Source organism: Stegodyphus dumicola, chromosome 6 (assembly GCF_044657685.1).
Source record: "Stegodyphus dumicola isolate Sdum_Otavi_A_Nest chromosome 6, ASM4465768v1".
In the NCBI taxonomy this organism is placed as follows: domain Eukaryota; kingdom Metazoa; phylum Arthropoda; class Arachnida; order Araneae; family Eresidae; genus Stegodyphus; species Stegodyphus dumicola.
Window position 1 is genome coordinate 61,440,743 of NC_140773.1, and position 144,179 is coordinate 61,584,921.

The 144,179-nt window shown below is 32.1% G+C and overlaps 3 protein-coding genes across 4 annotated transcripts; 1 reads left to right on the forward strand and 2 right to left on the reverse strand.

Annotated features, from left to right (window-relative positions):
• Nucleotides 1-4,395: 4,395 nt before the first annotated feature.
• On the reverse strand, nt 4,396-31,732 carry RpL12 (ribosomal protein L12). The gene is made up of 5 exons (XM_085818351.1): nt 31,572-31,732; nt 31,174-31,247; nt 16,870-17,050; nt 6,211-6,410; nt 4,396-4,433 (listed from the first exon to the last, which is right to left on the reverse strand). Exons 1-5 carry the CDS (start codon nt 31,606-31,608, stop codon nt 4,428-4,430), a joined length of 498 nt encoding a protein of 165 aa, XP_085674477.1. The 5' UTR covers nt 31,609-31,732; the 3' UTR covers nt 4,396-4,427.
• Nucleotides 31,733-32,069: 337 nt separating this feature from the next.
• On the forward strand, nt 32,070-82,342 carry LOC118197327 (U1 small nuclear ribonucleoprotein A-like). Its single transcript, XM_085818352.1, has 5 exons — nt 32,070-32,299; nt 63,496-63,668; nt 66,577-66,826; nt 80,873-80,984; nt 81,705-82,342. The coding sequence occupies exons 1-5, from the start codon at nt 32,233-32,235 to the stop codon at nt 81,862-81,864; spliced, it is 762 nt and encodes a 253-aa protein (XP_085674478.1). The 5' UTR covers nt 32,070-32,232; the 3' UTR covers nt 81,865-82,342.
• A 7,802-nt stretch (nt 82,343-90,144) lies between these two features.
• LOC118197326 (uncharacterized) lies at nt 90,145-136,525 on the reverse strand. Of its 2 annotated transcripts, none has more exons than XM_035368820.2 (5): nt 136,155-136,525; nt 126,709-126,864; nt 96,344-96,435; nt 93,584-93,798; nt 90,145-90,392 (listed from the first exon to the last, which is right to left on the reverse strand). In XM_035368820.2, exons 1-5 carry the CDS (start codon nt 136,365-136,367, stop codon nt 90,232-90,234), a joined length of 837 nt encoding a protein of 278 aa, XP_035224711.2. In that variant the 5' UTR covers nt 136,368-136,525; the 3' UTR covers nt 90,145-90,231. The 2 variants fall into 2 exon arrangements, with proteins under 2 accessions (XP_035224711.2, XP_035224712.2); XM_035368821.2 differs by lacking the exon at nt 136,155-136,525 and adding an exon at nt 134,765-134,956.
• Between the last annotated feature and the right edge of the window lie 7,654 nt (nt 136,526-144,179).

Here is a 144,179-nt window from a genome sequence, read left to right on the forward strand (position 1 = left end):
CTAACAACTAGAAATTTATTTCAATATGCAAACCAGTGTTTCCCCTAGTTTCTGCATGCTTTATGTTCCAACTTGTCAATCTCTCGATAATTTACCTAATAAGGTTTTCCTTGATCTGTAAGTTAAACAGTCCAAAATCCCTGACAGAAATGAATCAAATTATCGTTATGTTTGAAAGTAACTACACAGTCAAATAAAGGTTCAAACAAGTCTCTTATTTAAAAAGAACTTAGAACATAAAGGCACGCTCTTATGCTAGCAAAATACACTACATCTCATGGGTGATATAGAAACAGTTGAATTCAAACTAAACAGGTCGTCTACTAATTAAAGACTGTACAATTTAATTTTTAATCTAAGTTGGCTCAGTAACTCTATCATCATAACAAATTCACTTGTCAGCACACGAGTAATTACAAATTATCACAGCTGACAGGAACTACTGCAATGTGCAGCAAGCAAAGGGGAAGTTATAAATAACTGACTAATTTACATAATAATAACTGTACATATCTCTGAAGAACAATTTTCTCTTTATGTAGAATTTTTTGATTTAATTAAAGATTTCTGTTATTCTAAAATACTAAATGTTTTTAGAATGTAGTTGTTGCTAATTTAATCTCTTTAAGTAACATGAACTTTCAGAATTATATATATTATAGGTCAGTTACACAGCCGGCGTGGCAGAATTTTTAGAATTTATTGACACATTGAGCAACAAAATCTACAAATGGCAAAAATTTAGGACAGGTGTTGGGAGCAGAATTTAAGAAGGCACTAGGTTAAGAGAAAAGGTTAGAAAATAAAAGGAAGACACAGTATCAGAATTAAAACATTCAGATATTATGTTTTCCTTGCTCTTCTGAAAATTCTCAAAACAGTAAGAAATTCATCACAAATTTTCTGGAATCTTTTAGATTAATGGGTCTATAAATCTTTCCTTCAAATACTTCTAAACTTTTCTAAAATCCTTAAGAAAATCTACCCCCTACCAATTCTGAAACAGGACTATGTTATTCAGAATTTGACGTCTTCAAATAACGTTTTTTCACAATTGGAGATACATACATTCATGCAGATTCTTCATTACTTAATAAGTTAATAGACCTTCTGGGTAATTTTACCGAGAAAACTGATGCACATTCTGAGACAATTATATGGGAAAACTCTTACCACGAAAAAATTAAAATGAAGACTTTTTTAATTAATTACATAACTATTGTGCTTAGAATCATTTCTTAAAATATGCTAAAGCACAATCTAATCATTTATTACATTGTTTATTTTTCAGATTCAAAATATTGTATAAAACAACACTAAAATTGAAAGCAAGGTCACTATATAACATTACATCAAAAATAATGTTTTATTTTAATGCTATTTCTTAAATATAACTTCAATATACTACCGTAATTTTACCAAAATCCATCAATGTTAAAATGTTTTAAAATATCATCGAAAATTCCCAGATCTCGGAATTAAAATTTTCTGCAGCAACTGATCTCAAAATCGCAAATTTTGAATCGTTTAATAAAATAATTGACATCCCTAAAAGCGAAAAGTTGTTCAAAAGCTCTTCATTAGAAAAATGAAACACTTTCTTAAAGCTTATGCTTCACTATATTAACATTATTTTGATGAAATTTATTAATATTATAATGTTCTAAAAAATCGTTGAAAAATTCACAAATCTCACAATTAAAAACTTTCTATAGAAGCTGATGTTAAAATTGCCAAATTTGGAACCATTTAATAAAAGAATTTACATCCCCAAAAGTGAAAGTATATTATAATGTCCTTTGATATTATAATATTAAAGGAAAGCATTATAATGTTCTAAAAAAATCGTCGAGAAATTCACAAATCTCGTAATTAAATATTTTCTATGGTCATTGATCTTAAAAATCACCAAAAATGTCAAGTCGCCAAATTTAGAAATGCTTAATAAAAGAATTTATATCCACAAAAGGGGAAAGTTGTTTAAGAGCTTTTCATTAGAAAAATTGAAATAATTTTGAAATGCTTCTCTTTTATTTCTTGCCCAGAAACTAATATCACATCGCTTATATTAGAAATACGAACAAATCATAACCCATTCAAAAGATAACCATATTTGTCAAAGAACGTCGAAAATATTATTCCAAAATGCTTATTCACACTCAAAGTGGCTGTCGTAAAAACAGACAGAAACTTCAGATGATTAAAATTGCGAATCTTTTGCGATTTTGGGCGAAAGTAAGGTGTTTTAATGACCAAAAATCGATCCCCCCCAGAAAAACCTGAGGACTTCATGAGTACGTACTTGTAACTAATCTTCCTCCCCCCCCCCACACAGTGAGAATGAAACAACCACTAGCTTTATGCTTATTTATCAAGAATTATACTCAAATGAATGATCTAAACTCAATTTAATATGGTGTATTCTATTGTTGTGCACCAATGGTACACAAAAATATTCCCAGGCTCTCTACTGAAATTCAAATGCAACCATGGTAGTGGCAGAAAAATCAACCCCCTCCCCAGACAACCATCTGAAATGATCTAATATTTGGACTTCATGACTGCTAGTAACTACTTTTCTACTTTTTTCCCCAGTGAGAATGAAACGGCCACTGGAAACCTATTTATCAAGAACTAGACTCAAAGATCTAAACCCAATTTAATATGGCGTATTCCACCAGCAGTGGTACTTAAGAACATTCTGCTAGAAATCAAATGCGAATGCAGCTCCCAGACTCCTCTGGCTAAGCTAAAAAGTGGCTACCTTAAAAAAGCCTCTCCTTTGTGAGTGGCAGAAAAATTCACCCCGTTTTAAAAAATGCAAAAATGCTGTGACTATCCAGCTTCACTGGATCACATTCCAAGCTGCATCAGACTTCTTAAGAGGGACTTAACATCCAATTCCCTTAATATTAGATTTTTTTTTGTGGTCAACAACCTTTTGAGGATTAGCAACACAACATCCCCCCGCAAAGCCTGGGAAAGGTGAAAGCACGTATGCCACACCTGTGATTTTTCTCCTGTTTAACTGAGAGTGATATATCTAACTCCTGAATGTCATTTTTAAAAACCTCCTAGTTGGGGAATTGCACCATGGCCAATGACAATGCACTGTCATTAGGCCGACCACACTTTCAGCCTTACATGCCGAAAAAAAGAGAGAAAAATTTACAATTCAAGTAACTTCAGTTAACATAGCTAATTGCATAATTTCTTATTTGATGCATCTTTTTTTTTTTTTTTTTTTTTTTTTTTTTGTTCTAGCTATTATAAATTTTGTAAAAATTACACTTTTAGTAAAAGATAACATTTTTTTTTTCTTTTTTTCCTGCACACACTGAAATGAATATACAAAGTACATTCTTAAAACTGGTGCTGAAGCAAGACCATATGGGGTATTGCACGATCAACATACCTTCAAATATTTTTAGAAATGCTCAACAAAAAAAGTACTAGATGAAGCTGATGTAACTTAATCCTTACATTATGATGAAATGCCTCAATAAATTAATGGAATGGCGACCATCGGTAGTATTGTTTCAATAACGACTTTTTTTAAAAATAATTTTTACATGTCATCTCATCAGATTAAAACTGATGACATAAAATCCAGAAATTTTCAAAACTGTTGAAGTCCCAACAAAGATCTCAGACTTTGTGCTATATTAAATTTGCCAAGAAATCTAATAGCAAGCCATTACTTCCAAGCATGCAACATTCTGTCAAAAAATCATCAGTGTTCTAACAGACACTGCACATGACATAATATGTACAATGGGAATGCAATTTTAATAGCAATCAACAAACTAAAATTATTCAAGGAAAGTCTGCACAGAATAATATGCTTTTCAAACATGTGAGAGGAGGGGGAACTCCCCCATTTAACTGTTCTGCTGATGTCAAAAAGGGCACCAAAGGATCATTGTCAGTATGTCAAAGGGTCAAGGCTGATAGTAAAGTATTGTTAAGCTTGTAAAACCCTTATAAAAATATCATCATCAAGATTTATATAAGCAATAAATATCATAATAACGAGCAATAAACACTATCATTTTATATTTTCAGCACATCCCATAGTAATAAAAATTCAGCAATTTTCATCAAATATTTTTTTAATAACTGCAAATTATCATATTGTTCACCATTTTACAAAATATTTCAGTGGGATCATCAATTGATTAATCGCAAAACTTTTTTTTTTTTTTTTTTTTTTTTTAACTGAAACATACTGCCTTTTATTTTCAGGCCAGGATTGATGGAAAATAATGTGAGCAAATTTCTGTTATGCAATACAGTTGAGATTAATCTTTTTAAGATTCAAATGTTCCCCCTCCCAACTTTCTAAAACCAGGTTAAAGTGTGAGATAATGTAACATATAAAACAAGAGGACAATCCAAATTTAAATCAGCATTTTATTTTCCGAATTTCATTCCTGGAAAAGAAAGAGAAAAGAATTATTTCTTCATCAAATAAAATTAACACACAGAGAGACATATATAAAAAAAGCAATACAACACACACATTTTTTCCACTAATCTGAAATTCTATAATTTTAGCTATTCATTGAAAAATCAATTTTGAATATAACACTAATTGCTATATTATGGTAAAAAATAGGAAACAGCCTGCACTGAGTTAGTTCCATATTTAATTATATTTATTAGTAAAAAGAAGATGGTCAAATTATTTCAAGAAGGTATTTAAAGATTATATATCTTTTGCAAGATCCTGAAAAACAATGACAAATATTATGTTAGCTTGTTACTAAGATGTAAGCCTAGCCTACATTACGGAATGTTAAGTAACTTTAAGCATTTACTGACCTACTACTAGCTGAACACAAAAGCATCCTGTTGTAAATTAGCTCAAGAACTGATGATTCTTGACAATTTTTTGGGAAGCATGGAATTTTTGATTTTTAAGAAAAATTATTAGTACACTCAAGAATTAATACATATACAAATAAATTTCTGCAAATTATTATGCTAAACCTAAAGGTTGTTCTGAAACTCAGCAATAGCCTCTTGATATGCGAATAATTGGATCCTTTAAAATTAAAATATACAGTGGTACCTCAATATATGTCTGTTTTGAAATAAATCCAACTTCACATACACCCTGATTGGAAGCAATAATTTTTGCTTGGCATGCCATTTTGGTTTTCAATACAACTCAAGTTCGAAGAGTCATGGCTGTGTGAACTGTCTTCATTTACAAGACTACAACTGCCCATAGACATGAATGCATATGCTGCTATTATTCACAAAACAATTTGTGCTATAATTCTTGAATTTTCATATGATTTTAAGATTTTTTTGGTATATTTTTTTAACAATGAGTTTTCAGAAAGTTAAGAACAATCAAACAATGGAGAAAATAGGATCACCACAGATGTAAAAAAAAAAAAAAAAAAGACTGAAGAAAGAAGATGACATGCATATCCAGGGCTTTGCTGTTGCATACACTATGTCAAGAGCAGTAATATCTACAACAGTGAAAAATCGAAGATACCAGCCAGCATTGGTATACGGAGTGAAATTGATAACCAAGCAAAGATCAGAGACATTACAGGATGATGAGGGATTACTTTTGATCTAGATAACAACACATGCACTCACAAAAATAAACATGTACAGTATATATATTTCTCCCATTGCATTTTTTAGTGTTAAACAAAAATATAATAACAGGTTTTTATATTACTTTATTTTTTTTTTAGAACAGAGTTATTACTTCCCCTTTATTTCTTATTGTAAAAGTTTCTCTGGTACATGTATAAGGATCTAGAACTGATCAATGACAATATACCTCGGTAACTATAGCAATAATATCGAAATATTTGGAACCGAAATGTAAAATAGGATATTTATTCTTTTAAAACAACATGTTTTGATGGAAATTTACAGAATAAAGTGACATAGAATACAACACATACTTGACTTAAAAAAGAAAGAATATAGTGGAAATATATTATGCATGTTCTATTATTATGCTAATGACAAATAGATCCTTATATTTTTGTATCAGTACTTTGTGCACGTACTAATTTATTAAACCAAATCTTAATTGCTAACAAATTATTTTGTACATAAAAAATGTACTGCTTTCAATGTTCATCATTATCATTAAAAAAATGGAGAAAATCAAAGCCAGAAATTTATGAAAAATGTAAAATATTAATACAGGAAAATAGACACAACTGTTACTACCTCTGGAACTTCCAGTTCTCCACTATCAATCTGTTTAATTAGATCTTGAGGATGACAACCATCAATTGTACATCCTACAGATTGACTTGTTCCAAGAATTTCTTTTACTGTTCCAGACAACTTCCTAGCCATTGAACGAGGGCGCATTGTCCTTGCAATAGTAACTATATCTTCAAAGGTAATATTGCCATTATGTTTCACTGAAAGAAGAAAAAAAATTAAAAGGATATACATTATGGTGTTACCTCTTTCATAATGTATGGGTGGATAACACAACACACACATTGAGAAGTTAGAAAACTTTCTTAAAATGAAGAATTCATTAAGTAAAATTTTTTTCAACTCATTTCTAATTCAAATTCCAAAAGAGTAACACTTATTTACATATCACTTTACTTTTAATTTACAGGTTGTATATATTAATTCCAAGAAAGAACAAAATGCCACATTATTATTTATAACAGACTCACAGAAAACAAATTAGAAAAACCATACTTAATAACACTATTTAAAGGAAAAGACTTTAATTGCCTCCCTAATAAACTGAAATCTAGAAAAATAGGATTCAGTTTTTATTCTGTCATGTACCAATTAAATTTGCCCAACAAGGTTCTTTCAGTTCAGAGTTTACAAGATATAAATTTAATACACATAATTTAATATTCTCAACATTCAAACTTGATACTTAAACATTTTCCTCTAATTTAGCTATTTCATCATTTTAATCAATTAATGAAATCATCCAGTTCAAATATTCTTGTCAAAACATTTGCACATGAAAGGAGCTAGGCCTCCATTAGCAAAACAGAAAAATACATTTTGGCAACATATATTGGTTCTGAATATTTAAGTTATCACATTTATATAGGTTATGGTCCCTACTACTGACTGACTATGCAAAGCTGACAAATGCATAATAATGCAAGTGTTTTTCAGTTAATGCAATACTTCATCCTCTCAAATGAATGCTCACAGCCCATAGCAGTCTGTCATGGAATAGCTCCCATGATATGCTACTATAGTAAGCAAGGATGTAATATTTGGGATATTCTGGAAGGAAGCTAAGCGAATAAATGTGGAACTACTTTTATATATTTTACTGAAATTTCATAAATATCTTAGCTTGTTAAGTCATTTCTATTCAATCATGTAATTTAAAAAATGTTTTATTTTATTAGAAAATATATTCTTAGTGATCAGTAGTTTCTCATACAAAGTTTTCTCTTACAAAAATATGAAATCCAAAATTGTTTTAAACAATTTAATTTTCTTTAATTTTGGAACAGCACAAATTAACAGAAAAGTCTTCTTGTAACAGATTTAAAATTTTATGCATCAGTTTATAAGCATTTAGTACAAAAGGTTCATAAATAATAAAACAATCATAATATTTTGCATGCACTTTGTCTACCAAAAAGGACACAAATATTATGGAATATTCCATACACCCAAATGATGAAGTAAAATCAAGAATCTCCCATTTGAGCACTGACAGCCTAATCGGCATACACAACTTCACACAAGAAACAAACATTTGGAATACAGTTGGCAGCAGCTTTCTTTCTATCAATATTATTATTTCTTCCAGTTTGATTCTACATTGACAGTAAATTCATTCACAAAAATACTCTTCAGGAAAATAATAGTGATAATGACGCATGAAAATTTCACAAAAAAATTATTTTAATTTATCTAGTTACATGAACCAAAAAGGTCGAAATCATAAAAAATTTGAAATGGGCACTTTGCATTTAATAATAAATTAAGAATTTACTTTTTAAATAAGAATTTTTGTTTATAATGTGTGCTCATTTCGGAGAGAAATTAACATATGAAAATGGGATTCGTCTAATTTTCTGATGTTATACGAATAAAATTAATGTTAATTACAAATGCATTTTCATGAAATTTTATATAAAAGTTGCTACCAAAAAATTATATTTTTATGCATCATTATTTCTTTAAAATGTGCAATAACATACTTTAAACATCATTATGATTACCTCTCATCCGTAAGTAAATCTTTGGAAAAGATAACTCATTTTAACAAAATTTTAAAAAGTACATGACTTTCTATGCATGCAAATACTATTTGCACATGCATGTGTTTTCAAAACAAGATGAAAGGGCATACCGCCAACTGGAATTGAGCTGTAGACTTCCTGGAAAAGCTGCTGTTTTCAACAGATATCATCAATGCTTATAGCAAGAGGAGGAATTTAAATACCAGGTATCTCACTATTAATGTTTTCTACAGCAGAGTTTCAGCAAACTACAACCATTTTCGGACAAGGCCATAATATGAACGAAAAATCTGACATTTAATTTTATTCCAACATCCCATTTAACAATTCACTGGGGGGGGACAAATTGAATGCACACAGATATATTGACAATGCTTAATGAAATTTATTTTCAAAGGAAACACTTTATAGTTCTGGAACTTTTCACAAAAGTACTCTTACAGTTCTTCAAGACAGCCATTTACCTTAATGTTGAATGGACTTGCCCCTGTAACTTTCTTTTTCTGGCCAAGTTTCACATTCTTGAGGTCTTTTGTGTTATATTATACAAGTATTAGATATAATAAATATAACTAAAATTATTTTTACATATACAAAATTCATAACAATTATGTTTTACTTGTACATTTGAGTATAGCGCAGTCTATATATGTCACAAATAATTTTTAAAAGCACATTTAATATCCAAAAGGTTCGTACACATTTCTGCATGTGGAAATTAAGTACTTTTAAGGACCATCATTGAAAAAATTAAGCACCTCTCAGCACCTAGGTGTTAAATTTCTTTTCATATTCAAAAAATACTTGCCAAAAGATTAAACATGACCAGGCTTAAGCATGTGCAGGAAAAATACGCAAGTATAATACAAAACTAAACTTTTTAATTCAAGCTTAACTTGGTCCTTGTGTCACAGAAGCTAGGAAAAATTTAGTGGAACAACATGTCTTTACTCACAATTCCCATGATACGCTGACAATAACATACAACAGATGCTAGCGAAGCTTTATGATTATAGATGTGATTCTGTAGGTATTTCCAATATCACACAAAGCAAAATGAGAAGGATTAGCAATGAATGAAGATGACATAACAAATTTTTTATAGAAATAACACTACATCAACCATCAAGTATAAGTATGTTTCACGGAAGATTCATATGTATTACAGAAATATAAATTCTAATTGTAAAGGAAGTTAATAACTTTGAATTACATACTTACAAATGTCTGATACGTGCATATTGGCTATATGGTACCTATCCCCATACTACTTGATAAGAGTACTCTAGCTGATGTGTTTTGTAAAATATCTACAAGACACATAACAATTTCACTGGCATGTCGGTCTCCACAGCCACAGTAATCTTGTTTACAGATATTGGGTACAAATACTTTGATTTTCATTTACCATTTTATGAAGATCATCAAACCAGGTAAGCTGAGCAAAATTTGTCCAAAATCACATTTATTAGGATATAAACCTAGCTATCAGTGTTCAGCAGTTTACCACTCATGGGCTCTTTTTCGGATAATTTTGAACATTATAAACATCTTCACATTTTACATTCCTCATGTTATGCTACTGACATTTTTTCTAAAAATCTATTTGTTACATCCTTCACACATGTTATGTTTGTAAAAATATTGCACCTAATCTTCTGTAAGAAAATATTGTTTTGGGAATCAAATATAAATCAAGTACCTTAATCGAACTGAGATTCAAATGTAAAAATTGGAAGACTTTCCTAATATATTTTGTATGTTTCTTATGTGTTGCATTTGGGAGAGAATTCCAGATTTTACTAGATACACAAAACAATTTAAAAAAATTACATATTAACCTTTTCAAAAACACAGTATATTTGAGATTTTGAGATTTGGGCTATCAATTTATTCAATGTGTTACATTTCTTAAAAAACAAACATCACACAAAAATGCAATACATTTTATAAAAAATTAAACTATAATTTGTTAGTATTTAGGAACCTTCTGAACAAAAGTATCTAAGCTTGTGGCTAAATCTGGCTTTGTTGGCTAAATCTGGATACCTAATATAAACACACACACACAAAAAAAAAGCAACGTTATTTTCTGCACAGGAAAACTTGAGAAAGCCTTTTTCATGTGCATTTTTTACTTTGTGATAAAAAATTAAATGCTCTCTGTAATTTTCAGGACTACAAAATGAAGCGAAGTGTCCAATTTAGCAAATAATTTTTGCAATACAACACTGTACATCTTTTTTGCGAGGTCTAGCTAGAAATTTTATTACACATTTCACATGAGAATCAGCCGAATTTTCTATTTTCACTCCATTGTCTTTTATAGAAGTAAGTTAGAAAATTATTATAAATCAAAGTGAAAAAGACGTCACTTAAAGATAAAAAGAGGAATATGAGCGGAAAATAAATCCAAAACAAAACTTCAAATGCTGGCATAAAAATTAGACGCCAAAAACAGTTTCCGGCGGTAGCTTATTCCAATTGGTTGAATGTCTTCAGTTCCCGACGGGTTTTACCTGCCCGTCTATGTAAGGAAGGAAAGGTTCCATAGATGTAATGCCATTACGTCGATAGAAAGCGGAGGGAAAATTCGCCAAGACATTTGGTGACAGAACCTAGCAGCCAGAATTTCCCTCTCCCCGATGTGTACAGAAAATTGAGGAACTCGTGTTAAGAAGGAACGTTCTTTGACAAAACGTTTCTTCTTTGATTTTTCGTAGGTTCCCATCCTTAAAATAACTAAACCATTCATTAATTTACTTGCAAGAAACGTATTTTCCTTTCCTTTAATGTAAAAAAAAATAAATAAATAAAATAAAAATAAAAATAACTATATTCATTTTATGAACTCTTGATAACGTAACATTCAAACTTCGACACGGGCTTAGAGCTTTGGTGACAGATATTTCCCTCTATGTTGGAAGAGACAGATTTGTTTTATCCGAGAGTAAGTATTTTGTTTAGTTCAACATGCACTGCACATGTGCATGCGCATGCGATTCTCAAGGTTACTGGAAAGCAAAGCTGCTGGAAACTTGTTTTGCCTTTCTAACAGATAATCTAACTGGAGCTGTGAAAATTGGCTCTATGCCAGCTGCCCTAATGACGCTCATGCGACACACAATTCGCCAAGAAAGTGATCGCTTCCAACGTCAGCGCAAAACTCGCATTTTTGGGAAGATCGCCGTATGATATTCCCTGAAACACATTTTAACATAATGTCACCAATCTGTTTAACAGACCTCTCATGAAGAACAATCGAATATAATGAGCCCATTTCAGTTAAAGTTTCACACATCACAATTATGTGCATGCTGCTCCTACACTCCTCCTCAATGTTTCTTGAAAGATTCCCCTATCCTTTACGCTTGGAGGCGAGAGGCCTTTATTGGGATTACTCTTTCTGCGAAAATACAATCTCTCCTTGGACTTCAGAAATAAACTGTCTCTGACGATATAATCCTATTCGGAATTAATGATGAATAAATAAAATCTACCCACCAAATCATACCTCACAGTATAGGAAGAATAATTTTTACTTATTGGATGCATAACTAAAAACAGAAATTTCTGACATGTCGTCATGCAGTATCCCAAGAACTGTAAGAGCCCGACAGGAGTAATAGTAGCCTCAGCACTCATCAACCTATCGAGGACCCTTATCCCGATGAGAGTTGCCAATATAAGTGATAAAAGCAAAAATCTTTAGGAAAGGCAAATTGGTTGAACTGTGTCCCAATAGTCCGCCAAACTGTGCGTCTTCTGAGACCCTAATATCGGCTTTATTGTAGAACACACAGTTAAGCGATAAAGAGAGGAGTGCTGTTGAAAGTGTCATTCAAGAATTTAAAGATGTTTTCTCCAGTTCATCATCTGATGTGTGTCGAACCTATCTGACACAACATGGAATTAACACCACGTTTCATTCACCAATCAAGACACATCCAAGACGTCTACCGATTGCTAAACAATAAAAGGTAGGAAAAATTACAATGTACATGCTAAAAATTAGTCCTTGGCCTCTCCCATTGTCCTGGTCACAAAGAAAGGTGGTTCAAATATATTTTGTGTTGATAATCACTTGTTGAATGAGGTTACAAAGAAAGACAGCTACTCTATTCCCAGACTTAACTACATTCTGGACACTTTATCTTGAATCAAGTGGTTTTCGATACTTGATTTAAAGAGTGGATGCTGGCAGGTACACACCGAGAAAAGACAGATTTTACTACCGGAGGTCTTTGACAGTTCACGATGCCATTTAGATTATGTAATACGTTGGCAATATTCAAATGCCTCATGGACAGCGTCTTGAGAGTACTTTCCTATTAAGTCTGTCTGATAGACCTGGATGACATCATTATTGTCAGAAAAAATTCTAAAGAACATTTAGAAAATCTTAGAAACGTGCTGCAGAAACTGAAAGAAGACAATCTACATCACACTTGTCATCTCAGCCAAAGATGCATGCACAGATCCAGAAAAAGTGTCAACAGTTAAAGGCTGGATACATGCCGAAAATACCAATCAGCTGAGTTTCCTGGAGCTTCGCACCTATTATAAGAGATCTGTGAAGTACTTTTCTCCCATTACAAGACCCTTTCATACACTGACAGATAGCAAGCAAAAGTTATGAATGTCAGAATGCATTTAAGAAACTGAAGGAGGTTTTAACATCTGCGACAAACCCGACATATCCTCAGCTTGACAAACCATTTATTCTCGACATAGACGTGAGTAATGAGAGTGTCGGTGCTGTTTTGTCCCAAGAAATAAATAGACAAGAACCTGTGGTAGCATACTGGAGTAAATGTCTATCTAATCTGGACAGGAATTACAGTATTAACAGGAAACAGTTGCTCACAATAGTAAAAGTTGTAGAAAATTTCTATCATTATCTCTATAACAGAAAACTCCCGATCTTCTTGGATCATGCATTGTTGACATGGCTTTTTAATTTGAAGAATCCTGAAAACCAAATAGCCAGATGAATACAAAGACTCCAAGCATAGGACATAACTATCTGTCATAGGAATGTATTGTTGCATGGAAACGCCAACGCCTTCTCCAGAACGCTGCTGATATTGTTCCAGAGTCGAATCATGTTAATCAGGTAAATAAATCAAGTTAGGAATTCAACATCGTCTGAACCAGACCCATGAAGTGACGAAGTCAGAAAAGAACAGTCGGCAGATGGCTACATTAAAACCGTAACTGATGTAATGGAATCTTGAAACAAACATATGCCTGCCAAGATATTTCAATCTATAGTCCTGCAACAAAACAGTATTTAACTCCCTGGGACTCGGCTCTATATTCGATACAGCATCTAGCACGGGAAGTTTGAATCGGATAATGGAAAGGCATTCTGCACCTGATACTTCCAAGATACAGAATCCCAGACATCCATAAAGAATTATAGAGTAGTCAGAATGACGACTTCAAAATAATGAAGACTGCATAGAGTTTGAGAGCAGCTCTACCGGAGTAGTGCACGGGCTGAGATGCGAAAGTTAAGTCAATCGAAGGTGACAACAAACACGAAGGTGACAAGCTGTGCTTATGGAATCCAATTCGATGGAAAGGACTCTCTTAAATTACGGTCACATTGTGTTGGTTCTTACACAGTCCTAAATAAGCCAAACGATGTCGTAGTTCAGATCTATAAGTCATCAAATTCTAAACCTAAAATTATTCATTAGGACAAACTAGACCCTTACCATGGCCAAAGTACATAGCCCCCATAGTGTATATAATGTAAACAGCATACTAAGGTCATGGTCCTATTTATTTCTAAATTTATAAATGTATGCAATTTTTTATGGATTTAGTACTTCATTTGTCTATTGGAATTACTGTATTCTCTTGATTTGCCTTAGTTGCAGGTACGGCTTCTTGTCCAGAGCACGCAGTCTTTGGGAAGGGGGCAATGTTACAAATTTTGAATATAGATATTTTAGTGAAATTGTTGCATTTTTCTGCATAATGTAGCATGAAAAGCTTAAAGAAACAATGCTCTGCTAGAAAAATAAGAATACAGGGACAAGTCTATTTAACATTGAGTTAAAAGCTCTTTAGCGAGATATCGTCAAGCTGGCAACGGTTTGGGGGACTAATTTTTATTGGCAAAGTTGGCGGGAAACCGCAAAACCTAGTGATCATTTAGCAACATTTTGGTCCGGTCCATGTATAAGTGTAATGATTATTGTAACTGATGCTCTGTGTAACTGTTACCATATTCAGCCATCATATGTCGTCCAGTAATTTGGAGAAGTACTAGAAATATCTCATCTGCTGGGAGAAAACCGGACAAAACACAAGTTTCTTAGTTGTGAGCTTTAATTCAGAGTATTGAAGGCTTTTAGATGCACTCTGCATTGCTTTAAATGTTTAACGTTCTTAGTACTTTGTAGTATAACTTTTGATTGTACTCTACGACACTGCAAACACCTGTACAGGTATTGCTGTGGAAAGTTCCGAGACTTCTGAAGCACTTATTCTGATAAAATAAATTTTATCAACCTAACATCAGACCTGTTTGTATTCGATTAATTACAAACCCGTATACATGCAACAATATGTAGTTATTGCTCATGGAACAATTCTTTCTTTCAAGAAAAAGAATTCTGGATAATTTGTGCGCACTGAAACGACTTTGTTAAAACTTTTCAGAAGAAAAAGGTGAGATATTTACTGAAGAAATTATTCAGCAACTGAAAGGTTTGAGAGAAGCTTTAATCAATATTTTCTGAATGAACAGCAGATTAAATATCAAAATGAATAGTAGATTTTAAAATCATTTATTGTCAATGTGTAACCTTCATTCAGCAGAGGTATAGAAAACTGTATTTAAATGACATCTGATTAATGGTTGTAAAAAAATTTTAATTAATGCTGTTAGTGAAATTCTGGTGCAGAAAGAGAAATATAGTAGCCTGTCAAAATGGCCCAGCTGGCACTTTTGGCATTTGCAGCTACATGAAACAAGGTTCTCAGCTGCATGGTCGACCAAAAATAAATACCACAGCAGATTTGATGCTTAACATGACAGGAGAATTCAACTTTCATTCATAAAGCCTAATATTAAATCTGCGATAATAATCAGTACTACTCATCTAATTAAAATTTAAAAGTCCTGTTTGATTATGTTATTTTAAAATATATTAAGTTTTTGGGTCGATTTCAAAATTACTTTTTGAAACAAATATTATTTGAAATATTTGACATTTTCTTTTAAAATAATCCATTTACAAAATGGTGCACTAAAACCATACTACTGAAGCAAACCAGAGGTTTCAACGAAAAAAGTGGACCTTAAAAAGGGTTCCATTTTCAAGATTAAGAAATGCTGATCTGAAGCACTCAGGTTGGCTTCTTTTAATACATATAAACAAAAAAATTTCCTGAGTTGTATACTCATTTATAGCTTAGTAAAAAAAATCTGCTAAGAAAATGTGCACCTACTAGGATCTGATTTGAAGCTTCACCTCTCTCTTTCCACATTTAATAGTTACATTTTAAACTTTAAACCAAGAACTAATAAATAATGCAAATGAAACAGAAGGCTCTGAAATTAAAAACAAAACCTAAATATATTCAAGCTCCTTCTACAATTTTAATATGACAATAAAACTTATTACTTTTCAAAATAAAATATACTTCATTTTGAAAATATCACATACAAAATGAGATACCTTTCCATCATGAAGATTTGCTCTAGCTACCAATACTACACTGTCTACTAATAGCAATAGCAGTGTGAAAAAAGTAGCATTCTATGATTAGAAAGTCCTTGCAAAGAAAACTAACATAAATGCTAAACATTTTAAAATGTTGCTTTTCACTCTCACACTCTCAAAAACACTAAAGTTATTGATGCAATTCATAAGAAAAATAAAACAGGCAACATATTTTTAAGAATAATGAATGAATTTTAAATTTTACAATACGATAATAAATTTCATAAGGAATATTATTAACCACAGCTTATCAATCAGATTCCTTAAAAACACAAATAATAATAGCAGAGAGAAAGAATAAAATGTTTTCACTCTCAGTGTTTTATAAATAAAGGCAATTCACTTGGCATTTAACACGTTACTACATCTATATTTTGTCTGCAAATATCAAATTCTTTTTATTGCACTTTTGCATTTTATGTATTAGTTGTGTACTTTCCGCCACATTTTTTAAAAATATGTTTGTTTTTAATACGGATTTGTTGACTTCCTTAATCTGGGTCTAATAACGTTCAGAAAGTAAAAATAGCTGCAGTGCAATGCCAAATAGACTCTTCAATACACTTGAATTTTCTAGACGCTCATATTTTATATAACTACAACTTGGAGAGCTTGGATGAGGTGTTATTACTGCTGCTTGAGCTTATTCTTCAACTGTCAGTTTCCTCTGCAAATGATTTTGGCAACAGCTGATATTTCTTGCACCTTACGGAGAAATTGTTTTTATCTGCATTCTGCCTAAGCTGCTGATAATTAACTTTGTAAGTTGTTAATTGAAGCACCCATTCGTTAAGATATACATGAATCAACAGCTTGGTTGCAAAAATCTTAACAAACGTATTTATAATAAATATAAATATCATTAACAATACATCAAAAGAACTTTTACTTACCATGTTTTACCTTTTTTCTATCTCTTGGTGGTTCTTTTAGAGCTCGTATCAGTAAGGATGCTGCACTTGGGACAACTTCAATTTGAGCTTGTCTATTCTGAATAACCAATTTTACAGTAATTTTCAAGCCTTTCCAATCAGAAGTAGCTTTTGCAATATCATCACCTACTTTCTTTGGTGACTACATATATAAAATAAAACACTGATTTATAAATATTCATGCAATCACATTAAGTTATTATATGATCATTTCAAGAAACGAGAATTAAAAGGTACTTTCCATTAGCTGTGTATCAGAATATTTGACCCTGGTGGACTAGAACTAAACTTTTAATAAAGATGTAGAGGCATTAGGTTAATTGGAAAAGCCAGAGAGATGAAAAATGAGCAAACGCCTTCGCCGGGAATCGAACCATGGACCTCTGGAATATGCGCTCAGCGTGCAGACCACCACACCACAAAGGCGGGAGAAATACCTTATAAAGCATAAATAATTTCTTTTAAATGGATAGTTATAACTAAACTTAATTATCTTGAACATGTTAAACCGCTATCACGGCTACTATAGCTACACGGAGTAACACGTCGAAAGAAATATTTCTCAGAATCCCTATTTCACGAAATCTATGCAACCAGGTCACCATCTTCACTTGCTAAACAGATTCGAATGGCCACAGAGAAATTATTTATCACTCAGACTGGTTGGTAAAAGAGATGTTTGTTTTCAAATTTCGTGCTGCACTGCTTGCTTATAGAAGCATTTAAGTATTTTCTTTTTAACATTCTAAACTTGTTTGCTATTATGGCAGATAACAGAAAGGTGGCAGCCATTAAGCTAATAAAAAAAAAAAAAAAAAAAAAAACTACACAGACAAAACATCCAAAGAGGTTTCATTTATTTATGGCAAAGAACTCGAGGGCTATATGTCTAAACATTTTACTTCTGCGATAAAATAATCACCTATCATCCACAACCTCAAACTATAGCTATCGTATGATTGGTTGACATCTATATGGCACACAGCTGCATCCAATATATTTTGAAATATCCCGCCTAGCCAGGATCGAGCTTCCAGGGGAGCTGGTTCTTCTAGAAACCCTCGACTGGAACCTTTTAAACCAATGATATCGGAATTTAAATTTCTTAACCACCACTCCTAAGATATCTCGGAAATAGATGCCATCAACACTCTGCCATGCACGTGTTTTCTTAGCTGTAAGATGGGTCCAAGCAACTTTTGTGATTACCCTTTGTGATTCAAAGTGATTACCCTCCGGTAGTAATGGTCGTATTATTGTCCAGACTGTACCATATACTGTCAATGACATTTATAGATCATAAAATGTATTTACTTGATTTTTACTTTAGCTTTTATTACCTAGACTACAGCTCTGTATTACTTTTGGCTAGATTGTGTGCTTTTTTGGCTGCTTCATTGAAGACCAAGTTAATTTGGATAATATCATGAACCATAATAAATATACTTGTTTTTTCCTCAAAAACCTTACAAAGCTACACCTAGTGAGCTATATCTGCAGATAATAAAAATGGTATAAAGGAAATAAGGGATTTTTAAGCATAATTTTTAATATAAATTCAATCATTAAACGGTTAAAAAAGCTTGTCTAGCGTTGCTCACTGGTAGATGTGATAACCCCTTTGGTAATAATCTTTGAAAAGTTTACCTTTAATGTTCATAATGAGCTTATAACAACCTGCCTTTTTAAAAATCACTTTGCTTTTTAGAAAAACTACCTGTTTTTAAAAACACTAAGATGAGCTACACAGCTTGGCAACAGCCTACAAAGAGGCAAGTATCCAATATTTCTAAAAGAATGGAATCCTTCATGAAGAAAAACAAGATTCAAATGATCATTCCAAGAGGTTATGCACAAGTGATTCAACACCAAGATGGCTATGAAATTCACAATCATGCCGAGAAATGAAAGGAATGCAGACATAAACCTGGTTTGATGGATCACATATCCCTTTTCTCACTGCTTTACGATTTATGTATCCATGATGTCAAGAGAAAAGGCTGGCTGAATTTTCAAAATTTTAGCTTCAAATAAACAACAATACGACTGTTGGCTGGAACAGCTACACGATGCCTGGACAAAAGTGACAGAGGGATTCTGTGAAACATCAAAATAAATATCAGCATAGAACTTTAAGAAACCATTTAGAATCTTACTTAATTGAATTTATGTGGCAGTGTTTGTATGCTAAGACAAATTTATTTTCAGAAATTATAGGCACAATTTACAATCTAATGCCTGAGTAATTTTTTTTAATTCATTGCTATTTTTTCTATATGTTTTAATTTATTAGTGCAAATTAAATGTAACAAAAATTAAAGTCCACCAGGATCTAGTATCTAGCTATGGAAAAGTACCACAATTCTAATTAGTTTAATAGTCATAGTAAATATAAAGGAATGAATAACAAATTCTTATTTTAATCATTAATCATAATATCTAACGAAGTAAACATTTTAATTAAATATTTGTATTGGATGGAAAATGGTTAAGTAATGTGATAATTTACCAAATTATTTGATACCTAATATGAATTAATGCATTGTTTAATGCATTACCGTATTTGACGGCATATAAGACGCACCCTTATTTAGAAGGGCACACACATGTAGATGTAGAAAAAGTTATGTGTGTCTAGACCTTTATCCGGGCTAAAAATAGCATTCAGCATTGACAGTTAACCTGTGCCCTTCACATATAAGACGTAGGTAACTTTTTTGAGACCAAATTTAGGAAAAAAAGTGCGTCTTATATGCTGTCAAATATGGTAATTCATAGAAATATACAATTCTTCAAAAACACCTTCATAGCACAGTTGCAATTCACTTTTGGAGGAATGGGAGAAGATCAGAAAACTGACTTATCACAATATTTAACAATGACAGCAATCATATTAAGTGATGATTATAATTCATATCTGGTGCTTTGTGTTACAATGGTAATTATTTATCCCAATTTTAAACACAGAGCAAAAATTTTAGTAAGAAAAGTTAAAATTCTATTACTGTGAGATCACAGTTGTAACAAGTTTTGTAAAAATGTGATCTCACAGTACAGTCAAAAGTCGTTAATCCGGACTCGTCGGGACTTCGGCGATTCCGGATTATAGATCATCAGTTTAAATCTCGTAAGATGACATGCAGAAATTCTAAAATTAAAAATATGAAACCGTAATTTATGAAATAAAAAACAATTATGATCTAAAGGGTATCAAAATTAACAAAACAAAAAAAAAAAAAAAAAAAAAAAAAAAAGGCTTAATATTTATTTGTTTACTTTATTAAAAATTTCATTCAATGTAAGTTGTTTAAGTTGCTTCATTTTATGTGATAATACTTTCTCTTTAATTATATAAACAGACATAATTTCTTGTTCAGTTACAAAGTTCCGCTGTTCAAGTCCCGTTAATTGCTGTGCCGAGAATACCGACTAACTTGTCAATCGAAATTTTTTTGTTTTTACTAACCTCTCTGTCACATTCTTCATGTCTTTATCCATTTTTTGCAGCAATTCCACTTTTTGTTTGTTGGACATCGAAACATACTTTTATTTTGTAGATCCTTTGGAAGTTCCAGCATCGGAAATTCTATTTGACATAATCGAAAGTTTAAGTTTACTTTTATAATTGCTCTTACAGTCTGCAAAAAATAATAAGTGGGATCCAATTCAAAGATTAAGGAACAACGCAATCATTAACATTAACTGAAATAGATAATTAGATAATTTTAGCTTACACCGTCCATTATACATTAAACGCACAGACGAAAACGTATTCTGCACTTGCGCACACGCATATGCGCAGTAGTCAAGGTCTTACGCGCAAGCGTAAAACGCTTGTGCGCATCTGCCAACGCGGCGCATGCGCAGAAAGTTTTTAGCTTTGAGGTCCGGATTATGGGTGTCCGAATTAACGACTTTTGACTGTAATAGAATTTTAACTTTTCTTACTAAAATTTTTGCTCTGTGTTTAAAATTGGGATAAATAATTACCATTTTAACAGAAAGCACCAGACAACATAATTTTTAAACACATAGCCTGCTCTTGTTTTGCTGATATCAGAATAAATTCAAATTCCAAAAAGATTAAAAGAACAAAATACATAACCTTTTACTAGCATTTTATGATCCCATCCTGCGCTCAACACAGTTGATAACCAAGGTGTGAGAGGTTACAGTTCTACAAAAGGAATTTGGTAATTTCTGATTATCCACACACTCATCGAAACATTGCATAAGACAATGTAATAGATCACCAAAAATGGTCACATGGCAACCCAAGTATGGAAGTAATTGTGGTTAGTCTATTGTTTAGGGTGCCCTTGGATTATCACCAAGTTGTTGTTTCACTCATGGTAACCTAACTAGTTTAATATTACGGAAACCCTTTTATGACGTGTTTTGTTGTGCGATTGTGGTGAATTTGACTGTGGGAAAACATTTGTAAGGGCTTATTTCTGCACTAGATGTCGGCTAGGAAGTATGTTGCTTATTTTGTACTGTACACCATAAAATGGCTGTATGTTACAAGATTAATCTCAAGTTTCTGTACGATTTGGAACGAAAGGGAAAAAAAGCATTAATTGACTGGTGTGTAAATTAAGATTTACTTAGTAGTCATTATAAGCGTCCTGTTTGCACGATGGAAATGCCTATGGTCAAACGTAAACATCGTTAGATGGCTTTGTTGCAAGAAGTGCCACCAGCAGTCCGGCAATGCTAATTCAAAAAAATTACTGAGCTTGGTTTCAGCTTAACAACTAAAGAATTTAAAGCTAATTTGGTGTTTTTTAATTATCCCTTACTGCCGACAGACGTCGTTTCAAACTAGTCTGCAATATCATACAGACCTAAGATGAGTGTTGTTCATACTAGATTAATTCTTATCTTAAGGAGGTACACTGTTATGAAGAGGAGATGCAGACTTTTAATAAAATGATACTGTTCTGTTTAAAATTTTATCACTATATTTCTTATATATTTCAAATATTGATTTTGGTACTTTTAGATTTCGACGGCGCAAATGTCGCTGAGTATCCTAATTGGCGACAACACACATGAAAAAAATTTAACAAATGCTTATTCTAAGAATTTTTTTTTTAAGAGCAGGGTTTCTTAAACTGTGGGTCATGGAACCTGTAGCAGGGTGGTCGCCAAAAATTTTAGCAGCTTTGACATTTCTTTAACTTATAATTATTTTACAATTATCAGATATTTTTACACAATGTATCCATACCTGCCAACCTCTAAAGATAAAAATTCAGAAGAACACGAAGAATTAATATCATGCTTTGATATTAAAAAAAAAATAACAATTTATACAAATAGAAAAAAGAAATTTGTACTTACATTAGTAAATCTCAATTAAGTAGTAACTAAAAAATTTATTAGGAAACATAAAACAAGAACTTAATGTTACACAAAAAAATTATTGCAATGAATTTAGAGAGCATTTTTTGGCTTTAGCTAAAAATTCTTTGGAAAATTTCCTGTCATAACATTTAGCAATTAAAATGTTTTCTAGAGTTTTGGGTGAAAATGAAGAACAAAACATAGTTTTGTTTTTCTTCACAACACTGAAGACTTTCTCGCACTCAGCATTACTGTGTGGAATTACAAGAATAGCACATAAAACTCTTGCTAGTCTATCATATTTTGGTGTTCCATCAGCTCTTTTTATTCTTTTTAAGGTACCAACGAGGACATCAAGTCTATCTTCTCCAGAACTGGCAGTCTTCAAACTGTGCAGCAGAAAATTGGTTCTGTAGTTCATCTAAAGCATCATTATGGCATTCATTTTCTTTAATTGTTAACAAAAATGGAAATTTATCAATAAAAAAACGAATCTTTTCAAAAGATGAATTTTCAATTTGTTTCAAATTTGCCACTTCAGCATTTAAAAGAACTTCATTTTGCAAAGGAAACTTCCTTACAATGTAATCACAGGCTGAGGAAAAGTACTTTCTAACACATTGAAAAAATTCTTTTTTCTCATGATCTTTCAAAGAATTTACAAGTTCCCTGGTTTGATTTCCAATTATAAGATAACGCGAAAAAAATAATCTAGCGCCCACAAAGAAAAGAGTGGGAGAAACAAGTTCAGAGCATTGGATTGGCTGGTTAAGCGGCGAGTTGGGAGAAACCGCAGGTTACTGGATTCGAAGTAGTCAGTAAAACACAATGCAATTAGCGAAAATCGCCGAATTGGCGAAAAATTCTAAAATTTTGACAAAAATTACTAAAAACGCTTGAAAAAGGAAAAAAATCGTAAAAAATGGATTATGATCGTAAAATCGTAAAGACAAACACATTTTCGTAAAAGTTGGCAGGTATGTGTATCTGAAAATAAAGACCCCCCCGAAAACGTTTATGCATTCTTTTTATAATACATTTTACTTGCTTTGCAGGTGATGCTGTCATTTCATTTGTACTTATTTAAAATTTTCACGTTGTTCTACATCTTAAAATTAGAAATTAAAGTTAATGACCTAAAACTGCAATGGTAATGGTTCATTTTAGAATATTACAGTACACGTGAAATAATTGACAGTTTCACTCCCGCATGTGTCGGATTTGTGCAATATTTATGGGGCCCCACAAAACTGTAAATATTATGGGGTCCTAAGGGTGATGCAAAAAGTTCAGTTATAAAAAGGGGTTGTGACACAAAAAAGTTTAAGAAACCCTGCTTTAGAGACATAAACATTTTAATATTTTAAATAGGTCTTTTAATTCCCTTCTCCATATAAATTCCACTAGATACCTATTCAGATAATGACGTGCCGTTCCTCTGCATTTCGCACTACCCCATAACAGCAGTGATATTTTGACAGGAATGCAGATAATCTACGTATCAAACATTCTCCTACTTCTAGTGTTAAAAAGTGCAACAATCCAGCCCTAATGATCCCACAGTCTTTCTGTTTTTTGTGTGTGCGTTCTAGTTTCTGTATCGACAAAATTGTATTTATAGTTAGTTCACTTTGAAATGTTCTAAACTCTTCTCTTCCAATTTTTCAGTGCAACACGATTTTCATGAATCCGAATATATTATAGTTCCTTTTTCGATACTTTCTTTAATTGCTTCTAATATAATGCTCATGGACTGGTTTGACAGCTTCACAAGGAAACATTAATTTGTTTCACGGCAAGCTCCACCAAATATCCACTGTTGTGGTAGAATCCATCCTGCATTGTTTTTGCACTTCGTGTGCCTTTCCGAATACTTCTTTTACTGTGACAAACTAAAAAGTTGCAGCGCCACAGCATTTTGTCTCCAAAATACAATTTCATTTCATGATTATTATCACAAACAGTAATCTTAGGCAAAATGCCTTTCACTTGAAAGAATTTGACAGATTCTTCCTCTGTTCTGGGCATATCCCAAATTTTCATTGGTGTTTCTTCCATTTTTGATGTATTAGGGTAAAGATGCGACTGATAAAAAATTACCACGGCTTGTTTTGAAAGTGTGGAGGTAAAAGGTTACTAGCCAGGATACAATTGGCGCCAGTTACATCATTTTTGGCAACTTTATCGCCGGCAAAATGGAAAAGTACCTCGATTTTTCTACACAAATTTTGGGCATGCTATTTCAGCATTATCCAACAGTACTAAATATTCGATATATTGTAATAACGCAAATTATTTTAAATCTGAACGTGATAGTAATCCTCGGTCTATTCTGTAAAGCATTTTGTTTGTTAATATTAACAGAATGCCTATGACAAATTCTTTACGTATCTTTTCTGAAACTTGCATAAATTTACTAACAAGATGAGTGACCCTTCAAAACTAACATTAATGCAGTCCAATATCGGAAACTCAAAACCGTTCACAACTTTTTTTTTAAAATGCTTTAAGCATGCACATTTGATTGCCCCCCCCACAGATAAAAGTCCTGATTTCTATTTTCCATTCTGCACTAAATAAATACCTTGTTATTGAAGAAACAATAATTTGGCTCTGTAGCTATATGCTTGGCATACATCTCAAACCAAAACATTCTACATAGAAACGGCGGTGGTTTTACACCTACTTATTTTATATCCCCGACATCAACCTGGCGAATCATTATTTATTATATTTTGCTGGTAGAAGTATAGTTTAGGGTACTCCTTGGCGATTTTTGGCAATACATGGGTACCGATTTTGTGCAATTCTTTGACTCGTTATTTTGGCTTGTGAAGCGGCAATGATGCTACACAAAGCCAAAATAACAAGACAAACAATTGCACAAACTCGGTATCCATGAACACATCGACTTATTTTTACTTAAACCCCCCGAATTGCACAAAAATGGCATTGCACACTCCTTTGACCTTTATCCATGTACACGTCGACCTATTTTAACTTACAAAAAAATCCCAGAATTGCACAAACTTGCATTGCACACTCCCTTTACTTTGTCCATCGATATATTTTCACTTAAAAAGTCAAAGGAGCACCAAATTCTACAATACAGGCAAACAAAAAGTACATAATCTCAATAAAATACATTTTAAACCAAACAATAAAATAACATTAAAAAGGAAAAACATGTTATACATTTAAGCACTACCAAAAGCAAATATTCACTTACCATGATTTTCGAATTCGCTAAGTACACCCAGAGCCACGTAAAAATCAAAATATCAATCATACTCAAATGACTTTTTTCAAACCCGGTACTCTTTCTGATCGAACGCTTCATGTAGTGACCATCTGAAACTTTCTTCCTACAAACCCATTCAAATCCATCTAAACAGTTTTAACACACACCACAAAAATGCTTGCAAAACATCCCATGATTCAAAATTTCCCAGAATCATGCACCCAATTACATCACAATAGGGTTTCCATAACATTCAACTACTCAGGCTACCATAAATGAAACAAAAACTTTGCCATAATACAAGGGGTGCCTTAAAGTCTACTCTACCCTATTTTGCTTTCATCACCACACGACACCTTGAGTAATGATTCATGCAGCGATACCCAAAAATTAAAAAATATATATATATTAGTACAAAGGGAGTATGGTAACCTTCTAAATAAGTCTTCATATGGCAAATCTTTGGAATATGGTAACAGGTAGTTTGGCGACATTTTGGAGGCGATAAAGGTTACTACCTAGGACTTTAGGAATAATGTGAGAAGTACTCAGTTTCGATTACGCATTATTTTGTGTGAGGGAAATGAGATATCATGAGATATGTCATGTGACATTAATGGACAAATCACTGTTCTTTAATCGGAAAAGGGGGTAAATTTGTAAAAATATCTGCTGTACTTTATAGCAGTGCTCCGCAACCTTTTCTCACCAGCGACGCACAAAAAATCTTTCTGGAATTTCGTGGCACACCAAAGAGTTCCGAGTTATCAAGGAAGTGCCGAAAAAATTCAAATGCTAACACACTTACAATCACACACACAACAGTGAAATATATAAAAACATTTAAAATAGACATTATTAAGGAAACATTGTCACTGTGTATTAAATACATGATAAAAAATTGGAAAATGTCAAATACATGTACTTGATTGCGGCACACCTATATCCTACTCATGGCACACCGGTTGCGGAGCACTGCTTTATAGCGTTAGTTTCATTGTATGTTCTGTGAAACAGTGTTGTTTAATATTTGAATCCCATGGCCCTATATAAAGTAAATCCAAAATTTTTATTGTGTTTATGTGTAATTGAAAAGAATTGCTTAATTGCGGATAAGTATGAATGTCCAACATGTGGGAATGAAATGAGATTGTGTGAAAGGAAGGATATTACAGATAAGTTTGAATGACGGTGCAAGAAATCTAGTGAAAATGGACAATTTGTGATCCGCCATGCACTCAAAATTCTGTAGAAGATTAGGTAAGTTAGTATTTTTAATTATTTGAGGATATTATTTTTATGCATTCTTCTAAATGTAAGGAGTAAATAAATTAATATGGTATTATTGGAAAATTGTTATTAGCAATGATTTAGTTTAAAGTAATTAGGATTGTAAGCTAATTTTTATTAATTTAATGTATGTGCTTATTTATATTTTAAGTAGTGTTTTTTAATTTAATTATATTTTAATTTAATGATCGTGATTTTAAGAGTTATATGTTTGTAGTATTTTGGAATACGTTTGAGTAGAAGTAAATGTGCATGGAAAGAATTTAAGTATTTGACATTAAGTATTTGGAACCATTTTTAATGTTTGCATTATAAATTGGCAGGTGAGGTTTATAATAGATAATTTAGAGGGAAAAGTTTTTGGATATTTTATTTATTTTATACGTGTAAATGTTCATCCTTGGAAAGGGTATATACTTTTTCGCGATCAGGTAATTTCATGTCCTTTTTACCGAATTTAAAGATTCACAAAATTTTCATGCATTTTTGTGAAATTTTTCTAATTTATGAGAAAAAAGCAGTGTACGTGGATATAGTGAAGAGTGTGCGCAATGCCATTTTTGTGAAATTCTGGAATGTTTTTCTAAGTAAAAATAAGTTGACGTGTACATGGTTTAATTATATTTCAATTAAATGATAGTTATTTTGTGAATTATATGTTTGTAGCAATTTTGTATATGTTTCAGTGGAAGTAAACGTGCATGGAAATAATTTAAATATTTGACACTAAGTATTTGTAACCATTTTTAATGTTTGCGTTATGAATTCGTTGGTGACGTTTATAATATATAATTTAGAGGTAAAAGTTTTAGGATATTTTATTTATGTTATACGTGCAAATGTTCATCCTTGGAAAGGGTATATACTTTTTCGCGATCACGTAATTTCATGTATGTCCTTTTTACCGAATTTAAAGATTCACAAAATTTTCATGAAATTTTTCTAATTTATGAGAAAAAAGCAGTGTACATGGACATAGTGAAGAGTGTGCGCAATGTCATTTTTGTGCAATTCTGGGATGTTTTTTTAAGTAAAAATAAGTCGACGTGTACATGGTTTAATTATATTTTAATTAAATGATAGTTATTTTGTGAATTATATGTTTGTAGCAATTTGGTATACGTTTCAGTGGAAATAAACGTGCATGGAAATAATTTAAATATTTGACACTAAGTATTTGTAACCATTTTTAATGTTTTGTTATAAATTCGTTGGTGACGTTTATAATATATAATTTAGAGGTAAAAGTTTTTGGATATTTTATTCATATTATATGTGGAAATGTTCATCCTTGGAAAGAGTATATACTATTTCACGATCAGGTAATTTCATATATGTGCTTTTTACAGAGTTTAAAGATTCACAAAATTTTCCTGCAAATTTTTGTAATTTACGAGAAAATAGCAGTGTAGATGGATAAAGTCAAGAGTGCGCGCAATGCCATTTTTGTGCAATTCTGGGATGTTTTTTTAAGTAAAAATAAGTCGACGTGTACATGGTTACCGTTTATGTGCGATTCTGAAAAACGCGGCAAGGAGTTTGCGATTCTGCACTTTTTCCCTACTTTGCAGTTAATATTTGTCATAATTAAGCAGTTTTGTTCCATCAAATTTCTAGCACAAGTGTAATTCGGCTAGAAGATTGTTGGAAAAAATGTTGAGTAAATAAAAAGAAAAGAAACATGTCTTTACTTCGTGAAGACAAAATGGCGGCGAAAAAAAAAATAGAGGGTTGCTGTAGCAGAGTTGGTCGCCAAATTTTCGCCAAGTTACCATAATCCAAAGATTAACCCTTTATACTTCTAAAATATTAAATTAATGAAAAACATAATATTCAAATTGTTTTTTAACAATATTTTTATAGATACCAATAATTAATAATAAATACAGTTTTGTGTAATTATAGACAAGTATATGAATATATACAAATCAAAGGGCTCTAGCGTAGAATTGGGTGCCCCTTTGATTAGCGACAATTTTTTAAAAAAATTTTGCCGATAAAACCTCACTTCTGGTTACCATGATAGTTTTAACTCTGTTTTAGCTTCCTGATTTTATTTAAATGAAAATAGATTGATGTGTACATGCAACAAATTTAAGGCAGTACGCAATGCCTAGTTTGTGCAATTCTAGGATTTTTTTAAAGTGAAAACAGATCAATGTGTACATGGACACAGAGTCTGTGCAATTCTTTCACCTCTTATATTTTGGTTTTGTGTAGCGACCATCAAGAAATTGTACCTTCCTGGTGCCGATCTTGGCATCAAAAAAAGAATCGCCAAAAAACAAGGGGCACCCAATTGTAAACTTTTACCTAAAATATATTTTTTTGAATTATTGGTCTTTCATAAATAAATTAAAATTCTAAATTCCTTCTATTTGTTCCGCTTTGTCTCTATGAAAATGTGGTCACTTTAACCTAGAGCCATCCAATTTTGAATGACATAATCCTACTGGAAATATGGTCATCAGGAAGCCCAAATTTGAAATTTGCTTTTTTATCGATTTCATATTTTGTATTTTGAATAACAAACTCAAGGATTAAAAGTGAGCAATGTCAATGCTATACAGAAAAACCATTTTTATCTCCAGCACGCAAGACAATGTGTCAGAAATTCTAAAGATATGCTCAATTAAAAATTTTGTGATATTGCTCTTGAACTGAATTTTATGTTTTAAGTGCGATGAATATATTTAATAAATAAAGATAACTCGCAAAATGTTAAAAAAACACCCCTTTAGACGTAATTTAAAATCTGAAACCCTTCAGAATTTTTTTTAGTTCTAATTTGGCTTCTATATATGCACTGATGATCATTTGAGATTATTTGTGCATGAATGCTTCTTGTGATTGTTATACCACTATGAAACAGAAAACTGAAGTATAACTCAGAAAAATATTGTTGAATCAATGTCCTATTTCAAAAGAACATTGCAGTTAATTAATGAAGTTGTAGAAGTATATTTTAGAACAGATAAGGTTATACAGTCAAAAGTCGTTAATCCGGATTATTGATTTTTCCGGATTATAGATCATCAGTTTAAATCTGGTAAGATGGCATGCATGCAGAAATTACAAAATTAAAAATATGAAACCGTAATTTATGAAATAAAGAACAATTATGATCTAAAGGGTATCAAAATTTACAAAAAGAAAAAGCTTAATATTCATTTATTTACTTTATTAAACATTTCTTTCAATGTAAGTTGTTAAAGTTGCTTCGTTTCATGTGATAATACTCTCTCTTTAATTCTATTAAACAAACATAATTTCTTCTTTAGTTACAAAGTTCCGCTGATCAAGTCCTATAATTGCTGTGTTGAGAATACCGACTAATTTCTCAATCGAAATGTTTTCGTTTTCAATAACCTCTCTGTCACTTTCTTTGCAATCGGAAGCGAATTATAATGACAAGGAACTTGTTTTAAATCATATCAAAGACGGAGTACATCGAGATGAAATACTACATTTAGTAAGGAATTAAAAGCCAAATAAAATAAAAACATCTCCCCTGAAGATAAGGATAGTGCCGACAGATCAACTTCCAATTCATTGCGTGCCGCAGAGTTCCCCCCGCCGAGCAGTGAGAAACTGATAAACAGATTTCGGATTTCGAAACATACTTTCGCTTTAGATATTAGCAAAGATATATCGGAAATTCTATTTGATATAATCGAAAGTTCAAGCTTACTTTTATAAAATTGCTCAACAGTCTGCAAAAAATAATAAGCCGGATTCAATTAGAAGATTAAAGAACAACGCAATCTGCAACATTAACTGATTTAGATAATTTTAGCTTAGCTTATACCGTCCGTTATACATTAAATGTGCATGCGTAAACGTTTTATGCACACACACATATTCGCAGCCGTAAAGGTCTTACGCACACACATCAAAGCGACGCATGCGCAAAAAGTTCGTAGCTTTGAGGTCCGGATTATGGGTGTCCGAATTAACGACTTTTGACTGTACTAAAGATTACAATCCCCTGAACGAATATAAATGTAAACTGCATTCCAACTCAAATTTAAAATCAAGGAAAATTCAACCTTAGACTGATGTGGTGGTGTGTAGTTAATTATGGCAAAGTACACTAGGGCTATCTGCCTAAGGGGAGGACTTTCTAAGGGAACCTGGCTCGTATACACGTTACACATGGGGAAAACCACGAAAACACCCATGCAGCCAGCCCGTTAGAACCTTGGATCGAACTACCAGTGTTCAGTGATTTTACCGCTCGGCTGCTGGTAGGCTTTCGACTGATGTGAATTTTGCCCAATTTTAAATATTCACTGCACTTCTATTATATTTAAATACAATTCAGAATAAAAGTGGATTAGCATATCTATGACTAAATCATTCAGAATAAAAGAAAAAATACTCACAAGACCTAAAGGGCCAACTTTGGGCGCAAGAGATGATGTGGCTCCGACTTCACCACCAACAACTCTAAGATAAACTGAAATTTAAAACCATTAGAATATGTTGGAAATAGTCCGGAATACATGCAAAATATTGCGATTTATAAAAATCATTTGTTATATACTTTACATATCATATTAGCTGAAATAGTATGTTTTTAAGAACAAATAGTTCATGCTAATGTCAATTCCATTTCAAATATCTCAGTGATTTACTACAAAATAAGTACAAGATTGTAGAAAATGTGTTTACGTTAACTTAACTGCATCAAAATAATAACAATTAACAGTTCAAGAAAGTTGAAAGTAAAATTTTATCACCAAGTTAGATGATACGATTTCTAGACAAAAAGCACAATTACCTGTTTTAATTTCACTTGGATCGAATTTAGGAGGCATACTGTCTAAGCTTTAGAGAAAAGTTTTATACTTGTTATATACAGGAATACGGATTAATTTGGATTATATTCAACACACAATTAACCTTCTTTAACAGGATCAACAAAATGCCGACGAAGTTACAGTGCGCTTTCCATGTTGCACGTGGAATATTACTTTGAATATAAGAAATTATATTTTTTAAAAAATGCATATTTTAGCTAATTAAGAAGGTGAAAATTAGTTTCAGAACGTAATAAAAATTAGTTTAACTAGGATTCATGAAACATTTAGAAGTATTATATAATCATGAATTTTCAAATGTCAAAAGTAATTCTAAATCTGCTTCAAATTTTACAGAAATATATAAGTGAATTTTTTAAAAAGGAAAATAAATTATTCCAATTTAAAGACAATCATATCAAGCAATTTACATATTTTTTATTAATAACGATTTTATAAGAATGGCAACATAAATTACTGGTATTTGTTTTGAAAGTGGAAACCCTGTTTTTTGTGGAAGTTATAGATTATTATTCTGCAATTTGAATCATTTGTATATCCAAACAGTAATTAAATTTGCGTTAGTTACTTCTGCATTGTGCTGTATAAGTGTCTTTGAGGATTGTTCGAAACTTGTTAATAATGTTGGATATAAGACCTAATAATACCATATATATAAATAATTTGAATGAAAAGATTAAAAAAGATGGTAAGTTTAAATGCTATATTTCTGAATTCTACTAGCAAAATTGTAGTATGCTGCGCTGTTATTTTATGTAAGTTTTCGCGAGCGATATTTATTGACATCATTATTTATTTTTAAGTTTAAATATCAGAATATCGAATTGTGCAAATAGTATTGCTTAAAAAACTAATTTTCAGAAACTTTTTAATTCACTCAGTTTATAAAATATTGTGCTCCACTGTAGAATTGGGTGCCCGTTCGATTAGCGACAAATTTTGTTCAGTTTTGGCCATGAAACCCCCATTTCTGTTTACCGTTTTAGCTTCCTGATTTTTTTAAGTGAAAATAGGTCCATGTGTACATGGACAAAGTTAAGGCACTACGCAATGCCTAGTTTGTGCAATTCTCTGATTTTTTGTAAGTGAAAATAGATCGATGTGTACATGGACCCAGAATTTGTGCAATTCTTTGACTTCTTATTTTCGTTTTGTGTAGTGGCCATCATGAAATTGTGCCTTCCTGTTGCCGATCTTGGCTTCAGAAAAGAATCACTAAAAAACCAAGGGGCACCCAACTATAAACTTTGACCAAATATTATTCTGTCTGCTATCCTGGACTTTATGATGCTATTTTTACTGGATTATTTGTTGAGTTAATAGATATTTGTAAATATCTGCAGATGATCCATTCTGATTAGGAAGCCCTTCGCTGTGCCTGTTCGACAGTGTGTGTGTGTTTTTGCTCCTGCTTGTGAACAATTCATCGTGCCTTGATTATTGTAGGGAGCTGTATGAGTTTTTTTCTTTTACAAGCTGCCGTTCTGTTATTTCTACCATGCTGTGGATTATTTATTTGTGCTGTGATTTAATTTTTTCCAAAATTGGTAATAACCACATTCTATAGAGGCAGGGAAAATGTCTGACTCCTGGAATTTTAATGACTCCGACTCGACTCCCTCATATATATATATATGTAAACATATACGCATGGGTTACAGGTTATTTTTTTAATATAAAAGAAGTAACAGATGATACAGAAAAAAAGAAATTGATGGCATAGCAAATTATTTATGTTAATTAGCATTTTTTATGAAATAGAAAAACTGGCATTAGTTATTTCTAAGAAACAGTATAGCTTCAGCAAGATCTTTGTTGGAGGGCGATAGATCCAATTTGATAAACTGCAGAGCTGAGAAGAGTCTTTCCATACTAACTTGAGTAGCAGGAAGAGCTACTACTACTGTTAGGGCTACTTCTTTTAATTTTTCAGGATAGATTTTTTATAAGTTCTAAAAGAGGTGTCTTGCAAGCACAATCATATTTCTCTATTTGTTCAAAGGCTGTGTAAAAATCTTGTTTGTATTTTTTCATTTTTATATCTAAAGGCTCTTGGTTCTTTATTTTCATTTGCTTTGTCTTAGCCTTTTCAATATTATCCAAAAATATTTCTTAAAATCTAATTCATCACTAGAAAAGGATGATAGAGATTCATTTGCAATGTCTGCAGTTTGACTGTCCTGATTCGAATTCTCCAATTGTTCTGAAAATAAATTCATGCTTAATAAAAGTTCATAGATGACTTTCTTTGCCTAAAAAGGCAAAGAAAGTTTTAATTTGTTCTTCATCCAAGAAAATTCGGTGTTTCGGATCTACATATATTGAACCCAGCAAGATCTCATTGTCTAGCAAACTAGTTTCTCTTTTCTTTATTGAAGAAATGATTTCTTCTGCAATAAAACCTCCATTTCAAAAATAACAAACATCCCATTCTTGCATTTTCACCTGCTGTCACTTCTTCAGATTGCAGTTTTTTGTGGCTATATACAGTGAATACATATATTTCAATTCTGCAAGATCATTCCACAGTCTTTCTGTTAGTGAAGGGTTATCTATTTCTTACCTACTTCTTCTAAAAAAGTTCTTAATTCTAAAAACTCTTTATCATCAAATATGTACTTCTTTATCATGTCGCTTGATCAATAATCGCTCCTTTACCTGCTCGCTTCCTAAGAATGTATCAATTTTAGGAGTTCTTGCTGCTATTGCTGTTTACCTAAATTTACTAGCGAGATTTGTAACGAAATGAATCAGTTTAATTGCTAATGGCAACTATCACATCCATCCTTATATTTATTTATTAATATGTCAATAAAATAGAAAATAACTATTTATGGGACTATTCCGTTTTGAGGACCGTAAAAAAATTGCAGTGAAAATGTATGTGCAAAAGCACCAAATCTAGCATACGCGCTGATTTCAGATTGCGCAAGTTTATATAGTTCTATATTTCTTAAAACCCCATTGAAGTACTAGTTTAATTTTTAAATCCTTTTTTGATATGCTGTGGATTTAACAATTTGGGAAATGCCCATGACGAAAAGTCTGCAGTAGAATTTTGGATAAAGTGTAGAATCACCCACTGCTTGACGCGTTTTTAAGAATTGCACATACTCAGTATCCATGTACACAGCGACCTATTTTCACTTAACCAAAAAATCCCAGAATTGCACAAAAAATGGCAATGTGCACACCCTTGACTATTTTCACTTAAAAATTAAAAGACACATTGGCCTATTTTCACTTAAAAAGTAAAAGAAAATTGGCAAAAATTCAATTGTTTTTATCCTTGTAAAAAGTGGCAAACAAATAAGTGGGCGATTCTGCGCTTTATCAAGAATTTTTTCAAAGAAAAAGCATCATTCATTATAGAAAATTATGTTTGAACAACCAACGAGATGAAATTATGCTTTAGCAATAACTCGGTAGCGAAATAGTGATGCAGCCATCCATTCAGTTATGTTTAGCAATTTTTATATAAATTATAATAATTATCTGAAATAGTTATTAACTCTTATGCTTTCAATCAGTCAAGTTTAGCCTTTTTTTATATAAATTATGATAATAAAAAGTATTATATGAAACTAACCTTTCATCTAAATTAAAACATCAATCTTAGATAGTTATTTACTATTATACTTCCTTTCTTGCATTAGGATTGCCACAATTATTTTTGGCAGCACTGGCATCAACAATAGTTTGGCAATTTTTTACGGCCCTTAAAACCGAATAGTATCCTATTTTTTAATGTATACAGTCCATAAATAAAAATAATAACTCAGCTTGTGATTAATTTTTTCAGTTAATTTTAATTTCATTTCAAATTCAAGCTGTACAAAAAAACTGGATCTGTTTTTAGCAACTCCAGCTCCGACTCCTCAGCCCTGTATGGCGGGAATTGATTTTTCTCTGCTAAATAAGATGAATACTGTCGCTACACTTCGTGAGAAACAGCTGGCATTATGAATGAAATTCATGATTTTGCTGATGGATTACTAGTTGATAATAGGACTGGATTAAATAATGCTGATTCACTGTCTCTACAGGATTATTTGACTGTGTTACAACAATTGTGTTATTAAAAGCTGTGGTACAATTCTGTTAGAGCGGCATCAATTAAAAATTCGGCAACAACCATAGCACGTATCTTGGCTAGAGAATTTAACTTTTGAAATATTGTGGGTTGAGAATTCTAGTTTTTCGTTTGAAATATCGTCACTCGTTATTTTGACTATTTTTTACTTAAATTTAAAATATCATGGCTCAAGATTTCTAGTTTTCATTTGAAATATTGTCTAGTCATCATTTGAAATACTGGTTAATTTTAGTACGATGGATTACACAAATTGACAGTTATCTAATGATGAAGAGGCTGCCATAAGATTCTTTCAGGATAAAGGGGTAATTTATAGCAACAGACTTTGTTCTCAAAATCATCCGATGAAGTTAACTTTTGACTCGAGCTTTTGACTCTAAGCTCGTTATATGGCATTGTTACCATGGAGGTAGGAAAGGGAGGAGGGGCCATTCCGTGCTAGAAGTGAAGCACTGCTTTGAAGCTTGGGTCACCAGACGAGGTGTTCTTTGTTTACATTCAAAAGCTCGCTTGACAAGATTCTGATAGTATTTCGACACACGACAGTTCCATAGAAATCGAAAAAGAGACACTCTCGCATGAAAGAAACATTCATAGTGTGATGGATAATAGCAATTTGTATAGTTTACTGACATTTACGCAAAAATCACATCTTGGTTATTTTTCGATAACTAACAACAGCGATTTTGATTATGAATTTGTTTTATAAAATTCTAAGCTGTTGCACTACAAAAATATAGATTTTAAGAAAATTGCTAAAAGAGATCTGCCAAAATTTATTTTCTAGAAGATTTGAAAAGTTTGAAACTTGATGGCTAAATGTAAATATAAAATTATGTATGTTAAAATATTTGTAATTAGGCACATAGGTCAGATTAAGTTTTTATTAAATAGAGTAACGCATGCAAGGGCTATCTGCCTAAAGAGAGAGATGCCATCGTGGAGGAATTTTGAAGAAAAACTCACCTTTGAGTGGGTATTAAAAATAATACTTATAATTTTCATTCAAATTATATTCATATATATTTTTTATGTAAAACTTTCAGGTGTATGCTAAATTAGTGTAAATTACTTTACACGAAAAATATAGTGAATGCACAGAAATTAAAGATTTGCACATGCCGGAAATGATAAATAGGAAATATGTATGGGTAATTATGCATGTGCTTGCAAAAAGCATGTATCTGCCTTTGACAAAATACTTAAATATTCATTAAATTATTTATAAATGTATTTGAAATGAAGAATTTATTCACTTATAAACAACTGTGAAAGTACTGTGAAGAAATCTAATGATTAAATGTATCTAATTTATAATGATTATAAATGTTATCTAAATATATAATAACCTTAATATTGAATTGTAAACATAAATTGAAATCCTGTTGACAAATACGTTATAAAACTATTTAAGCAAGAATTGTTCATATTGGAAAGCAATCTGTTAAAAGGTATTGTAAAGCAAATGCTATGAGATGCGCACTTAAGAACGTAATAAAGAGTTTTGGAATATGTATTGTTGAAATGAAGGGTAAAAAAAAATCTGATAAGTATAATTAAAAGAATTATTCCCTTTACATTTTATAATAACTCAGGTACAAGTTTTAAATAATACTTAAAAAAAAAAAAAAAAAAAAAAAAAAACTTATTTTATTCCCTTTCAGAAATGTTCAGAGAAAGTCAAATACTATTTAATACCTATTTAATTATTAGGAATTAGCGAAATACTTATTTAAAGTATTTCGCTAATTCCTAATAATTCTCTAATTTAAAATGAACCGAATAGAGCATTAATTATAAATTGACTTACATTTTTCGATTTAAAAGAAGCCAAAAAATCATGTCATATTTAAGAAAGTATTTTAGGAAGAAGCTCTATAAATAGAAAAGAAATAATGCATAATTTTAATATTAATAATACAATAAACTTTGAGCTTAATTTTTGTACCTTAACCGAATAAAATCGAATTACCTTAATTTTTTTTTCTAATGTAATTAACGAAAACTTGTGAAAATATTTCATTCAAATTAAACCATTCTGAGAAAACTGTCCTGTGAAAAGTATAGCATTTAATTCCATTCAGAATGAAATGTTGTTTAAAAATATGTTGTTTTCCCATACTTAGGACTCTGAAGTGTTGTAGAAAAAGAAAATATATACATTTATATGTATATTTGCGACGTAATTACAAAATATTTACACCCGAACACGTCAAATCCCATAGAACTCAATGGTAAATGACCCAATGTTTTCGTCACCACGTAGGGATCTCCGGTGCTTCAGAGCAGGGTACGGAGAAACTTGTTTAGGGCGACTCCATCTTACTTCCTACCTCCATGGTTGTTACATACATTCTTCCTGTGAAAAAAGGATTGAGAACCAAAACATGGTTTGAAGGCTTGTGTCTTGCTTTCCTCAATACAATTCGTTTCATCTATCTTTGGTGTCAACATTTGACATTGATTGAATTTTGGAAACTTTAGTTAGAAATGAGCCATAGTATGGCAGTAAATTATAATATCTATTTGAGGGAGGTATGTGCAAATAGTTTGATATCTTGTAAAAGAATTAAAATTGCCAACATAACAGCAGAAATAGACGAAGGTCATTTTACAAGAAGGAAAAAGAATATTGGAGGTATTGTTTTGGAACAGTGGGTATTCGTGGAATTATGCCAAGAAAGCAAAGATTGTTTTCTGATAATTGTGCTACGACATTGATGACTGCCATTCAAGAAAATATTGCAGATGGCAGCATTATATTTTCAGACTCTTGGAAAGGATATAAGCAAGAAAAACTAAGAAATGCTGGATATGAACATTTCACTGTGAGTCACAGCTATAATTTTGTTGACCCCAAAATTCGATGCCATGCCCAAACTATGGAGTGATTGTGGGGTTAAATGGGAAAATAAATGTCAGCGGTGCATTGCTCGCCACCATTTAGAATCATGTTTAATAGAATTTATGTGGTATCGACTATATTACAAAACTCAAAATTTTCTGCAGTATTGAATGATATTTGTAATTTTATGCCACCTGTTTGGATTGTATTTCATTTTATTTTGTTATTTTTTATTTATGTGTAGAATATTCTTAAGTTACAAAATTAAAAAGAAAAATTTACTTTCTTTAAGAACTAAGAAATTTTAAAAAAAATTTACTTTTTATAGAATTATTTTTTTTTTTTTTTTATTCGTTTGAACTCTATTATTATTTTATAAGTTAATACTTGGAGAGAATTTGCAGCAAAAAAAAAAAAAAAAAAAAAAGTGGCATATTTTTAACTGATGCTGACTTTTAACAGAGCAGTGCCGTAGCTGCTATGCATACAATGGAAATGGATTGTAAACTTATGTGGGGACGTGCCAAAACGGAACATGAAAAGCTATCAATCGTTATGGATTTTCAGCAGAAAAAGGATTTGCAGAAACAACTTGATAATACGAAACTAGAATTTCGTGTAAAAATTTATGGAAAGTTCTTACTAGTGTTTTCCAGGTCTGAGTCAGACCATAGACTAGGTATCTTGATGACCATCCAATTATCATTATATCATCACGAATAAATTTGAACATTCCATTAAGGTTGTTTTTAGGGGTCTCTCTATTGACTGCCCTGTTGATAAAATTCACTAAGATGGAGAAAAACTTGGTTTTAAGACATGTAAAGTATCTCAGATGCATAGAATTCATTCTAAAGCTGCTATGCCTCTATTCCAGATACAGCTGGGAAAAGTTGCCTGGGCTAGATAAAATATATGTGACTGGCTGATCTTTACTGTATGGTACCCCTTGGTTTGTGTCTGAAAAAAATCACCAAGTGATATTGATTGTTCATGAAAATTGGAAACCCGCTGGGTGAAATAGGTTTTTCGGTAACCTTAATGCTGATAACGTTGGCGAAACTAGCCTTGGGAAAATTTTTTATTTGTATTTATTTTTTTTAATTTCTCATTAAAAAGGGCTTATTTCTGCGGATATCGCCAAATGTGTTGTGATAAATTGAGATTTTGGCTATTTTTTGTAATAATAACCCTTTTGTTATGGACCGGAATTTTTTTATTCTTACCATTCTTTTCAATTGCTGTGTTTGGTTGCACATATGTTGGTGTTTTATTATGACATGGGTACCATCATTTGAGTATGTCTGACGTAAGTAAGAAGTTTTTAAAATTTTTTTTATGGTTTGGATGCTTTTATACATATTTATCTGCTATTAACAGCGGATGAGTCGAAACAACCAAAAATTTAATTGAATTGCTTACGTGGAGGATGGAGGTGGGAACCGTGAATGTGAAAAAAAGGCATGTTAAAAAATTGATGTTTCATTTATTTATTCATCTCTGTGTGTTATTTTTTGTTAAAAGATTTGTTTAATGTTTTTATGTTAAGAAATATGTATATTTGGTTATTTATTACTATCTGTTCATGTATTTTTAGTTATTTGTTCGACTCTGTGTGTTAAGACAGCAGTGAATTTTTTCTGGTTAACATGATAGTTTTAACTTTGTTATAGCTTCCTGATTATGTTTAAGTGAAAATAGATCGATGTGTACATGGACAAAGGCAGTGCCCAATTCCTAGTTTGTGCAATTCTCTGATTTTTCTTTTAAGTTAAAATAGGTCAATGTGTACATCTTGAAATTGGTGTCAATCCTTCCTGGCGTCGATCTTGGTGTCAAAAAAGAAACGATTCACCAAGGGGTACCATAGAGTAAATTTTAACCCATGTGACCTAGCTTATGTGTTTCCATGTTGATATTTCTTTGTATAAATCCAGTGGAAGTGTTATGCAGTGTCACAACTGCCAGCATTTCCACTACTTATCTGATATGTGTCAAATTAAACCCCACTGCATGAAATGTGCAGTGCCTCATAAAACTGAGAGTTGTATCGCAAAGCATTTAGAAAATGTTATGTGCTGTAATTGTTTACAATCAGGACACACTGTGAACTGTTGTGGGCATCCCAAGTTTCCTAAAATGACTAAAAATGTGAACTCTAAGAAAGGATGGACATGTGTCCAAGAAGTCAAAAAACATGCGTGAATCCTAAATTAAAATTTAAAAAAAGATTGTAGAAATTTTGGATTCCACTAAGAAGAATGTGCCAACTGGACAGAACGGGGATTCTTAATGAATCAACTACTGATACGTCCCTGACTCTGATTCACAAGAGGCCCGGTTAGTCATTCCAACGCCAAGGGGAATTCATCATGCAAAAGCACCATATTCACCCAATCGCTGGACATTGTGGAGAAGAAGGAACATTTCAAAGAATTTCCCGAACTAATCAAGAACTTGAGGTTCCGGACAGTACTGCAAAAAGAGGTCCCCTTGCCCAGGAAACTAAACCTGAGACTAGAGACAATTTTAAAAGAGCACCCGAATCTTCCAGTTCTATCTCCTTGCCGGGATGTCAAGGGGAGTTTGTAAACAGTCCTTTTAACATAAACCAGGGATGGGCAAACTTTTACAGTAGCAAGCCAAAAATCGGGAAAAAAAAAAAAAAAAAGTTTGGCGAGCCAAGATAAATTTTCTAAAATTTTAAGTACAGTATATAAGTATCACAATTTAAATATGTTAATGAGATAAATGAAATTGTGATTTCATTTTTAATAGTTCCTCATATTGAAGTGAGATGTACTGATTCTAAAGAATGAGGCTAAATGCTCATCTGTCAGTCTACTTCATAATTCTTTCTAGGGTTAGTTGAAAACACTTGCTCATATATATGAGATGAAGCAGACGTAACACTGATTTTCTGGATGTGAGATATTAAATTTGGGAAACCTACTTTTGATAATGATGTGTAAAACTCTTTGGCATATTTAGAAACAACTGCTTTAAATGATTGCTAGATTGCAACTCAATTAATTCAAGCTGCAAATCTGACCACACTCTTCACAATTTACATTGGAAGGCATGGTAAAAATATCAAATTCTGTTTGAATGGCATTGAAATATTAAAATCTGCGTTCAAACTCAAAATGCAGTTTTTTCAAGCCATCTTCATAATTCTTAAGCATCTCTTCATTTGAGAGTATTGAATTTAACCACAGGAAATGACAAGCTGTTCTTAGCTAGCTGCCCAGCAAACAGATTACATTTTAGTTTAAAAGCTTTGAGATGGGTCGAGATATCACCAATAAATTGATTTTCCCCTAGCATCTTGACATTCAGCTTTCTTATATGACAAAGAAAATCTGTGAAAAATGCAAAGTCCGAAAGCCATTCTGTATCTTCAAATATTTCACACAACACAGAACACTGTTTCTCATGGAAGAACAAAACAATGCCATCTTTCAGCTGCCAAACTTGCTCAAAAACACATCCTGCACTAAGCCACCTTACTTTTGTGTAATACAGTACATCAGAGTATTCAGATTTCACGGATTGAAAAAATCTCGAAACTGCCTCTGAGTAAGCTCATAAGTTCGAATAGTATTTACAAGCTTCACGACTGCATCAAGCTCAGGTTTCATATTTAATGCCGATTTACACAGAGCATCTTGATGTATAACACAATGTAGAAAAACAACGTTGTTCCTGGAATAGTTTTGATTAATCCAAGATTAAGATTTTTTTTACTATCATATTTGGTGCTCCATCAGTCGTAATATTACATATATTTGTTATAGGCATTTTCAAAGTTAAAAGCCCTTTCTGAAATTCACAAAACATATTCTGTCTCATTGTAGTTCCCTTTAAAGAATGCATGCACGCCAGTTAATCAGTAATTTCAAAGTTATCACCTCGTATAAATAATACTAATTGAGCAGTATCATTTATATCAGTGCTCTCATCCATAGCTATGGAGCAAAATTTAAACTGGCCATCTTTGACTGGAATTGTGATGTCAAATCTTTATCGATGTTTTCGTTTCTAGAAGTCGCCGTTTTTTGAGATAAGCTTACAGTCTCAAAATTATTTTTCATCTGTGAACATAAAACATCACAAATTTGCAGCATGCATTGTTTAATAAACTCCCCATCACTGAGGGCTTTATTATTTTTAGCAATATTTTATGCTACAATATTTGCATGTGTAGCTGCTTCTTGGATACTGTTTATCTTCTTGAAAAAATTTTGTCAGCCTGATAATTTTTTACACAGACTTTCTACATTTTGTTTTCTTTCATATTCGGACATTGCTTCGTAATTGGAATTCTTATGCTTAGCTGTGAAATGAAGAGAAAAGTTATATTCTTTCAAGACTGTTACAGCTTCACTGCAGATGAGACACACTGGTTTATCTTTTACAACTGTACAAAAATATTTCCAGGTCCATTCATTATTAAAAGCACAGCTTTCTAAATCAACTTTAAATTTTTTAGTAGCCATTTTGGGGTTGAAATATTTTAGGAATAGCCCATACAATAAACAGCTACGCTGTACTTTTAATAATTTCGTCACTGTTCACTCTTTGCTGTATGTCCGCAATCTTTCATATGCAATCAATAATATTAGAACTCGCACTAAAAGAAAAAGCCACTGGCTGCAGCTTAAAATGCACAGTTTGCCACATGCAAGGCAGGGATAAATAGAAGGGCTAAGTCATTTCTTTGTTAGACTCCTCGCCGACACGAAGCTCATGAAGGGGGTTAACTGGAAGTAATCTGACGTGTCTATATTGCACCTGCTCTGATTTCACGCATTTAAAACTGTAATTTCATTCACTTGCGAGACGATTTTCTGGAGGTCGCATATCCCAAATTAATTTTAATTATACATATTTGTTTTTTAATAATGCAAATATTTAATAATTCGTGTATGTATACATAGTTTTAGTCATTTTTCCTTTTAAATTCTAAATTTAAAGTATCCTTTATGTAATATGGCTTCTTGTGCTGTAGCAACGTGCCGTAACACTTATAGAACTTATTCTATTCATGTAAAAAATGCAAGAATTTGCGGCGAACATTTTCTGTGCAGTGATTATGAAGATGACATGAGAAATCACTTACTTGGATTGCCACAAAAGAAACTGTTCAAATGCAATACTGTGCCGAAAGTAAATTAATCGTGTACAGTAAACAAAATAACACCAAGAAATCGGTGACATTTGAAAGGAAAACTAATGCAGAGTGCTTTTGAAAGACTACACGAATTAAGCCCAAAGAAAATTTGTTTTGAGGCCGAGAACGAAATTGAAGCTGAAATCAAATGTGAATGATTTTGAAATAAAACTCGCAAATGACAATGCCCTAAGTGATAATATCCCTGAATGACCTAAGTGTAAAGGTAAACAAGAATGTATTGATAATTTGAAAAACAAAATAATATCCTTAGAAAATTGTAATAAAATATTGAAAAATAGAGAAAAGAAAAATTTTAGAATGTTTGCTCAGCGGCAAAGAAGGTGGACGACATCTAGAAAGAAATTTGTATCGGAAATGCAGAAATTAAAATCCCAAACAACGAAATTTAGGAAAAAACAGCACAGATCGGAGAATTTGGAAAAACGTCTAAAGCATATTTTTACAAAGACGCAGATTAACGCATTGCTAGAAAAGAAGGAAAAATCAGGTGGACTAGTGAAGATATTTCACATTGTATTGTCATAAGAGCTCTGTAGAATATGTTTCTTGAATAGAAATGCATATGTTTTTTCCCAAAGAAAAGCAACCCAAAAGGCAAAAAAGTAGATTGCTTCGAATGTGGTAGCCAATAAATAATATTTCAACAACTTTTAGTTGCATTGTGACTGTTCAAGTAAGCATGTATAATATGTTTTGATTTGAAACATTTCTGGATGACATTTTAGAAGTTTAATAGGGTAAAGCATATTTCAAATGAGAACTAATTTTGTTAAGTTATTGTTAAAGTTATTTTTATTGTATCCTGTGTTATTATTGATTCGATTTTGTGCTAGCTTAGTATTCTAGATAAAATATAATAGTATAACATTAAAGTAATTGGCATAAGAAAACCTGCCTCCTTAATCCCCACTTTTGAAAAATTAAATAATTTTTTTTAGGTACTGTGAGTAAAGTTGTTTTCTCTAAATTAAGATAATAATCTTAATGCATTTATTTAAATGTAATATTGATGTAAGCCTAAGTTACAGAATTATTTTAAAAAAAATATGTTGTTATATTGAATCGGGAGAAAAATATGCCAATGTAAAATTTACAATTAGGCTGAAACTCAAACTTAGATTAGCAGAAATTTTGAAAACTATGCCAATTTAAGGTTGTTTTTTCATTAATTTTTAATAGCTGTTATTATAGTTATCTTAGAAGCAGTAGTACAGTTCTCTTAGTGTTACTTTAAAATTGAGTAAGTACTATTAAATTTGTTAATGTTCAGTGTAAAATGCATACTGCAGCAACATTGTCTCTTCTAAATTGTAGCTATCTTTCACACGCAGCTCATTTTAAACGCTGGTTCTTCAGATTTAAAACGGTAATTTCTATGTTGTCAGTTGCATCTCTGTGCTCAGTATCATCATGGCTACGTCATCACTCCCCACTGCCTGTTTCAGGGGGAAAAGCTCTATGAGGTAGCCTTTCTCTTTTAAGTCCTGCATGCGAGGTCTAATTCACCTATATTGGATTCCCATATGTCTGCTCCCCGACAAAGAGATAACGCTTGTTGGCACCAATGTACAGTTATAACTAACAAAGAACTTCCGCTTTTAACATTTTACCAATTGAAAGCTGTGTGTGCTTGCTATTTCCGTCGATTTATGTTTTGTAGAACAAAAGACAGTCCTACATTGCATATTTCGCACTCAAAATACGTTCTTTGCTTTTGTTTTTCCTTGGTTTTAGTGCACACAACGCATCTTCTCCTACCTTTATTACCTCCTCCATCAGCATAAATTTTCGTAAGTTGTCTTCCAGTTAGACGGAAAGGTGGAGTGTCCGGTGATTTTGGACAAATTTTTAAGTTTCTAAGTAAGATCTCTTAGCTATGGCTAACGGGATGAAACTGAATATAACCCCGACACATGTCACAAAACTTCAAAAGACACTCAGAAATATTTCATTCTTAAACACTGTGTGACATCAGGCTTATATTAGAAAACTTCCTGTTTTTCTAAACCGAAAACAGTGTTCACGATTACCGGAAAGTGATCAAGGAAAGCTCCCCCCACTGGCGGGATATCCGTTACTGATCACGTCAGTATATATAATTACATTATATGTAAAGTAAATAAATTATATATCAAAATATAATGCCGGTGTCATTATTTATAATGACTTATTAAATCGAATAAAAAATAACGAAAACGCTGGCTCTTTCCTGAGAAATGCTCGCAAGACACATTACACGTTGAGAAAGATGGTAGTCTTTCCCCTTCTGTAATAATGTTGTAATGTTACTTTTTAATTAACCAAGGAAGCTTATGTTAAGTTTCAAAATAAATAGAAAAAAAAAATAAATAAAAAGAAAGTCCTAGCGAAATAAACAAAAACGCCTTTTAATTCACAGGCGCACTTCTAAAAGAGCCGTGATTTCCAGTTTGTTTATTTCAATAAATCTCTCAAAACCAGAAGCACAAAACAGAAACTAATGCCAGTACATGAAGATCAAATGCCGTATGAATCAATCCATGTGAAAACAATTACCACTTAGTTCCATTTACTGGCTTTTAAAAATTCAAATAAATTGTTTCATTTTAATGTCACGCTGGGCTCATAGGAGCACAGGGTTCGTACGGTTGTGGTGATGGCGATAAGGAGCGCGCCTTGCGCCCTCCGATAAGTGTGGCAACCCTAGAGGAGAAGTTTCTTACGAGTAGCGAGCAGAGCGAAACAGGCAGGCTGTCGCGGAGTATGCGCGAAGTTCCGAAATAAAGCTTAATTTGTATTGTGCACTATGTCTTGTTAATATTTATATTAATGCAGTAAGAACATAATCTGTGATATGGAATTCGAGGATTGGTGGTAAAAACATTCCAGGAAATCACCATAATGGTAACCTGGACTGTGTTAAATCGTATGAACAGTTCTCAAGCACTTTCGGTTTTGACTACAAGCCATCACTCAAGATCTCCAAACCAGAAGTAATGGATTACATCGGTTTTCATCCTCCGGATCACAGATGAGTAGTAATTATAGATCATTTTATAATTACGTTTTCTACTTATCATTTAATTTCATTTTCTTTAGTTAAATTTTTGCTTTTATTTTGGCTTAAAAACCTTGCACAATGTCTTATGATTATGCCGTCCAAATTCCGGTTTATAACCGATCAGACCCATCTTTATGGTTTATTATGTGTGAAAGTACCTTTGCTCTTGCCACCCCCAAACCTATCACAGAATCCATTACTAAATATAATTATGTAGTTGCTCATCTTCCTCCAGATATCGCATCACTAGTACGGGATTTACTTATGAAACCAGACCCTATTGATCCATATGCAAAGCTTAAAACTGAGTTAATAAATCGTTCAGGAGAATCTTCTCAGCAAGAAATTCGCCAATTATTATCTGGAGAAGAATTAGGTTCTCGAAAACCTTCCGATTTGCTTAGAAATATGAAACGTCGAGCAGAATCTTTAAATGTTCCTGATAACTTAATGTTAGAATTATTCCTTCAACGTTTGCCTTCGACTGTTCAGTCTATTTTTTCAGCGGTTTCCAATTTAACTGTAGATAAAGCTGCAGAAATTGCCGACAGAATTTTAGAAGTAAATCCAACCCCAGGGACTTGTGCCGTTTCTCGCACAGTCGATCAGTCTCTTGAGGATAAATTATTTAAACAAATAGAAAAATTAAACAAACGTATTGATCGCATTTCTCTTTCTCGTGGTCGCTCGCCAAATCGCGGAGATCGCAATAAGGAAAGAAGCAATTCCAAAAGGAGAGATTATTCTGTTTGCTGGTATCATAGACGTTTTGGGAAAAAGTGTAGAGATGACAAATGTACAAAACCTTGTTCATGGCAGGGAAACGAAACCAGCAAAGAATAGAGGCGACTTATTCTTTGCCTCAAGTTTCACGTCGCCTGTTCGTTCGTGACCGTAGAACAAACCTTTCATTCTTGGTCGATACCGGCTCTGACGTGTCCTTACTTCCAGCAAATAATTCTCAAAAACGGAATTCGTCCCAACAAACACTTTTCGCTGCTAATTCTTCTACTATTCATGTTTATGGTCAAAAAACACTTTCTTTGGATTTCAAATTAAGACGACAGTTTACATGGACTTTTCTTATAGCAAATGTTAGTACACCCATTCTTGGAGCAGATTTTCTCCATTTCTTTGAATTGGTGCCTGATCTCAGAAACAAATGTCTCAAAGATTTAAAAACGCATTTTAAAACCGTCGGTTGCGTGAAAAATGCAAGCATTTATTCAGTAAAAACTGTATTTAGTGATACACCATATCACAAAATTTTAAAAGAATTTCCTTCAGTTACTAGATTACCAGATCCTAACCAACCTGTTAAACATAACACCGTTCATTATATCATAACTAAAGGTCCACCTGTGGTTGCAAAACCTCGTCGGTTAGCTCCAGATCGCTTAAAAATAGCAAAACAAGAATTTCAAACTATGATGCAATTGGGGCATTTGAGACCTTCGAGCAGCAATTATGCATCCCCACTTCACATGGTTCCAAAAAAGGGAAGTCTGGAATGGAGACCTGTAGGAGATTATCGAGCATTGAACGCTCAAACAATAAAAGACAAATACCCTATTCCATGTTTAGCCGATTTTACTGCTGCATTGCACGGTACTAAAATTTTTAGTCATGTCGACCTGATTAAGGCATACCATCAAATACCAATTAACCCAGCCGACATCCACAAAACCGCCATATGCACACCATTCGGTTTATTCGAAAGTATCCGTATGCAATTCGGCTTATGCAATGCATCCGCGACTTTTCAACGTTTTGTAGATGAAGTCACGCGGGATTTAGAAGGCGTTTACGCTTTTGTCGATGACTTGCTCATAGCCTCTAAAGATTCTGAGGAACATTGCAGGCATTTGAAAGCTTTATTTTCCAAACTTCAGGAATATGGACTTTGCATAAATGTTTCAAAATGCACCTTTGGTCAAACATCTATTGATTTCTTAGGTTTTCACCTTAGTGAAAACGGAATTGAACCTCTTCCTGACAAAGTCAAATGTATTTTAGATTTTCCTCAACCTACCACTCTCACTCAGCTTCGCCGATTTTTAGGCATGTTTAACTTTTATAGATGTTTCATACCTAAAGCAGCACATATTCTTTCTCCTTTAATAAAATTGTTAGAAGGCTATATTAATAAAAAGAAATCTCGTTCTCGTGTTCAGGATTCATCCCCACAATTAAATTGGAACGAGAATGCTGAACAAGCCTTTATTGCTGCCAAAAATGCCATTGCTCAGGCTACCCTTTTGAGACACCCTATTCCCGGAGCCCAGCTAAGCATCTGGGTAGATGCCTCAGACGTCGCAATCGGCGGCACACTTATGCAGTTGTCTCAACAAACATGGGAACCTATAGCATTTTTCTCTATGAAACTCAGTAAAAGTCAACAGAAATGGTCCGCGTACGATAGGGAATTATTTTCTATTTATTCTGCAATTAAGAAATTCCGACACATGTTAGATGGCAGAAATTTTATAATTTATACGGATCAAAAACCGTTAATATACGCTTTTAAACAGAACCCTCATAAATGTTCACCTCGACAATTGCGCCATTTAGATTTTATTTCTCAGTACTCTACTGATATTAGGCATGTGCAAGGTTCAAAAAACGTCGTTGCTGACGCTCTTTCAAGAATCGAAATTGATTCCATAACAAAATCTCCATTTTTGGATTTTAAAAAATTTTCGGAAGCTCAACGGCATGATCCGGAGGTACAAGACCTTCTCAAAAACAACACATCATCTTTGAAACTGGAATTTAAACCGTGCCAATATTCTGATGGTAATATTCTTTGTGACATATCAACAGACATTCCTCGTCCATTTGTTCCGAATTCCTTTCGCAGACTCATCTTTAATCATCTGCATAATCTGTCACATCCAGGAATTGCAGCTACTACGAAGCTTATTTGTTCTCGTTATGTATGGCCCGATATGAAACGTCATATCAAAAATTGGGTGAAATCCTGTGAATCTTGCCAAAAATCGAAAATTACTAGGCATACTAAAGCACCACTGGGCACATTCTCTCTTCCTGATGCACGTTTTTCAGAAATCCATATGGATATCGTCGGACCGTTACCTCCATCAGAAGGCAACGTGTACCTTTTGACTCTAATAGATAGATTCTCCAGATGGCCTGAAGCCATTCCCATCCCGGATATGAAAACGGAAACCATTTGCAGAGCCATCTTCAACTGTTGGATATCTCGTTTTGGCTGCCCATCGATCATAACAACAGACCAAGGTTCTCAAATGAGATCCGCACTTTTTGCAGAATTCACGCGCATTTTGGGTACGAACAGAATCACAACAACAGCCTATCATCCAATGTCAAACGGCATTGTTGAACGATTTCATCGACATTTAAAATCTTCTCTCAAGGCTCACGAGACCAATAACTGGACTGAAACACTACCAGTTGTTATGCTTGGTATTCGGACAGCCGTAAAGGAAGATCTACAGTCATCTTGTGCTGAACTGGTGTACGGCACAACTCTCAAGCTGCCTAGTGATATGATAACGTCATCTAAGATATCTCCGTATGACACACAATTTATCACGAATCTTCGGCATAGAATGCAACAGTTGAATCCAATAGCAACATCTGCACATTGCCAAGAAAAATGTTACGTAAGTGCTACCTTAAAGTCGTGTACGCATGTATACTTACGTGTCGATCGAGTAAAGCCACCTCTGTGCCAACCATATACAGGTCCGCATAAAGTCCTTTCTAGAACAGACAAAACTTTCACAATTGATGTTAACGGTCTGAAATCTACTGTGTCTATAGACCGTGTGAAACCAGCCTATTTGCTTTCGGACTCTAATTTGCCTGAACTGAAAACAAATAAAGACTTAAAGACAGTTCAGCAGAATAAATCTGCAAACGAACTCTCTAAGACACAAACTGTCACCAGATCGGGAAGACATGTTCACTTCCCTAAGAAACTTGCTTCTTACGTAACAATTTAAAACATTTCTTTTAAAATTCATATCTTAACATATTTCTTGTTATTTCATGTTTATTATATGTGTCAATACCTTGTTATATATTGAATTGCATTTTGATCTTTTCTAATTTTATATTCTAATTTTGTAATCATGTAAAAAAATACCCGACAGCACGGATACTCTGAGATAATTTCATAACCTATGTCGTTCCTTTGAATAGCCATTAAAGGAACTGGGGGGAAACTCTGTGGTGATGGCGATAAGGAGCGCGCCTTGCGCCCTCCGATAAGTGTGGCAGCCCTAGAGGAGAAGTTTCTTACGAGTAGCGAGCAGAGCGAAACAGGCAGGCTGTCGGGGAGTATGCGCGAAGTTCCGAAATAAAGCTTAATTTTTATTGTGCACTATGTCTTGTTAATATTTATATTAATGCAGTAAGAACATAATCTGTGATATGGAATTCGAGGATTGGTGGTAAAAACATAACAGGAAATCACCATACGGTCCTTAAGAGTCCTTAAAAGACCTTAAGTTTCTTGGAATCGATTTTTGGTCCTTAAAATCGGCAGAAGGTCCTTAATTTTAATCATCGGAAATAGCTGTGTGTTTTTTACGACTGCCATTTTGAGTGTGAATTAGCATTTTGGCGGAATATTTTTGGTGATTCAACTGACAGATATGTTTATCTTTTGAATGGGTGAATGGGTTATAATTCGTTCCTATTTCTAATATAAATAGTGGGATTTTCGAGTTTTATAGCAAAAGAAGTGCAGCATAAGTATTTTGAAACGATTTCATTTTTTCTACTGAAGAGCTCATAAACAACTTTTGGCTTTTCGGGATGTGAATTCTTTTATTAAACGGCTCTGAATTCGGCGACTTATCAGCATTTTGGCGATTTTAAGGTCAGTTTCTGTAGAAAATTTTTAAGTTCGAGATCTGGGAATTTTTCAACATTTTTTTAAAACATTGTAACATGGATAATTTTCATTAAAATAGTGGTAAAATATTGAAATTATGTTTAAAAAATAACATTAAAATAAAACGTTTTTAATTTTCGCTGTCATATTATAAAGTTCCATTTTGGCCACTTATTATACAATATTTTGAATCTTCAAAGTAAGCAAGGTATATGAAACAATTAACAAAACAGTTTTAGCAAAAGCAAAATAGCTATGTAAATAATTTAAAATGTCTTTTTAAATTTTTTCATGGTAAGAGGTTTTCCAATGTAATTGTCTCAGAGTATTCAAAATTATCAGAATATTCAGTTTTCTCTATAAAATTAATTTAAACCTTTTTCCTCTGATATTTTTTCTCAAAATATTTCTGGCTTTTTACTTTTACAAAATTTTTCTTTAGGATTTTAGACATTGCAGCTTAGAAAGTTTAGAAGGATTTGAAGGCAAAATTTATAGACCCAAGACTCTAGAAAATTACAGAAAAATGTCTCCATGCTATTAACACGTAACGAATGTATTTTGCAGAAAGTTTACGATGTATTTCTTACTTTTTGGAGAAGGTCTGGAAGAACAAAGAAAACATAATATTTGAATGTTTTACTTCTGATACTAGAATTGTTTTCTTAACACGTTTATCTTCCCTTTATTTTCTCTAATATTCACTAGACACAGACATGGAAAATATCAAAAATGCTTTTATTCTTATCAGAAGGACAGGCATTATAGAAAGAAATTTTTTTCTTAGTAAAGAAATTGAAAACTGACAATTTAAATGATTCCTATTATATGTCTGAATGCATCATACACAGGGCTGGCGCTAGGCATTTTCCCACGTGATGCAATCTCTGCGGATCCTAAATTCTGCTTCCAATGCCTGCTCTAAATTCTAAAAGTTTTGTCATTTCTAGATTTTGTTGCTTGGGGTGTCACTAAATTCTAAAACTTCTGCCACACCGTCTCTGTAACCAGCCCTTACCATATATATTTCATATTGCTTCTGAATGTTCATATTACTAATATAAAATTAGCAGCTTTATCTATTTAATTTAGTGTTTTTAGAATAACAGAAATCTTTAATTTAAATTCTAAAATGAAAAGGAAACGTGCTGAAGAAAGATTCTTCAAAGATATGTACTGCTATTAGTATGTACAGTTATTATTATGTAAATTACCCAGTTGTTTATAATTTCAGCCTTTACTATAATTTCCCATTTCTGTTTAATCACCAAAATGCAATTCGCTTAGATAGTTTTTAAACTGAGGTGTATGAAGTGTAAGACAGAGTGTGTTTCTGTTCTCCACGTACTTGCTGCATTAGTTCCTGTCCAAAATGAGACATAAAAAAATCAACATAAAGACAACTATTAATTTAGAAGTAAAACAACAATCTTAATAAGTCTAACTGTTAATAAAATGTAAATAAAATGTCACTTATCTTCTTTCTAATATGTCCAACTATTATAAGTGTAAAATATTTAATGCTACTTGATAAATTTCATAAAGTTTTATTCTATAACTTATTAATAATTATGTTAATTAAGTTATGTTTAATAGTAATGCATCCTACTTTTATGTTTAGGACGGTATTACAAAAATGAAGTTCAGGCACAGATAGTATTTTTAATTGAATTTGTTCAGTTCTCATTTGCTCATAGGTCCTTAATTTTTACATTAATGGTCCTTAAAAGTACTTAATTTCCATGTGCAGAAAAGCGTACGAACCCTGGAGCAGAATCGTTGCGTCGCATATATGGAACGTTGGGCTGGTACGCTGGTTCTGAACAGGTAAAAATTAAATGTGATGTCTGTGTGTAACTTAAACCTGTTAATAAATTATTGCTACACTGTAGAGGACTCTTTTATGACCCCATCCAAAAAGACCCCCCTTACAATTTTAATTCCATTAAATTGTTTCCAGTTTTGCGAAATCGAAGCAGGAATGGCCTTAAAGGGGCCATTTTAAATGAGACCCTCAACTATGTAGACTATCAATGTCATGGAGTGATACACACACACACACCAAAAAAAAAAAAAAATGCCATGACTTTTTATTGCTGGATATCCAACATGCTTCAGTGAGATAACATGCAAGGATTTTAAGTGTGGTGCTCCTCATGTCGTAGAATCTTTTATCTTCAGAATCTCCCAGGATAATTGAATTGTTTGACTATTAGTGCTGTCTTAAGATCAACAAAGTTCATTTGGTAATTTACAGTTTGACATCAGATATGACTTCCAAAGCTGGTTACTCTTCAGTTATTGGGACCAGATTTAGAAATGTATTTTATGTATGCATGTATTGTATAGATGGACAGATGCATTTATGTATGCATGTATATATGCATATATATTTGTATGCATTTGTAAATACACACATATAGAGTCAAAAGTCTTTAATACGGACGTCCATAATCCGGAATGATCTATAATCCGGACCTCAAAGCTAAAAACTTTCTGCGCATGCGGCAATGCATGTGCATAATACCTTTACGCATGCACGTTTAATGTATAACGGACGATATAAGCTAAGCTAAAATTATTCTAATTCTAATAAGCTAAGCTAAAATCTAATTATCTACTTCAGTTAATGTTGCAGATTGCGTTGTTCCTTAATCTTCTAGTTGGACCCGGCTTATTATTTTTTGCAGACTGTTAGAGCAATTTTATAAAAGTAAGCTTGAACTTTCGATTATGTCAAAAAGAATTTCCAATTCTGGAGCTACCAAAGGATCTAGAAAGTGAAAGCATGTTTCTATGTCCATAAAACAAAAAGTGGAATTGCTGCAAAAAATGGATAAAGGCATATCCTTTGATTCTCTATTCATTCCGAAATCTGTTTATCAGTTTCACGCTGCTCTGCGGGGTGAGGTGGGACGTCGCGGCATGCAATGAACTGGAAGTTGATCTGTCAGCACTATCCTTATCTCCAGGGCAGATGTTTTTATTTTATTTGGCTTATGATTCCTTACTAAATGTAGTATTTCATCTCGATGTACTCCGTCTCTGATATGATTAAAATCAAATTCCTCGTCGTTATAAATATCACAAATACACATCAAATAGTTTTCTGGTTGCAATTTTCTAATTTCGACTATGAGTAATGTATGCTTTACGCATGCGCGCATTTAAAAAAATGTTTAATAAAGTAAACAAATAAGTATAAAGTTTTTTGTTTGTTTGTTGTAGATTTTGATACCTTTTAGATCATAATTGCTCTTTATTTCATAAATTACTGTTTCATATTTTTAATTTTAAAATTTCTGCGTACCATCTTACCAGATTTAAACTGATGATCTTTGACTGTATATGCATATACATAGATACATATCTGAATCCAGTCCTGATAACAGAAGAATACCAAAAGCTGTAGATCGCATATTACATCAATACCTCAAGCGGTTACTAAACTGTGCAGCAGAACGCTGAACAGGGAAGACAAAACTATTTAATGTGTTTGCAGAAATTATATAAAACTTATGTAATTTTATGAATGGGCCCTCAATGTGTTAGTGTGATCACAAGAAGGACATCTAATAGAGAATGTGCAAACCATTTTTTTTTTTTAACTGCCCGTACTTTCCGATTATACACCCCCCCAGTTACAGCGTTTTAGGCATATTTCCGCATATGAATATGAAAATAGCTAAGCCGAGTGTGCACGTACCACACATATTTGAATCTACTTGTTTTTAAAATTTAGTCATTGTTTTCTTGGATTAATTGTTTTTTCTCCTTTAAGGCTTTTTTTCCCTTTTGCCTGCCACAATGAATCGTAACGAAACTGTGAAGTTTGGTAGCAGATGAAAAAGAAAGTATTGAATTTTTTCAGAAATGCAGTAGTCAAATTGCAAATTAGCAAAAAGTTATAGATTTTGTCCAGCAATAGAGAATGCAATTTGTGCTTCCTAAAGACCAGATTTTTTAGGAATGCAATGTAAAAAATTGCAAGTAAAATGTAAAAATGCAAGTTGAAAATTGTTTTGATGACAGCCATGCCTCCTTTACAAGAGCTGTTTGCTGTGTTTTATTATTGGGCAAAGAATTGTATATCAGTCAGATTTTGTGCAGAAGAATTATGTTTTCACCTAACTATCAATTAGTTAATTGGTACCTCTGATACTATTGAAAAATCGAATAATATAAAAAAGTAAGTGACACTGGATACAGTCAAAATAGACAAGAGTCTGTTTATGAGGTATAAAAATAATATTGATTAAATCCTTCCAGAGCAATGGATTTTCAAAGCAGTTCGCTATGTAACAGAGCAAACCATTCTAGGTAGAAAAGAAAAGATGTTAATGCAGGGTTCGTATGGTGCTTAAGAGTCCTTAGGTTTTTTGGAATTGATTTTGGTCCTTAAAAGTGGCCCAAATCGGCAGAAGGTCCTTAATCTTAATCATCTGAAATTTCTCTCTGTTTTTACTACTGCGATTTTGAGTGTGAATTAACATTTTGGAGGAATATTTTTGGTGATTGCATGACAAATATGGTTATATTTGAATGAGTGAATGGGTTCATGGGTTATAATTTGGTCATATTTCTAATATAAATGATTCTCGAGTTTCTGAGCAAAAAGTGAAACATAAACATTTCAAAATTACTTTTTTTTTTTTTTTTTTTGTAATGAAGAACTCTTTAACAACTTTTTGCTTTTGGGGATTGAATTCTTTTATTAAATGTTTCTAAATCTGAAGACTTATCAACATTTTGGCGATTTTATGATGAGTTTCTATAGAAAATTTTTAATTCCGAGATCTGGGAATTTTTCGGCGATTTTTTTTAAAACTTTGTAACGTTGATAAATATCATTATAATAATGGTAATATATTGAAAAAAAAATAAGATTTAAACAAAATATTTTTATTTTTCGCTGTCATATTATAAAGTTCAATTTCAGCCACTTGTACAATATTTTGAATCTGAAAAAGGAACAAGGTATGCAAATAGCTATGTAATTAATTGAAATTGTCTTCTTTTTATGTAATTAATTAAAATTGTCTTCTTTTTAATTATTTTATGGTAAAAGTTTTTCCCATGCAATTGTCTCTGAATATTCCAGAATTCTCATAATATGCATTAGTTTTCTCTATAAAATTAATTTTACACTTTTTCCCTCTGACTTTTCTTTCCAAAATATTTCTGGCTATTTGCTGTTACAGAATTGGTAGGGTTAATTTTTCATTAGGATTTTAGACATTGCAGCTTGGAAAGTTTAGAAGGATATGACAGCAAGATTTATAGACTTGAGATTCTGGAAGAATCGTGCCAAAATAAAAAATTAAAAAGTGCCAAAATAAAAAATGTCTCCACAGTATTAACACATAATTGATGTATTTTACAGAAAGTTTACGATGAATTTCTTACTTTTTCGAGAACATCTGGAAGAACAACTAAAACATAATATTTGAATATTTTACTTCTGATACTAGAATCTTTTCCTTAATAAAAAATTAGAACTGACAATTTAAAAGATTCATCTAATACGTCATAATGCATCATACACAGGGCTGGCACTAGGCACTTACCTACCTGATGTAATCTCTGTGGATTCTAAATTCTGCTTCCTGGTGCCTTTCTAAATTCTGCTTCCAGTGCCTGCTTTAAATTCTAAAAGTTTTGCCATTTCTAGATTTTGTTGTTCGGTGGGTCATTAAATTCTAAAAATTCTGCCACACCAGGTCTGTAATGGGCTCTTACCATATATATTTCATATTTCTTCAGAAGGTTAATATTACTAAAGAAATAAAATTAGCAGCTTTTTCTATATTTTCTAAATGCATTTAGTTTTTTTTTTTTTTTTTTAACAGAAATCTTTAATTAAATCCAAAAATTCTAAAAGGAAAAGGAAACTGAATGCATAAAGAGAAAGAAAATTATTCTTCAAAGATATGCAGAGTTATTATTATGTAAATTTCCCAGTTGTTTATAATTTTAGACTTCACTATAATTTCCCATTTCTGTTTCCTCACCAAAATGCAAACCACTTAGTTTTTAAACTGAGGTTTATGGAGTGTAACACAGGGTGTATTTCTGACCTCCGCTTGCACGCTGCATTAGTTGCTGCCAGCTCTGATAATTTGTAATTATGCATCTTTGCACTTATCGCTGTCAACATTTTAATTTGTTATGACAATAGAGTTAGTGAGCCAGTTTAAATTTAAATTAAATTGTATAGTCTTTGACCAGTAGTCCACATTTTTTAGTTTGAGTTGACTCTTCTCCTTTAATTACATCACCAAGAGCTGTAATTGATTTTCTTAGCATAAGAGTATGCTTTTATGTTCTGAGTTCTTTTTAAATAAGAGTCTTATTTAAACCTTTGTTTGACTTTGTAGTTACTTTTAAACATAGCAATAATTTGTTGCTTCATGTCTGTTGGCGGGGGATTATTTTACTTTTACCAGAGCAGGTAAACCCTCATAGAGAAACTAGCGAGAACAGTGCTTTGTGTATTGAGAAAATTTTTAATTGCTAGAAAAGATGCTTAAAGAGAAGAAAATTGATATAAATTATCCAAAATGTCTGGGAAGACTTCAAATTAAAAAGATGCATAAATAATTTGTTGACTGTTGTTGCTACAAAATGTGTAATTTTTCTAATATCGTTTAAGAATCAATGTCATGAACTACATGTATTTTAAACTGTGAAATTTTATTAGATTGTGAGTTTAATAGGACTTAATTGAAAAATATTTTAAAAATTAAATAAAATTTAATAGTGACCATGTAAATCCATAATAACTAAGGTTATTTAACTACCTAATTTAATTATCTAAAACTAACAGCTTACCCTTAAAAATTAAATAATTAAAAATAATCTGCATTAATCCTTACTGTGGTCACAAGATAAAATGCAAAATTATAAAAATTCATCTAAAACTTATTCTTCGCATCTTGTGAGACTTAAAATAATACCAAACAACTTAACATATCTGGTGCTTTAGTGACTTGTTGGAACGTTAAAGAACATTAAGGTTCCAATAACTAAAGTAACTGGGTTACCACTGGAACTCCACATGAATCTAGGACACTAACTGCTTCAGACAGAGCCCTACTAACTTTCAAAACTTGCCAACCTTGCCTGCATCTGGCCTTTCTGGTTTGTACTTATCAGCAGGTCTCTCTCTCTAGGCAGGCAGCAGCAGTGACAACAAACAGTCATATGTTATGAATCATGCTGATTATGATTTTACTTCTCATTTTAACCTATGCCACTTGACGTAAAACCTACCAGCTATTTACTAAACCTCTAGACTGTGAAAGACAGAAACGAGACGTAAAAAAATCATAAATATAATATCACTTATCTTCTTTCAAATATGTTCAGCTATTATAAGTGTAAAATACTTATTACTACTTTATAAATCTATAAAGTTTATTTTATTCTCAAATTTATAAATAATTATGTTAATAAAGTTATGTTTAATAATAATGCATCCTACTTACAGATCTATTATATTTTTAGGATGGTATTACAAAAGTGAAGTTCTGGCATAGATAATATTTTTAATTGGATTTATTCCGATCCCTTTGCTCCTAGATCCTTAATTTTTTTCACCAATAGTGCTTAAAAGTACTTAATTTCCATGTGCAAAAATGTGTATGAACCCTGAAATGGCAGAAATCCAAAAGTTCTTCAAAGCTGGAACTACAATCTTTTCAAATAGCTGGAAGGACTGTAACAGTCTTAACTGCAAGAAGCTGCCTACAGGTGCTAAAAAAGATAGCCACAAGTATAATTTTGTGAACCTTTAAAGTGGCATCCACACACAACATTGTAAATGACTTTGGGTGCTCATTTCACATACAGAAACAAAAAGCAGAGAGGAAGGAACTGCAAGATGCCACTTTCCAGCTTATCTTACTGTATTTATTTGGCAAATAAAACTGGCATCATGTCTAAAAGGGGCTATCCTCAGCAGTACATCAAATGAAATATTTCAGATTTTTTGCTTTGGGGATATCTGATTGTTCAACTTATGTGAAAATTAGTTCTTTGGAGAAATCATACGAGAGACAAAGTTTCAGGTGAAACATTTTCAGTTCAGTTTCAAAATATTACATGTAGCTAAGAGAGACACTGGTTTCAATGAAACACATTTTAATTAAAAACCTTCTTGTGATGAGAAAACTTTCCTGTGATAGGAAAAGGAAAGGCTTATTATTTCTCACAAATTTTCTCCTAATTGTGCATGTTGTTTGATTAAAAGAAAAATATTGCTTTGAAGATGTTTTGAAGAAAAGATTTGAATAGTACTGAGCCAGCTGTAAAAATGTAAATATTGTCCAAGTATACCTTTTTCTCTCCCCAAACTTAATGTTTCTTATAAAATAGTTTAAAAACTTAATGTTTCTTAAAAAATTATTTTTTAGCAGAACATTACCTTGAGTCATAAAAATGCCAGACAAACATTTGAGTGAAGCTGCTATTGAATTTGTGATTTTCTTGGGGGTTCAAGTAATCGAAAAGTGCCATTCTGAATTTGGGTATGTGTAAATAAATTCTGATGCACCAAGAGTTTCACGAAAATGTTTGAAAAGCTCTGTCAAAATACTGTATGGATTCCTTTTGTAAACCAGAAAAGCTCCTAATGGAGGTCTCTTTTGCAAAATTTAACGGGCTTAAAGTGAATTTTTTTAAAGGAGATGTATGTATAGTAAAATCCCAACTATCCGAAAAGTTTGGAAATGTTCACTTCTGAATAATTGAGCATGTAAGAAATGTAATTCACAGTAGAAAAGAGAAGTAAATGGAAGAAAAATTTACCATGTAATATTATAAAAAGAGTCATTTTTTTATATGTTATCAACTTGAATATTAAATGCTTACATTTAGATTGTGTGAGATTTTGAAAGTAAAAAAAATAAATGTCAAAGTAAATCATCACATTCGATTGCAAATTTCTTTTGACCATGAAAAATGTCAAAAATCTCGCCAAACTTGCACCAATCATTCTGGAAAAAGTTTGAAGAAACAGATCACTCTTTGTTTAAGTAGATAATCAACTTACACATGTTATGGCTCAAAATACATAAAAAAAATTAAATTGCTTGTCTTTATGTTTCATGTTTTGTATATCCATTTTTGCATACATTGCACTTTTCTTGATGCCAGAACCCCATAATTTTAAAAATACTGTACTGAGTGATATTCTGTTGAAAGCAAATCTCCAGTTTCAATACTTTTTTTCAAAATGCTATTGAAAAACGGATAAATAACAATTCTTTCTTTTATGAAAATTAAATCGAATCATGGAGAATTAATCGGGTACCAAGGCAAAAATTTTATGACTGGGTTATGACGTCACCCTTATCCATTATTGGCCCTAAATTGTACTGCTTGGCGACATTTTTTGTTTGATTCAAGCTGTAATCCTGTTTGCATAAATTTTCATTAAAAATTTATTTTGAAAATTATTTCAATTAGTTGAATACCCGATAGTCAGACTTATACTATGCATGTACTGTTCAAAATTTTGTTCTGTATACATTAGAAATAGATGTAGAATACAAAGCTAATTTTATAAGAACAATTCTATTACTTGATTTTGCTATATGACATTTAATTTATATAAATTGAGTATATATGAAATTTACAGATTGGGCAAATAAGTTTGCCAGTTTTGGTGACTAAGTGCAATAATAATAGCTAGCACAATAATAAGCTCAATGACTAAGTACTGTAATGTGGCAATGCCATTAGTTGCACTTTATTTAAACATGTTTAAACAAATTATTTTTTTAGTATAGCAGCTCAAGATTTTATGAATGGGTTGTGAGGTCACCTAATAAGGGTGGAAAGAAGTTTAAATGAAGTGCAGCAAAAATGTGTTTAATTAAGTAGGCCATGCAAGGATGTCATGCAGTATCACATCAGATTTTTTTTTTAATACAGAAATTAATCTCTTAAATTTCTCCTTGTCAGAACACTCAATGCTTCACAGCACAGTTAACTGAAGTCTGTATTTGTTGCCTAGGGCAGTGTCAACATAAAAGGTTGTCATGTTCTTTGGTATTCAGTACTAACATTCAAAAAAATATATACAGTACAAAGTCTATAATCCGGACTCGTCGGGACTTCGCCGATTCCTGATTATAGATCATCAATTTAAATCTGGTAAGATGGCATGCAGAAATTATACAATTAAAAATATGAAATCATAATTTATGAAATAAAAAACAATTATGATCTAAAGGGTATCAAAATTTACAAAAAAAGCTTAATATTTATTTATTTACTTTATTAAACATTTCTTTCAATGTAAGTTGTTTAAGATGCTTCCACAAAAAATTCAAAACGTTCCTTTTTGTGTCATATATAGTGGACTTTCCAATGCCATACTTCTCGCATAATTTTGAGATGGATAGGCATTTATCATTTTTTTGCAGCAAATCCACTTTTTGTTCAATGGATATTGAAACATGCTTTCGCTTTGTTGATCCTTTGGCAGCTCCAGAATTGGAATCTCTTTTTGACATAATCAAAAGTTCAAGCTTAATTTTTATAAAATTGTTCTAACAGAAAATGATCTGGAAAAAATAATAAGCGGGATCCAATTAGAAGATTAAGGAACAGCGCAATCTGTAACATTAACTGAAATGCCTTAGATAATTTTAGCCTAGCTTATACCGTCCATTATAAATTAAACGCGCATGCACATAAAGTTTGTAGCTTTGAGGTCTGGATTATAGATCTTTCCGTATTATGGACATCCGGATTACAGACTTTGTACTGTATTTAGACATGGCTGTGTCAAGCTGTTCAACCTAAAATGTTTCACTTTGAGATATATGCCAAGCATATGAAGCTCTGTATTTTAAGGCCAAATAAAAAGGTGGCTATGGAGTTGAATTATTAATCATACAGATTTATGCTAATAAATAATTTTATCTTAAATACTGAGATATTTTATTTAGTGCTGAAGTGAAATTAATAATCATGACTCTCCACATGTTTTAGTATGAAAAAGCATTATATGCAAATGCGTAAAGCATATCCCCAAAAAATATTCTAAAAAGACAGGGTTGCTGGTGGTCCGATTTTTAAATCATTCCAGATATTGGACTGTTTTTGCTCTTTGTACTGTAGATTTTAATTTTTTGAGAGGCCTGAATTATGTTTAATATTTCATAGCTGTTTCAGTTTATAGGGGCTTGGCTAAAAGTTCTGTATCATTGTACTATCATTCATATGTAGCAGGTTTTAATTCTTATGATGAAAGCAGCTGGTTCTTTTAATTTTGATCATTTTTCTTTTCTGTATTCAGTACCTGTATTTTTGTAAAATTTAATAGGCATACAAGGAAGTTCTGGTGTCCATATCAGTTTTTTTTTTTTTTTTTTTTTTTTTTTTTGTTAAATTTTATTATTATCATCTCTCTTATGTATCTATTATCATTTTATGTGAAATATTTTGTGTGAAATAGCTAAATTCAAAATATAAATGATAATAATAAATAATTAAATTATATATAAAGAGGTGTATTCAAAATTAAGAAGTTAAAAAAGTGATGAATAATTAAATTGGAAGAGAAACATGCCAGTGTAAAATTTAAAATTAAGTAAAACAGCAACCTAATTAAGGCATAGATTTTTAATAAAATTATATCGATTTTGAATGCAATCAAACACTGGCTTCTTTTCTTTATATTTCACGAAAATGTATATAATTCAATTAAATATTTATGTTTTAAGTTTTTTTTTTAATTAAACAAAAGAAATTTAAGTCAACTTTTCAACCAATCTAATAATATAAATAAACTTTTTTTTTTACTTTTCAGAATTGAAGAAGTCACTTTTTGCTATATTCTCCCAGTTCGGTCAAATTTTGGATATAGTAGCCTTAAAAACAATGAAAATGAGGGGTCAGGCCTTTGTTGCATTTAAGGATATCAACAGTGCTACAAATGCTCTCCGTTCAATGCAGGGATTTCCTTTTTATGATAAACCTATGGTAAGTAGTTTTAATTTTATTTCAGTTGAATCTAAATTTTCAATATCTTTGAATAACTGAAAACGAAAATAAAATACTATTAGTACTGTTTGTTTGTATATTTAAGTGTTTTTAATATTATACAGTGAAAAGTCTTTAATCCAGAATGATCTATAATCTGGACCTGAAAGCTACAAACTTTCTGCGCATGCGTATAACAACCTTTATGTATGCGCATAATACGTTTACGTATGTACGTTTAATGTATAACGGACAGTATGTGCTAAGCTAAAATTATCTAATTATCTATTTCAGTTAATGTTGCAGATTGCGTTGTTCCTTAATCTTCTAATTGGATCTGGCTTATTATTTTTTGCAGACTGTTAGAGCAATTTTATAAAAGTAAGCTTGAACTTTCGATTATGTCAAAAAGAATTTCCGATTCTGGAGCTACCAAAGGATCTAGAAAGCGAAAGCAAGTTTCGATGTCCATCAAACAAAAAGTGGAATTCTTCAAAAAATGGATAAAGACATATCCTTTGATTCTCTAATCATTCCGAAATATTTAGAAGTCAAACAACAAAAATCAGGGTTGATTTTTTAAATTTTCACAGGACTAGTTTCAATGGTTTTACCAACCACTATCCTCAGCTGCAAAACCACGAATTCATTCCGAAATATGTTTATCAATTTCACGCTGCTCTGCAGGGGGTGGAATGGCACGGCACGCAATGAACTGGAAGTTGATCTGTCAGCACTATCCTTATCTTCAGGGCAGATGTTTTTATTTTATTCGGCTCATAATTCCTTACTAAATGTAGTATTTCATCTCGATGTACTCCGTCTTTGATATGATTTAAATCAAATTCCTTGTCATTATAAATATCATGAATACACATCAAATAGTTTTCTGGTTGCAATTTTCTAATTTCGACTATGCGTAATGTATGCTTTACGCATGCGCGCATTGAAAGAAATGTTTAATAAAGTAAACAAATAAAGTTTTTTTTTTTTGTAAATTTTGATACCCTTTAGATCATAATTGCTCTTTATTTCATAAATTACAGTTTCATATTTTTAATTTTATAATTTCTGCATGCCATCTTTCCAGATTTAAACTGATGATCTATAATCCGGAAAAACCGATAATCCGGAATCACCAAAGTCCCAGCGAGTCCGGATTAAAGACTTTTGACTGTATAAGTTCTCTTAAAAATTTTTTTATAAAAAGATAAATTGTTTTGTGAAAGAAACTGCAAACCAGTGTACAATAAACCCTTGCTGAACATGGACTTGTGGAATGCAATTTTGTGTACTCATTATGTTAGTTGTCTCTATTTTATCTCTCCATTGTGAAATTTTGAATCCTGTCCTTTAAGCTGCAGAGCATCATCCATATTGTGATAACTTCCTTTAATGATTCAATTTATTCATTAAAGAAGTTAAATATGACATAGTACAGCAAAACCTGAGTTTTAGAATTCTAATTCTTGAAATTGCTGCAGGATCTGGTGTTGCAGCCCTCATAACATTGCATCCACATGTAAAGGTTTTATTCTTTTCCTCGAAACATCATTTCCTTAATTCAAGCAATGGATCTAGGAATCGTAAAAACATTCAGAGCCTATTATATTTACATCTCTAAATATACTCTGAATATATTATATTTACATCTGTGAATATAAATATAATATGCTCTCTAAGGAAGTTTATTAGTATTTCCCCCTTTTTTGTTAGTACTAGACAAAGAAAAGCACCAGACACTAATGAAATTTTGGAAGCAATTCAACATAAGTCACTGCATAAAATTGATTAAACTTGCATGGAACAAGTGGATTCATCAACAATGAATGCTTGCTGGCATCAGGGCTGGCCAGAAATTGTCAACTTTAAAGGATTTCCATTAATTGAAAATGAAGGCAAGTATCATACAAAAGCAATAGATGGTGAAGGATTTCCAGATATGGAAGAAGAAGAAATCAAAGAATTAGTTGAAAATAACAATTGTGAAATGACAAATGAAGAACTGGGTGATTTTAATACACCAGCAGACAATGAAAGCAGTGATAGTGAAGAAGCTAAAGAGCCTTTGCAAGTTAAACAAATTGTTGAAAAAGGGCTGAGGAACTGTCTGACTTTGTGATGGAGATTGACCTCAAATGAAGAGAGAAGAGGTTACTTTATGACAGGTATTGAAAAACTTTGCATTCTTCACTGCGAAACATTTAATGAGTTGTATCAGACATTGTCTCAAGAAAAAATCACCAGTTATTTAGAAAAAATAATTGTATCATGTAACTACTTACTAATGTATTGAATGGTTAGACATGGTCAGCGTAATGGATGGCCAAAATCCATTAAGTATTTTGCAATTTCATCACCAATAACATTGCTGAGGGTACACCACAAGGGGCAATTCAATAATACGTATGAAAAATGGAAGCTTTATTCCAGTTATGATGCAGAACATCGTCAGAGAGGAATCTGAATAACTCTTATCCCTCTTTTCCCTGTCTCTAACCTCAAAAGAATTTTTAGCTGAGCAGTATTTTAAGTGATCCCAAGTTGCTAATTAATGTATTATATACTTACAAATAGCCCTCCCTTTTCAGGGATTTAACCTGGACCAAGCATCACACCTGGCTCCCTTATCACCACCGTGACAACTATTAGACTTTTTTTAATATAAGATCATGTTCCCTGATATGAAACTTTAAAGCTCATTTTATTTGTTCAATGTATATCAAACTGTACTAATAAGGAATGCTATAAGTTCACCAAGAATTCATGGTAGAAATGAAAACTTTAAGTATTTAGTTTTTATGTGTATGAAACATAAATGTGTTAATTTGTTAATAGAAGTAATAGTTTTATAGTTTAGCAGTATATATTGCTTCTACATTTTATCATTTTGTAATTTTTAATGTAGAGGATCCAGTATGCCAAAACAGATTCTAATGTCATTGCAAAAGTAAAGGGGACATATGTTGAGCGACCACCTGGCAAGCTTGCTACTGAAACTGCTGATTCAAAGAAGAGTAAAAAGAAGGCATTGAAAGATCAAGCCAAAGCAAATCAAGCAGCACTGAAACCAGGTTTGCTTCCTGGTATTGCTTCTGGAGCCATGGTTCAGAGCATAGTTTCCAATACACTTTCTGCTCATCCAACACGTTCCACTGGTAAAATAAATTTTTGTTTTTTGTATTTTTATTTATTTGCTTATTTTTTACAGTTTATTTATTTATTTTTTATTTATTTGCTTATTTTTTACAGTTAACATTAAAAATATAATCTTTAAAACTACCATTTTGTAATGAGCTGATTTTGAATGAGTATAACTTACTTATTCATTAGGTAAAAAGTTTTATTTATGCTGTTAATATTCTGAAATTTGCTTCATAATTACAGTATAATTCATTATTGTAATATTTTATTGTAGAAATTATTTCATATTTCTAAAAATAGCTAGAATGAATAATATAAATGGCCTGAAAATAATAATGTTCAATAAATGGTAACAGCAGAGTTGTCAGCTCTCTGTATTGCCAACCATTCTCCTGCCAACCCGATTTACAACATATTTCGCAAACGTTGTCATATTCTTGAAACTTCTCGTGATTTTTTATGTAGCTTAGCTTAACCCTTTGCGGTCGAATTAAATTTGGAGATGGGTATCGTACTGGTCGGAATTAATTTCCGTCAATAGAGCAGGGATACATAACACGCAAGTTTACGATGGATAAACAAGATTAAGTAATTCTTTTGTGAACTTTAGATATATCTTTATTCAATACACTAATCTAGTGATATGTTTTTGTATAAAAATTATGTTTTATAATTCTCCTTCGTGTGATATTTTTCAAAACACTCTCCAACATGCTGGCCAGGTTTTCGAGTGCATGTATCAGAAAAATAATTGGTTTGGTGCCTTCCACCCTTAATCTTTCTGTTTGAATATGCACTACAATCTTTACTTTTTAAATTTTCACCATGCTGTTTTCCATTCTTTCTTCCTTATCGGAGGTTGATGGTCTTCCTGGTTTTGAATCTGCACCGTCACGAAAATCACCTACCAATTGTGCCACCAATTTTCGGACGAACATAAAATGTGACATAGGTATCCTGTTTTCTCTTCTAGCTGAATTTTGGGAAATTATTTTAGAATATTTTAAGAAGAGAGAATGTCTAATTACTGTTAAATACAATTTATAAAATATTCTTTGGAATTCTACAAGATATCATCGAACATTGCCGATTTCATTACGTTCAAAAGACGACTGACTCGCCACAGCGTCTTGCATGGCGAGCACTAGGTCAGAACTTTTGTTTAGATTAGATTACGTTATCTCCAATTTATGGAGCACCATATTGGTTCGTGAATAGGTTCTTTAGGCATGGAGGTTCGTATAGGAAAAGTGTAAACTGATATATGAATGCATACAGTATACGATTCGTATAGTTCCTTGCTGTGGTGGCTGAGAGCCGACATACGACTGGAACGGTAAAAAGGCTTTGGTGACCGAGAGTGGACATACGACTGCAAAGGGTTAACACTTTATTATATGGACCAAAGAAAAAAAAAGTGGTTTGTGGTGTCTAAAAGCACATTGTTTCATGTTCTAGTTCTCCATATAGCATCGAGCACCATTGTGTGTCATCTGGTATATATTAGCCAGTGAGCACAAAGCATGATCAATGTTGTTATTTCATTAATATTACCGCTGAGCAGTGTGAGTGCATATTACTTTTGAGAAATAGCTTAAGAAATTATGATATTTTGTTTTAGTTATGTTTGCAAAAAGAGGTAAAGTACTCATGTACTTCTCAAAAATCGTACACTGTCGTACGTTTGCAATGTGCGCCATTTGTCATCGTGATTTTACAATTTCGCATGGTGGAAGGGCCGACGTGTTTCCCAATATCGAAATTGCTAAGAAATACTTAAGTGCAAGGACCAAAACAGCTGCAATTGTTAAAGAAATGGGTAAGAAAATAAATCTTTAGTTACTGATAGCATTAAAACAGTTCCATTCTGCCTCTCTGTGGTTGGAAACAAAACCATATCGATTCAAAACTGTATCCAATTGTTTTTGCTTTAGTGTCTTCAGAAGTCGAGTCTAGTTTACTTTCTGTCGGCACTTTAGAAGGCTATTCAACAGGCCTTTAATATAGCACAGCTAATTGTTAAAACTTAAAAAGAAAATGCAGTTCCTCTGCATAACTGTTTAGCACTTGTTGCCGATAATGCATCTGTAATGGTAGGCTTGAAGACTGGTGTTGCAAGCATCTTAAAAGATGAAATTTCAGATTTGCAGATTATGAGGCACACCTGTCATCTCTTAAATTTAGCAGCTGAGGGGCAGCTTCATTAAATTTTGAAACATGTATGTATACGCTGGCTATCTTTAAAGAGATGTTTATCTAGAATCCTCGACCAGTGGAACCCACACCTTGCATTTTTAAAGAAGAAATAAATGCTTCTAGAGTTCAGATAAAAGATTGTATTTAAAGTTGTACCTAAAATACCTAAAATAAACAGAGAAGGAGATGCAGTTACTACTTTCGCTGTTAACCCCTTTGCGCCGGCTGTCACGTATACATGCCAACAACGAACACACTTATCTACCGGCCGACATGCAGGTGTGCCAGAGCATTGTTGCGTTTACTACCGACTGTCATGTATTTGTGTCAGTACCTTGGAACGTTTTTCCAACTATAATTTCTGTCACAAGATGGCACTGTATGTCCATATGGTTTCAGATACATGTACATTAGACCTTCTACTCGAAATGAGAGAAGCATGACTCACATACACGTGTTTTTGATTATATAAACAAACGGGGAACTAAATGTTTCCGAATGGCGTGATTTATGACGTCTCTTTAAATCACACTTTATTCGCACGTGGTAGTTGTTTATTGTAAGTAGAAGTTTTATATGCGCTAAAGCGTTGAGTATTTCGGTTTACAGTTCAGTTTTTAGAAAATAATTAGATCTTGTTAGACGTGAATTCTTTCTGTTTTTACCGTTTCAATGTCGAAGCATCGAAAATGTTTAACAAAGCATGAAATAGCAGAAATGATGCAAAATATTTCAGATATTGATCATGATATTCTGATATTGATTCTGAAAGATTAACTGAAAGACATTTTCCAAAACTTTGTTCAGAAGAGACTGATAAGAAAATGAGACGACGATGCTTCGTTTGTTCACATTCCCGGAAAAGTCCTCCAAAACGGCAAATGAGTTATTACGAGTTCAAGGAATGTAATGTAGAAATAAGGTAATTAAAGTATATATATAAAAATATCTATAAAGCATAAGCTGTTTAAATACTCTATAGAGCATTATTAAACAATGCGTTGATACTTCGGAGATTTCATGGATTTAGGCTTAGCAAAAAAGCCCCCGGCCCTGGAGAGACGCTCGCGGAAGACACTGCCGGCCTCCGCGATAAGCACGTGTTTTCGCTACCCGGTTCGAAGGGGTTAAAAATGGGTGTGTGAAAAATAAAGTAATTTTTGCACATGTGAGCAATTAAATTGGCAATTCTCAAAATAATACTACAAAATATAAGTAACACAAATTTCTCAAAATAAAAAAAATAATAATTAAAAAAAAAAAAAGAAAAAATATTGCTCAACAAAAGGAAACATTTTTCTGATTACTGTGAGTTTATCCTGTGAAGAATGAATATTTATGTTTTTGTCTTTGGATCTTAACAAAGAATTTTTGCTTTTTTTTACAATTCATTTTGCCATAATTCGATGTTCTTAACATAGTTCTAACATAGTTCATTAATTCATGTTTTGCAATGAATGATTTATGGTCTGTTCAAAGATATTGCAAGTTTGTAAATCCAATCTTTGTTTTGTCTTCTAATTCCGAAGTCTATAGTGAAATTGAAAATCAGAAGAAAGATGAAGATTTGGTAATAGGGGCAGAAACTAACAAAATAGTGAAAACTATTTTAGAGGAAGATAAAAATAAGTTTTATTTCTACAATAGAAGCTATTCTGCCGAGCATGTGATTGCATACTACATAATTTTCCAATCAACTGCGAAGGGATTTTATATGTTAAAGCTGCAGCAAATGCATCATTTTCTAGCAAATGCATCTTTTTCTGATATAAGATTTTTTTTGGGGGGGAGGGGATAGATTTCCAGTTCTACTTCATTTAGGTGTTTAGCAAGGAGTTGTTTTCTGATGGCAGGCATGCTGTTGAAACAGTAGTGCGGTTTTTGCTTAAAAATCACCTGAGAATTGCACAAACTCGGCATTGTGCACTAGTTATCTACCAAGTGCAGAAATGTTTCCTCAGTTTCTTCCATTGCTGACAAGTTTGCTAACACATGTTTATAAATTGAAGCCCCTCCCCCAAAAATGCCATGGTTTGTCTATAAAAACCTTTATAACTTGAAATACAACAAAATGACATTGTTTAACTGAAGAACTGTAATGAGCATTTTGATATGAAAAAGGGTTATGCATATAGTTCCTAGAGTTTGGCACATTCTGAAAATTTGGCAGCTTCTACTAAGGTAGAACTTGTAAGTACTGAAAAAGTGACATATATCCAGTTGTTTATATGAAAATTTGGCTGAGGGCCAACAATAAAAGAACCATACACATATTGTGAATGTTATCTATCATTTTTTAAACCAATTTTGTATTCCCATTCATTCTTATTTGTCTGCATTTTTACAACAAATTTTGTTTTAAATATGAGAAACATGCCAGAGTGAAACATAAAATTAGTAAAGCAACAACCTTGTATTTGGTATAGATTTAGTCAACAAATTGATTTTGAAGGCAAACAGATACAGGTCCCTCTGCATCAGAAACGAAGAAATCAGCAAGATTGCAAAGTAGCCCTTGTTTCACTTGTATGCCATGATTATCGTGTGAAAAAAGCATGACGTGTTCCGGCTCTCTGATGTAATGTTGATGCGACACAGGATGATGAAAGTTCTGAACTAATGAGCCCTGGCTGGGCGTTGAGGTGAAGGTAGGCAAGAGGGCATGACTATTGTTACATGATAAGCAGCATTTCTGTTGCATTCCATTTGATTGGTCTGTGAGGCTCGCGGGGTGGTATGCACTGTCACGTGATATGGAGAAGTTATCTGATAGAATTTTGCTATGTCTTGAGTTGCTAAAGCAAAATACATGAAAATTCAAACTAAGAGAAAGAGAAGCTATGTACAATATTTACATTATTTACAAAATTTTTCTGAAGTTTCAGAAAAGTAAAAGCAGCAAGTACAGTATCCATATCAGGTGGGAAAGTTCTGGTTCAGCATAAAAGCTGCTAAGGATCGAAGGTTAGCGGTCTTCGTTAAGTAACTCATAAGGAAATGTATCAAAATAGTTCCGAGTTTCCACAGTTCATGGATTTAGAGAAGAACCACTTGCTAAGTCTTTCTTAGGACTTTGTCTATGTAATCAATTTTTAAGTCAGAGTGAAGTTGATCGTTTCTCACATAAAAGTGAGCATCTGTCATTATTCTGTGGAATCTGGACTGCACAATTTGTAACTTACATATATCCTTGTTTGTTGCAGTCGCCTAGGCAGGAAAAGCATATGTTAGGATGGGTCGGATGGTAGAGGTATAAATTAATTTCTTCTTTGCCTCGTCTAATCTGGATTGTCTGTCAATAACTGGGTGTAGGAATTCATGATGCAGAGTCCCCTCCCTTTTTTTATGTAATTAATATGATCACTCCGTGTGAGATGTTCCTTCTGTAGTACTCTGAGATATGTTGCCTGTTTCACAGTATTTACCGGATCTCCAAAGAAAAACAGGTTGATTTTGAGAGCAGTGTTTTGTTTTTTCCTTCTGGTAATCAGGAGCTGAGATTTTTTTTTTTTAGATTAATGGCTACCTTTCTAGCAGTGGCACCAATCTGCGATCATAGGAATCTGTTCTTGCAGTTTATGAATCACATGATTAATGTTGGATTTTACAGTTAACGTTTTGTCATCAGCATAACATGTTAGTATGTATGCACTGTTTGGAGGCTTGGGGAAATCTGCCGTATAATATAACTACAAAATTGGCTCAATCAATTGAACCTTGCAAGACTCCGGCAGAAATGCAAAATTCACCTGAGGTGCTTTTTCCTATTGCTGCATGAAAAGTTCGATCTGACAGAAAGGAGTGGAGGAGCAGAATAAGTTCTCGGTTGAATTGAAGGTCAATAAGTTTACAGATGATCCCCCTCATGCCATATGCTTTGGCCACATCGAAGCATGAGGAGTGCAACATTGAGCTTTGAGTGGAGCACAGCCATGGCAAATTATGTGATTCTTATGAACTGCTTGTTAGCTCCTTGTGGAATCCAAATTGCTCAGGCAAAAGTAAATGAAAATATTTCTGCATTCTATGCAGGGGCACTCTTTTGAATATTTTTCCTAACCCCGGCAAAAAGTAACTCTCAGTTTTACTGTTATCTTTGCCAGGTTTCAGAATCGTGATTATTTTTGTTTGCTTGCAGTCCTTAGGAAAACACGGATTGAAGAGACAAGCATTGATGATGGAAGAGAACTTGGTGATTGTACAGAGTGGAAAATTTTTTATAGCTGAGTTGGAGATTTCACCTTTACCAGGAGCTTTTCTAATTTTAAGGCGTTTGATTAATTCCTTATTATATCTATTGGCAATGTCAGAGTTGAGATGTTACAAGCAGTAGGAGCATTTAGCTAGTCACAGACCTTGAAGAGTGTGCTTAATTCTGATTGGCTGTCAGCAGGCCAGGAGTTGGGAGAGAACTACTCTTGTAGATATTTTGCAAAAACTTAAGATTTTTCCTCATTCGAACGAAAATTTGATCAATAGAGATAGGTCTATTGCAGGAATAATTTTATTTGAATTTTTTAATTGTGCTCCAAAGGGATCCATCAGTGATACTTAAACTTTCCATGTCCTGTTCCCAGAGATACTGCTTATGGCTTCTAATTCCCTGTTAAGCTTGTTAATGCTTCATTTGATGGCAGTGTTCCATGTCAGGATGCATTTCTTATGAAGCCAGTTTCTTTCTCTAATCACATTCCTGATGAACACAGGAAGTTTGAGAATTTTTTCAGAAGCTGGTATTACTTCCAAGGCTTCCTCAAGCGCTTTCTATAATGAAGTAGTAAACATTTTAACTGCACAGTTAATATCATTTTTAGTTTTTAAACATCCTATTTCCGGAGAATTATCAAATAGTAAGTTTTGGAAGTGTCCAATCAATGACTGTTTTTAAGCTCACGTGACTCAGGTTTGGAGACTCCCAGTACTGCAATTACTGGTATGTGATCAGAGCTTAGTTCATGTTTTACTTCCATCGCTATTGGAATGGAAGTTGTTGTAATTAAGATATCCAGAATATCCGAATAAGTGGGGTTGCCTGGGCAGTAAGTGAATTCCCCTGGTACACTGCTCAAAGAAAAGGGGGGCGACAGTTCTATATCTCCCATTCTACTGGGCTGATTGGCGAAATTCAGTTGTGTTTTTCATGTCATGAAAGCACGACTTAGGATATGTATTAGATTTATATAGCATCATTTTAATATAGGTATTTTGACACAAAATCGGACTTTTTCTAAAATGAATGCCAGTTTTGTTCCATATTTCGATTCTATGACTCAAATTATGCCAAATTTTGTAAAAGTCACGTGAGTATTTTTTTTTTTTAAATTAGCTCTAAAAAATTTAGCACCTCTGTTAATTGAATTTGATATATATTTATTAATATCTTTATTTTTAATTAAGCTTACTTGATTCCTTCTTTCAGAATTCAAAATTTAGGCTTAATCTAAACATAATTTGCACATTTATGATTTATTTTAAATTTTTCAAAAAGTTTTTTGTATTATAAGTTCTGAAATTTTTGACATCATCTTAAAGTAGATGTATTTCTAAGCATATCTGCAAAAAGTCAGAATTTTTTTATTCAAAATGTCCTAAGATATACAGGAATTTTCAATTTAGTGCATTTTGAAATTTGGTGTATAAGCAATAACAACAAAAGTTTATGCATTTTGGTAAAATTTTTTGAAAGATTGAACGATTGACCTTTCTTTCTCTCGTGCATCAGTGAAAAAAAAGGAAAGTAAGTAGGTTACTATAAATTAAGAATTCTGCCAAGTGAATTATTCTTGGTGCAAACTGAAAAAAATATACCAAAATAAATTTTTAAATTTCTCACCAAAAAATAAAATTTAATATCTAGGCATAATTTGAGTCATAGAATCGAAATACGAGAAAAAATTATATGTTATTTCAGAATAAATCCGATTTTGTGTCAAAATACCTATGTTGGAATAATACTATATATAAATCTGATATATATCCTAAGTCAGGCTTTCGATACATGAAAAGTGCACTTTGAATTTCATCAATCAGCCCAGTAGAACAAGAGATATAGAACTGTCCCCCTTCTTTTTTTTTTTTTTTTTTTTTTTTTTTCACAGTGTACATAACATGGAGTACTATGGGTCTGTTCAGTACAAAGTTGTGGGGAGTATTTCCATGAACATTGCTGCACAGCCAGTCTTTGTGTTTGGTGTTAAAGTCACCAGCAGCGAGATGATGGGAGTTGTCCTCTGGAAAGAGTTCTGCTAGAAGTTCAGGCGAGAGCTTGCTTTTAGGTGCATTGTATATGCTACATGAAAGTAGATGTTGTTGAAGGAAAGGTGGGTGACACAAGTAGTAACAATTTCCAGTTTTTGTTCCCATTTAACGTTAATTAAATTGGATTAGTAGAACCTCTTAACATAGGTTAGTACTTCTCCGCCATGGTGAGCAATTCGATCACATCTATAAGAGACATAGTTTAAGATTGCCAGTCCCTTTCCAGCAGAAGTGTGTGTCTCAGTAATTATTCCTATGTCTATATCATAATCTGTAAAGAAGTTTTGTAGCTCTTAAACTCTGCTGTGGAGACCACAAGCATTCCATATCAGGATGCAGATTGGGCACATCTAACTGTGAGCTGGTCCATTATTTTCTTTACTGGACGAGTCTGTACCTGAATCTTTTTTCATAATTGAGTTGATGCTAAAAATTGACAATTTTTGGATTATCGAGAGCAGATCCATAAGGCCTTTTAATACTTGTTTGGCCTCGGTAATTTTTTCAAAAGGAAGTCTCTGATACAGTGCTTGCATAAGATTTGTTTGTCACAAATCTGCATAAGTCCTGGTTTTGGGAGTGTCCTTTAATTTTGAGAACTTCTCGCACCCACGGAAGTTGGCTGCAATGTGCTTTTTGACAGTTTGTACAAGTTGGGGGGAAAATGTGGTTCTTTTGACACTGCCGCATTTCATGTTTTTGTCCTCATTGGACACGTCTCTGTTCATGGTTCCTGTGGTGAAACGTCTGACATTTGTAACATTACAGGGAGTCCCGCACTTTCTTTGTAGAGTTCTACTTTAATTTTCATCAGATGGAGGTGTTCCACTTGATTAAGTTCTTTAGATTTCTATATTTTTGGAAGAATGACAAGGAAAAGCGGGAGCTTAGTTATTTCGCCGTTTCTACTTCTTGTGAGCTGATGTACAGATTCTACTTGGACCCAAGTTCAGTTAACTCGTTCTATATATCTTCTATCTTGATGTAGGTGGGTAAGCTTTGAATAACCACTTTTATATTTTTACTTTCGGGTAACGGGAATGAGTTACTCCTTCATCTCTGAGTATTTTTGTCATTTGTCTGTAAATGATGGGGTTTGGCACTAGTATTTTAATTCCATCTCTAATCATTTCAGTTTATTCATTCTCACTGAAATTGTGTGACTTGAGCATACCAGGTGTATCAGTTGTTTTTAACTATGATCAGTTTTTTTTTTTTTTTTTTTTTTTTTTTTTTTTAAGGATTTTTCTGCATGTAGTGTCTGCAGTGGAGCCAACTGTCTGTCATCTGACACTTTCTGTGCAAGTTTCTGACCGGCCTTGCGGACTGGTTGTTGAGAAGCAGTTTGGATCATGGCTTACGAATCGCGTGGTTTCTCTTCCTGAGGAGCGGAATTCATAGATTTTTCTTTACTTTTTTGGTTTATAGCAGGGGTATGCCATCTCCTATGCATTCGTCTAGTTTTCCAGACAGATTTCTTAATTTCTGTGTTATTTCCACCATCAGAACTGTCCATGCCTAATGGAGTTCTTTCTTTAACGAAGGAAAATCTTTTAGCGACTAGAATATCGAATTCAGTCGTGGGACTGAGTGAGTGTTTACTGCTAGGTCGTGTCTCGTCTACTATCATAGATTCCACAGCCAAGTTGGTCATAACTCGTTTAGGTTCCGGTTGGTCTCTGGCAGGTGTATTTTCCTTATCATCAGTGTTTCCATTTTTAAGAGTCATTTTATGGAGTGTGGCTCTGAAACCGTGAAGTACTCATAGTTTCATATTCTCCTTATGAGTGAGTGGCTTGTCATCATGTCTCACTTCGTACTCCATGATTAGCACTCCAAGAAAGTTGGAGCTTTTCCATGATTGTTCAATTGGTAAAGAGCAGAGTTTGTAGAAAAAATAGGCACATGATTGTGCTGTTAGGTTTGCTAGGCCATTTTACAGTGCTCTTAGCCAAGGCCAAAGCACAAACTTACTAACAGCAAAAGGAAGTCCACAAAAATGAGTGCAGCAAAAAACAGAACGAGAAGCAGAAGCTCCTTCACACTCTGAGTCCAAGGTGAATCTGCAGAAAGTAGCATGCATAGCGTTCGTATTTATACTCTATGGCAGTAAAGCGAACAAGAAGGTAGTGCCATCTATTGGCAAGAATAGTAATGAAACTGATAAATTTATGTTATATAAATTTTGTACACATATAGATAATTTTAGTTATTTATACGTGGAATTGTATTTTTCTGTGTAGTGCAACATGAAAATCTAGAAAGATGAGCTGTGCTGGAAAAGAATGAATACAGTCTAGTTAACATTGAATAATAGGTATCTTGTTAATTTGGCGAGATATCTCCAAGCTGACAACTGTTTTGGTGACTAATTTTTGTCCTCAAATTTTGCAGAAAATTGCCAAAAGTCACCAGACTTGACAACATTTTGGTCTGGTCCCTGAATCACAGTAAAACAAGTATTGTAATTGAAAAAAATTAATTAATTACTGTATTAGCTGTAACCATAATTCTGCCCTCATACTGCCTTCCAGTAATTTCAAGAAGCAAAAAGTACTAGAAGTATCTTGGTGGCTGGATAGAAATTGTACAAGGCCAGAGAGAGCATCTGCTTTCATTTGTAGTTGTGAGCCGTTAGGTCAGCGGGAGTTCCTAGTACTATCTGTGGTTTAGCTTCGCTGTTTAGCTGCGCTTTTCATTGCATTGTGTTTAATGTTCTTAATAGTTTGAAATGTCAGTCCTGATTGTATTCTGTGATACTCTGAAGATTTATAGGAGAATTTTTTGTCGAAAATTCCAGAACCCTGAAGTAATTCTTTTGATAAAATAAATTTTATGAACCTGTCATTGGAATTGTGTGCATTCAATCTCTTGAACCCATATGCAAGCAACACTTTTTGGTGTCAGAAGTGGGTTTCAATGTTGGTGACAAGAGTGATGGAAAAACAATTAAGACAGCTGGTGAGTGCCCTTGCAGCATTCCAAGAAAAGATGGAATAAGCCATCAACTCCGTCAAAGAACATATGAAAGCAGACCAAGAAGAGCTGACAGAAGCCGTCAACTCCGTTAAAAACAAGATAAAAGCTGGCCAAGAATTTGTTAAAGAAGGTATAAAAGGAGGTGAAGAGAAAATCAAAAGAGAAATTACTGCCATAATAGAAAATAATTTCAAGGCTGTGAAAGGCAGAACAGACACGGTTGAAGATAAAATTAGACTGGTGTTTTATTTAACTGCGATGTGATTGCAAAATATTCCACCTATTTTTACCTGCGTTGCAACATTTTCGCCCTCATTCTGGTCTGTTTGAATGTTACAGGATATTCCCCCCCCCCCAATTTCAGATAAATTTTTGAAGGGGAAAAAATACATGCTCATCTTATACATGGATTGGATTCTATTCAGAAATGTATGGTATATGTAGATAATTTTAAACTCGTACATAAACTGATCTACAAACTTCTATAGTAAAAAATGCTAAAAATTCTTGGCTTGTGTACAAAAATATACAGTACTTCTTTGAGTTTGTCAATGTAAAACTCTTCATATAATAATATGAAATAAAAAGATGTTTCTGATTTTAGAAATATTAAATATTTATTTTAAGATCTGTCTGGAATAATTTCAAAATTTTTATTTATGTGTATTATGAAGGGGGGGAAACTATAATTAGAATTATATATTCAAAGTAATATGCTGAAATCAATATTTGAAAATGAATATTAATAGTCTTTATTTATGAAGTTGATTATTACATTTGTATAATATAAAAGGATTTGGTAAAATAATGAATTTTGTGTTTTCAAAGAATGTGCATTCAAAACAGATTTCTCAGAGTAAATTTATAAAAATTTTTAATATCCAGTTTTTAATAGGTGAGTTTAAAGAACATTTTTGTAATCTATATTTCTAAATACGAGGGCTATCCAGAAAGTAGATTACATTTTGGAATAAAAAAATAAACAAAGTATAGGAAACAAATTTTATTATATACAGATGAAAGCCACACTCAAATACTACTTTTCTACATAGTCACCATACAAATTAAGGCATTTATCGTAGCGATGTACGAGCTTGGAAATTCCTTCGTCGAAAAATTCGGCCGCCTGTGCCTTCAACCACTTCGTTACCTCTTCTTGCAGCTGTGCGTCGTCATCAAAACGCTGCATAGCCAGCCACTTCTTCATTGCTGGGAATAGGTGGAAGTCGCTCGGTGCCAGGTCGGGACTGTACGGCGGATGAGGAAACAACTCCCACTTAAAAGATTCAAGAACTTTACGAGTGACATTTGCCGTGTGGGGCCAGGCGTTGTCGTGAATCAACAAGATCTTAGAGCTCAACATTCCTCTGCGCTTGTTTTGAATTGCTCTTCTGAGTTTTTGGAGAGTTTGGCAATACCTTTGAGAGTTTATTGTAGTGCCTCTTTCCAGGAAGTCCACCAAAATTACACCTTTTCTGTCCCAAAAAACAGTCGCCATCATCTTCCTTGCCGACATTGTTTGCATGCATTTCTTGGGTTTTTGGGGAGAACTTGTGTGCCCCCACTGCATTGATTGCAATTTCGTTTCACAGTTCACATGTTTCACCCATGTTTCGTCACCAGTAACGATGCGATCGAGTAAAGAGTCACCATCCTTATGGTAAGCGTCCAAAAAGTTCAACGCTGCAGCCATTCGCTGATTTTTGTGGTCCTCTGTCAAGATTTTTGGAATCCAACTTGCACAAAACTTGTGGTAACCAAGCTTTTCGCTGATGATTTCGTGCAACAAACTTCGCGAAATTTGTGGAAAACTCAAAGAAAGTTCCGTTATTGTGAAATTTCGATTTTCACGGACTTTAGCATCGACTTTTTCGAGAAGTTCGGCGGTCACTATGCTGGGTCTCCCACTTCGATCTTCGTCGTGAACATTGGTTCGGCCATTTTGAAATCTTATGACCCACTGACGCACTCCACCTTCAGTGATAATGTTGTCCCCATACACTTCACGAAGCTGCCGATAGATTTCTATCGGTTTACAGTTTTTTGCAGTCAGAAACCTTATTACTGAGCGCACCTCGCAGCTCGCGGGATTTTCAATTAACGCAGACATTTCAAACCGTCACAGTATCTGAACGGAGCACAGCACGAACCTCTCACTAGCACGGCTAGATGCAGACTGAGCTGCGCAACGCTCTGACCCCAAGATGGCCGCGCTAGCCCCGCCCCTAGCGGACACAGACGGAAACGTAATCTACTTCCTGGATGGCCCTCGTAATATCAAACTGGCATTGGTACTGCAAAGCAATTTAAGACCTTTTTAAATAATTATGTTTTTAATCCATTTATTTTTAAACAATCCACTTAAACTTTAATCCGTTTGCTTTGTACATTTATTAGTAAAACTAAATAAATATTTCATTTGATCCATCTAAATAACTTGATGTTTAATAGCTAAACTAATATGTGAAAATTTGAGATTTTTGTTCTGTTTGATTTTGTTCAAGTTCTGCATGTTTTATATGAGTGACATTTTGACGAATAAGCACATTTTGTAAGCCTGTATTATTATAGGATATACAACTTTTTTGCCGGTTATATAGTCTCATCATTGTATAATATATTTGCAGCAGCATCTCAGCAAGCAGCTCGTTCAATGGAGCAGCCTCCAAACCAGATCCTTTTCCTCACTAATTTACCTGCAGAAACAAATGAAATGATGTTGTCCATGTTATTCAATCAGTAAGTATTCTAATCATTGACTGCAATAATTCAATGTTGATGTTGGTTCTGCAATAATTTTGATTTGTGAATTTTAAGGTATTTTTATGCTATCTGATTTTAAACAGCATTGATTAAAAAAGGGGAAGGGAGAGAGAGAGAAAGGAAAATTATGCATCGAATATATGGGGAACATTTTATTCCTAAGTAATTATATTCCACTACTATAAATTGTTTCCTTACAATCCTGATTTATGTGTATAATGAGTCCTGAAATATAGGAAATGAGTCAGTTTCCATAGAATGTTTATGCCTGTTATGTTTAAACAAAAAGATTTTATTTTGTGGTTTAGAATTAGAACTGAAGAGAGTAAAGAAAAAGTTCATGAATTTTAAGAAATTTAACCACAATGGGCAGGGGGACATTCAAAAGGGGTGTAATTTTGTTTAATCTGCATAAATTATAAATTACATCTAAATTCTAGAATTAAAGTTAGAGTTCCTAATTGTAATGTCTATTCTCATTACCAACACCCCCCCCCAAAAAAAAAATCTCGTAATTTTTATTTATTTTATCCTTACTAATATCACTTAGCCTTTTGAGAGTCTAGTTATGTTCTCTTTTTACAAATATCTGGTTAATATTAAAAGAAATTAACATTTTCTGCATTAAAGCAAAATCAAATTTTTCTAAATGTAAAAAATTGCTTATTCTTTTTTTCCTTTTCTATCCCCCCTCAGGTTTCCAGGTTTTAAAGAAGTTCGTCTAGTTCCAGGAAGACATGATATTGCTTTTGTTGAATTTGAAAACGAAGTTCTTAGCTCAGCAGCAAAAGATGCTCTCCAAGGATTTAAAATTACACCTACAAATGCAATGAAGATCACATTTGCTAAGAAATAATTTCAAGTGTATGTTTGTTTCATTGCCCATCACATTTTCACTTTATTATATATTTCTGCATTCTAAACTTATTCCCGTCTCTCTGTTCAAACTTCTTTCAGAAATATAAGCTCTGTTTTTTAGGTTAGCAGCCAAAAATTTTCTTCAGAATTTTAAAATTACATCTGCAAATGTAATGAAGATCATGTTTGCTATGAAATAATTCTTTAAGTGTATATTTGTTTTATGGTAATTTTTATTTTATCATCTTTTATTTGTGGAATGTATCATGATTTGTACCTCTGTGTTTAGATATTTTTCAGTTATGTATGAGCTTTGTTTTATATGATGTTAAAAGTCACAACTCTTGAAATATATGCTGTATTGTTGAAAAAGGTGCTTTTTATGCCAGCATTCATTTGTATTTGAAATGTGTTTTTGTCATGTTTGTGAAATGAATATGTAAACTTAAGTGAGTCAGTAAAGTAACATTGCTAAACTTTGTTTCATGATTATCAGAATAAATGATAAAGTATCAAATTAATAAAATGCCAGTTGAGAGAGAGTAAAAAGAGAAACGTATCAAAAGTATAGTAGCACTTAACATTATAAATGGGTGAATCTAATTTTGAGACACAGAATTAGGTATATTTTTAGAAGAAAACTGAAATATTCCACTTTGCAAAAATAATAAAATAAGAATTAAGTTCATCTATTATATTTACTCAAGGGCCCCAGTTTTATTCTAAAATTGGTAGGGTTTTCTGATTGGGTATTTTGATTAATAACATTGCAGAATGAGAGGGTGAAGTTTAGTTATTATACTGGATAGAACAGGGTTTCTCAATGGGAGAGATGTCATAGTTTGGAGGGAAAATGTGGTCAGTCTTTTATTTACCTGTAAATATAATGAACTACTTTGATTCAATTTTGTTATTCATCAACATTTTCTACAATTTTTCTTGTTTAAATTATGAAAGACATTAAAAAACAATCTAAATTTAACCCGTAACAGGGGAGGTGAAAAAGTTAAGCATAACAGGGGACGTGCAGTCTCAGAAACTGCGCATTATAATAAATTTTTAAAAATCGTCTAATTAAAATATCATCATGATATTTCACTTAAATGTTCTTTTGAACATTTTACTCTGAAAAGAAAATATGTTTTTACACTTTAAAGTGAAATTAAATTTTTCCCAGAAAATTTCCCCATAGCCTTAATTTTTTCGATGAAAATCATATGCTGCACTAAATTCTATAAAACTAAAAATAAGAATGCATCTATCTTGAAGTAACTATTTTATCTATATTATTTAATATTTAAAGCAAATTTTAACTGGAGAAAATTGTATGTAGCGCAATACAGAAAAATGTTGACAGTACCTGAAATATCAGTATCTCACTGATTTTCTGATAGTAAACAATTTAGTTTTCATCTTCTTTAGCACATTCATTGCATAACTTTAGCGTGCATTCCAAACAAACAGGGTCTTGGCAAGATAAACATAAATATGCTGTCTTTCTTTTCTTGCTTGGGGGGAGGCACAGACAACATGTTTTCCTTGATTTTAATTTTGCTTCTTTTGTGCACTGCTCCACATCCTTAGTCTCAGCTTCTTTTCCTAAAATCCGCTTTATCGTCAGGCACAATTCTCGATTTATTCTTGGATTTTTCACTCTCGTGTGTAGTAGTGGTTGGACTAATTCTCTCGCTAATTCTTTCAAAAACACCATTCTGGTTATAACCTTGGTGCAAAATATATGCGTTTACTATACTCATATCTACTGGCTGGTAGAAAAGAGCGTTGTTCTCCTACTACAGGAATGGATAGAACATTTTTCATCTAAAGCATCAACACCACCTTTGGTTCTGTTATAAAAAGCAATTATTTCAGGTTTCTGTGTTTCCGAGTCTGTTTTTATCGAATGATGCAATGATGACATCAAAACCACTGCTCGCCTTTTCTTTGGAACAAATGAAATCAAGGATATGTCCTTAGTAAATCCATACAATGTTGAATTCTCTTTTCTTGACTTACATGGAAGAAAATCTTTCAGAATTTCTTTTTTATTTTTTTAACAGTTCCAACGTATGTCAGTCCATTTTTCAACAATTCTGTGGTAAGTTCTATGGAAGAAAACCAATTGTCTGCTGTTACATTCCTGTTCGTATTAAAAATTGGTTTGCTCAAACACAGAACAGCTTAACTTGGTTTGCTGAATTTTTTCGAACTCTCTTCTACGCTAATTCCACCAGAGTCTTTTCCACAATAAAGATATGCATTGTAAGCATAATTATTCTGGGCATCAGTCAAACACATAACTTTTAATCCATATTTCACAGGCTTTTGGGGCATATACATTTTAAAGCGACACTTTCCTCTGAATCCAACAAGCATTTCATCAATGTAGACGCAAGTGCCTAATGTGTACGCTTTCTGGGAGTTATAAATGAATAAATTCATCACTTCAGAAATAAGTGCTGCCGGATCAGATTTCTTTCGTTTTTTCTTATCATCTGGGTTATCAAATTGCAAATTTGAAAGTAAAAATTTAAAACGTTTCATTGACATAACTGCACAAAAAATATCGCGGCTAGTTCCATCCGTGGCAAATAAACATTCAATATCTTCATGATTGGATTTGATTGGAAAAGAGCTCTCAGTTCATCAACACAGGTGTAGTCAATTTCACCTTTAATCGGACCACTTTATTTTTTATTTTTCTTTCAATTTTTAGATTTGTCCATTTCACAATTATGCTTAAAAGTTCAGTAAGAAGTAGTTGCCATACATTTTTGGGATCTGAATTATCAATTTTTCCGTAAGGTCTTAGTCCAGGAAGTCTTACGATTTTGTGAGCTGGCCTTCTAACTTTTCGATTTGGTTCAATGGATGACATTTAAACCGATTTTTTTCCATAGTAGTATTTTACGGAATTAGTTGTTTCTAGATCAGAGAAATCATTGCTATCTGCAGAAAATTCAGTCTGTTAAGTGGGCACCTTACACAGAAATTTTCCTCACAGTCATCTTCTTCACTAAAATCACTTCCATTTTTGTCTAGAATTTTTTTCAGTTCTTCTGCATAATGCGGATGAGGATAAATGAATCTCCGCGGACCTAACTTCAGAGCCATGTGTTCATTGTAAATTGTAACACTGAGAGGGAGGTAGGGTCTCACAGACCGCTCTAGAAGAATTTCAACAGATACACTTGCCAAAGCATTCCGATAAGAAGGGGTCAGAAAGAAAGTCACGAAACGTGAAGCTAGGGGAAGAATTAATTCAATTGGACAAAGCATGCAATAGGGGTGATGAGAGGAACATGTGGCACGGTCCGTCAGACCCACGTCCCCTGTTATGGGTTAAATAAATGTGCATGTAATCTTTGAGTTTTGGAAAGGAATAGGAGGGTTATCATCTAGCAATAGTTGTGGATGTAGACAAAAAGGTTGAGAACAACTGGTATTTAATAATTACACTTTAAATACCAAATAAACCTGTATGTGCTTATGCATATTATAGTGTCTATGATAGCTAATTATAGTGTCTATTTGAGCAATATCAGTCTAAGCCCACTTTTACCATACTGGTTACTGATTTAGCTGAAAAAAACAGGTATTACTAACAATGTCCTTGGGCCACAGCGTGTTATTTTTCAAGGAAATTTCAGAGGAAGAAGAGCTTTAAGATTCTCTTTCTCAGAATTAGTACAGCACAAAACCTATATTTTTATTCCTTGAAATTTATCCTAGAATGTAAGGAAGACCGTAATTTCAAATAAATACAATTTCAATTCTGATTTTGAGAGGTGAAAAATGAACCCATTAACCGCCAAAACTACAAGGAATGTTTCATTTCTCATGAAAATAATAACAAATATTAAATTAAGCATTTATAACATAAATTTACATTGAAAATAAAAAAAAATGCTCTTAACAGTGGAAAACGCGAGTGATGCGTTCGCGCAACGTCAGCGGAATAAGACTACAGATGTGTAGTGAGTAGGATTGTACTTGTGTGATGTTTCTTTTGAGTGGAGCACAGGATTATTTTTTAGCTGTATAACGTTTTATAAATCTACAAATCACTTTACTTGTAATTAATTATAACATTAAAATATACATTGTATTTCTTTTACAAATACAGATTATTTCAATTGAAAGATTCAAGCATGAAAAGCTTGATTACAATCAATCATGATGTAAAGATTACATACTTTGCATCTATAAACAGTCTGGCTATGGTACTCTTTACAACAAAGTCTTTTGTTATCAATGGACTTTACAATAAAATGTCTACCATCTCCATGCAATGGTTTTTGAATGCTGAATTTACTAGGTCTTCCTGTTGCTGATCTATTTCTGGCTGATTCTACACTCTCAACAGGAGTTTGCAAAAGGAATAATGCATTCTCGCATCTGAAATCTAAGAGACTTTATATGTCCAGTAGTAAAAAGTGGTGATATTTAGTAAGTTTAGATATGGTCTCACCTCATATAATATATCAGTATTGTCAATTTGAATATTGCCAAATGCAAATTCTGCTTCATATTCCTGTACTGCAAACATGATATCAATTCTCGTACAACAGGAACAGAAATGTCCTTATCAAAAGACCAATACATTTTTTCTTGAGGTAAAGAATGATATCCTGTAAACAATATTCCAATAAATCTTCTCATATAGGCTTCAGATGCAATAAATTCTAGGTGCTTTTTTTTTTTCGCTGAACATATATATTTGTCTGTTCAACGAGAAGAGAGTAAATGTCTAAACCAAAACGAAAATCTGTGTACTAGTTTTACCTTGTATTTTGTCTTTTATAATTTCTCTTCTATCTCTTTCTTCATGTTCTTCCTGAGACATAACTAAGAGTTCCTTTTTTATCCACTTCAAGATTTCCAACTTCTGCTTTTTAAACTTTTTATTATGACTATAGCTGCTTTTAGAAGGCCGAAACTTACTTCTTATGTGAATTTCAACTTCCCCAGGAGTATCATTTGGTAAAATATCATTATCGTTATTTAAAGCATTGCCATTCCTTTCTTCTTCGTCACTAGATTCTGCAATTTCTGTGGGAATAACAACAATATCAGTTTCATTCTGGTCATTATTAACATTATCATCATCTGTTTCTTCATCAAAAAATATTTGAAGGGCTTCGTCTAATGTAAGGTACCTCGTTCTAGGCATTTTTAAACAACCAGGACATCGAAAGGAATGAGTGAAAAAGGAGATTGACTACCCGTTTCCTGCTGACGTTACATCAGCGCAACACCTCTTTTCCCATCCTTCCCAACACAAATATAAACAGAACGGTGACGCTGACTAAAGATAGATCACTCATAAAGACGGCGATTCTTTCGTTAAATATTTTCAGCAAAAATACCCAGGTCGAAAATTTTGCTTAAAGTACGAGATTAATTATTATAAAGAAAATAATTGTTGAAGGCAAATATTTTTTACAGAAATAATCTTCATAATATTCCCTACACAAAATCATCTGCTGGTATAAAATAGCTTAGGTAGTTATATTTATATACGCATTTAATTTGACCGTTGCGTCAACGCAACATACATAAGTGGCTAATGAGTTAATTTGTTCTTGAATTGAGTAATTTTTTTATTAAAATAGTAATAAATTCATTCTGAAAACATTTTTCTATTTTCAAGTCATTTGCTTTTATGAACTCATTTTTTCACATTACAAACTGAATTTTTATTTATCAAAATAAGTTATTTCAGGTGATTTTTCTGTCCAACTATTTCTAGTGGCTAAATACACAATGAACAACATGTGATGAAAACAAACTTATTAAATTTGAGCTTGCAATAACATATTCTGTTTATACAGAAATGAAAAAAAAATATGTATTTTGATTTACTCTAATGTGAAATATAAAATAACAGACAGGACAAAGGTAATGTAAATGGGGCACTTGCTGCAGTTAAAAAACTAGAAAAGATCAACTTGGCTACAGAAAGTTAGAATTTCATTTTAAAAAGAAATTATGATTATTAATTTTGAAACACATCAAGAAATGTTTTAAAAAATTGTATTTCAAGTTATAAACTTCATTACCACTATCTACAATAATTAAAAAACATCCTGGATAAGGCTTTCATTTTTGACAACTGATTGGAATTACACTATCTTTTGTAACCATATGCATGATAGCCTTTGCATTTAGAACAACATAACATCAACATTATGCTATATATAATGTTGTATATCACAGTATATGCAGCTGAATTATTTAACTAATTTGCTATAAACTCTTGCTGAATATAGAAGTTATATCATTAATATGCTGCATGTGTGGCAAAATTGTGTTCCACTAATTTTCTATGGGAAAAAATGTGTTAAGTAATATTCAGAATAAGAAATATGCATAAATTGAACAAGACAAATATTAATTGAAAGGATTTGCATTGCTTCTTAATAAATGTGTAATTTTTTTTTTAAAAGCTGTTGATTTTTGCTTGGACTAGTGACTGATGCAACTCTGTAAACTGTCTTAAAATTTCACAGTAAAGAGCACAGAATTTTTTTAATGTCTCTTATAAAAGGGCCCCCTTCATTTGGGTCAGTTGCCATTGCAAAGTAAAATAGTTCCTGTGCTTTTTTAAACAATTTATTTAATAAATTAAAGGCATTTTATTTTCTTCATTATCACTGCTTTCACTGTCAGTTTGATGTTATAACATGATCCAATTAAATTAAACTTCTTGATTAATTTTTTGACTTCTTTTTCTGTATCTGAAAATCCTTTGCTAGTTGCTTTTGCAATTTGTATGACTTCCTTGGCTTCACTTTCAGTTAATAGAAATCCTTTAAAACTGTTGGTTGTTAGTAGTTGATAAGTTAACATTGAATCATATATAAATGAAATTCCAGTATTGGGCAAATTAAATGGATATAATGTTCCACAAATCCTTGCTCAGCACAAATTTACAATACTTAGCCTTGCAGCAATGCAATTTCTTTAGTATACTTTTTATTGCATGATTTTCCATTAATTCTGAGAAGAGTTAAGATAAATTATTTATGACAATTATCCAGCTGAAGTAAGAAAAATATTGATGACACTAATTTATTTTTAAAAGTGCAGCAGTTTCACACTATATGCTGTTCATTAAACTTGATTCTGGATATTTATGGTAATGAACTTGCTGAGAGACTGCCATGTTGACAGCCTCACGGATTTTGTACTGTCTTCCATTAATCTCAGTTGAAGCTCTTACTGCAGGTTTAACTCTGCTGTTAAAAGCTTAATAAATACCTCAAATTGAACTTTGAAGATGCAGTAATTGCCTAGAGATCATTTCAGCAAACCTAATGAACAAAAGTGCATTTGAATGGCATCAAAATATTAAACAATGTCTGAAAATTAAGTATAGAATCACTTTCTTAAATCATTCTTTATGTAATATTTGCCTCGATTCATATTTCTGTTGCAAAATTTCCCATGGCTTGATGTAAAAATTTCCTCAAAATTGTGCAGTTTTATTTTATTCATATAATAATTACAACTGTTAAGTGAATCATAGATTAGTTTCACAACTTCTGTTTTCCTGAATTGTTCAGTTTCAAAAAATAAAACAGGTGACTTAAAATTTTGAAATGCAAGAATTTAACATAATCATTTTGACTAGTTCTAAGATAACTAGCAAAGACACTGATTTTCAGTTGATAAATATGGAATTTAATAATATTCATGAATATTCATAAAGGTTTGGGAGTCTCCTGGATAAAGAATTATCATCCCAATTTTCTGTAATGTTGTGGCATCATTCTTATTATTGGACATGATTTTTTTTTTTTCTTCTTTAGCCTCAAGAATTCACCCTTCTTTCTTTCTTTGCGGCTCTGAACAAGCCTGGGATAAAGAAAATTTAAGCATACACTGAACAGTTTTAATTCTATAAACCAAAAGTATCTAAACTATAAGTTCATCTTGGAGAATACTATTATAATTATCAATATTGATGTCTGTTTATGTAGTCTGAAATACTGATATTTTTTAGATGTGATTGTGGAAAGATGATTTTCATTATATTTGAATTTGCATGTACAGTACAAAGTCCAAGATTTGGACTTTAGTGATTTTGGATATGGAAATTTTCCGGTAATCATCAGTTTAATAAGATGCCATGCAGAAGCTATGAAATTAAAAATATGAAGTATTGAACTTAAGGGAATCAAAATGCATAAAAAAAGCTCAATATATATCTGCTCTATTTAAACATGAGATAATTCAATGTATTAATTTTGAGGTTTAAAAATAATAAAGACAATCTGGTTTTATATTTTATTGTACAAAAACAAACAGAAATGAACATTTAAAAAAATATTAAAAAATTACTAACACCCAACAACTTTTTTTAACATCCATGAAATTCACTAAAATACATATCCATTAAAGAATCTGAATAACCACATTCTTCTCTGCGTAGTTTTTCGTGTTCAATAACACTAGTTTGCATTGGATTCATTAATCCACTCAGAGGCACAATGGGAGTACTCATGATTTTTTCAGATATATCTGTAAATAGAATATAAATAAATAAAACATTTCAAACAATTTTTATATTTGCATACTTGCCAACCTATGACACTCAAAAATCAGGAGATTTTTCACAATGTTAAAAAGACTTTTTAAATGAGGAAAATATAGTTTTTAATAATGAATTAACTTTAAATAGTAACTAATTCTTAAATGCAAGCAACACAAAAATACCTTACACATAAAAAACATTTTTATTACTGCATCGTTTAAGAAAACAAAACAAAACAAAAAAAACCTTTAATCAGTTTTTGTACAAATGGTATAAACAGTGACAGATTTTGCTTTCTTTAAGAAAGAAACTTCATAATTTTGTTCATAGCAATTGCCACGTAGGCCTGCTTTCACTAATAAAAGTTTTCTAATGTGTCATCACTAATATTAGATCTACATTTAGTCCTCGTTTTCGCAACAACACTGAAAATCCTCTCACGCTCTGCATTACTATGGGGAACTGTCAAGATGGCCAACATAATTCTAGACAGTTCTCTATATTTTAAAATTCCATCAGCATCTTTCAGTTTTCCAATTAAACTCCACTGGGTGTCAATCCTAGCTGATTTTATAACTTCATCAAAGTTTTCTAATTGTAAACTGCTATTATGCAGCTGTTGGACACTGCATAATAGCAGTTTCAATTTTTCCTCCTTTTTAGAACTCCTTTCAAGATTATAATAAATATCAACAATGTGTTCATCCACATTTATTGGTAAAGAAGCTACTCCTTTTTCAGCTGCTAAATTTAAGAGGTGACAGGTGCACCTCATAATCTGCAAATCTGAATTTTTCTTTCTGAAGATGCCTGCAACACCAGTCTTCAAGCCTACCAATACTGGTGCATTATCGGCACCTAGTGCTAAGCAATTATCCAGAGGGACTGCATTTTCTTTTAAAGTTTTAATAATTAGCTGTGCTATATTAAAGCCTGTCAAATGTCCTTCCAAAGTGGGGACAGAAAGTAAACTGCACTCAATTTCTGAAGACTCTGGATTAAAAAAAGAAACAACAATTGGATACAGTTTTGAATCGGTATTATTGCTTCCTGTTTTAATGCGATCAATAACTGAAGATTTATTTTTCAAATCCATTTCTTTAACAATTGCAGCTCTTTTGGTTCTTGCACTTAAGTATTTCTTAGCGATTTCACTACCAGGAAACATTTTTCTAAATAAAGCTGCAGTGTGATCCGATGCATTCAGTGGCAGGTTGTGCTCCAGTAAAAAGGCAGAGAACAGACATTCTGCATTAATAACTTTTTGGTTTTTTATTTCCGAAGAAAAATTTATTTATTTATTCCCCCCCCCCTCCTCCAAAAAAGCTTATGTTGGTCTTGTGTTTTTGTGTACGCACATGTCTGAGACCATCCGCCCTTCCACCACGCAAAATCGAAAAATCGCAACGACAGGCGGTACACATCGCAAATTTATAACATTTCCTTGAGGAAATAATGGAAGGAAAGTCAACTATGTACGATTTTTGAAACGTAAACGAGTATTTCACCTTTCTCGCAGACATAACAAAAGATGATAATTTCTAAAACTATTTTCCAAAGGCACGTGTACTCACACAACTCAGGACAAAATTACCGAAATAACTAAAGAACATCCAAATAACAGCTTGTTTTGTCCTCATTGGCTAATATATGCCAGATGACACGCAGTGGAGCACGATGCCCATTGGAGAACTGGAGAAGGACGTTTCTGGATACGTATATGCTATCACTCACAAAGCAGAAGTTATCTAATTCGCAAGGTTTTGTTTTAGGTATAATCTAGAGAAAATTCATTTGCTTCGGACGTCCAAAATCACTTTTTTGTTCATATAACAAAGTATTAAGCCAAGTTTCATAAAAATCGTGAGAAATTTTAAGAATAAGAAAAAGTCGGGAGAAATATATTGTAAATCGGGTTGGCGGGAGAGCGGTCGAAAATCGGGAGAGTTGGCAAGTCTGTATTTGCAATAACAGTCCCTCACCAATTAAATTTACACATAGTACTGAATTATTGGATTAGCTAAAAGCACACCACGCCTACTGCCTTTGTATAGCATTCCTTAATAAAACTGGTGAATATTCTTAATGAGGATGATATGAGAAAACCATAATAGAAATACACATTATGTTCCACAGCCAAAAATGGAACCTGGAACAAACTACTTTTGTTTCATGATTTTAATCACAGCTCAGCAAATTTTCAAAAGGTTATTTATTACAGATCTATTTTGGGGGGACTGTATGTTTTGTAATTTAATTAATTTCAGAAATATTTTCACTCCTGCAGCCATTTCAAATTCATTTTGCTGCATTCGTATGTCTTCTGGATTTTGCTATTCATTAAATTGGCAAAAACTATTCCACTTCTCCCCCCCCCTTTTATTTTGCCCTTAACCATTTTAAATAGTGTAGAAATGACTGAGAAAAGACAGTTCATATCAAGTAAATTTCATTTTACCCTAAAATCATTTTTAGAACTTTGCACAGGACAAAATATATGCTTTGAGTTACCATTTTTTAAATGCATTTTGTTTTAAAAAATGTGGTTTTATTGAAAAGGGTGATTTTACTCAGAAGAATTTGGATGGAATTCTGATATACATTCATTTTACAGGACTGTGCTGATGGACTCTCTTTAATGATTTACTATATGCAGAAAAATTTTAAGAATGTAGTTATTGATAAATCAATGTGGAATTTTATGTAAACAACAATAACCATTTTACAGTGTAGTATTATAAATTATAGTTTTATAACGTAATTACATGTACTAAAGCTTTCCTGCCAAGCTTGTATATGAAAAGAGAGCCACAAATAGGGAAAAAATTCACGAGGTCAAGGTAATTTTATACTGTAGAAAGAAATTAAATTTTCACAAAAGTATGATACTAATGCCAATTAATGCATGACTTTAAGAATAATAAAGAAGGGCAATGAAAAACTAATGATTTTTTAAGGGCTTTAAGAAAAATATACTCATGAAATGTTTTAATGTCATGGCAAGTTTCTGAAAGTATTCAAATTCTTGGGAATTTAAGAGGGAAAAAAAAAAATAAAAACCTACCTAAAGCCTGAATTTTTAAACTTCTTAATTAATAGAATCTTCATATATATGATTTCACGGAATAATTATTCAACAAATTTAGATATGTTTAGCGTTTATTAGTTTGTTCCTTACCTCCTGAACATATCCTCTTAACTGTTCCTTGGTACATGGCATCATGTGTCCTTTTTCGACTCAATCTATGCATGGTAAAAGTTGGTTCTGAAAGAATTCTTCTTTGAAAGTCATTAAGCGAAGCAAATTCACTCTTTCGAATAAACTCCGCTATGGCAGGATATCCAGATATTTCTGCTAAAGCACTTGCTGTCTGACCATTTGAATTTTGAACACTAAAGGGAAAAAATTAGGAATTAAGAAAGTAAAATTTCTGCTAATGTATAAACAGGTTATCATTTGCCAATATATAATCATAAATTATATAAAAATATAACAGATTTCATTTGCACCTTACCCATTTCAGATTTTAGAACTATATTTCTAGAACTTCTGAATCCTTTTAAATTACCCACCCCAAAAAAGATTACAATCTATCATTTAAACTTAAATGAATCTGAACGGTGTCCTGGTAGAATGAAATGCAAATTCTACTTCACATTCGTAGCTTATATACGTCAATTAACTAATACATGCTTATACGTAACTAGTTCATTAAGAAGTGCAGTCAATTTTAAATCAATGAAAAACAATAAAAAACGTAATTCATAATAACAGCACAGAATATTGCAATATTTATGTAATAATAACTGTAATTTTACGTGTGCAAGCAATGAATAAACATGAAAGCAATTTTAAAGAACTTAATTCACATCTATCTGTATACTGTAGTTAGTAGCTAAATGTTTTTTAATGTAACAGTTCAGGAAAAAAAAAAAAAAAAAAAAAACTATAGTAGAGGGATACTTAACATGTTATCGATTATTGGGGGAATTTCCCTATTTTTGACAATTTCAAATAACATGGGTGTCTTCCTAAATAAAAATAGTTCTTCATTACGGCTAATATTAAGCAATAATTTGCATGCAATTCAGTAATAATTATTTCATTAATGAAAAAAAAAAATATATATATATACACCATTTTAATCAATTTAATAGACCTAGCTCCATTTCATATAATCACAATTGGATTGAAATTAAGACACTGAAAAGATTTTCACCACACACACACACACACACACACACACACAAAAAAAAAAAAAAAAAAAAAAAAGTCTCATTCACATCTTTTAATATCTGAAATACTAAACATTAGCTAAAACAGAATCTTTTCTCTACATGGGAAATGCAATAAACATCTAATGCCAGTTAATAAAGTGATGGTAATTATAAAATTTATTCACATTTCATATTATCAGTCTGAATTTTCAAAAGCTAGTATACAGTCAAAAGTCATTAATTCAGACACCCATAATCCGGACCTCAAAGCTACAAACTTTCTGCGCATGCGCATAAGACCCTTCACGGCTGCAAATATGCGTGTGCGTGTGCTTAAAATACGTTTACGAATGCGCGTTTAATGTATAACGGACGGTATAAGCTAACCTAAAATTATCTAATTTAGTTAATGTTACAGATTGCGTTGTTTCTTAATCTTCGAATTGGATTCGGCTTATTATTTTTTGCAGACTGTTGGAGCAATTTTATAAAAGTAAGCTTGAACTTTCGATTATGTCAAATAGAATTTCTGATATTATATTTACTAATATGTGAAGGATCTACATAGAGAAAGTATGTTTCGAAGTCCATTAAACAAAAAGTGGAATTGCTGCAAAAAATGGATAAAGGCATATCCTTTGTTTATTTAAACTTTGTTTATCTTTAACACCCCAGCACGCAATGAATTAGAAGTTGATCTGTCAGCACTATCCTTATCTTCAGGGCAGATGTTTTTATTTTATTTGGCTTATAATTCCATACTAAATGTAGTATTTCATCTCGATGTACTCCGTGTTTGATATGATTTAAATCAAATTCCTCATCATTATTATTTGCTTCCAATAGCGAAGAAAGTAACATAGGTTATTGAAAACGAAAAAATTTCGATTGACAAATTAGTCGATATTCTTGACACAGCAATTATAGGACTTGAACAGCGGAACTTTGTAACTGAACACGAAATTATGTCTGTTTATAGAATTAAAGAGAAAGTATTATCACATAAAACGAAGCAACTTAAACAATTTACATTGAAAGAAATGTTTAATAAAGTAAACAAATAAATATTAAGCTTTCTTTCTTTCTTTTTTTTTTTTTTTTTTTTTTTTTTTTTTTTTTTTTGTAAATTTTGATACTCTTTAGATCATAATTGTTTTTTATTTCATAAATTACGGTTTCATATTTTTAATTTCATAATTTCTGCATGCCATCTTACCAGATTTAAACTGATGATCTATAATCCGGAATCGCCGAAGTTCCGACAAGTCTAGATTAACGACTTTTGACTGTATTACAATTACCATAAAAAAAGCTGATATATTTGGAAGGTTGGAAATAAATCCCATTATCTTATATTCAGTGTCAGAACAAGTGGTTCTTCATCTCTAGCTCTTAATTTGAACAATGACTAAAAATTAGTTAATAGTACCTTATTTTTTTCCTTGTTAGTGATTACTACTATATGCAGAGGGGGGGGGAAATCTGTATTTATTAAAAATAAGAAATACTTAAATTGCAGTTAACCCCTATGAATTTTTAAATTATATATTTACACAATTTTATAACGTACAATTAATTTATAATGTACACTTAAATATGAAGCCAGAATCACCGCAGTTTTCATCAACAAATAATCAGCATCCTATGTTAATTCATCTACAGGAAAACTCTAACTATTTATCTATAATTAGAAGTATGGATTGTGATAACTATACAATACCTAACATTACATGGTGCTGCAATTAACAAACTAACACATTCCGCATGTCCTTTGCTTGAGGCTTTGTGCAAAGCAGTTTCCCCAGAAACGTCCTGAAAAATTTACATAAATTAATAAAAATATCAACATTAGATATGCCAGCCAAACTGTATATATCAAGAAAACAAAATCAAAAATAAGAAGCTTCACAAAACAAAACTTCAATAATTTTGGCAAAATGCAAACATCCAACACATACTAGACAGATGGAAAAAAAAATGTTAGGCCAAAGGACACTCAGAAATTAATAAAAATAGATATGATACGTATTAAAAATTCAAATTTTAAGAAATAAATGCGCAGCAGTTATGCATAAAGCAATTGTATAGCACACTAAACATTTACATAATTAATTATATTAGTTCATTCAAAATAAAAAATTTCATTTCATTAAAAATTGTTCCCAACTATTTACTTAAAAGTTATTTCTATCTCCTAGAAATGCTTTTTAATGTAATGAAATTACTGTTATGTCTAGGAAAATGACTATATATCAGAATTATAAAGAATGAATATAGTAAAGAAATTAATTATATAATCACATCTTTTTTCTAGACTGCAACAGAAAAAAACTTTCGTGATTTTAAATTTAGAAAAATTATCTTCAGATGTTAATACTATTCAGATGAATTTAATTACAATGATATTTAATTACACAAAACTATTATTTTATATAAGTATATACATTTTTATATAAATACAAACATTTGAAACAAAATATAAGATGCATTTACTGGATACATACAAAAAAAAAAAAAAAAAAAACAACAACTATGATTTAAAAACAATTTTAAACCCAAACTATCTTCAATATTATTATTATTACTTCTCATTTTAGGGGGGTTGTTAGTGTGTGTAATTTAAATGCTCGATTTTAATTAAAGAATTTACTATTCTATTTTAGGTACTAGATGACGAAGGGAGGATATTGAGATTTAAATATTGAATACATAAAAAAACAAGCCATGTTTTATATTTTACTCTCCAAGGAACAATAAACGACAATATAAATAGTTACTTTAAACACTAATTCCTCCCAAGCCAAAATGAACATTTGAATACTTCAATCAATAAATTATAATACAACATCAGTTACATATTTTGTTCAATCAAAATAAATTCATAGATAAAATAAAATTTTGGAATTATCTGTATTTGTTAGATGTTTTCATTTTGCCGTTCATTTTCAAAGGTGGGAAAGCAAAGTATAGATATCTTTATATGAATTCGAACAGCAGTTTACTGTTGCAATATTTATCAGCTACATATACCAGAAGCAATGCCATAAAATTTATATTAATATAACTTTACATTTTTAAATACAAAAATTTCTTAATTTTATTTATATTGAAAGAATGAACATGGAAGAAAAAGAAGAAACAATCTGTTTTACAAATAAAGAAATATATCTAATGAAATATTAAATAACATGAAGCTAAATATTAATGTTCCTGATCAAATGTTTGTTAATCCGCTCATGGAAGTCCATCTAATTTTATATTTATATATTTTCATTATAAATTTTTCACTCTTAATTACTTCTGATTTGGAAGTCAACATTGATATCTAGCATAATTTATCATATGGATATGACTAGATATTTTGATTTAGTTCTGTTGTTATTAAAATAAATATGGGTTGAATATAATGCAAAATAAGGTACACATTCACGAAGTAACACACTTTAATTGTGATAAAAGCAGTGATCAATACCTACAAGCTGATTCATTCTTTAAAAGTAAGTGCAAATATTTAGTTAGTGCAAATATTTTAAGAAACATAAAATAGCAATAATAATCAAATAATATTTGCCCATTTGTATTTAAAAAAAAAACTCTTAAATCTAATAACAGAGTAATTAAATAACACATACTGTAACCAAAAAATGAAACTTTAGATATTTAAAAAAACTCTAGTTTTATGTTGCTATAGAGAAACTGCATTTGAAAGCTTAAATAACATAACTGGATACCAAAAAAACTTTAAATATTTAAGAAAACAAGAAACTGGATACCCAATCAAAAATAGCCAGTTGCAAAATGCAGTAATGCCATTTTCAAGATTCATTTATAATGAGTTTTACTTAATTAAGACTGAGACCAACCACTGGGTCATAACTGAAAGGACATGAATAATGAAATATTGATTAGAGAAAATAAAGAAATGCAAATTTAAAAAAAATATTAGAAAATACTTGAGTTATTTAAATAAAGTAACTTCCTAAAATATTTAAAAGAGGAGAAAATAATCACCATTACCATTTAATAATATTCAAGTAATTGTAAATCCATAAATGATATAGGCGATATTATCATTCAAGATTCAAAAGCAAGCTTGAGGAAAGCATTCAAGATTATCTACCTTAATAGTCTTCCTTCAAAATGAAACTATCTAATATATATATATTACAAAGAAAACTACAAAAGCCTAATGCAAACTGCTCAATCATATAAATCATTGAAATGAACCAAACTACTAATATTCAGCAGTCTTATTCAACTGGCCACTACTGATGTTTCTTAAATAAGGAACGAAGAAAATTCCACGTTGAATATCCAATGACACTGTTATGAACATGATTTAATTATATCTTTTTTTTATTATTCTGCCATACTTGTTATAAATATTCAAGAAATTATATAAAAATTTACATAGAAACAGAGAAAGAATGTGCACATATTAAATAAAAAAATAGAATACAAACACACAAATAAGCAATTCCATGGCTTTTCTTAACTGAAAGAGTGGTTCAAACATATGAAATGATTTAAATATATACAAACATATCCAACATGATGCATGAGAATTACATCTGAACTTTTTTTAGTGTACCTCTTTTATCTTAGTGAATTTTTTTTAGATAAAAAGATGTTATCTTGATTAAATATAAAAGTTCATTATAGTTATCCCTGTAACAGAAAATTAAAAGAGTTTGACAATCAAACATAGACATTTACTTTACATATTAATAAAAATTAATTGCTGACAAATGTTACAACAGTAACTGCTACATAAAATACAAATACGAGGGAAAAAGGGGCTACAGCCATTCAAATCATCAATGCATTCTAATATAAAATAGGTAAGAAAAATATTTTTCAACACACATTACTATTATCAAATAAAAAGGGAAGAGAAAATTGGCAGTTCTGTTCAGCAATTAAAGTCAGTCATGTTTATAATACATTTCAAATATAAAAACGAAACTTGAAAAAAATCCAAGAAGGAAAAACAGTGACAATGTACAGTTTGACAAAATTGAAAATATTCAATTTCGAGCGTGCAAGAAAACAATAGCAAGAATTATACATAAAAGGAAAATTTAAAATTTAATGTACTGAAACATTAACTTTCCAAAATGGAACATCTACTCTGCATTAAAAAGAAATTTTCTAAAATTGCATATTTATAAAAAAAAAAAAAAAATATCTAGCAACACAAAAGAACTATAAATTATGATTGACCGAATTAGAAGGGGAAATAATAATTCAGATGCATACCAGGGTTGGCTCTACCAACAATGCAAAATGTGTGTTTGCAAAGAACGAGACTTTGAAGGCAGCACAACTGCCCAAAACTATACAAATCCACATAGTTAACTAGCAAGGGGGCATTAAAATTAGTACTGAATTAAGCAGCTTTCCAAACTACTGCACCTGCAGCAAATCAGGCAATAACTAATACAGCCACAATAAATAGGATTTTAGAGACATGCATTAAATTTTACTGATTTGTCTTCATAAATTAATAAGAAATAATATTTTTATTACTCAAACAGATTACCAAGAGGTCACTTCTGCAACAAAATGTCGCAGTGAATTATTATAAATTTAACAATTCCCCTTCAAAAGGAAAAATTGCAAACATAAGTATAAATAACCAAGCATTTCCTGATGAGTTAATATGGAAGGAAAGGCAAACAAACCCTCTAAACACTACAACAAAATCAAAATTCACAGGAAAAGTGTTTTAAAGATTCAACTACTCTCCTTCTTAAAAGAAGGCATCTGTTTAGAACATCTATAAGTTAAATCAAATACTTTCTTTAACTAAAATATAGAAAATAAGCTCAGTCACTCTTCTTTAAAAAGTGCAGTTTATTTAAATGGATTTCTTAATCCATTTAAATAAACTACATACAAGATATACGATACAGCATTGCTTTAGTGAAACAATTTGCATTTGAAAGCTGAAAAATTACTAGTTATATAAACAGGCAGTCCTTGTGTTTAGAAATAAAATGAAAATGCAAAGAAAAACTTAAGGGAAATTCGACAGTGATTTCTTCTCCTTTTTTATCCCTTCCCCTGCCAAAGAAGTTGTAAATTTAACAGATACAAGAAACCATATGCATAACGTATTTCTAAATATGATTAATTAATAGAAAAAGCTTAATAGTTACCAACAGTATGAAATTCAAACACAAATAACTTTGAATTACTGAACAGAATAAAAAGTGGGAATACTGGGATTATATTAAAATCAACATGTTTATATCCTTCATACACCTTGTGAAAAAGAGTGTGATAAGATAATATATGCAAAAGCATCACACTCCACTAGTTCCCTTACCGGGAAGTCAATGAGGTTCGAAAAAATGACCTTTAAAGCCCTATCAACAGCTTCACAACCATGAAAAGATGTAAGAAGGTCTTTTTATGTTATCCCTTCCATCATCAATTGAGCCTCCACAGCTGGTTCACATATTTCCACACTAATTTTTTAGCTGAAAAATTTGCATATGCAATTAGCCACACAGTAGGTTTAAAAAATAATCTTTAAATGTTTACCTAATACCACTGCATCGGATTTCAATACATTGGGAACTAAATAAATGCAAAATCATAAATATAAAAAAAAAGAAATCACCTTTTAAATAAAATGAACAAACTACCTGTAACTACCTCAGATTCTATTATTCCACAACACTTTGCATAGAACTAGCAAGTCTCTGGTAAATGTTTAAATGCATCATTTTACACGATAATTTCAGCCCTTTCTCCTATGTAAAACTTCTTTATGATCTTTCAGACAATATGATTCACATGTTCCTTAATGTAAAATTCTATTCTCTTTAGAACTAAATGCATATATTTTCGATTTACTTTTTCTTTTCATAATCATTTATTTCCACGGTAAAAAGATATATTTTGTATTTTATAAAAGCTGACAATAATTTTTGAGTGAGCAAGGTCACACAATACATATTTCAGATGCTTCATGTATTTATATCACAAAAGGTACTGTAAAGTTAAAAAAAGAATTAACATTTTTATTAGCAGCCAGAAAAAGAACGCATGTTTATGGAAAAAATTTTATTCTTCCGTTTATATTCCTTGAGCACGGGCATGTTAAAAAATATCATTATTTTACTTGTCCAATAAGGCCACATTTACTTTGAGACTATTCTTGCATTCAGATTTAAATTATTGCATGCCTTGTCAGGAATCTGGTCTTCAGGATGCATAGAAAGGATGATAAATACTTCCGACTGCTTATTAAACAACAAAACTCAACTGCAGACTGAGAAGTTCGGAATTTCCAGATCAAAGCTTATCTTCACAAAGTCAGCCGAATTCTCATACCTTATGATGTCTTCAATCTTCTTATGTCTTAAATTTAAAAGCAAATGATGCAATCTGAATTCTCATTGCATAATTAACAAATTTAACATTTATAATGCTTTCAATATGAAAATCTTATATGCCTTCAACTCATAAAACAAATACAATTTGTGTTATTACTAAATAAACACAAACTAATATTTACAATCTTAATATTTCTATCAAGAGCAAATCTTTGAAAATGACATTAAATAGCCTTTCAAAATGACAGGAAAAAAAAAGAGCCTTACCACTGCCTGAATTCAAGTTCTATTAAAAATATTATTATAGTGTTATGCTATTAAGTTAAAGATTAAGGAATAAATGACTTTCTCTTCTTTTTGAAAGTTCTTATATAATCCAAATTACACAAGCGATACACTTAAAACAATTATTCCATGCTGTTTAAATGCACTATTTATTTAAAGAGTTGGGGATGGGACTATTAACCAAGCAAACTCAGTATGAATGTACTATTTTTTTAACTTGGAAAAACTTTTATCTTTTCTATCTGATGAATTTTCCATAAGGCATTCATGTTTGAAATTGCAATATCAAAAGCTAGTTAAAAGATTTTAAAATAAAACATAAAATATAACCATTAGACTTCCATAGCAAAATATGATGTTTCTTCAATTTCATTGTACAAATCTGTTCAAATATATATCCTATCCTAATAAAATCCAACAGTCTCTATTTTTTTAACTATGAAAACAATACATGTTTAGAGGAAATCTTCATTCTTGCTGATTATATTTACTTAGTTTTCAGAATATTCCTTTGATCTTTCAGCAAATACTTTTATTAGCAGTGAAATTCTTCTTTACAAGCTTCTACTTATTTTGAACAATAAATAGAAATGTCTGCACCATTGTAAAAATTATATGTTAAAACTCTACAGAATTGGAGGAAGAAAAAAATAAAACACTTATCCATGAAAATAGAAGGGAAGATATGCTTAAAATCTTCTGTTCCTTAATTTTTTTAGCAACATTTGAAAGCTTTAGTGGTAAATGGTAGCTTTAAAGGCAGCTAAATTACTCATAGTTCAGTCTGCTACTTCAAATTACGAGATGTTTATATAACATGTTGGACCTAATAATTTAATTAAATGATTTTTAAAAAAATCATACTTCTTTAGGATGGTTATTATTGTTTTAGTTATTTATTTTCAAATAAAAAGGAAAAGTAAAATTTCTCAGCATTTTTATCATGAAATAATTTATTTACCAAATGATTTCATAAATCAATGAAGTAAAAGACACAATTTTAATAAAAGCCATAATTTAAAACTTATTTAGAAAATTATAATTAATCAGCGAGCACTCTCTAATGAATCCACTATATGAACCAAAATTTTTACATACTTTGGAAGAATGACCCCCATTTGAATAAACTAGTCACGAGTCTCAATGTTAAATTGCTGAACAAGAAACAAGTGTTCTGCTGAAAGAATGTTGCTTAAACTTCCTATAAAAATTCCACATATTATACAGTTTTAAGAAAACATGACGGTAACTGAATATTTCACTCTTCTGCATATATCCACAAAACCAACATTTTTTTTTTTTATTGAATAAGACCTTCCTTGAATAAAAAAAAAGGGGTAAAATTTTTTATTATTCCTTTGTAAGTGAAAAATTTTATTTATGTTACTAATAAAAAAGTGTAAATATGCTTAAACAATGTAGGCAATTTCTGTATTTGGTATTTTATACAGCCAGAACAAAGCAGGAAAACATCTGTTCAGGTTTACTGCATAAATAATAATGGTGATATTAATATCCTGACGGATATATGGCAGTTTCTGAAAAAATTAGAAATTTTTAGTCAATTAGTTATGACATAACATAAAACAACTGTCTTGGAGGATAAGATTTCATGCAGATTTTCCAGGGAAAAAAAGTCCTTGCACTTACATTGTACAAAAAAAACACTACTCACCTAGTACAGCATGACAGAAATACATCATGAACACTTTATTTTTCCTTTAAAAAAAGTCCTCAAAAAGTTGGTAATAGATAAGGGTCACAGGACCCTCAAATTTCAATTCCCTAGGTGTCCTTGATGTAAAACTGGTACAGGCATAGAAAATGTTGGATCATCACCACTGGTATTATGATCAATGACAGGTGCATGAGTACTCAATTATTCAAAAAAGCTTGTCCATGTAGAATAGTGCAAGGGTATGGAACAAGTGAAACATAAACAGGACACATCAAAAACCCTTTTGCAGAGAAACTAAGGTTTGGTTAATCAATTACACTGAACACATGAGGAATATCTGCTTAAGGAGAGGATTGTCTTTATGGAGAGATTTCTAAGGGAAACTGACTTGTAATCGAATTACATATAAAAAACCCACAAAAAATTCTATGCAGACAGCCAGTCATCAAGATCTTAACCCAGGTTGAACTACTAGTGTTTAACCATCCTTAACTGCTCAGCCACCTGGTTAGCTGAAATTAACTTTAAACAAAACTATTTATTAGAATAAAGTATTTTGAATAACTTGTTCTTATTTGCATTATATAAAGAAAAGAAACTTCATGCTGTCTATGTATCAGTAGTGCGACTGAAAACGAGCTAAAGATACCAAATCATTTTACCTACATGACATAGATTTCTAAAATAAGGAAAACTACATTCATTCTAAAATTCTACTTGTTTCTCTAACTTTTGAATAAAATAATTAGTTTCAATATAATAACTAACATTAAAGGTCAAATGTGTTGATAAAGAAAAATTATTAAACTGTCTAAAAAAAATAGTGGATATAACGCAGAAGCATGAACTATCAGTTAAAACATTACACCATCTGACTTTCAAACAAAATTAAAATATGAATCAAAAGTATTTTCAATTTAGCCAAAGAAATTGATAAATCTGACATTACAACTTATCTGAATATATAGAGAAAATAACAAATAGCATATATTCAAAAGTAATTCTAATTTTAATCTTACTTAAGATTATAATTTAAAATAACTTTAATTTATCCGACATGATGCCAAATTTTTAATTAATATACTATTAATTTTACTCTTTTAATTAAATTAAAATTTTTGAAAATTACCATTTCCTTATAAACAGTTCATACAATAATTAAGATACAATACATGCCGAACAATATTAAGTTAGAAGTCAAACAACAAAAGTGTTATTTGTTGTTTGACTTCTAAATTAAGTCCATACAATATTTCAGAAAAATTCTTCCTTATTGCTCTGACTAAAAATACTTTTGATAACAAAAATTGTGAAAAATATTAGAATGGTAAAATGTCACACAAAAAACAAAAAAGTAAACTTACTTTGAATAGGAAATAAAATTAAAAAGTTTAAAATTCAGAGAACAAATCTAGATTTAAATCTATACCAAAAATACAAAATCAAACTACCATATTTTTTATATTAATACTTACTGTTTTGCAACTATTGAATAATTAATTCTGCATAATTTAATTACTATACAATGCAATATGAAACTAAAATTACATAATTGCTGAATTTTTTTAATAACTTAGATTTTATGTCACATAATGATACTAAATATTGATAATGAATAACATAAACAATATTAAGTATAATTAAGATAAAAGTTTAACACATTCATTCTCACCTCAGTGTTTTACTCTAAATTATTTAGAACTGCACTTGAATATCAGAATAATTGTTTTCAACAAACAGAGCTGTGCTGTGATATGCAATTTTACTTTCAAATGTAATTTATGACATTAAAACCAAAACTTAGAATTTTTTTTTTAATTTATGAATTTGTTAGAGAATTCATAGTATTCTTTATTAGTACTTTTAAAGCTTCATACAAAAAATATTTTTTTATCACATGAAATATTTTTAAAATTATTCTCAGCAATAATAAAATGCAAAATCAGATATTATTGCATATAATTATTTTTAAACTATATTATACTACCACAGATTTTCAATAAAATTATACTGAATTTTAAGGGTCATTAAGTCTTAATTCTTTAACCCCTTCAGGACCAGCGCCGGGAGAACAAAGCGCAGTCATCGGACCGGACCTTCTGAAATGAATCGTCACCACCGGCCCACGCATTTTCAACAGTTAAGCCTAATTTTACAAAACAAATCATGTAAAATCAGCATTTTAATATTACGACTTCAATTTTTGAAGTTGCGTATTTAATCTACTTGTTTTTAATGTGTATTAATATAAAGAATCTCACATTAATAGAAATAAATTAAACGGGCAAAATACTAAAAATCATAACTATACACACAGAAAAAATACTATAAACATGAAAAAAAACTTTACAAATATGAAATTTAAAAAAAAAAAAAAAAAAAAAAAAAAAACTAAATAAGAATTACCTGTAGATAATTGAATTCCAGTTTAAAATTTCTGCTGTGTGTTAAATAATTCAAAACAAGAATCGACACACTGCATATTACGCACTCAAAATACGTTGTTTGCTTTTGCTTTTCCTTGGTTTTAGCCCACACAATGCATCCCTCTCCTACCTTTATTACTTCCTCCGTCAAAGTAAATTTTCAGAAACTGTCTTTCAGTTAGACGGAAAGGTGGAGTGTCCGGTGATTTTGGACAAATTTTTAAGTAAGGTCTCTTAGCCATGGCTAACGGAATGAAACTGAATATAACCCCAACACATGTCACAAAACTTCAAAAGACACTTAGAAATATTTCATCCTCAAACACTGTGTGACATCAGGTTTATATTAGAAGACTTCCTGTTTTTCTAAATCGAAAACAGCATCCACGATTACCGGAAAGTGATCAAAGAAAGACCCCCCACTGGAGGGACATCCGTTACTGATTACATCAATATATACATTATATGTAAAGTAAATACATTATATATCAAAATATAATGCCTGTACCATTATCTATAATGACCATTCAAGGCATTATATATAATGACCTATTAAATCGAGTAAGAAAAACAAAAACGCTGGCTCTTTTTCTGAGAAATGCGAGCAAGACGCATTATGCATCGAGAAAGCTGATAGTCTTTTCCCTTCTGTAATAATGTTACTTTTTAATTAACCAAGGAAGCTTATGTTAAGTTTCAAAATAAATAGAAAAAAAAAAAAATCCTAATGATATAAACAAAAATGCTCTTTAATTCACAGCCATGATTTCCAATTTGTTTATTTCAATAAATCTCTCAAAACCAGAAGCACAAAACAGAAACTTATGCCAGTACATGAAGATCAAATGCCGTATGAATCAATCCATGTGAAAACAATTACCACTTAGCTCCATTTACTGGCTTTTAAAACTTCAAATAAATCGTTCCGTTTTAATGTCGCGTACACGCGACACTGGGTTCGTAGGAGCAGAATCGTTGCGTTGTGTATACAGGACGCTGGGCTGGTAGGAGTGAAAGCTGGTCCTGAATGAGTTAACGGCAAAAATTTTGGAAAATTTCTTTCTTCTTTAAGAAGGATCTATGCTTGACAGACTTCATAATCAACAGAATGTTATTAAGAATTTACAATAATCTAAGGTTGCTTTACCCAGATTTAAATCTTAAATTTAAATGTTTCTCTTCTAGTTAGACTGTTATGCATTTGGATGTGGGAAGACAAAAATTAAAACCTGTTACAGAATGGCTGGGCTACTTATCTCACAAATAACAAACATTGCAAATATATTTATAATGAAATATGGCAAGCATATCCAAATAAAGTGTATAAGTAAGATCTAATCAATTGGAATTACACAGTGAGAAATGAAGAAACATGTAAAGTGACTCACAAAGTTATGAAATATGTGCACTTATAATATGGTAAATGTCTAATAAGTTTTCAAATTTTGTATTTACTTTAATAAATTATGTGCTTTAAAGTTGTTATACTTAAATTACCATCAAAACTATTTATATGCTTTTCCTTACATATATTTTACACAGTACTTTATGTACAAATTAAATACATAAATGTTTATGCTCCATTTGCAAACACTATTTTTATCAGTCTGACAATGTTTTCTTTATTTTAAAAGGTCTTTCAACTATGAGCAGATGGCAAATCACAATATCTGCACATAGATTTGGATGTCCTTGTGGATGGTATCTTAACATATATTGAGCCATATTTATATTATGGCCCTATCCTATCCCCCTAAAAAAAATTGCACAGCAAATAAAAAAACAACCAGCAGGAATACTGACCCGGGCAAATTAATAACGCTTGTTCGAACTTTTCATAGTATAGAGGGCGCTGTTGCGCTGAAAGAATTCTTCTGTGTTTTTACATTATGTAACTGTGGTTCGCCGTTGCGACGTGTCTCTATTACTGCGATATATTTTGGTGTTTTCATTAAATATAAATGAAAGATATCGTCATGTATTTTTGTATACCAAATCAAGATCAAATTTAGACTAATGCAAACTCATCGAAACAAAAATAGGGTTTGAACAAGAATCGTCAAATGTTATTACTTGCCTTTCGAACTACGCATTCGTATCGTTAATCGCTTCGTAACAACGCTTGATTTGCAGGTAACGCCACTTGGTAATATAAATATAAAAAATAAACCAATATCGGTGAGAGGTTATATATAATATGAATATGACAGTTTAGAACTTAACAGATTAACTATTTAAAACAATTTTGGAAAAAGAGTAGCTACTGCAAGTAAAAAAAGCATTAGATTATTCTGAAAATAACAGTAAATTCAAATATATTACTGATTTCTAAGTCAGCTGAATGTGAGAATGAATTGAGTATATTCGGCACTGTGATAAATATAAACAATCAACATTTTAAAGATAACTATTATCTATGGAAAATATTAATTTTAGAAAATTAAACTTAAATTAAGAGCTTTAATTCTAAAAATTCCAGTTCTGAATTACCTGAAAAATGAAATACCTATTATCATAAAAGAAATTTCAATATATACATATATATATACACACACACACTCACCATCAAAAAAATTCATGCTCCAAGAAAAATCAATTATGATGAAACAATTAAGGCTAAACAACAATAAACCCATTTATTGAGCACATAGAAGCTCGGAAATTGAACCTTTAAGCACATTAAATCACATTTTCCATTACGATGAGCATAAATTTATATTTCAATTATAATATTAGGATGGTAGCACAAGAATATTTGACCTGGCATAATCTTGTACAAGCATCAAATGCTGTGTTGTAGCATTTGCTGTCAAATAATCAGTAACTACTTCATAAATTCATATACATTCTGAGGATGTCTCTAATCAATTTCCTAACAAACACATGCAATTAAAGAAAGGTCAGGAAATTTGATAAATCAAAGTAAAATATAATAAAATTTCCTGAAAACTAAAAAAAATGGAGACTGATATACACAACAGCTTTAACAATACAAGTCGCAGAATATCCTAGACATAATGCCAGAAGTTCTGTGACGGATTATTAATAATGACTAGAGATCTCACACTATGGTTCTTTAAATGGTATCACTAAATATGATGGACATATGGTATTCCACAATGGCCATGCTTCCTTCTGTAGATTTCAATTCGCTAAACTCAAAGCTGCATGCAACACCACCAGAAACTTCTAATTATGCCCAGCAGTTAATGATAGATATTGTACATATACTGAAGATGATATGGAATCCAGCTTCACCAACTCTCTGCAGCATTACTCTGAGAATAAAAACCCATAAGTAATTTAGAATGATGGACATTTAAAGTTGCTTGAAGACTTACAATAGCTTTCAATATCGCTCAATCTCGGTGAGCAGTTGTCAACCTAAGTCGGCCAGTGCTCTTAAAACAGATATAGTCACTCTGTTAGAACTACTGAAACATCTTCCAACTGCATCATGATTCTAATCAATGTGCTGGGCTAATTTATTTACATGAGTACTTCCCTGAAGATTAATGTGATCTTCAATGAACTTGTCCCACTCACTGTCAAATGGATCTTCAGGGTTTTATTATTTGCGAAAAAGCAATACACCTTATGTATGTTTTGGAACATGCATTTCTCATATACTACAGACACATCATTTTCATGTTTCTTGCTACTGTTCTTTCTTACTGTTTGGCTAAGAAAGTTTTAGCATGTTAAGCTTCATGACTGTCCAGCAATTCTTCTAGAAGCATTGATTTTTTTTTTTTTTTTTTTTTTATATAGAGTGCATAAAAAATCTGCAAGCATTTATGCTTCATCAATGCTAAAACACATAAATAATAAAAACAGGTATTAGCATTAGAAATTCTGTCCTAAAGGGTAATGTTTCAAAGATGGTATTTATTATATTTTTAAATTACTGCTAACTGAATTTTTTTATTAACATTTCAATTTTTTTTTTAAGTTAAAACCTTTTAACCTTGGTATCAAATTCTTCTGAAACAAATACATTTTTACTGATTTCCATTTGAATAGCTTTCTGCAAACAATTCATTTAATCTTTTCAGGATCAGAGTTCCACGTTTTCTATGTATCTAAGAAATAATGTAATCTGTGCATTTTGATACACATTATTTAGTAAAAACTTTTTTGCCTACTTAATTTTACACTTTTTTCATTTTAGAAGAAAGTAAATGAATTATGATAAAGAATATATCACAATCTATACTTGAGACAGGAGAGATAGGATGATTTATTATGACAAAGCACTTGAAAGGTGAACTGCCTTGCATCCTAATAAAGGATTTTCTGCAGTAATGCTGCATCTATGGAACCTCCCCCCCTCCTCCCCAAAAAGGGAAGGGATATGACACAAACTTATTCAGTACAAGATAAACATCACAATTCAGAATTTGGTGCTCTCACTAGCAAGTAGTAAGCCTTAAAACTTTTGAAAATTTTCAAAATAAAATAATAATAAATTTTAAAAGAAGTCAAAAGAATATATACTTGTGCTTTTCTGGAAAAACAATAGAAATGAAAAGTCTAAATGCTGTAATGATTCACAAGGGGAAAAAAATGGTAGAATGTACAAATAGTATATAAATAGATATTTTTCATATTAAAATTGTGTTTCTTATTAAGTTTTAAGACATTTGACTTATCAGTCTAATGGTCAAACATAGGTTCCCAAATGAGGAATTCCAGCAGAGCAGAAAAAAGTTGAAGCTTTCCAGAATAACGGCAAAGAGTCTTATTAAGGTAAATTGGCTGCAACTGACTGTTCTCTACAGTAGAGAAGAAAATAAATTCATAAGTTGCTTGTATACCAGTAGGCTTTGCATGCTAGCTTTATCTCAAGCGCTGTTGTTGATAAAGCTGTTACATAACCACGAAAAAATCTCTCCACTCTTCTCAGAGCTGTGCTCCGAATTAGGCATTCTGAAACATGCCTGCTGTCTTGTCGCTGGCACATAAATCTGCATTCCTTGACAGATGAACATTTTGAGGATGTTTGCTGTAATGTTTTATATGACTGGGGAAAATTCCTTGAGTGAATTTAAGGAATGAAATTTAACTATGATTCGCCACTAAAGACAATATATATAATATACAACAATAAGGTTTAAATGAAATGCGAGGGAAGTGTGTTAGGAGGGTAATTCAGATGCCCACTAGAAATTCTTACAGAAGTAGCCTTTCCAATTAAGCTTCCTTCTCTGACCATGAAGACACAAAAGCGAAAAGAAGTAAAGAAACTATTTTGTAATGGATAAAAGAATTTTATAAAGGTTTTCACAGTATAAATATGCTTTAAAAAAGCAAAAGATATGCAAAGCAATACATGCATGGAGGTTAAGAATCTTTTATTCAATAAAAATGGAACTGAATGATAGTCGAATATTTGTGAAATAATGCAGAACAATTAAAGATGAATTACTAAAATTTACCCAATATGTAACGAAAGTTCGGGGCCGATGCACCATTATGTAACGAAAGTTCTAGATCAAAGTCGAATCACTCATAAACCAAAAGACGAGATGCATGGCCTGGAGGGTTTTCCATAAATTTTAATTAAACTTAATATTTACATATATACAATGTAGGCTAAAATGCCTCAATCGAATATTTAATGCTCAAAAGGCAAGAACTGAATAGTTCCAGCTAAAATCTCAATCGAATTCTATTGCGTAGTGCATCGAAATTCTACCTTCAAGAAGAAGTATATTTTTTTAAGTCACGTGTTCAGAAGGGGAAAGGTCAAGTAAGCCAATAGATGGACTCCTAACGCCATCTCTTGGCGATATCAAAGAATATTCCTTAACACACTCCCCACCTGAACTCTGACAAGAGTTCATCTAACTCAGTTATACATACAATCAAGTACATAAATCACTATTCTGTAAAAATATTAAAAAATACTAATTAGTCAAACTCTTCAATTCCAATACAGGTATCAGATAATAAATGTTATAACTAATAAATGAACTAAATTTTAAAATATTTTCCACTTAATTGAACAAACTTAACTAAGGATATTCAATTTAATCATTAATGGACAAAAAAGGAAAAAAGCATAACTAAATCGTTAAAGTTCAAAATATCTAAAGTTCAAGAGGATATAGATGTTGAACAGTACGTTTTAAAATCCCATTACCAGTTTTTAATTCGAATGATCGGACTTTACCATCACGTCCAGGAATAATTTTTATGATTCTACCAAGTTTCCATAAGAGTTCGTTTTTATTATCTCCTTCGACTAAAACAACATCTCCTACTTTTAGTTCTGGTTGAAGTTGCGGATTCTTCAAGAAATGGGCAGTTCTAAGATCTAATAAATATTGTTGCTTCCATTTCCACCACAACTGTTTTAACAGCAATTCTTGATAACACTTTCTTTTTAACAGCGTTTCTCTTGTCGTTTCGCTACCGATGATTCTAGCAAAGGTCAAAGGATACTTCAAATCAGTTTGTCCAATGTTTAAGAAGTGCGGCTCGTCATTGTCGTTGTAAACGTAACTTAGAGGTCGTGAATTAAGAACTGACTCCACTTCGACAAGTAGTGTAGACATTTCTTCGAAAGTCAACAATGCTTTTCCTACGATTTTTCTTAAACATTCTTTAACAGATCTAACAAGTCTCTCATAAAACCCTCCCCACCATGGGGCTCGTTCGATTATAAATTTCCAATGGATTCTTTCTTTGGCAATGAAATTCTTGAATTTGTCATCTTTTAAAACTTTCGAAAAATTCTCAAGTTCTTTCTTTGCCCTCTTAAAGGTCTTGGCGTTGTCAGAGTAGATGATTACGCAGTTTCCTCTTCTGCTCAAAAATCTGCGAAATGCAGGTAAAAAGGATTCTGTTGACATATCTGATACAAGTTCTAAGTGTACAGCTCGGGTTACTGCACAAACGAACAAAACAATATAGGATTTTCGAATGTCTTTAGAACTCTTTACGTAAACTGGTCCGGCGAAATCAATTCCACAGACTGCAAATGGAGGCGATTCTTGGATTCTATCCTTTGGTAAGGGTGCTGTCATCTGGTCTGCTGGTTTAGCTAAATATTTTTGGCAAATTATACAACCTTTTAATGCTTTTTTGACTAACTGTCGTCCTTTAGGAATCCAGAAGCGTGATCTGACTTTAGCTAAAGTTGCAGCAATTCCTCCATGCATTATCTTCTCATGTTCTTTGCATACAATCAGAATCGTTAGTCGAGAATTTTTAGGTAAGATTATTGGATGTTTGTTATCTAGTGAGAAGTCAGAAAATTCCAGTCTTCCTCTCAACCTCATGATTTCCTTTTCATCAATGTAAGGAAGAAAATTATACAAAGGAGAATTTTTTCCAACTGAATTACCTTCTTTGAGGGATTTATATTCTTCGGCAAAAAACTTCTTTTGCTCTGATCTTATCCAGAAATTTTCTGCTTCTTGTAACTCTTCAGCTGTGAGAGTTCCTTGAATGTCGCTAGTTTTTCTTAATTTTTTAATGAAACGTGTTGTGCAAGCAGTGACTCTTAACACCTTCTCTAATTTGCTATATTTTGATATGTCGAAAAGATCATCTGCACTTTTTTCGATTGTACATTCAAGTTGATGTATATCACCGGATCTCTTTCGGTATTCCAGCTTGTTTTCATCTATTGTTTCTTTAATATCTAATCTTGGCCAAAGTTCGTGAGGGAGTTGAAGCCATTGGGGACCTTGCGTCCAAATGGTCTCATTTATTAACTTGGAAATCTTCGTTCCCCGAGATACGAGATCTGCAGGGTTGTCGACACCTGGGCAATAATGCCAATCTTGAGGTGAACTCAATTTTTGTATTTCTTCGACACGATTCCTGACAAAGGGTTTGAAGGCTTCAGATTGTTTCTGGATCCAAAAATAAGTAATTGTTGAGTCTGTCCAAAAATAGCACGGAATTCTCAATTTCAGTGCTTTCAGAATATTGCTGACTAACTTAACTGATAACAATGCCCCCATTAATTCTAACCTCGGTAAAGTAAGGGATTTTAGTGGGGCTACCCTATTTTTAGAAGAGACAAAGGTCGTTTTGATTTCTTTATTTTCTGTCGTGAAACGTAAATATGCGACTGTACCATAGGCTTTGACACTTGCATCTGAAAAGCAATGTAGTTCGAGATTTTCGACATTAATGTTCGAGTGCACGAAAAGGTAACGAGAGATGGAGAATTCAGCCATTTGAGGTAGCTCTTCACACCACCTTCTCCATTCAGAGGACAAATCTTCAGGTAACGGTTCATCCCAATCTATTTGTGACAACCAAATCTTCTGTATTAAGCACTTTATTCTAACAGTGAAAGGTCCTAAAATTCCAATCGGATCGAATATCCGACCCAACACTTGTAGAAGAAATCGTTTTGTTTCTATTGGTTTAGATGTGAAAGACAATAAATTCCGAACATCAAAATACAGTAAGTCCTTTGAATTATCCCATGCCATACCTAAGACTTTAAATGGGAAATTTTCTCTATTAAAATCTTCAGGATTTTCATCTGGAACGATACCCTTTTTTACCCACAATTCATGTAATTGTTTCGAGTTACTATGCCATTTGTGAAGCTGCATGCTTGCTTCCTTAAATATTTGGACCGATTCTAGACTCGTAGTTAATGCTTCATTGATCGTTGGTTGGCTTCCAATCACATCATCTACATATACGTTCTCATTCAAAAAGTTAACCGTTGTAGGATAAAGTTTATTATATTTTTTCAGATGATGTTTAATGGTAGCGGCTAATAGAAATGGACTACTATTTATTCCAAATAAAACTCTAGTGAACCTATATATGTCAGGAGAAATGGTTTCATCATTAGGGAAATCAGAAAACAGAAACCTGGTTGTGTCTCGATCCTTTTCATGTATGAGAATCTGTAAAAAGGCTTGTTTTATATCTGCGGTGAAGGCTATTAGATTATACCGAAATCTTAACAATATTTCGAATATTTCAGGGTATAAATTTGGCCCAACATGTAGACAATCATTTAAAGAAATGGATCCTGGGGCATGCGATGATGCATCATAAACAATACGTAATTTACTTGTAGCTCGATCCTCGCGTATAACTTCCCTATGTGGCAAGTAAAACACGACGTCCTCTTCATTTGAAATTTCTGAAACTGGTTCGATAATATTTTGTTTTAACTGATCTCTTAATACGTTCCTGTACTCGGAAAATAGATTAGGATCTTTTTTTAATCGTTTTCTAAGTCGATGAAATCTTTGTTCTGCGATTTCCCTATTATTATTTAGATTTGATGTGTCATGTTTCCAAGGCAATCTAACTTTATAGCGAGAATTTTCATATGTTATATTTGATTCGAAATATTCGACTACTTCATTTTCAGTTGAATCGAAGTTTTCCCTCTTATCAATAAGTCCTGAGTTTTCCAAGTCCCAAAATTTTGTTATTTGTTTGGAAATCAAATCTTCCCCTACAACTACATTGAAAGCTAAAGAGACATCATCATCACCTTTTCGTCCATGTAGGCACCAGCCGAAAATAGTTTCCACTGCAACAAGATTTTTGCTTAAGTATTTAACCTGTCCCATTACTATGTTGTAATAATAATCTGCACCAATTAGAATGGCAATGGGTTTTTTACAGTCGGGAAAATCTGCGAGCAGCAAATTTTTTAATTGTCTGTTTTGCTTAATTTCTTCTGATTTAGGAGGTGGAATATCTGCACCTGATATAGGAACAGTTACTAATAATTCAACTTCTATTCTAGAATCGGGAGAACTTCTATGTTCTAAAGTTAATTTAACTACGTCATAATTTTTTTGGATGGGAGAAGTATTTCCAAAAGTGTAGACAGTCAATTTTTCTTTTCTTATGACTTCGAGGTTTAATCTGTCCGCTAACTCGCGAGCACAAAAATTTTCATACTTCCACTATCCAAGAGAAGTCTGGCAAACACCTTTTCCTTAGCTGTTTTAACTTTTATCGTGCAAGTCTGTAAAAGAATTGTATTACGAGGGCCATCCAGGAAGTAGATTACGTTTCCGTCTGTGTCCGCTAGGGGCGGGGCTAGCGCGGCCATCTTGGGGTCAGAGCGTTGCGCAGCTCAGTCTGCATCTAGCCGTGCTAGTGAGAGGTTCGTGCTGTGCTCCGTTCAGATACTGTGACGGTTTGAAATGTCTGCGTTAATTGAAAATCCCGCGAGCTGCGAGGTGCGCTCAGTAATAAGGTTTCTGACTGCAAAAAACTGTAAACCGATAGAAATCTATCGGCAGCTTCGTGAAGTGTATGGGGACAACATTATCACTGAAGGTGGAGTGCGTCAGTGGGTCATAAGATTTCAAAATGGCCGAACCAATGTTCACGACGAAGATCGAAGTGGGAGACCCAGCATAGTGACCGCCGAACTTCTCGAAAAAGTCGATGCTAAAGTCCGTGAAAATCGAAATTTCACAATAACGGAACTTTCTTTGAGTTTTCCACAAATTTCGCGAAGTTTGTTGCACGAAATCATCAGCGAAAAGCTTGGTTACCACAAGTTTTGTGCAAGATGGATTTCAAAAATCTTGACAGAGGACCACAAAAATCAGCGAATGGCTGCAGCGTTGAACTTTTTGGACGCTTACCATAAGGATGGTGACTCTTTACTCGATCGCATCGTTACTGGTGACGAAACATGGGTGAAACATGTGAACTGTGAAACGAAATTGCAATCAATGCAGTGGGGGCACACAAGTTCTCCCCAAAAATCCAAGAAATGCATGCAAACAATGTCGGCAAGGAAGATGATGGCGACTGTTTTTTGGGACAGAAAAGGTGTAATTTTGGTGGACTTCCTGGAAAGAGGCACTACAATAAACTCTCAAAGGTATTGCCAAACTCTCCAAAAACTCAGAAGAGCAATTCAAAACAAGCGCAGAGGAATGTTGAGCTCTAAGATCTTGTTGATTCACGACAACGCCCGGCCCCACACGGCAAATGTCACTCGTAAAGTTCTTGAATCTTTTAAGTGGGAGTTGTTTCCTCATCCGCCGTACAGTCCCGACCTGGCACCGAGCGACTTCCACCTATTCCCAGCAATGAAGAAGTGGCTGGCTATGCAGCGTTTTGATGACGACGCACAGCTGCAAGAAGAGGTAACGAAGTGGTTGAAGGCGCAGGCGGCCGAATTTTTCGACGAAGGAATTTCCAAGCTCGTACATCGCTACGATAAATGCCTTAATTTGTATGGTGACTATGTAGAAAAGTAGTACTTGAGTGTGGCTTTCATCTGTATATAATAAAATTTGTTTCCTATACTTTGTTTATTTTTTTATTCCAAAACGTAATCTACTTTCTGGATAGCTCTCGTATTTGCATTATGTGAAACGGCCGAAACAATTTCTTCTTTCTGTTCCTTAGTTTGTCTATCATTTTTCGAAATTGATATACTATCCTTTTTATCACTTGGTGTATTTTTAACTATCGAACTGGATTTAAAACATATGGCTTCTGAATGTTTACCTTTGCAAATTTTACAAACTTTAGTTTGGCGTTGCCGGCACTGTGAGATTTTGTGTTTAGGGGCCAGGCAAAGAAAACAACGCGCTTGTTTTTTTAAAATATCTCTCTTCTCATTAACTGTAAGGCATAAACAGGACTCTGAGTCATGGTTTTGAAAACAAAAAATGCAGTTTCGATTTGATGACGCGGCTGCCATAAATTCATGTGTGGTGACAGTTTGTTTATGTTTCGGCGTCGGTGGATATCTGTTAATACCTTTCATTTCCGGGTTTGACTTGCGTGGAAAGGATAACGAATTAATCTTTTCTCGCGATTCTATTTCTAATCGGAGAAAGTCTAGAAATTTGTTTAAATCATAGGTTGAAGAATTTTCAGTATTTGTACGATGAAATTCTAAAGTTATATCGTTCGGGACAATTTTCATCAAAATTGGAATAAACATGTTGGAATATGTTTCTGGTTTCACACCGAATGCTAAAAGGCTTCTGACTTGAACGTTAATTGTATCATAAAGTTTTCGCAATTTTGTCACTTCACTTGAACTTTGAACAGGATTTAAATTTAAGAGATTAGAAATGTGTGTATTGATAATAAGGTCACTTTGGCCGAATCTATTTTTAAGAATGTCTATAGCAGAGTCATAATTAGCCTCTGAGATTGAGAGACCTTCTATGGCTGATGCTGCGTTTCCACATAAATAAGTTCTCAAATAATTAAATTTTTCTGTCTTCGAAAGTGTAACATTGTCAAGAATAGTGACCTTGAATGAATTCCAAAAATTCATCCAATCGTTATAATCTCCGGAAAATTTGTGAATTAACAGTTTGGGCAATTTCACATTGCCTTCAATCTGTCTTTTGGTTTCAACTTCTGTAGATGAATTATTTAAATTCGTGTTGATATTTTGAATATTGTATTTCCTTAAATAGTGGTTGATTTTGGACTTCGCTATTATTATTTTATCGTTATATTCCATAGAAGTGTTAATATCTGAATCTAATTTTGATTCATCTTCAATCAAATTTTGTATTTTTTCATTTAAATCATGTAGTTCCATTTCTTTACTATTTAACAATTCCAAACAATTTTCTAACTCTTCTTGATTTTCTTCTTTTAAATACTCATCTACATTTTTAATAATTTGAGTTACAGAAGCACGTATATGTGCTCGATTCTTAATTAGTGTCTTCTGTTCCATTTTAATAAATTATCAAAGGAGACTTACCGTGAGAAGTCTTCGCTTACAAAGCTAATCCAAAAGGCGAAAAACACAAATTTTCAAATTAATCAGATTCTTTTCTGTGACCGATGCACCATTATGTAACGAAAGTTCGGGGCCGATGCACCATTATGTAACGAAAGTTCTAGATCAAAGTCGAATCACTCATAAACCAAAAGACGAGATGCATGGCCTGGAGGGTTTTCCATAAATTTTAATTAAACTTAATATTTACATATATACAATGTAGGCTAAAATGCCCGAATCGAATATTTAATGCTCAAAAGGCAAGAACTGAATAGTTCCAGCTAAAATCTCAATCGAATTCTATTGCGTAGTGCATCGAAATTCTACCTTCAAGAAGAAGTATATTTTTTTTAAGTCACGTGTTCAGAAGGGGAAAGGTCAAGTAAGCCAATAGATGGGACTCCTAACGCCATCTCTTGGCGATATCAAAGAATATTCCTTAACACCCAATGGGCAGAAAATAACATTTTTGCTGGAAAGATTAGTAAAATGAAATGCAAATACAATTACTACACACTGAAACAATTCATTATATGTATGTATTTGCCTACTGTAACAGCATCAATTCATTTGAAAATAAAAGCAGAACAAGTACGCTTTATAAAGTTGTACAATGGAAAATATATTATGCTAGATAGTAAAGGGAGTGATTACAGGTACTCTGTAAAGTTTTTAAAAAGTTACTTAAAAAGAAGGGCTATTCATAGTCAGGGGTACTATTTTAAGAACTGTGATTCACTTGAAAACAGTACAGCGATCTTAAATGAAACACATCATGAAGTAATAGTATTATTAATGTTTGAAATCAGTGTTAATTGGATAGAGTGCTAAATAATTGAAATTCTACTGTAATTTAAAAAAGTTAGACTGTATTAGGAAGGGTATATTTAAACTCTCATTTTAAGTCTTGATAATTATGAAAATGCATTTGAAAACTGAATTACTTAAGTGATGAGTAAAATATTTGAGAATGTTATTTTTTTTTAAATTAAGAAACATACATAAAGTTTATGATTTTATCTACAGTTATTTTCAAACAAAAACTTGTAGGCTAATAATAAATAATAAAAAAATTTTCTACCACAAATGATTTATTGAAAAATGATACCACAGTATTGATAATTGTATATATATATTTATATATTTTTTTTTTAAATAATATTTAGATTTGCCAAAATGTGGCTAAAAATTTTTTCATACTTTGCTTGTAATTCAGAACTGTTTTACTATACCTATTAAAAAAATTCAAGATAACAGCATCTATATAACACCAAGAGTAGCAAAGGAAAACAATTACAAGAATTAAATCTTTTCAGCACAAACAGTATACAGCTAAATTAAGTACAACAAACCTTATCTACCTCAAAATTTTAAAAAATAGTGAATTAATGTCTCACAAAGAATATTTTTATAACAGAAAGAAAATATTAAAACTAAATAAATTCCCTAAATTATTATCATAATTCTTACTTATATTCTACATAATTTTTAGTTTAAATTTTATTATACTTTAACAATAAATTTAAAATTTGAAGTTTCTATAACTAAAATTTTACTAAGAAACTAAATCACAGCTACCTGAAAAAGTAAACCTAATTAATTAGTATTAAATAACACAACACATAACATGAGATGTTTACACAAAAAATAGACACTCAATAAAAGGAAAAAAATCCACACCTATTAAAAATTAACACATATTCAGAAAACTTACATATTTAAATTAAACTTAAAAATAGTGTGCAAACTCATTATAATTTACGACTATCTTAAAAAATAAATACTGAATAAATCAATCTAATGATTATTGCTAATAGTTAATAAATTTTATATTTAAAAATAAATATAAAATTTTATAAATTCAGTAGCACCTGAAGAACAATTACATTACATACAAGAAAATTATACATATATAAAAATAAAATACTTATAACAAAATATCAGTATTTTTAGCATTTTTTAGCCTATTATTAAACCACATCTTCTACTTATAGTTACATAAATACAAATGAAATCTAATGAATATGGATAAATTATCTAATATTAGCAGAGATTAACACTGCAACTACCATCTTTTTGATAGATCAATAGTTTTAGTAAAAAAATACACCAAATAGAATATGAAAACAAACTTTTTATGGAATGACCTGAAAGGCAATGAAACAAAAGTTACATTCCCAAAAGAATTAACTTCAAAAAATAAGAAGAAAAAAGTGTTTTTTTTTTTTTTTTTGTTTTTTTTTTTTTTTTGTTTTTTTGTTTTTAATGATTTATAGTGCTTACTAAGTATTGGCTGAACCCCTCAGTCATTTAGCCACCTCATTAAAGAGAATATTCTCAAAGATGCAATGCAAGAGGTATGCTGATATTTAAGCCACAAATTGGAAATAGATAACTAAAACATGTATGTCTCTTCCGAAATTTTAATATAGACCTAAGGATGTTGCAGTTGGCACTGCTAACTAACATACTGAATAAGCAATATTAAATGTTAATGTACTGTTCAGAGGGAATACAATATCAAAATCTTAATAATTAAAGCACATTATCAAATTTTAATATGAAAAATGATAACAGCATATTATGCAATTTAACTACTACTACTTAGGAAGATTTCCATAAAGCAAAAATGTGTCTTAACTGAATCTTCGAATTTCCTACATCATGCACCAAGATGAAGCTTGAAAATATGTTACAGCAAAATCATTTGCTAAAAAATGCTGAATTCATTATCCACCAATACAAATAGAAGAAAGCTATACGAAAAAATAAGGAAACTGCTTTTATTTTTAAAAAAAAAAGTTTATAGAGGTTGTTCGCACATTTTTTAGACGATTTTCATTGCATTTACAGAAACATTTTACCTAAAATTGCGTTTTAAATGTCCTATTTGATAACCCTTATTCTTCACTATCTTTCTACACCATAATCTGAAAAACAATAAGTATTTTATCCTATTAATGGCTTTCCAAAGTCCATGGATGTTGTGTGTCAAGGTCTGGACAATTCGGTTTTTAGAAGTCCAAAAATCGGTGTATGATAACATCAGGAGATTTAGTAGTGATATAAGTGAAGGGTATGTATGATCTTGATATACATTTCTTGTTCCATTTTTTGCAGGAAATTAGCAGTTGATTTTGACATGCAGCTGCTTTGCTTTGTCTTGATGCAGTTCTACAGATAGATGGCATTGTAGGTAAACAGAAGGTATTTCATATTTGAAAATTAAATATAAAATATGTTACTAAAAATGTGTGAAATTGACCTTAACAGTTTTACGCAATCTCTTTAATTTTTATTTCTCATTATATCAAAAACAGCAACAATACTAAATCCCATAAGATTCTTTGAACCATGTTCTAAGGTTTTTTTCTCTTCTTTGATGATAATAAATGGATCTCTTTTTATTGAGGGTCATTTAAATATACCCAAGATTCATCTATTGTGATAACAGTTTTCAATTTTTTGTCCGAATAATTGTTTCTCAGAGAATTCTGCAGCACATTCTGCTTTCGACGATTTTTCATTTTGTCCAAACAATTGTTTCTCATAGAGAATTCTGCAACATGTTCAGCTTTTCAGCGATATGTTTTGGAAAAGACGATGCACATCACGTTTTCCCGCCTTTTTAAGGATTGAAACCAGCATTAATCACTTTGTTTACAGTTGACACTAAGCATTTTAATGATGCAACTGCCCTTTGACTTCGCATATTTTCTCTTAACATTAAAGTTCTTATCTTTACAACATTCGAAACATTCCATTTTTGCCTTAGATATTCATTTTGATCAATTTTTCTCCTTGAAGCCAAACTCCGACGTTCTCGTTTCTCACTGACAATACTATCTATTGTTTGCTTTAGATATAAAAAAATCACGACTTTCACAGCATTTTTTAATAATTAAATATGAATAATTTTCTTTGGAAGGAACACAAACATAGCTTTCCATCCATTTTGAAAACAAAATTGTCAAGTGGCAGATGATAATTTACACTTTGGAAAATACAGTTAGTTAAAAAAAAATTCTTTCCAAGCAGGCTTCTTTTTTTTTTTTTTTTTTTTTTTTTTTTTACAGCAGAGCAAAATCATCTAAAAAAATGTGCAAATAGCCTTTTATTATAAGGCAAGCGTCGGCAACCTTTTTTGTCTGTGGGTCAAAATCACCAAAATGTGTGTACTAATTACAATTTGCTTTAAACATGAAAATTTGTCAGGTCAATTTAGTCAAGTCCGGCTCTTGGTTTGTCGTCTGAATTTTCTGCAGTTAAGTTGTTTCTATTCTTAAGTAAAATAAATTTTACAAAGTATTTGCTCCATTTAGAAGTCAAACCAAATGCAGACAAAATGGCAAATTTTTTCAGAGACGAAAACTTCATAAGAAGCGATGGCCAATATAAATATACTGATGTGATGAAAAGATCATAAACTTCCAATTTTCTCAAATCTTTCAACAATGTTTTGAATTAATCCATCCATAATACTGAACTTTTAAAATCAATAATTTCTAAACTAAAATTGTCAACTTTAAGTTAATGAAAATATTGCAAATCTAAAACATTTTCTTCTATTTCATCGAGCATTAATATAAAAGTAAACATTTTGTCATGCTATTTAAAAATTTGAAATCAACTTTCAAATTCACTTAAATTTTAATACATAAAATCCAACTTTCAAATATATTAAAATTGCTCTCTCATTAATATTTTCTTTTCCACTCTTTTTTAACAAGGAAAAGAAATGAAATTCCTTTTTATGTCCATTTCAAACAATATTAATCTCAAAGAAAAACTCTTCCATTCTTCCTGTATTTTCAAATTTGTATGGTTATTTCCTTACAGTAGTCAGCTGAAATCATTACAATGGTTCAATGTCTAAAGAACAAAAGTCTTAAAAACGACATTTTATCATTCAGTCTGAGATCATGTTCACCAATTTCATAAAGAAATATTGGACATTGCATTAATACAACTTAATGTATTAATGCAACTTAATGTATTAATGCAACTTATGTATTAATGCAACCACCTTAATAACAGTTGCCAAATTTTCAGAATGTGCTAAACTATGGCAACCATGAGCATGACCATTCTTCCAGGAATACAAAATTTTACTGAGAATTTTCTGACGGAAACAATGAGGAAATGCATCTCCTGCATAGCCACTGTTCCCAAGGGCTGCACAAAACCAAATCTCTACAATATTTCCTCTTTCCCCCCCCTCTTTTAAATGAAAACAAATTGCTCTGTAGTTTGGGAGAAGAGTGCAAAAAAATTACAAAACGATTTGAAGAAGAATGTAAGCATTTTATTTTTTAATGTTCATGAAATCCTTATTAATAATTCAAATCTGTATATTAAATTGTTAAAGTACATTCTCTTTCCATATGTTGATAATGCTTACTGATTGACAATAAATATGGATAGTTTGGGAATCTTTCCAAACAGAAAAAAGGCAAAATCATCAACTTGCATCCAATAAGTAATTTTTACCTCTTCATCTGTAAAAAAAAACTGCTAAATTGCACCAAGGTGGTTGCATTAATAAGTAAGTACCGAAATATTTGTAACCCATCAAAACACTCTACAAATATATTAAGAACTTTGCCTCAATTTTATCATCCTGTTTCAAAAAATGTAACTGCAAATCACCATATTTTTATTCAATTTCTGTCAAAGAAAGCTTTGAAGTGCTTCTGTACTAATGGTGATCGTGTTACTATCATATTTACAATATTAATATTTTCCATTGCATCTTAACCACTTGTGCTACGACTAAACTTCACGGTTGCGGTGTCGTGCACTACAATATAACAAGAGGTAAAGTGTCTCATTTATGACGCTCTGCATCTGCGAGTGCGATCCAGAGCTGTAACTTGAGAAATAAACAATCTCGTTGTTAGGCGACGTGTGCACCACGTTATTTTTATTTTTGCGCGCGGTTTGAGACAAAAGCATCTCGATGTGTGTGGCATGTCTTTCTAGCGCAAGTGGTTAAAGTTGTTGTGTAGACGGCTTTGAAAGTAAATTTTCTTCATATATGATACCATGAAATGATAAAAGTAAGCAGCCAACCTAACTTTTCATTAATTTCACGAATCTAAGTTTTTCCTCCCACAGGAAAACAATCTACATTTTAAATACAATACATGACCATTTTTTAACTTGATAAACTCTTGTACTTAACAAAAAATTGTTCACTTTGGTTGTGTCATTCACAGAAGCAAGCTTGCAAAGTTCTTCATTGACTTTTGAAGTAATTGATACATATCTAATAACAATTGAAGTCTACCCATATTATGTACACTTATACTTTCATTGAGTGCAATGCTAATTACATCATAGATAACGCATCATTTTGACCAGTTCATCAATACTTTTGGCCGTATCTTCAATGTGATGCTGAATTGTTCTAGCTGACGATAATTTTTTAATTCTCTCATTTGTTTTTTATTTGTGAAGTTGTTCATAAATGCTCATATTCATAATTGTTCATGAAATTCATAACTGTTCTGAACACTTTATGAATGAGTTTTTCAAAAATTCGCTGTTTGTAAACGGTTATCCATTGTTACCAAAGCTAGCAGATGTAGCAAAATTATGGCTGGTCACAAGTTTTCAAAACACAATTAGCAATGAATTCAGATTATTCATTTGGCATTTCAGTCGCGCATTTCTACGTTTTAAAGAAAAGCTACAACTTTGCTAAAACTGAGAGTAAGCTTAGAGAATGACCAGTATTGCTATATGTTTGTCAAATAATTAAGGATTGGCACTGCCAAAGTTATCGATTTCTCTCTGAAGTTAGGTTACAAATGCATGTTCATTACTGTAACTTTGTAATTAAACAAAAATGTTATTATTTATTTTCAGTTTATTTTTCAAATATTTGTTTCATATTTACGTTTTATAATTTTTTCACATATTATGCTTTATTTTCAAAATTCGTCTTGGTTACTTGAAATTATGAAATACGTAACTTGGTGACCTGTGGGTTATAGGTTGCCGAGCCCTGTTATAAGGTATGAAATTTTTCAATCTATATCAATTCAAGAACACGAAACATGTACACATGATCTAAAAAGAAAAAATTCAGTACACTATAAAATTATCTAAATCCTTTAGAAATTCTCACCAAGAAATGCAGCAATACACAGTGTAAAATTCATAACCCAGTAATTTTTGGAGAGACTGACACAGATTTTACTCAATAGGAATTTACAGAAATGAGAATGCTTCTAAGAAAGCAAGACAAAACAGCCCAAAAGTAAGTTTTATTCATTATATGCAACTAAAGGAACCGATTCTTTTGCAAATAATCCTACTGATGACACTAGCATTCATAATACTTTCAGATAATACAAATTTAATATCCATTGGTCAAAGAGTTAACAGAAAAGAAAAAAAAAACTGCTTTGTATGCCAGCAAGGCAAAAGAATTTTAAGTAGATTGCAGATGGTCAAATAGAAATCTCTAGTAAATACACAACTTTATTATCCATACCAGATAAATTCAAAGTATACTTAAAATGCAACAGTTATTTAGTTAAGGTAAATTTATAACTATAAATAGAATAAATGTGGTTTAAACTATTACTAAGAACTATAATAAATCAGATGGTTCCTTACTTTGACTTCAGGATTTGCTCCTGCCTGCAACAGCCATAGAACACAATGTGGATGTCCAGCCTCAGAAGCACAGTGTATAGGGGTTAAGAAATACCTGAACGACTGGACATTGACAACACGAGGTTCTACAGAAGCAACTTGTCTTATACAATCCAGCTAGAGAATAAATTAAAACAATGATAAGAAATAAAATGCTGCTTCAAAATCAAATTGCATAAAAGGTAAAACTACATTTTCATATGATTTTAAATGGAAATTCAAATAGTACTTGATAAATTAGTGATGAAAATTTTACTTTAAAATTTTTGCATCAGAAAACTAAATTTAATAGACATAGTGCAATGTCATAATGTACCAATATACACAGTCATACTTTCAAACTCCATGCTCCATAAAAATATATGATTTTTTTAAAACAGTTCAAAAGAAAATTCAGTCAAGTTTAGCTATGTCTCATCAAACTTTTCTAGGAATTGATCAAATGATACAGATTTCTCATTAACGAGAAATTACTTTGGATTAAAGAACATAAACATGGAATTTTTTAAAAGAAGGAGAGAAATTTCTCAGAAACCTTTTATACTTTAAAACAATTTTTCTTTCCCAGTACGTGAATAGGGAAATGAGAGTGTACAGAGAAAATTAACGCAAACAAAATTAATGAAATAAGGTCGATAGCATTTTTAAAAGCAAGATTATTGAGTTAAATTACAAATGAAACCTGAGATCCATTACATAAATTTCTTCTAATGGTTCTAAGTAATGGTTCTCAGGTTTCATTTGTAATTTAACTCCATATCAAAAATAAATAATTTAATTTTAAAATATGATTAAGATGCAAAACAAAGTGCTAGAAATTTTTCACATAATTATGCTCACAACTTTCAAGAGCAAAAACCAGATAAAATGGACCTTCTGCCCCATTTTATTTAAAAACTGGAATTAAAGTATATGTGACACATCCTTTTGATTTAGACATATAACAGTATATTTTATTCTTAATAAAGCGTTGAGGGATAGTAACAGTTGGACTTCCCAACAGGCCCTGAAAAAAATTTGAAACTGAAAAACTAAAACAATTTATAAATTTCAAATATCCCAAGAACAGGCAAATAAAGTGCCAAACAAGTCCAGACACCATTGGTAGAGTTATTCTTGCAAGCGTGCCAAGAAAGTTCAATTCCCATTTTAGGTGAGAAAAGAACGATTTTACGATTTCCTCTTTTATATATTCTATTTTTATTATTTACTGAAAATACTTGTGCCTTTTACACATGTGTGCGTGTGCAGGGATGCTTTGTGAAATCATCCTCAAAATTGATAAGAATTATATTACAACATCTTTGGCTAATCTAACATTGCTTTTTTGCTTAACTTTCCAACACTTTATTACACTAAAAACTATCCAAATGCTCAAATATAACTATTGCAGGAACTTTAATTACAGCTTCATCTTTTCCTAGCTGCCAAATAGAATTAATTAACAAATTACTAAAAACATGCGTTCTTTTAAATGTTGAAATAATACAAATCCAAGAATATTTCATTAAAGAATTTTGATTTTTTTAATAATGAGTACGAGGGTCTGATCAACAAAAATAAATGTTATAAATATACATATCCTATTAAAAATGGTTTTGTTTGCAGAATCAGTAACATTTAAAGACTACTGTGGTTGTTCTGTCAATTTATTAAGACAAAACACATGAGGACTAATTGCTTCTGATTGAGAAGCTTTCAGAAGATTTCTAAAGCAAATTAGCTCATATTTATGAAACTCAAGGGAAAAAAACCATGAGAACAACCATGCCTGCAGTTTCTTGTTCAGGATTTGAAGACAGATCAAATTTCAGTAATCTTATCTAATCTTATGAAAACATTTGGGTACTTTCTGGTAATTCACATCCCTAATGAAAAGACATGAAAAAGTATTCATGGGACAGAGCAATTAATTCATACTAGTGTCCAAAAGAATTCATGTGACAACAAAGGTATAGGTTGCAATGCCAATGTTGTCCAGATGCCAAGTTTGTGCTGTTCTCCGAATTTTTTATCAGAAAACAGAGCATAATAACAGATTTCTTGAAAAAGGTGTTTGTTACCAAAGTTTGTTGCCTTTTTAGTTTTGCTGATTTATTTTCTCGAATTACAGTAGTCTTTAATCCGGAAGTCCATAATCCGGACATCAAAAGCTACAAACTTTCTGCGCATGCGTAGCATTTACGAAAATGTATTACGGTATAAGCTAGGCTAAAATTATCTAATTATCTATTTTAGTTAATGTTGCAGACTGCGTTGTTCCTTAATCTTCTAGTTGGATCCGGCTTATTATTTTTTGAAGACTGTTAGAACAATTTTATAAAAAGTAAGCTTGAACTTTCGATTATGTCAAAAAGAGTTTTCGATTCTGGAGCTGCCAAAGGATCTACAAAGCGAAAGCATGTTTCGATGTCCATCAAAAAAAAAGTGAAATTGCTGCAAAAAATGGATAAAGGCATGAAGAAAGTGACAGAGACGTTAGTGAAAACAAAAAAATTTCGACTGGCAAGTAAGTCAGTAGTCTCGGCACAGCAATTACAGGACTTGAACAGCGGAACTTTGTAACTGAACAAGAAATTATGTTTGTTTATAGAATTAAAAAGTATTAGCACATAAAAAGAAGAAGCACATAAAAAGAAGAAGCAACTTAAACAACTTATATTGAAAGAAATGTTTAATAAAATAAACAAATAAATATTAAGTTTTTTTTTTTTTTTTGTAAATTTTAATACCCTTTAAGATCATAATTACTCTTTATTTCATAAATTACGGTTTCATATTTTAAATTGTATAATTTCTGCATACTATCTTACCAGATTTAAATTGATCTATAATCCGAAAAAAATCCTAATCCGGAATCGCCGAAGTCCTGAGGAGTCCAAATTAACCCTTTGACGCGCACGATATTAATTTTATATTTTTTTACATTAAAAACTCTAGAAATTGAATATTATGATCCTAGAGACAAATAATATATGAATTAAAAAAAATCTACTCTTGCCCATTGTTCTGTGGGTGGTGGTCGCACTGTGAAACCACCGCGCGTCTAGGACTTTGAAACTTAACCTAGGTAGTAGGAAAAAAAAACTTGCCTTTTTCCGTGCGCGTTTCCAATAAATGACGAAATTTAAGAATTTAAAAAAAAAATGCATGTAAGAATTGCATAATATATATATTTTTTACAAATTAAATTGTCAGAAAAACTAAAAAATAAACGTTTATGTAATTTTTCTATCGCAGTGAAAGTACCTACATTAAAAGGACGTTTGGCTACATGGATTAAAAAACTCATAAAAGAAAAAAAAATAAGGATAAAAATAAATACTCATAAAAATAAGAATAAAAAAAGACACAGTTTTTTTTTTTCCCTCTATTTCAAAGAACAAATATTTTTTGTGATACTGTTCAAAGCAACTTTTGTCTTTTTGGTACATGCATAGACCCACATTGTACGTTTTGCACGTGTGTCTTCTTCTATGATGTTACTTCCTTGCGCTACAAAATGTACACTGAGTGGATCTAAATTTCACTGGTATATGTCCAGCGTTATTTAGTTTCTTTTCATCTGGCACATGGAATTTGTGGTTTTTTTATGTTAATGGGGGGGGGGGAGCTTGGTCTTTTTGCTTTGGTACAGATCCTTTGTTTCCCATTCATACTTATTTTATTCGTATTTCATCTCAAAATAGTCAGAAAATATTTTTAATTTAAATAAAACTTTACACGATTTCTATTTTTAATTACAGCAAAGTATATTTACTTTAAATTTAAACCACAGGAAATAATTTATAATATCACAATATTAGCTTGGGGAGCAAGTGTGTTGAGGTCAGAGAAAAGTCTCTGGAAAAGAAAATCCTTTTTACTGGGCAGGTGCATCTATTGTTTAGTAATAAAATAACTCTGTGATTTCTAAAATCCTTATCTATATCCGGGTAAAAATAAACATTCCTATTTGAAGGCGTGACCACTGTGCCTCTAGAAGCATTGTGACACAATGCTTATAGAAGTTTTTTTTATATATGCAGTTTAATTTTTGCTATTTTTTATTGTTTACGATACAAATCATGATGTGCGATGAATAACTTTTGAAATTTAAAGTTGTTTATATTAATTAAGACACATTGTTTATATTAATCAAAGGAAGTTATTTTGTCTCATTGAAAACGAATTTTAAAAGACATCCTATTTGAAGTACTAAGACCTAAAACATGTAGGATTCTGTAGTCATTTTGTGTTATTTAAAAGGTAAAAGATCAGTAATCAATTGATTTTCACTCAAAATTTCGGAAGGAAGAGGAGGAAAAAATTCGAAAATTGGTGGTTTCAGGGCGCGACCACCGCGCGTCAAAGGGTTAAAGACTTTGTACTGTATTACTCTGGCACCATTTTGGAAACGGTTCTGGTCTTCAGCAAAAAATCTATGGCCAAAGAGTTCCCAAATGTTCTCCAAGGTCACAAACAAATATGCGACTTTTCGATGAAGTTGCAGATAATTAGAAATATCAGAATTTTTATAAAGACTGAAAGAGCTCTAAATTCTCACAGAACTTTATATGTAATTCTCACAGAATAATAAAAATTCTCACAGAACTTTATATGTAATCCTCTACAGAAATGCTTCTCTACAAAATTCAACTATTTTTTTCAAATAACACTTTTTATTCATTTCAGAGTTTATCAGTTCTTTGAATGGAAATTTTTTGCTTTCTCCATTCCTAGCTTAATGCGTTTCTAACTTAATGCAAATTTTTATAACACTGTTTATATATTACAAAAATTAAGTTTTGCAATATCATAAAATCAATTACTATTAAAATCTATGCACTTCTGTCTGTTAACATTTCCTCCAGAACTGTAGGGAGTTTAATTTCGTGAGAGGTACTCCCACATTTAAAAAATTCATGGGAATCCATTTTGACCATTCTTATCTTCATACGACTTCAATCCACCAAGATATTAATTTAAAAAACTCTGAAAGTGCTAATTTTCCCACTCTGCAAGTTGCTTTTTTGCTGAACTGCAGTTCGACGTTCAAATTGAAGGGCATACGAGGTGAATTTTAAAATTGTCATCCGTCTTTTCTAAACAGAGGAAAAATAAAATTTTTTATGGAACACAACTTATAAATTCTTCTACGGTCGCAGCCCACTCATCTGGCGGGCTTGCCTGCTACTTTAAATCACAAAATTTTAACTCCTGAATTAATGCTTTTAATTACTATAAAATAAGTACCCTGATAAGAAAAAAGGTTTTCTCATTTTAATTAAACTTAAATATTATCTAAAATCCATTTACTTAAATATTTTTTTAATCAAAATGATGTAGAAATCTTTAAGGGAAAAATCCATGTGAAATTCCATGTAGGAAAAGAAAAATACATTTTTCCTGAAAACTTTTATTATCCCCTTTCCATGTCACAGATCATTTCAAAATTAAGGTTAAAAGATTTTACTCAAAAAATGAAAAACTTCTTTTGATTTTATAATGCTTTTAAATAATCAATAGCTTCTATAGGATCTTTTAGAAAACATTAAAAGAGGGAAGCTTCTTTAGAATTACTGCTCAGTTATCTATATGCGAGACCTTTAAAAATTGCAGTTTCTTGTAGAATATCTGCACACTAAGACATATATTTAACGTATCTCACTACATAACTCTATAGGAGCTAGAGCTAAAATTTTATAGAATTGTATAAAAGATCAGGCCTACTTTATAGAAAATTCACCCATGATTCTAAAGACGTTTAATACTAGATTCTTTTTTTAAAAGAATTCTGTAATCTTCTTTTTTTAAGAGTACTTAATCACTGGTGAGCCCCAGAACTTTCAAAATATGATTTTACCACTGAAGCGAAGACATTAATTTTTTTAACTCAATATTTTACATTCCGTAAAACTATTTAGTGCTTAAAAAAATTAAATGAATGCATTTTTAAAAAAAGATTTTTTTTTCATTTCAGTTTTATGAAATTTAACACTTTTGATATTATTTTCAGAAATTAAAAATGTCTCATCACTTTTGTAAGCTATGTTTAACAATATATTTTGTCTTCTTGTCTAACGAAATAAAACACAGAGAAATTTAAGATTTTAATGAAAAGTTACTGAGTTACAAATTGGAAAAGAAACATGACACAAAGTTGCCTTTTAAGCTATTTTTCCCCCTTTTCAAATTAGCTTCGTTAAAACAAATTACTAATTTGAACTTTTTTTTCCACTAAGTTATCTTAGTTCTGAAAAAAAACATTAATATTCTTTTATTAAAAACTTGCTTTTTAATTTTCAACATGAGCCAAATTTCTAAGTGTTCTGAAATGCCATGCTAAAACTGTTCCTGACTGTAAATTTGTTGATTTTAGCATGTTTTTTAGTCTAAAAGGGCTATCAGTCTCGAAATACGCTTTTCATTGAAGTTTGGTGCCATTCAGAAGAATGCAAGATATTGTTTTTTCTCATTCAATCATAATCACAGGTTTTATCTATTAACTAACAAACTACAGTTAAAAGTCTTTAATCCGGACTTCAGTGATTCCGGATTATAGATCATCAGTTTAAATCTGGTAAGATGGCATGCAGAAATTATAAAAATATGAACCATAATTTATGAAATAAAGAGCAATTATTATCTAAAGGGTATCAAAATTTACAAAAAAAAAAGCTTAATATTTATTAAATATTTCTTTCAACGCGTACACATGCATAAAGCATACATTACGCATAGCCGAAATTAGAAAATTGCAACCAGAAAACTATTTGATGTGTATTTGTGATATTCATAATGATGAGGAATTTGATTTTAATCATATCAAAGACGGAGTACATAGAGATGAAATACTACATTTAGTAAGAAATTATAAGCCGAATAAAATAAAAACATCTGCCCTGAAGATAAGGATAGTGCTGACAGATCAACTTCCAGTTCATTGCCCCCCCCCATGTGCAGAGCAGCCTGAAATTGATAAACAGATTTTGAAATGGTTAGAGAAACAAAGGCTATGCCTTTATCCATTTTTTGCAGCAATTCCACTTTTTGTCTGAAAATGCTTTTGCAGTCTTATGATACATTGCCAAAACGAAACATGCTTTCGCTTTGTAGATCCTTTAGCAGCTCCAGAATCGGAAATTCTTTTTGACATAATCGAAAGTTCAAGCTCACGTTTATAAAATTGCTTTAACAGTCTGCAAAAAATAATAATCTGGATCCAATTAGAAGATTAAGGAACAACGTAATCTGCAACATTAACCGAAATAGATAATTAGATAATTTTAGCTTAGCTTATACCGCTCGTTATACATTAAATGCGCATGTGTAAACGTATTATGTGCATGCATCAACGTATGCACAGAAAGTTTGTAGCTTTGAGGTTCGGATTATAGATCATTCCGGATTAAAAACTTTTTGACTGTATATAAAAGCAACAGATGGAGTTCTTAAGAATATTACTTTTTAAATTTTTTAATCTGATTTATTTAAATAAAAATGCATTTAATTCACAATATGTCTAATTAAAAACATTGAACATTTTTATAGAATTATATTGAATGTTTTTCACTCGTCAAATTTACAGAAATAATATTTTTTTTAATACCAGGCACTTTATTTTATTAGCCTTGCACCTAGTTATTTTATTATGGAAGTATCTACTAGATGGCCACTGTTGCCTTCTATGAAGGGATGGACTTTTCCAGGATTCGAAGCCGGGCCCATCCTTATGGCCATCACAGTCACTAAACACTATACAGGCTAGAAATAATATACCTTCCAATGTTAGTCTAAATGTATATGCATTTAGATTTGATTTGATTTACTGCAATTTCTGACATAAAAACCTTACAAGGTTATCTGTACCAAACAAGAGATAAAAACAGTGAATGCAAAGTATGTTAAAAATTTCATATGAACAATTAATTATACATATTAGGTGAGGTAAAAACAGATTACAGTTTATAATAAAAGTTGGTATTCTTAAAAAACATATGCATCTAGTACGCTATAAAATGTTCTGCTACTCGACCTGGGCCATCTCTATTCATAATCTCTGTTGATAAACCATATTAAATTTTCAAAGAGATCTTTTAAGCAAATATTAAAATCTGAACCCTTTCAGTTTTTTACTATTTTTTCAGCTATGTATGCAACAACAAAAAACTTCATGCTCTGGTTTCCCTTCATCTCTTTCCCACCCTCCCTCAAAAGACTTAAGGGAGGGAATTAATTTTGATGTTTATCAGTGCTTGAATAAAAACAATCTTCCCACCGCATCCTAGACATGAGGAAGGGGTGCGGGGGAAAGGACCGACACGGTCTCTTGGCAACAGAGAAAAAGAGTACGTGTAGAACAAATGGAGCAAAGTGCAATGCTCCCAAACTGTTTTGATGCTCGTAATATACAAAGAAAAACATGAAATGAAGTCTAATAATTAATTTGTTAAATTCTCTAAAATAAATACGTCGTATTAAAATAAATCATTATAAAAAAAAGAATGAAAAACATTTCCATTCCATATATTCCCCAGATCACTATCGAACACTAAAAATATACTGAATCATAAAAGAATACATCCATTTGAATACAAATACATTTTGATGCAAATTTTAACTCTGACTAAATTCTTTAACACAAATCAAGTAGCATAGTAAGGAACGCGGACTCAGATACACATAAACAGATGTATCCTATCCTGGCGTAAAGTAAATAAAAAAACTTGTTTAACGTAAACATTTCATATGAATGGATTTTCAACATATTAGACTGTACTGAATTAATGAGCAAAAAATAAATTTACTGCAAGGTAACAAAAATAATTTCTCCAGCAGCATCACCGAAATTAGAAGTTTTACACACTTCATCTTTACTGCGATTGTTTTCATACAAAACTCAAATAAAATAATGTGCAATATACCCGACTTGCATATTCAAAGAGTCATCTGATTACTACCAGATGTCGATGAGCACCTGTTAGCTTACGTTTGTAGAAACTATATAAACTACCTAAAAATGTAATTTTAAACATGTATTACACTCAGGTGAAAAAAAAAAATTCTCGAATCACGAACAGAAACAAAAAACGTAGGAAACGCATACTGCGTACGGACATTGCAACAAAATTTCGTCGTTTAATAAATCAATCAAATCAACAGAGAAGGAAAAAGTGCATACATGCTTTTACTTTCATTTAACTGTACATATCCAGCATAAATAACTTCACGCTGTTTAATTAATAAAAATGCATTCTCATCGAAAAAAAAATTAAGCTTTGTACTTATTATTAACGTACTAAGAATGCTTGATACGTTCAGCATAGTACAAAACTACTGAGTTACAATAAGTAAGTTTTTACTACTTTGGGGAGGGGGAGAGATAGTAAGTGAAATAATACAAGAGATATACATGAACATCTTACATGTCCAAAGAGTGCTGCCCAATGAATAGGTGTCAAACCTCGATAGGGATCCTGCATCATTGCAAGACTTGGTTCAGACTGCAAAATTCTGCTTAATGAAGCTATATCACCATCTCTGCAAGCTCTGTGAGCTGGACAATTATTATGGAATTCCCTTTCTGGTACACAACCGGCATTTGATGCATTAAACATGTTTAAATCTGTAATAAACATTAAATAATACAGCTCAGATTAGAAAATTGATTTACGTAACTGGGTGGCAACGAAACGTAAAAGTAGACCTTATTTTTTAGACTTGTATCAGATTTTAATACAATAATTTACACATCCACTTAGAGCACGTTCTCACACTCTCTGCGAGGCAAATGGCGCGCGCTTTCTCGTACAGCCAATTTTCACATCCGGGCTCTGGGGTTACAATAAAATGAACTGCTGTGTTGTCGCCAAATTGTGCCAAGTAATTCTCGCAGAAAAAGTCCGTAAACGGAACTCTCGTTTGTTTCGGATTCGGTATTTCTACGCTTTCATTGCAACCAAAGCAATTTCTTTTGATTATTTTTGAATAATTTTTGTTACGCTTTTTCAGAATCTAAGGGATATCACGTTCATTTTTCGTTTAAATCCTTTTAATTTATAATGCAACCAATTAATAATATGCCCATTTACCGTGTAGTTTGAAATGATAGTTAATGAAAGATATTTCTACATAATTTCTGCTCAATTTTTCAATAGAGATTTTTAAAAAAAAAACTTCGTTTACTGCGTTATTTCATGTTTCAGTTAGGGCTTGATTACCGCCTACGCTCAGATGACTCGGGCTTGTGCTCTAGAGCTTTTAGGAAATCCCAAAATCATGTTTCAGTTCCTCCTGTAACAAAATTTTCTTATAATCATGTATAAAATCATGTTATAACCTTATTTTTCTACTACAAAAATTGGCTCATAATAATGTCGCATATGAAAAAAAAAATATATTCTATGTGATGCATTCGCAGGGATTCAAACTGGGTTCAAGCTACTTATCTTCAGCGGTCTTACTCATTTAACGGCTCGTCAACGTATGAAGATGAAAAGTGAAACTCTGATAACAGAAAAACGAAAAATACACATCCATTCACAGAAATTCAAACTCTGGTCGAAATATCCAGCTTCATCGGTCTTACCCATTCGATCGATGGTGAAGCAACGAAAACAAAAGAAATTAACAATGAATTAATAAATTGCAAGTCCTTAATTCTTCGGTATTAAGCCGGTGGCCGAGTGCTTAAGACTGCTGAATATTGGTAGCAAACTACCAGGTTCACTAACGGCCCAGCGGTAAAGTCGCTGAACACTGGTAGCTGGACTTAAGTTCAGTTCCAGGCGAACGGGCTTGACTGCATGGACGTTTTCGTGATATTCCCCGTGTGTAACTACGTGGATACGAAACAGTTTCTTTTAGAAAGTCTTCTACGAAGGCATCTCTTTTTATAGGCAGATAACCGTCGTGTGCTTTGCCGCATTGAAATATCCTATCCTTACAAAAATATCATAGAATTCTATTAAAAAATCCAATGTCGAACTTTTTTAGAATCCTCTAAAATTATAACCCAGTTTTCTATAATTTATGTCAGACATCTATGGAATGCTATAAATTTTTAGATATAACTTCTGTACAGTTATGTATGGAGATTCTGTAGAAATAACATAATATAAAGCTAGGCCAGCACTTCTGTAGTACCACTGGTGATTAAGGTATCGCTGAGCTAAGGTTAAAAGAAACGACACACCAGAGCTCTACCAGGCGCTCCGCACCAACGCGTGCCCGATTCCCAGGCAGCAACCCGCGAACCGGCATGAGCCCAATTGTCATGTTATAAAATTAAAATACAGGAGCACGCGCATTTAACATTTTAATAAATAGATATCTCGTAATTGCACTCTTTTGCTATCCAGAAAAATAGAGAAAACACTAGAATGTTCTCGTGCAGGATTAAAATGATTATAAAAGCTGGAGGAAAACATCTCGATTCAGTTGTTTACTTAGTTCTTGTTGTTAATTTTTTTCCAGCGTAGCTTTCTCTTCAAAGAAGTCTTGAGCTGCATTGCACGAGAATATAAAACAATTTTAATTACAAATTCTACTAAAAATAGCTAAATAAATACAAAATCCGTAACAGTATGTAGCATTTATTTAATGAATTTCAAATGTAATAAATTCATGAGGTGTTACGAAAAGTTTTAGGTTTCTAGAATACAGATAGAGAGCAGCGCTGATCAATATAGTAGTTAGCGATGCCATTGTAAGATTGATGGGCCTGGACTAGAATCTCAGAGAATGCTGAGATATTTATAAAGTTTCAATCACATTATGTTCGGGCTACGAGGGACTTGACGTCGAAAGGGACAATTCTCAGAACTCTCACGTTTCCAGGAAACCCACGTAGCTAGGTTACCATTTTCACTTACTACAAAGACTTGAACGCCAAACAGTAATCGATTATTTCTCAGATTGGGATCACGTGATCCTTCAGAAGCAATGCTTTCGTCTCATTGGTTGATCTCTACGCAGGACATAGCTCCAGCCTAAACATTTTTGGCGAGTTTTCAAGAAATTCCGCCCCTCTTCATTGTGAAAAAGAAAAAGAGAAATGTTCCCCTAAAGAAGGACATGTACTTTTTTAACGAACCTGTGCCGATTGTCAGTAAAGCTAAATACCTTGGTGTCACAATTAACAGCCGGCTAACTTGGAATACTCATATCCAAAATGTCCGAAACCAAGCATTGAGAGTTATGAAATGCCTCTATCCAATTACTGGGAAGTACTCCAAACTGAGCCGCCAGAAAAACAGACTGATTTATCTTTCAACAGATAACGCTGCACCTGCTTGGGCCGTTGCAACAACAAAGAACACACAAAGCTTCAGACAGTGCAAAATAAATTCCTCAGAATCATGACGAATGCACACAATTTTGTTCGGAATCAAGTGTTGCATAATGATTTGAAAATTGATCCTCTGGAAAAATTCATCCGAGAAATCAATGAGATACATTCCGGTGACGTCGGAGGTCACGTGATGTAAGAACTACTAATGTAAATAAACAAGCTTGTGCTGTGGTAGATATGTTGAAAATTCGGAAACGTTGTTTATTTTTAATTAGTTATGAAATTTGCCTTTTATCTTTAATTATTATTTCCTTCGTTAATTAACTGTTTATTCATTTGGTTAGTAAAATTTCACATGCGCGTAACATACCTACAGCCTCGTCAACCAGTGCTGTCTTAATTCTCTTTTCGTTTCCTCATCAGGCCGAGAGCTTTACAGCCGATTAAAAGTGCGAGGTATTATTGGCTCACCTTGTATATGAGGATAAGCATGAATCACAACAAATTATACTATTACAAATGTGTGCTGGTGCAGTAGTGCAAAGCACTGTGACAGACAATATCATGTGCATCACTAAAGCAAAACTGACAACTGGCAGTACTTTTTCTATGTCAATAGCAAGTAGCAAACTACACTGGTGTGCAAAACTTAAGCAACAGGTGTTCTTTTGGCCATAACTCCACAAATAATCATCTGAGAGACATGAAATTCAGAAATGAGAGACAGCATTTTGTATTTAAACGATGACAAAAGAATAGTAGCGCAAAAATGAATACAATGCATACAGTATGGAATCAAACAAAAAAAAAGGCTTTATTGAACTCACAGTATCGTTACACATGATTGTCTGCACAAGAGGAAGAACAACAAGCAGATGTTCCTCAGTATGGGATATGCCCTTCTGTTACTGCAATGGTTGCTTCGCACCGTCGCTTCATAACCAGCAACATACTGTCCAAGAAATCATGATGTGAGAGTGTCCATTCCTCAATCAGCGTCTGTTCAGTTGTTGGGTGTTCCCCAGAGGATGTGATCGTGCCGCAAGGCGTATCCCTAAAGCATCCCACACATGTTCTATGGGATTTAAATCAGGGGATTACGGTAGCCAATCCATTCCAGTGATATCTTCACTTTCCAGTAGCTTCTGAAAAACAGGAGTCCGGTGTGGCCGCATATTGTCATCCATAAAAACGAAATCTGCTCCTATGGCACCTCGGAACAGACGCACATGGGGAAGGATTACCTCCCGACAATAGTCATCTCCGATTACAGAACCTCTGTCGAAAGCGTGGAGCTCTGTCCGCCCGTGCAGCATAATGCTTCTCCAGACGAGAACTCCAGGACCACCGTAACGGTCTCTTTCCGTGATGTTGCTGGGATGAAACCGTGTCCCGACCTCTCTCCAAATCAACTGACGTTCAGAATCTCTTGTAGCAGTAAAAAGACTCTCATCCGTAAAGAGGACAAAACTCCGTTGATGAGATGTCCAAGTTTGTGCTCCTTGCATCACTCTAAACGGTGGCGCCGATGGCCAACTTTCAAACGGATACAGTGTTCAAAACGGCGGACCTTCTGCGTCTGGATACGGAGACGTCTGGACACAGTTAACCGCGACACTTGTTGCTCCGTTGCTGTACACACTTGTTGAGCTATGGCGCTTGCTGACTGGTTTCGGGCTCTTTTTGCCTTCAGGACGATATATCGGTCATCCACAGCAGTTGCTTTCCTGCGGCGGCAACCACCAACCTTTCTAAAAACTGTACCTATTGTTTGTAAAGCTTTCTAAGTGCGCAAAACGACACTTTTGTTGATTCCGAACTCTTGAGCTACACTGGTGACACTATGCTCCTCCTACAGCTTTCCGATCATTCTTCCACGTGCGAAGTCATCCAGATGATTTCTGCTAGCCATATTTCACGAAAGAACTCATCTGTACTTGCATCGAATGTCTTTAATTGTGTCTCCGTTCTTCCTTTTATTGTAGTCTCGAGTTGAGTGCGCCGACTGCACGTGTTTTGTGTACACTCACATCGCCTGTGACGTTTTGTTCCTGACATTTACATACGCATGACCGTTCTACTGAATTGCGTATTCATTGCACTGATTGAAAAAAACCCCTTTTCTGCAATTTTATGGCTATCTGATTAAAATTTACATTGTTGCTTAAGTTTTGCACACCAGTGTATGTATGTTGCGATGCCAATAGTGAAAAGTATGATTATTATTCACACTTTCTCAATTCAAGTATTTGCTATTGTGTTACAGCAATTAATTTGATTTATTTTAAACTCTTTCATATAGAAAACAATCTTAGTCTGTGCACCTTTTAAATCCATTTAAGAGAATTATTTTATTAGTAAGATTTGTCAAGTGCCACATCAGATTTTAATAAATAGGCAAATTCCTTTTTCCAATGATTTTAGTAAAAGAGATAAAGTTTTAAGAAATTTAGCTAGTTTTCAGTCACATTAAACATGCTAAGAAAATCTTGATTTGATACTGATCCCAAAACATAATGATACCTTAAATGAGTAGAGTCCACCAAAGGCTTGATGAAAGACTCATCAATAACTGATTATTATTTAAAGTAATTACAGCCTTAATATAAAATGGTATATAGGTCCCCGAGAACAAATTCTTTATTATCCACTATACTTTGGGGGTGTCACTGTTAAAAACAGCTCATTGTGGCCTGCTTTTATACATAAAGGCAAGTTACATATTTAGATAACTCTTTTTACAGCTAGAACATGTCAATAATAATATATTACTCACTTACAATGTATATATGAGATTTCAGATATACTGCCAATATAAAATTTAACATCTTAAACAGAATTTAATGTAATAATTGAAGTACAAATTTTTAATTTGTTATTTCAAATAATGTCAAAAAGAAAATTGTATGGATTTACACGACTGAGTTCGCTGTAATTCTAGTTGTGAAATTAATAAATTTTTGGTCATAGATATTTATTTTATAGTAGAAAGCGATAAAAAATACTACATTTATGCGTATTGATTAAAACTTGATTATAACAGCCACATTACTAAAACACAACGTAATGAAATTATTAAAAATTTAGTGGTATAACATGTTCTATGGCTCTGCAATTAATAAGAGAAAATTAGTTTGGTGTTAAGGCTTTTGCAAATAAGCAGATCTTGCATGAATTCAACTAATTCAATAATTTAGAACAACTATTCATGAACTACAGGGTGATCAGCGAATGCGCCCTGATTTCAAAATTAAATATCTCTGCAACAAAAATCGATAGAATTATGCGGTAAACTGTACATTTATTAGCAAAACTGTAAAAATGGTGTACAAAAGTTTAGAAAATTTAGTTACTAAAATTGTTAACAGATGGCGTTGTGCACTGAAAACTCTTTCTCTGAGAGGAGTAAAAAAAAATTAATTAAAAAAATAAAGTGAAGCATCCTTTGCAATCAAAATACAATTTTTTTTTCAAAATGTTCACCGTTCGAAACAATGAGATGGCGTAAACAAACAATGAAATTTGACATCACGTCTTAAAATGTCTCGACGGAAATGGAATCACATGCAACATCAGTCAACGATTCAAGCTCATCTAGAGTAGCAAGATTGTTTCGATAGACAGCGTCTTTCAATGCGCCCCACAGAAAGAAGTCACAAGGACTCAGATCGGGAGAATATGGAGGCCAAGCTATTCCTGTGTCAGTAAATTGAGGATAATCTAACGCAATTACTCTATTCCCAAAGTATTCATGAAGAAAGTGAAAAACTTTATTTGTTCGATGTGGTCGAGCCCCATCTTGCAGGAACCAGTCGATACCTGGTCGATCCTCCAACGTTAGTTGAGTGCTGACAAATTGTTCCAAAATTGTAACGTAACGTTCAGTAGTTATCGTTTCTCGTACGAAAAAGGGTCCGATAATGTCTCTGGAGCATACCGTAGCCCATGCCATAACTTTAGGCGAATGCAGTGCTTTTTCTTCACACAAATGAGGATTTTCGGTACCCCAAAATCTCCAGTTTTGTTTATTAACGATTCCATTCAAATGAAAATGTGCCTCATCTGTGAACCAGATGCATGTCACATCAAATCTGTCGTTGTCGATCATTGTTAGAATCTGATTCGCAAAGTCAACCCTTTGTTGCACAGCTTTCATGAGTTATGGCCTGATGACTTTGGATTTTGTACAGAAACAGCAGTAGGCTATTTTTAAATATTTTTTGTGTGCTCGTGTACTTCAAAACTATCTCTGATGCAATCCGTCGGATGCTTTTCCTAGAATTTTGCTGAACAAATCCAGAAACTTTGGCTGCATTTTCAGGAGTGACTAGGCCCAACATTTCCCTTTCGATCATCAGCCACGCTGCCAGTCCATTCGAATTTCACGAAGAGCATGCGAATGGTTTTCGCATCGGGTCCAACTGGAACATTGAATCTGTTTTGAAAACTGCGACGTGTTGCCGTAGGACTGTGTTCAAATCGGTGAAATTCCAGAACCAAAATACACGTTGTTCAATGGAATACATTATTTCACTTTCTACGCTAGCCTCTTTTCACTAGCCAACAGTTGTACTGATTGATCACTTTCGATTTCGAAGCACATTTTAAAGGCTATTGATAGGTCATTGCGATTAGAGCGCCATCTGTTAGCGAGTTTCATAACTAAATTTTATAAACTTTTGTACACCATTTTTACAGTTTTGCTAATAAACGTACAGTTTACCGCATAATTCTATCGACCTTTGTTGTAGAGATATTTAATTTTGAAATCAAGGCTTATTCGCTGATCACCCTGTATTAACAAATATTTACATTATTATGTTTACATTTTAAAGTTTGGAAAAAATTATTCAAAATCTCGGAAATATTTTTCAACTATTGATATACACTTAAAATTTCTAATAAAGTAAAACATGAATATTGGTAAGTATTGTGCATAAAAGGAAATTTATGAATCTTACCTAAAGTGACCACATTTTCATTGAGACAAAGCGGGACAAATGGAATGAAATGAAAATTGTAATTTACTTATGAAAGCAGACCAATAATTCAAAATAATATATTTTATTCTATACATTCATTTACTTGTTTATAAATATACAAAAATATATTTATTATTAACTATTGGTAACTATAAAAATATTTGTAAAAAACTATA

What these genes read in the sequence shown, in the direction of transcription:
- RpL12 (XM_085818351.1), bottom strand. Translation starts at nt 31,608, where the DNA reads ATGCCTCCTAAATTCGATCCAAGTGAAATTAAAACAG. An exon ending in AAGTTGGCCCTTTAGGTCTT is followed by an intron (nt 17,051 to 31,173) that starts GTGAGTATTTTT and finishes TTATATATGTAG; the next exon opens with TCACCAAAGAAAGTAGGTGA. An exon ending in TAGAAAAAAGGTAAAACATG is followed by an intron (nt 6,411 to 16,869) that starts GTAAGTAAAAGT and finishes TTCTTCTTTCAG; the next exon opens with TGAAACATAATGGCAATATT.
- LOC118197327 (XM_085818352.1), top strand. Translation starts at nt 32,233, where the DNA reads ATGTTGGATATAAGACCTAATAATACCATATATATAAATAATTTGAAT. An exon ending in CTTTTTATGATAAACCTATG is followed by an intron (nt 63,669 to 66,576) that starts GTAAGTAGTTTT and finishes TTTTTAATGTAG; the next exon opens with AGGATCCAGTATGCCAAAAC. An exon ending in TTGTCCATGTTATTCAATCA is followed by an intron (nt 80,985 to 81,704) that starts GTAAGTATTCTA and finishes ATCCCCCCTCAG; the next exon opens with GTTTCCAGGTTTTAAAGAAG.
- LOC118197326 (XM_035368820.2), bottom strand. Translation starts at nt 136,367, where the DNA reads ATGTTTATTACAGATTTAAACATGTTTAATGCATCAAATGCCGGTTGT. An exon ending in GGGCAGCACTCTTTGGACAT is followed by an intron (nt 126,865 to 136,154) that starts GTAAGATGTTCA and finishes TTTATTCTCTAG; the next exon opens with CTGGATTGTATAAGACAAGT. An exon ending in GCAGCACCATGTAATGTTAG is followed by an intron (nt 93,799 to 96,343) that starts GTATTGTATAGT and finishes TTTTCCCTTTAG; the next exon opens with TGTTCAAAATTCAAATGGTC.